Below are 143245 nucleotides of genomic sequence, written 5' to 3' on the forward strand. Positions count from 1 at the left end.
CGCTCTGCTAAGTAGAATAACTGTTACACTCTATTTTAATGGTAATGCTTTGCAAACTGATGGAAAGATCACTCCAAGCAACAAAAAAATATTCATATTTTGCACTGTGTTATATAGCTTCAAATGCATCTCAGGCAGTTTGGCAGCAGCTTGACTTTGTGGCTGAATGGGTCAGATTTTTAACGCTGTGAACACAGTTCCCCTGGGTATTTCTTGCTGTTCAAATGGAAGCTTCCATTTACAGCACAGTGTTTCTCAGGGAATTATAGGTATTGTATTATACACCTGAATTCAAAAGATAATAGTAAATACTTTACTGTTAGGTTTGGGTTGGTTTGGGTTTTTTTTGAGGTAAAAAGTCTCTTAATGTTTTATTATTATTTTCCAATCAGAACTTGTGCTTAAGGTGAGGGTCCAGAACCTGAGAGACAATGACTTCATTGAAATTGAGCTGGACAGACAAGAACTGACCTACCAGGATCTGCTCAGAGTGAGCTGCTGTGAACTGGGCGTTAAGCCGGAGCACGTAGAGAAGATCAGAAAATTACCTAATACACTAGTGAGAAAGGTAAGAATTGAGATCTGAGATTAATTTGACTTTGCACTTTGCCGACCTCAGAGAAGATACTTCTGTAAAACAACTGGCAAAACGTGAATGGCTTTGTGTTAAAAAACAAAAACTGACTTAAGTTCACAAATTCAGAAGGATACTGGACTTTCTGTAAAACTGCACCGTAACGTACTGAAAAATATTCCTGTCAGAACAAGAGTTATTATTTCAGCAAAGTACATGAAACTGTTACAGCTTGACTTTTTAAAAAAAAATGTATCAGAAACAGTGCATTAGTATGCTTTTAACGTAATTGCCATGTGCTGCTCCACTGTTTGCTTGCCTAAAAAACCCAAATATTAAGGGGAAAAAACCCACAAATTGGCATGTGAATAATTTAAAGATATTAACCAATGAACACGGTCTTCTGTTCCAAAAATACCTGTTCTGGAGGTCTGTATATGAAAGGCATTTGGTCACAGCTCTTAGTTAAGCAGTCACATCATAATGAGTTTCAAGGAGAAAAAAAAAAAAAAAAAAGTATGGTTCAAGGAGAGAAAAAAACCCAAACATGATTTGAAAGAAAGAGAGTCTACTGGGAGGATTGTTTTTAAATTTTATATTTATCATTGGGCGTGACCTCCCTGGAATTTTAGTTTTTACTTCCTTTATCTGTTGTTATAAATAATAACAACCAGCTATGTTTAGAAGTAACGCATAGTTCTGTCTGTTCTTTAAAAGGATAAGGATGTTGCCAGACTTCAGGACTTCCAAGAGCTGGAGTTAGTTCTTGTGAAAAGCGACAGCTCTCCTTTCAGAAATGCTGCATCAACGTTGACTGAGAGACCGTGCTACAACAGCAGAGCATCCAAACTGACTTACTGACTCTTCTAGATGCATCTAGAGCGTGAAAACCTGGTAATTATATGCTGCTGCCTTGGGAAGGCAGTGAATTAAGTGTGTATAAAACCTTAAGTTATTGTTAGGGTTACTATTTTAACTAATAGTTTATCTTTTATATTTAATATCCCCTTTGCTTTTATTTTTTTACTTGATACTGTATTGAGATAAGGGATACCTCATTTGTCTACTAAAATCACATGCTTCCAATGAAGTTTATTGGCTGTATTTGGCAACAGAGGGCAGGAAAGACTTAATTACTGATATGAAAAGCATGTTGAGTACTCCCACTCTTTGACCAAATAAGAGTCACAGAAAAGACATTCAGGAAATTGTGTATGTCTCTGTGTGTATTTTTTTTTTAAACTTCCTGATTAAGTTAAAAGTCAGTCCGTTTGGCATAAAATGAACAGTTGCTCTCTAAAAACGTGAAACTTGCAAGTCCTTAATCTCTTGTCCCTTAACTAAGACCTACCAAGATGTGTTGTCTTTCCTGCTGGGGTAAGAAATACTTAATGCTCTGAAGTGACAGGAGAAAAATTTCACTGGGTTGAAAATAAGTGGACTAAGTGTCAACAGTTAAACATTTGTTTCTTTCCCATATGAGAATATTTTAAGTTAATCCCCCCACAAAAAATTATGGAAGACTCTCTCTTAATTAAGGAGCTTTTCTGTCACAAAGCAAATTAAAGTGTCCTTTTAAAAGAAAGCCCTAATGTATCAGGAGATAGGGAGAGGATGACAAATCTGTGCCCATGGTTTTATTGATTTATCTTCCCCAACAACATGAGAAGACTATGCATTACTCACACCAGAAGTCAGTTCTGTTAATCAGGCTGACTTGGTTATAGCCCACCTTCACAGACCAGTTACGGGCTGTGTGGTTAATTAATTTCTGCTGTGTGAGGAGCAGGAGAAGCACAACAGTATACTCTTGAGGTATCACAACTATAAGGAGCACACCATTGATTACTCATACTAAACTGAAAATATGTACCATTAGCAAATAAATAACCTGTAACTTTACGTGTTGCACAGTCTACTGTCACTTTACAGTGTCTGAAGTTTTAGCCAGGTGAGTACTGAAAGGGCTGAATGCCTCCAGGTGCTTCCCACTGATATTTTTTAGTGGTGGTGGGGGGAAACCCCAACCAGACTCTCACTAAGCTACAGACTACTTTACTTAACTTGCATTTAAGCAAGTCAGAAATTAAAACATTAATCTGGGGTTTTATGAATGGCAAAATTCATCATTAAAACACACCCTGAAGTCACTCCCTTTCAGTCTGAACAAAGTATTTAAGTCACAGCATTGCTGGAGTATTAACAGCCTGAAGTTTTTCCTGTTATATATATATTATATAACTCCAAAGTTATACCTTAGGAGGCTTTTATTTTTTTCTTTTGTACCAAAACCTATGATGATGACCTTTGCACCAAAAACCTTAATTGGGTCCTGAGGTGGGTGAGGGAGGTTTTATCTGGACATGAGCTGCTTCCCCCCCCCGCCAAATGTATTGATTTTCCTCTGTCTCTGCTTTATTAAGCTGTGTTGAAGATAGTTTGTGCACAGCTGGTGCAGGGTTTGTTGTTGTTGATTGGGATTGTAATGCTGACATTCAGAACAGAACTAGTACAATCAGGATGTTTTGGTAGGAGCAGTGTGGCTGCCACCCTGCCTGAGCTCCCACAGCACAGCCCCTGTACCCCCAAATGTGGCTCCTCCAAGTGCAGTAAAGGCACTGCATATAAAATACAGAACCCCCTTCTGCCAGCAGAAGAGATGCTTGGCTCTGGCCTCAGGATGTCACCAAGTTGCTCTAGGCTTAAAATGCCTGCTTAGTGCATTCAAAATAATTATCATCCTTTCCCACTTGCTCTCTATCCCTCTCATTACCTGAACTCTGCTAATTCCCCCTCCTCAGTCCTGGCCCTCTCTCTCCTGGAGCTGGGCTACTTCAAAGGCTGATTTAACTCCTGGGAAGCTCAAGACTGTGACACAGGATGAAGTAAAATTTCTTAACTATAACTCCCGCTTTGTTTCTCTTGTAGAACAGGAAAGGAGTTTTTACTTTAACAAATATATTTATTTTTTCAGCACAGCTTGGAAACTAGTTCAGATTACGTGCAATAACTGTTTGAAAAACAGTAGTGGTTCAATGGCTCAAAATGAAGAATATCTAATTTCTTTTCAGTTCCTTTGTTTAGGGAATCAGTGTAAAGACTGCCTCCACTAATTACTGAGCATTCAGCTATAGGAGCAGCTGGTTAAAAATAAAAAAAGCTTTATTTGCTCTAGTTTCCACAGAGTAACTGTTAATGTTATAAGACTAAAACTTTAATCATGATCTGACTGTAATAATAACAGTAAGTCTATGCATTCAGAGAAATATTTTTGTATGTTTTATGCAGTTTGATAAACTCTAAGGCACACTAGTTACGTTAACTGGGTTTTGTTGTTTTGTTTCATTTTTTCTCCTTTGAACAATAAAGCGTTGGTGTGACAACTGAAACTAAGTTTACAAAACTTACTGTTCTTCCAAGGACAACTTTTGTTTGCACTACAAACTTGTACTGAACTGACATTGCTATTCTTCACTTATATTAAAGTATCAGTTGTTTCAATTACATAGATCTCTTCCTTTTTCAAGGGGGTGGGGATGACACATGGCACTCTGGAGTGGACAGGACACACTTAAAATTTTAACACAACTTTGAAAAATCATGGGCCAGTACATTTTTAACATGTAATAAAAGACTGTCAAGCTGCCAACACCACTACGGAGAAAGCACATAGGAGGTGCTTACTTAAATAAAACACTTGCTTTTTGCATAGCATTCCTAGAAAATCCAAGATTATATTTATCTTTGGCTTAAGCTCTGAAGATGACACTTCACAGAGATTACTGTCTTCTGGAAATGCTTTGTTACAGCCAAACCTGAACATAGTTACTAAAAAGGCACCAAGTTTCCTTTGCTCTGAAAGATACAATTTTTCCTTCATCTTCAATACACTAGAGAACGACTCCACTATCAGACATGTCAAAATCTGAATCCCAGCCCAATTTACTACAAGTTACCTCATTATATCATTACACCTCTGCAAAATAAAGAAGGGAAAATGCTAGTCCTATAATAAAAATGTGCAATGGAAGGTGCAAGACAAACATTTTAGCCACTGAAAGAAGTTAACACATTGAGGCAGCAGCTGAATCATGCCTCTTACACAAATTTCAAAAGGCATAGGTGTTTATGCAATGTCCATAATTAGAACTTAGCTATAATTTTACTGGCTCCCACTTGAATTAATTTTTCTTGTTAAGTTTTTTAAAAAGAACCCCACTACCCAGTCTCAGTCCCCTGTGCCTGCTTTAGAAATATAAAACTCAAAAAGGGAACATGGCAGTCTGCATATAGTGGCCCTCCTTATCCGAAAACCAGCCTTTGCTTCACCAGAGGGACCAACATGCAGGTCCTTTCACGAGTGCACTTCACAAACAGATGACACAAGGCACACCAACGTTACGAGCACGTTACAATAGTGCTCTGTCCATGTATGGCTCCAGTTTCATGTACAGTCACGTCCTGAATACTAATATGAAGGATAATGCTTTTCCATTGCCTTACAGACACAGCACTGAAGCACACTTTGCTGTCTCTCCTGCTGCCTAGTCCCCACTACAGTTCTATCCCAACAAGAACCACACTTGCTCACCCTGTAGCTTCACGAGGAAGCACAGGGGATGTTTCTTTTCCCTTATATCTGGTGTAACATACAGACTGTGCACATCTACCAACAGCATGCAGTTGTTAATTAATATTCCAAACTGAAGTGCAAATATAAAGGCAGTCTGATGGCCAATCTCAGCAGTGGCATCTTTATGACAACACTGTGCAAGTCTAATGCTTTATAAAGGCTTAGGGCCTGCATTTTTATTGTGAGATTTCTGCAATTCCTTAACCAACTGCAGCATAAGCCTAAGCACTGTTTTGGGGGGACACAACCAGCTGCCATCTAACTGCTGAAAAAGAAAGCTAACTGATGGCATCAAAAAAAACCCCCAAACCCACAAACACCACAGAATAACTAAGCATCCAAATTAATGGACTAAACTTGAAGACATGAGTAGATTTATTAGGAAAGAAACTTATTTAATATTAAACGTTCAATGACAGAGACAATCAAATTTGTAACAGAAATTCAAAGATACTTTATTTCCATTTCTCGTATATCAAGAAGCTAGGAATAGCTTAGTTGTAAAAATGGGATTCATTTTAGTTCGATTCACACAAATACTAAACATTTATTCTTGTGTTTTAAAGTCCAAGAATGAAAACTTGCAATTAAACACTGAGCAAGCCATGTGTTCAGGTTATGTTGGTTTCTTATCTTAAAAAGTCTTAAAGAAAAAAAGGATACAGGACTTATATTCTCAGTAGCATATGTGCTATTATCAACACATCTTTCTGAACTCTGGGAGGAAACACCAGTCCTGAATTAAATTTTATAAAAAAAAAAAATTTCTAACTCAACTTTATATTTTTCTACGCCACTACAGCTTTCTTTCACCTCATTTTAAAGCAGATCTTCAGTTTAAGCTGTCTTCCGCTGTCTTCGCAGACTCTTCATGTAGTAGTCCTATAATGCAAAATTTTGGGAAAACAGACAATTAGACAGCATTAAGAGCATTTAGGTCACCATTCCTATATATTGGCCCAGTTGTTAGCTGTCATCTTAACTCTACAAAAATGTCAACATTGAACATGACTGGCTTTAGAAGCAATAATGTAGCATTAATGGTTTAATAATCAACATTAAGTGCTTAAGAGTTCCTAGCATAAATAATGAAAACTACAGTAACAATTTACGTTGCAAGAAGCTCATTTATCAGCTGTACTCTCCATTGTTAGTTCCTTATTTCAGGTATACAACTAAAGACCTTCTGTAAGAAAGCTATGTCAAGAGCAGGGAAAAAAACTTCCAAGTTTTCCTTTTAATACAGTATTTGGATTTCCTATTATTTAGCTCTTTCATTTCCAACAAACAGTTTCTCAGCATACATTCTCTCCATGAACATTGTAATCATTTGGTGGCATCTGTCTTTGCATTTACATTTGCCTTAGAAGCCCGTTACCAGCCATTCCACCTCTCTGAACTATGGCTGATTGATTGCAAATTCTCCTACACCGTAGGAAATATTAAACACATACCTCTTAAAGACTTGAATTGCATTGAAAGTAACAAGGCGATTATTATGTAGTGTTTATTGCATTTTAAACTCTTTAAAGATATCTAATTCTGGGCAGCACTGCATCCCTACATACAGTTGAAAGAAAATTCCAGTCTGTTAACATCAGATTAACAGTATTCACACAATACACAAAAAAAAAGTCCTTTTCACTATCTTGAAAATCAAAAACACAACAGTAAGCTTAAAGATTACAGGCAACAGCATTCAAACATGGATGTGGGTAGAGAAAGGAGTACCTGGCATGAGTACCTGCTTAGTTTGACTGAATCCTTGATTTTTAATTTGGTTTTTCATGGGCCGCTCACAACACCAACGCTGTGTGAGGTATGGTAGTCAGCTGCAATAATTCATAAACCCTACACTTCCATCAATCCAATGCTACTGGCTCTCGAGTTACAGAACAAACTGCATTAGAATGCAAGGCAATAAAGCAAAAAAACTAGAAACATCCTTGACAAAGAAATACTAGCAGTTTATATGAAAACAAAGTAGTCCAACATGTGCCTCAAATATTAAGCATTAAAGCAAAAGTTTCTGCTGATGTACCAACACAATATGGACTTAAATACAAAAACAGTTCAACTTTTTTAAAAAAAACGATAACAAAATCCCTAAAAATAAAAAAGGATAATTAATTTTTCTATGGTGGCTATATTACAAATATGTCCCAAAGAGGCACACTAATGGGGGCACGAGTCTGCTACAAAATAGCTGAGACAAAACAATGTACCTCAAAATGTTTTGCAGGACTACACTGTCTTTTCCTTCAGAAGGTGCTTTAGTATGTCTTCTTACTTGGCTTAGTTCCATCTTCATCTGTGCATACTTACGCTGCACTGTTAAACAGTAACAAAAAGCCCTAATCAAAGTTTGAAATAATGCACTTACCTCTGTCTGATCTGAGGTCATATCAGATCAGTTTTAATTGGACTGAGTGTCACCTTCAGATTTAATGTCTTCACTGGTCCCATTGACCTCATTCTTAGTATCACTCTCCTTCGAGTCTGTATTTGTGTCTTCACTCTGTTTTTCTCGACTACTGGACTTCATACTACTTTTTTTATCATCAGATCCCCTCTTTTCTGCCATGAAAGAAGACATTGACCATGGATTTCAAAGTAAAAACAAACATTGCACATGTGAGATATATATTGCATACAAAATGGGATAGTTACTTTCTATAGCAATAACAGTAATAAATTAAGTAAATTACAGAAATAGGCTTCAGACTACCATGCTGGAATGGAGAGGGTACAAAAAAAGGTCAAAGGGGACAGTACAGGGTGGGGAAAAGAAGATAGAGGACAGATCTCCTAACAGGGGCAGCTCCTCAGCTGTCTGTTGAGATACACCAATTGGGGGTAAAGAGGCAGTCAAGAAGTTAGGCAAATGTGTAATTATGGTGCATGGCTTCCTTACTTATCCCGGGACTCTTTTTGTCCCCAAGTTTTAATTTATGAGTGTATGGCCTTCTTTGGTTTATAATTCTCATTAAATACGGTTCTTGAAAAGAGAATGAGAAAAGAGTGATGGGATGATGCATCAGTGCATTATCAAATAAATCAACACTTGCCAATTTAAAAAACTAGCAATCCCAAACAATCAAATACTTGGGGAAGCAAACAATATTAAGCACCGATAGCTTTGAAGATGGGGATCACAGTGACAATCAAAATTAACTTACTGTCACAGAAGCTGCGCACTTGCAGCATTATTAATTCTCAATTTTATAAAAGTGGCAGTCATTTATAATCCACTCATTAGAAAGGCTCGGGGAGACAGTTTGGAAGGTACATATAAAGCACTATTTTCCAAAGACAAAGGAACTGCAAGATGGGAAGGACCCCACAATTTCACCATGAATTGGAAAAGCTGGCTGAAGAGTTTGCTACACTGCTGAAAAACTTATCTTTTCCTCAATAATCTTCAAAGAAGGAAGGAAGCCAGAAGTAAAAATATTTCCATGGCATGAAAACCATTCAGTATTAGAGCTGCGTGCCTCATCCATGACTTCAGTATTTGCAAATTTAATAAAAATATCAATTCTTTCTGTATTACTTCACACCGTAATATTCAACTTTTGATCAGTAAAGACACTTTGGAGAGAAAAAAAAATAATCTGAAAAACCAACCTCTCAGATGTCATCATACAGAACAACATTCACGCTCTTTTTTCTGATTATTCCCTGCCATCCGGGCAATTAAAATAATATAAATATATATACATCCCCAACACAGGAGCACACAGATCGAACACTCTGAAAAAGCTGTTTTAAATAACGTTATCACCTAGACTGGCATAACACACTTTTATATTCCAGAAGACACAGTAGAAATTAAGCTTTAAAGGAGAAGCAACATCCCAACTTCTTTGTTTTAAAACAGATCACCAAAGGGAGGGGTAAAGCCCCCACACAGAAATGAGGGCAACTGCCTAATGAACACTACGACTGAGGTTTCACCTGGAGCAGCACATCCAGTGCACGGTGCTTGGAGAAAGCATGCCACGATGCCAAAAAGCTAACTGAAGAACTAATAATTTTGTACCTGTCTGCCCTCGGTTTTGCAACTCCGCAGGTAGATTGCACTCTAACTAACCTTGTTAAAAAGTCTTCTTTTTGTGTCTTATAGGTATCTCCGATGCACACGTAGATCCACTGAGGAATAGTAGTCTTGTTTCCCCGCAGAGGACTAGTAGTCAGTCCAATAATCTTATCTTCTGTCCTATGTAGATACGGTAGATCTTAATAGCCCTATGGATGTGCAGTGTGCAGGGTTTTGTTCTGTCTTGTTTGTTTCTTGAATTTGGTCAGGAAGGATAATTTTGTTTAAGGTTAAAAACCTACTATTAAACTGTGGTATGAAAGACGACACTCTTCTAAAAACTTTAATAATAAAATAGGTTTACAATAGCAAACCTCCAGTTTGCCAAGCAGAACTGAGAGAGTGTATTCAACAAATAGCCCCATAACTGAACTTCTTTCAACTCCTGGATTATCTGCAAGCAGTTAAGTTCCTCCACTGTATTTTCAATCAGTAAGATTTCCTTCTTTAAAAGCACACACAGTTATTTTGCTGTTGAAACTGTGTATATTATTTCAGCTGTGATCTATTAGGTATAATCACATAATACTGACTTTGCCTCCTGATTCAACACATGCACTTTTATCTGATGGAGTCCATGTGGGCAACTGAGATATATTTTGTGAGAATTCTCACCAAGATAATGTGAATGGTTTCACTGTTCAGAGAATGCAAAAAATCAGTCAAACATAATATCCATTATTACTGAGGGTTTGAGCATTCTGACAGTATTTGCTGAGGTTTAATCACCGACACAAAAACACAATCACAAATGTAACTATTTTATATAAGTATATAAATCCAGATTAAGGACAGTAAAGAGCCATGTTAAGTGGTCTAGAGGTATGTTCCAGTCTTAACCCTTCATAAAATGAAGGTAAATTGCAGAACACATTTTCCTTTTTTTAAAAAAAAAAACCACCCCAACCCTATTTATTTCACCTACTCTGAAGCTGAAGAGTAGTTGTGTTCTGCTGGTTTATATTAAGCTAATGCTCAGCTGGTGCTTATGGCTGTCAGGCTCCCTCCTTTAGCAAATGCATCCCCATTCCTGACCTTGAGTCAGAAATTAAGCGTCTCCATTTTTGCATATGCTTTTTTCTTACAATCTTAAAGGTTGCTGTATTCCACAGTATTTTAGTCAACAAGAAGCCAGGACTTCTGAACTTAAAGAAATACGGCATTAATTTAATGTGTAACGGTAGGCAAATCTCGGGCAACTGTGCCTTGCTTTTTGTTCCTGCTTTTTTTCCTGCTAAGATTCACGTTTATAAAGCAGTTTGAGATTTCAAGATGAAAGGCACTACACCATGAGTAGTTACAGCCAGGTCTTTGCTGCTTACTTTTATGATTGCAGATCAATGGTGGATATAAAGACAATTAGATTCTGAAGCCAATATTCCCAACGGAGCAGTAAATGTAATGTAAGTTAAGTCTTAACTTCTACATTATGTCTTTTTGGTGCAAACAGTAGAGCAGGTAGCCAGCCACACACTTCAGATAAGTATGTAGCTTAAAATGTTCATTTAACTAAATATCTACAGTGCCACATTGCAAACATAAGGATGCAATGGTGTTTACAGCTTCACCATAGAAATTCAATGCTTGCTTGCCAAAGACTATTGTTTTGGTTTTGTTTTTTTTTTTTTTTTTTTTTTTTTTACTTTTTCCCCCCTCTTTTTTAATTAAAGATTTTCCCGACAAAGAGAAAAACACAAACTTCCTCAGCATTACAGTCCTGCACTAAGGCCTATTTGTGTTTCTACAAATTTTATGATTACTCATGCAGTAAAAGTAATTGATTTTCCCAGGTGGAATTTTCATCACAGCTCATAGCATCACCTCACTGTTCTCATTTCTGGAGGAAGAAAGTAGCAAGCAGCAAATAAATGACCAGCAATGAAATCAGTCAAGTTAAAACTAAAAATATTGAGATGCTGAAAAAAGTTCACTAGCTCAGTTGTTTATGGAAGGATTAAGGAAAGAACTGAAAAGCCATTAAGCTCAGAAACAGACCAAATCTGAATAAATAAGAACACAGTTATTTATATGCCTAGATACAAAGAGAATACTGAATAGGACATTCTTGACTAAGTACCAGAAATCTGTTTATAAAGTAGGCAAAAAAGGCACAGTATCAGGTAGGAATAAAGTAACAAAATAGGCTACAACACTGAGTCTGAGTTGAAACACTATGCATCAGATCCACTGCCAAAGAGCAAGCAGCAAAAAGCCACTTGCTTATAAAGGGCAAAGCAAAATGAGAGAAGAATCAATACTAAAGATGCACCGTAGTATAAACCAGAAAAATTAAAATGGTCTGAGGAAGTCAGGCAAGAAAAATACATAAAGCATTACCAACTTTTGGGAACTAATCCACTGGATAAATATGGAAAAGTAAGGGTAAGGCAAACAGGCCTATGCAATCCAGAAACATGCACGTAGCACCTTTCATTCCAGAGAACCTCAAAAGTACCTTAGAAACAGAACTGTTTAATCCATTACTGATGGTCAGCTCTAATAATGAAGTGGGGTGGCTGCTTCAGACTGGACGTTAGTCAGCACCCCAGCAGAGTCAGTAGTTTAAGCCAGAAGTCAGTATTACATTCCTCTAGAAGTTTCAAAACGCTTTTAAAGGGGGACATTTAACAATAACAGTGAATTAGTATCTTTTAACAGAATGTGAATCTGTAGTGTTCTCTCTGTAGCTCTTTTTAATCCTACTTAAAGGTAAAGCTTCTGAACGCCAACCTTTGATGAAGCAATGAGTCACCATCAATGCTGTTGTACCTGGCATGTACTGTTACAGAAGTGTTCCAAGGACTAATACTGACATAGCAAATCTCACTTCGTTGGGAAAAACAAAACAAAAAAAACAACAAGGGGGAAGGATGTGGGGAAGAGCAGGAAATTGGGGAGAGGGCATGAAATTGTAATTCAGAGCATTAAAGAAATTCTGCAAGATTTATCTTGGACTCCATTCATAGATTAGAAAAAAATATCTAAAAGTGCTGTTAAAGGAAAACACAGGAAACACAACAGCCTACAGAAGTAGTAGATTGTACACGTGAAAACCCAGCTACCAATCTCCCACAAAACACATACCAGCTGCTAACAGTGGGAATAGAAGATATTCACTCTTATGAAAGTCTGATAACAGGCTTATGTTTTTCTAAAGGTAAACAGTAAACATGTCTTAAAATACATCAAAATCCTCACACACTTAATTTGTGGACAAAGTGGTAAGCTTTTAATAACTACTTTAACAGATAAGAGGTGGACACTGGGGTGGTATGTATGCATGCACATGCATTAACAATAACTGGAACAAACAAAATGCTTCAAATTGGTTAACGGCACCATATGCTTATAAAACCAGAACCGATTTGATGCTAAAACGAACTTTCAGTCACTCACTAAAAGACTAAGAACTTTTGAGACTTTAGAACTCAATACGAACTCAGTCTTCACATAAACATACCTTTTTCTTTTGACTTCCTGTCTTGTTCTCTCTCTCTGCTTTTGCTTCTGTGCTTGTAGGATTTCCGATCCCGGCTTTTTGATCGTCTCCTGTCCCTACTACGAGACCTATGTTTTCTTTCTGATCTATCGTGACTTCTGCTTCTTCTTCGGTCACGACTCCTTAACATGCAGAGAAAATTTCAAAAATGCAAATGTCAGCTGGTATTTTCTAACTCAGAAGATACAACAGTAAACCACTTTCTAATACATTGATTTTTTTTTTTTTGCAAAAAACAAATACTTAAAGCAAGGCTTAGCATACTGTATATAAATATTTCTTAGTACATAAGACCTGGCTTCATATTGTCTTCCTCATTTATTCAGACATTCAACCCCACAGCTTAAAAACATCCACTACTTTGAATTAAAGACCAACTTAAGGAAAAAATAAAACAGAACCCTGTTCTTTGGGAGCATTTGTCTACTCAAACCTCCCTCCTAAGACCACTTCAACCACGATGGTGTCATCTACTTCCAAAAATGGAGAGAAGACAGTGATCGTGCAGCAAAACTTAGCCTTAGAACCACTAAAGTATGTCTTCACTTAGAGATAAGAACAGTGAAGCTAACAAATCAGTGATATGATCCAGGCTGACAGACCAAGTCCCCACAAGATTTGTACATTTTGGAAAGTTGCATGAAAATACTTACACAGACACACACGCACGTACCTGCTTCGCCTTCTCTCTCTGCTTCTTGATCTTTTGTGGTCTCGTGAGCGGCTGCATCTTCTGTCAGATGTTCTGCTCGAATGTCTACTCCGTGAACGACTCCTTTTACGCCTCTCTCTATCACGAGCCCTCTCTTTTTCCTTTTCTTCCTCTTCACGTCGTCTCTTCCTTTCCCGCTCCTCTCTTTCCCGTTCCCTCTCTTTCTCTCTCTCTTCTCGTTCTAATTTTTCTTTTTTTAACCTCTCATCACGGTCAGGTTCTTCTGTTCTTTTTCGTAACTTTTCCTTAAAAAAAAGTTCACAGTAAGAAACGAAGATTACTCAAGATAAATCATTCAATATAACTTAGTCTATACATTCTGAGCATGTAGAACCTTAAGCTTTAAAAATATTTCAGGGTTTTTTTCCAAACAAGGGATGACCTACATAGAAGCACTTTCTAAAATCCTGAAACGGAAATAGTTTGTCTTGCAGGATTATTTTGCTTGTCATTCTCACGAGAACAGAGGCCACACGACAGTTCTTTACAAAGGCCACAAAACTACAAAAAATCCTGTCCTGAATGTATGTCTTTACTTATACTTTGTGTAATCACATATGACAAAGAATGTCAGTGCAAGCACAATGCCAAATGTGCAGTGAGATTCCATTTAATTTTTATATACCATCTTTGGAACATTTCACCAACTTGAGAAAGTCCACTGGACAGTTTTTGTTTGCTACAGGAAGCCTCCAAGCAATTTTTTATGTTCAATAACTGAAGAGATGCTTACTTTTAAGTCTTCTACAGTAGCTTTTATTTTGGCATAACCCATGTGCTGCTTTCCCATCAAGTGGTCATCTACCCTGGACTGTGCATCTCCTACAATTAAAAAGGCTCCACAAACTTCACAAACTTCCATTTGTTTTTCTTGGGCTGCAAAGCTCTCAATTGTCTGCAAAAGAAAAATATTTGATAAGCCAGAAGCCAGTGAAGACATTCAGAACTTTATTGTTACCGTTGTCCAATCCTAAGCACTAGTGAAAGCTGAAAATTGCTTTGTCCTTGTAGCACTGCGCCCACAAGATGAACAGGGCAAGGATGGTGGTGAAATTAATTCACTATTTCAACAGATGTATGAGAAACACAGCGATATTTCAACATAAATCCAAGTGATTACTGCTGTGCAATGTCCATGAATCATACAATACGGACACAAACACTATTGCCTGCAATATTTAAGAACTTTTAAAAAAATAGAACAGGAATCACATTTGAGCATATTATTAAATATCAAAATATAATATTTAAACATAAAACTCATTTTTGTTGACAGGAACTTCCTACTCAACTCATTCCCTTTGGATTCTGCAGCTCTCCAAGCCAGAGAGACACCGGTCTCTAGTCACAGCCCTAACACAAGGGCTTTCTGTACCACAGTCAGATTGGTAATTCAGTGAAATAATATTGCAGAGACTGCAGAGCAGTAAAATTCAAGCTCACCTGCAGGACTGCTGTGTACATAATGTCATAACTTGTGTGCATGAAACCCACTCTCAAGGTAGCACTCTGAATCAACACACCGGATTAACACACTAAAATGTCACGTTATTGCCTAAAGAATTGTGCCCAGAACTTGCATGCCTTCAGTGGAAGGACGAGGTTATTAAGAACATACTGTTGCACCAAATCCTGAAATAAGTCTGACAGAACTACAAACACATCACTTACCGAAGTTGTAGACCTCAGCAATTCTCTCTCTTCCTTTAACTGTTCAACAAGTTTCATCATTCCTTGTGCCTCTTCCACCTTCCCTTCTGAACCCAGTTCTTCAATCTAAAGGACAATAAAAAAAAATTCAACTATAATTTTTAATCAAGGAACAAAAGCAAGAGATCTCTGTTACGGGGGGTAAAAACCACTTACCTGTTGTAGAAGTACATCAATTTTGTCAGTTAACACTTGGATCTTCTCTTCATTTTTACCAGTAGGTCCCGCTCCCTGTCAAACAGTACAAGTGTGTCTTTTTTATTAAGTTAAAATAGCTTTAAAACACATGAATGTATGTCTTCTCATGCTCCACAGACACTTCAGGAATAACATCCTCCTGCCTCTTCTCCCATGAGGACCCACTAATAATAGTCTAGTCTAACATAAAACACTCCTCAGCACAGCTTACTCCAACTCTTGCTGCATGAAGCAAGTTCCAGTCACAATAATTCCTCCTAAATCAACAAAAACGTTCAAGGCCCTGCCCATAAAAGGTAAGACATCTGAATTCAAAGTCCTAAATTTAAACTCTGGAAATGCCATGCATCGATTACATATCGTTGCAGACACTCAAGTACGACTTAGAATTTCTGTGGGCTCTGAAATCTAATTTCTGAGCATAAATGCAAAAAGAATCTCACTTCATCCAAAATGTACTTGTTAGTAATGTCCTCTCTGTAAGCTGCCGGAATAGACTTACACCTGCTTCCCCCCCAACCTTTGCTCTACTCCCCAGCCAACAACTCTCAACTGAGATACTGTCCACAGCTTCTTCTGAAGCAAATGGACTTTGTACAGAATAATTACTTGGGGCAGTAAAAAGGAAACCCTCAAAGCACAGGCCACAGTCACTGCTCCAAATCAGTCAGTGTACAAAAACACAAGTGGAATAAACTGACTGGAAGAAAAATTTTACGTTTAAGTTTTTCATTAACAGCTGTCTAGGATGCAGTTTGGAAGTGAGAAACACAGAAGTGTTTCTCAAACTTTCACAATTTCATCATTGCCTGCCAATGGTGGTGCTGGAGCAGAAAGAGGGTACTGCCCAAGTGCAGCATCTGATGGGGGGATTTAGCTCCACAGCTGCTGAAAGACCCAGTACTTGCCTACTTCAGTAATATCAATGTGACAGAGCTTCCCAGTGGAGGGAGGGAGGGCTATGCAACTAAGGGAGAGAAGGTAAACTGAGGTTAACAAGGTAAAGGCAACACTTGAAAGGGTGAAGAACAGATAAATACTCCAAGGAAACAGAGGCGAGGAGAACAGAGGGACTCTTGTGAAGCCACTTGGCTTGTCCGTTAGGGCTAGATGCAATCTGCTGGCAGGCAGATCAAGAGACTTACCTAATGGGAATCTTCTGGAAAACAATGTATTTTACTCGAAGAGACGAGGTGAAAAGAACATAAAGACGCTATCTAGGGGAAAAACTGCCTCAATGATTCTTCCAGACTCACCCCAGAAGACTGTTGATTCTGTGACAGTGCCAAACGAGCATGGCCTCTTCGAATCCTGCGTTCTACCTCTGCAAGTAAGCTTTGCAAATAGCGTAAGAAGTCTCTTTCATAGCCCACTTTCATAAAACGAGAGCTCTTCTCATACCTATAAAACATTTTAAAAATGAAAGCTCATGTAATGAACAATAAATAACAAAACATGCAATGTTATAAATTCTTGCTCAAGGTAAAAGAATATTATACATTTAGATATGTATTTATGTAAATCAAAAATCAATTAGTTTCTCATGCTTTAGTTGGTTTTTAAGAATTTCAAGCATGCTAGTATCATCATTTGCATTAACATATCAACCAACATACTTACTGTTTACGTAGATTTTCATCATGAATTTTTTCACAAGGACCTAAAAAGACCACACAAAATGTTTAAGCTTGCATTCTTGAATGCTGTATTCACACTCCAAAAGCATTTGTGCACCATGATAGACCAGAGTTATAAACACTTCCCAGGGACTTTTATGCCTGCCTTTGTGCTTCCTTTGCTTAGAGTTTGAAAGACGCATTAAAGAAAAAGAATGCCAACATGGTTTAGTAATTATAAAACCAAAGAAGATTCTGAATGACATATAAAGTCTTCGTATAAAACAGAATTTCCAGATCAAGTTCTACACTGGTAAAACTGCACAAACAAAATAATTCCGTAAACATCTGGGGCCTTCAAAATAAAAAAAAAAGTAAAATGACATATAAAGGACAATTTCAACAAGCAGCATGTTCTAAGCTCTAGACAGTGTTCTTTGTAATACAAAAAAGGGCTACTTAAAACGTTGATCTCCACAATAGACTCAGAGGTATGTAGCCTGAGTTCATGAAGACAGTCATGTTAAAATTCTGCACCTTCCCCAGCTTACCAAACTCTTCAGTGGACTTGGAAATTAATGCTAAGACAAGAAGCCTGGTTTTCCTAGTTACCATCCCCAAACTACACATTATCTGCATACCATTGCTTGAAAGCTACTAATAACATAGAGGTGGCCTTCAGTAATAACTATTTCAGTAAATGAATCTCTAAAATAAAGAAGCTCAAAACCATATACTTGCACACAATTAAGTTAAAACCCTGCCCCAGTAGAATAAACCAAATTAGAAGCCAACACTTTAGGAGCAGAAAAGGCACCCCATATGCAATAATTTAACTTACACTGTAAGAAAAAGAAAAAGTTTTAAAAAAGTTTTCTCACTTAGAGGAAGTAGGCTCCTAACATACTATATCACTGGCAATCCTTAAAAAAAAAGAGCCTATTTTCAGAGGGGTTTGACAGAGCATTAAACAATAAAAACAAGAGTTCAATTGTAATTACACATAAGTGAATAAAAATAGCAAGACTTATAGACTTACCTAAATCGGAACGGGTATTTGTAAATAATTCTGCTGGGCAAAAGCCACAAAGGTAGTATTTACAGACCTGAGAGGAGGAAAGAGAAACAGGCATCATTGAATTAGCAATTATAGGTAATTGTTTCTAAAAATACAGTATAAAAATCCCCTTTGTACACTGCAAAATTTCTGGATCACACTTGTACATCCTCTACCTTTGTGTTACTTGGCAGCAGTGAGCGCTACAAGGTGCCTCTAAGACAAAACACCAAAAATCTTTCCATTCCAATAACAGTATTTCTTAATTTTAACCACTAAATATTTAAGATCAGAGAAAAGTGCCACCTATTCGTAAATATAATAGAGTATTTGACATTTTCAAAGGCATTAAATCAGATTGGACAATGAAAAAAAGTGTCTATGAAATTCCTTAACCCTGAAAACCTACACAGGGTGAAAATGTCTGCCATGGGAGCACGAAAGCAAGGTCCTCTCAGCGCGTCCGTAAGGGCTTTGTGTTCAGCCTCCACTTCTGCAATGGCTGGGAGAAGAGGAGCCATCAGCATTCAAACCTAAGGTACTGCCTCAAGGACCCTGATGACAATCAAAAGACTTAAGAACACACAGCTAACTGTCCAAACCTTCCCCGCTGCAATGCTTTTAAAAATCCCTACTTTAAGAACGATCTGCAGAGACACTGTCTACCTCTTAAGGCAGACACAGAAGACATTCATTTTAACCTGGTTTCCTGCCAAACAAAAAATGGTTTGTTTTGATTCTACATAGTCTATTTTTATATTAGCAAGTCAGGTTCTTTTTTATAACAGAAAAATACCACCAGGAAGTTAGAAAAAAACCCCAACTTGTTAGTCTGGCCAGTAAATACTTAACATATGATGGGATAAAACCAGCTTTTATTAAAAAGATTATTCACCCTCACCCATGAGCATGTGCTTAGCTGGTCAAGTTGGTCAGTTCTTGCAGTTCATACTCAGAAATATCTCCCATCTATCCACCAGAACAGCCAAAATGATTCAAATCAGAAATACTTTAACTCTTAACTTCATAAGTAATCTTAAATAATTAATTCTTCAATAGACCCTTCCCCTGGATGTGACTACCACTAATTAATTGTAGCGTCGAACCAAAACTAGTTTGGACATTCTTCAAACCTCTCTTTTATATCAGTTTCTAGTATTTGGCAAATCTAATAATTGCTCCTGTGTATTGTAGCCCAGTTCTAATACTCCCATATATATATTGTGGACAAAGATTTGCAACATACTACTTCCTAAGATATATTTTGAAGTATCTTAATAAACAGGGGTCAAGCGAGAGAGCCAAAACCTATCCCACACCAACATCTCACCGAAATGCCTGCAACTCCTGTTGATCAAATTAGACCAGTCATTTATTTTACCATGCCAACTGCTAGACTACAGAAGTTATAACTGGCCCGACTGCCTTACACATTCAAGCTTTCTACTACCAGGCCATGGACATGAAAAACAAAGCAAAGATCTCTTTTGTTATATAATTTGAATATTTCTGCCGTGATCCAGGTTAGGACACTGTGGCACCTATCTGAAGCAATTTATCAAGAATAGTTAAGAAACCACCACATAAAATCACAGTTTTTTTCTTCTTCTCAGGAAGCAAGGAGAAAGCTACTGTACAAAAACTGGTTTCTGAATCTGCTCTCTTCTCTGAAAGCTGCAATATCCCTTGGTTTAATATCAAGTTGTTTCAAGGGAGCAGTTCCTGGGACAAACTCCTGTACTAGTCAATAGAAATGTAATTTCTCTCTACATTCTCTTTCTCCTGCATTTTCTCATCCTCAGAACCAAGTATTAGGGTTGCTGAAAAGGCATTTCCTCCCCCCAAAAAAATTTCAGGGATGGATGAGACGATTTCCTAAGACAGAGAGAGCACAATAAGAATGGTCTGACTGTGTTACACTGTAAAAAAGAGTTGTAGAACATCTTCTACCAGCTCAAAAATTATGGACGCTGGTCTGTAACAGCTTTGAGGCAAGTATCAACAAAAGGAGCAAAGAAAAAGTTAGAAGGGGCAGAAATATAATGAAGGAAAAAAAAACCAAAACAACACCAGAAATAATTAAAAATATTTTATCACAGAATCATAGAACGGTTTGGGTTGGAAGGGACCTCGAAGAACATCTAGTTCCACTCCCCTGCCCTGGGCAGGGACACCTCCCACCAGACCAGGTTACTCAAAGTCCCATCCAGCCTGGCCTTGAACCCCTCCAGGGATGGGGCAGCCACAAATTCATGATGCACAACTGCTAGGAAAAGCCTCCTCTTATGAGCTAATGGCTACAACCAAAAACTGTTGTGACCAATTCTAAAATATGAAGCTTAAAAAAAAAACCCAACAAACCACATGCAGTGAAAAGCTGCACTGATTTTCTCCCAACTATGGTACCTAGTGAATTCCTTGACATTCTCTCTGAAGAGGCAGCCTGCAGAAAAATACTTACATTGGAGTGGTTCAGACTAGTGTGCCTGCCGCAATTTTCTCCCTCTCTCGTACCTGTTACATTATGCTCTTCAACTGATTTTGCTTCAATAGAAAAACATTACTTGAGAAAATCTTGCAGCTATCTTGAAAGTTATCATTCTGGCTTAGCTTCGCTGTGTGCTATGTCTGCCTTAACAGGCTGTAGATGCCGGTCGGCTGCACTTACAGTTGGTCTTAAGCAATCAATGATGAGTAAGAATAAAAAGGGCCAAGAAATGGCTGAAGCATCACAGGGCCATTAAAGGACTGAAACAGAGGTGATATGCTTCAAATGGCATTACTCATCCATGGCTTATCAGAGCACAGCTCTTAGCACAAGTCAGAAGAAATATGGAAATACATGCCATATTTGCAGAAACAGAGCAACAGGCAGTTTAGTATGGGTATTCACCTGCCATCACTAATATTCTTCCAAAACAAGTAACACTTAAATCCTCACCCCCTGGAGCATTGAGTTCTGAGACACTATCTAAATGCAAACCAATTTAGGTCTTTGGCATTAAAAAAAAAAGTGTAACTTTATAAATAGCTAATACCATCAGATCTTATTTTAAATACAGAACTTACATTTTGAGAAACAGCATTCCTATGGAAGATAACTGCTCACAGTCATTTGTCCGTAACACCTCTTCACCCCTCCCCACTTTCTAAATTTACTTTGAAGGAACCATCACAATCTTAAAGCCTTATAGGAAGCAGAGGCAGTCAATGCTGGGCTTTCTTGTGCTACAGAACAGCCTCAGAACCCTTACACAACTGTCATTTCCACATGAACTTGGTTCTATATAGGTGGTGTATTAAAGTAGGAACACATGAATCAATAAAGTTTCTCTTCCAGAAACGTAATTTGTCTATGGATATGACAGTAAACTGAAAGACTAAAATATGTGATACAAATAATTTTCTCCTGCATACAACCCAGAATGTTTTTATGCTAAAACTGGGATATATCAACCAATACCTGCTGCAATGCTGAAATATACAACAATTGGGATTTCAATTTTTTAAGACTAAAGGTTTTAATCATGTCAAAGTTTTAAAGTAAGAACTAAAGCTCCACAAAATGCTTTACAATACATGATCAATGTGTTCCATTAGAACTGCAAGTATTATTTGCTCAGGTATCCCACTCTGCTTCCACACCTTCAGAACAACCTACTCCTATCTTCTATTTCATTCCATCTTCCATACAGTTTTTGAGAGCTACCTAGGTGCAATTTACAAACGCTAAAGAAAACAGAGAGGAGCTTGTTTTGATAACCTTCCATATCTAAAACTGATGAAATGTGACACAAAATCCTAAACTTTGGTGTGAGTACAACATGCTTAAATTCAAAAAGCTACATGTTGATATATTTCTAATTTTACAAGCACATGCATTTCATCTGAAAAGCAGAACAGCAGCCAAGCAGATGAATTAATGTTATTATTTGAACCTTATCTGCATTTCCTCTCTTAAAACATGTCAGTGTTGCAAATTTCATCTTTAGGTGATGCAGGAAATGAAACCGAAACACATCTTTATGTGTTAACAGGGGTAATTTTTTTCTTTTTATTAACTTGTCAGTTGACTATAGGAATCTATGAAAACATTCCTTTGGACAGGAAGCATTTAATTATGGTCCCATAAACTTCATAAATAAAAGCAGGAGCAGCGCAAACAGCAGCAGTTCCTGCAAGACTGAAAGGCTCAACCCTAAGCCTGTAAAGGTCCCACTGGCCTCAGAGGACAGCTCTCCACTTTCTGAACTGTCAAAGGAGAACAGAAGAAACAAGGCCTCATTTCCAAAACAACAAAACTGAAGTACAGTTTAGAAACAGATTCCTATGGTTATAGTCAATCTCTTCAGCCTACAATTGAAAAACGTGCTCATTTGAAGATGAAGAAAGTAATGCAAACTTGATTAAAGAGGGGCGGGGAGAATCTCACCTTAGGAAATAAACCCAAAGAATCCCCTTATCTGTTCTACCTGGACCAACATGGCTCAAGCCATTTACTTTGTATTTCCAAAGCTGAACAACTCCTTATTTTGAGTACAGAATCAAAAAAAAAAAAAAAAAAAAAACAAAGAAACTAAACACTCGATAGGAAATAAACCCAAAGAATCCCCTTATCTGTTCTACCTGGACCAACATGGCTCAAGCCATTTACTTTGTATTTCCAAAGCTGAACAACTCCTTATTTTGAGTACAGAATCAAAAAAAAAAAAAAAAAAAGTAACTAAGTAACTGAACACTCGATTAATGATATGTTGTTAACAAGAGAAGTCTACAAAGACATTAAAAGGTCATGAAAACTTGCTGAACTCACTACTTCCTCCTGACGTGCACAGCTTACCTATATAACAGTATTTTTCCAAAAGGGGGTAGGGGGGTGAGCTCCTTGCACTTGCAGAGTCTTAAGGCAAGAGAGGTATTTGACCTTACCTCATGCATTCCGAGACAAATTAAAACATGTATTAGCCATCTTTAAGATGACATAACTCTTGTTTGAAAGCATGAATTCCCACCTCTGTGATTCAATGCAATTTAGAACCGCCAAAAGCAAGCATTTCTCTCTCCTCCCATTCTAACAACATCCCAAGAAAATGCAAACGGAGGGGGAGGAGCTAAATGCTTTTTGCAGCTTAAGCCATAGACATTCCTATCACGCAGGTAATAAATAAACTATTGTAACTATGACACTTTCTTTTAACAATACTACTGTTTAGGTTAGTTCCCCCCAGGAGCTTTGGAACTCCCTTTGGCTGAAAAAGTTGGGAAGGAATCAAGCTTTTCTTAGTAAAATCCTCAGTTTCAAAAGTCTTATGGTTCTGTCTTCTACTACAACCTCCAGACAGTTAAGTTAGAATGTCTATACCCTCCTGTTTCCTTCCCCAACACCTCGCTCAGGAAGGGATCCAGAAACACTTGTCTTCCAAACTACTAACATCTGCCTCATCTCCTTTCCTACAAGCCAACAGGCTTCAGAAAAGCAGAATTCCACAATCCCCGCCCCCCTCTCCCAACACATTATTTTTCTTTTTCCCCAGGGGAGATCCCAGCCATCACCAGGCCCCTCGGAAACCCCTGTTCCCGATTACCCACCCCTCCGCGGAGAACACGCCACAGCGCTCGCAGCCTCCCCGCCTTGCGCCGAACCCCAAACACAAGGCCGCTCTCCTCCCAGCTGCCCAAACAACGGCGCAAACCCTCTCGCACAGCTTTACTACGGCGGGATCTTCCTCCCTCCCGGCCACCGGGTTCCTCCTCCTCCTCTCAAGGCTCAACGAGCTTCCCGCGCAACGGCCCGGGCCTGGCCTAGCCCGCCCCGCGGCCGCCATGCAGGAGCCCCGCAGCCTCGGGGCCCGCACCAAAGGCCCGGCCCGCACCCCCCAACCGTCAGGACCTCCATCCTTTCCCCTCGCCCCCGCTGCTGTCCCCGGGCCGGCAGAAGCTGTAGCACCCGCGGCCCGTATCGCTACGGCCGAACCCCGGCCCTGCGAGAGGGATGGGAAGGAGGGAGGGAGAGAGGGAGGGGAGAGGCGGCTCCGCGCTTCACTCACGCTCTCATGGTCCCACCGCACGTTGCTGCGCTTCTCATCCGGGGCCAGGTTTCTGTCCCGGCCCATAAGCTCATCTAGGAGCTGGGCGGCCGATATCATCTTGTCCTCCTGGCCGAATCCCCCCTCGCCAAGCACCGGCTCCGCCGCCGCCTCTCCTCCCCAACAGACCGCGCCACCGCCGACAGTGACAGAGACAAAATGGCGGCGCGGCTCCTCGCCCTGCCCACAATGCACCGCGCGCCGCCTCACCGCCTCAGGGGCCCGGTGGAGCGCGAGCCGGACCCGCCGGCGGCCGCCGCCATCCTCGTCCCCCGCCCGCTGCCCCCGGCTCCAGATGGCGGCGGTGGCGGGTGAGGGGGAGACCGGGCAGAGGGCCGGGCCCCTTCCCGCCGCCCGGCCTGTGCGGGGTCGCTGAGGGCTGGAGCATGTCCAGAGAAGGGCAAGGAAGATGGTGAGGGGTCTGGAGCACGAGCCTTGTGAGGAGCCGCTGAGGGAGCCCCAGGGGTCGTTCTGCCTGGAGAAGAGGAGGCTGAGGGGAGACCTTCTCGCTCTCTACAACTGCCTCAAAGGAGGTGTAGCAAGCTAGGGCCGGTCTCCTCTCCCGGTAGGAGAGGAGATGGCCTTAAGTTGCACCACAGAAGGTTTAGATGAGAAATTAGGAAAAAATTCTTCACAGAGAAGGTTGTCAAGCATTGGAACAGGCTGCCCAGGGAAGTGGTTGAGTGGCCATCCCTGGAGGGATTTAAAGGACGGGTAGGCGTGATGCTGAGGGACATGATCTGGTGGTCACATGGCCGTGCTGGGGCAATGGTTGCACTTGATGACGTTAAGAGACTTCTCCAACCAAAACGATTCCATGAGGGACCTGATGGGTGAGGAGGCACCGCCATGGGGAGATGATGCCACAGAGGAACCCCCTGGGTGCGTGGCTGGGTGTGAAGGAGACCAAGTGCGGTGCAGGCTGATGTCTGGCCCCATGGGGTGCGATGGAGCTGAGACATGGCCCGGGCACACAGTGCGGTGGCAGGAGCCATCCTAGGGAGGTTAGCTCATGGCTGGCAGCAGAGGACACAGACCTGGGTGGCCGATTGAGGGTTGTCACAGTCCCTTCTGCTCCCTGGCAGGGTGAAGGGCACCGACACCACCCCTGACGCAGTTACTGACCTCCCGAGTGGGTGTTCCCTTAACAATTCCCTTATACATTGGGGGGAAAAAGCCCCTCAGATCTAAGCTAAATCTTACTGTTTCATCTTGGAACCAGTTTCTGCTCATTTTGTGGGTTTTTTTTTCCCCTTCTAGATGTGGCTTTGTACCTCATCTTTACTGAGCTTCACATACTAATTTCCAACTATTTCCCACTTTCTTAAAATCAGTTTGCTCGTCCCATGTGCATGAAATCACTCTAATTACATTTTTTAATTAAATGATATCTTTTTGAAGAGCTTGAAGTGCTGATCCTGTGAGCCCCAGGGCAGGACTGGTGGCAGCCAGGGAGGGCTTCACGCCGACACCAGTGTTGCCTCCATTGAGAGCTCCCTCCATGACGCCGCCATTGCCCAGCGCCGTCGGGCACCATGACCTTCTTGTCCAGCTTTGCAATTTCAGGGTGATTTAACCACTCACTGGAACATTTGGAAGAGTGTAATTGAAACCGACGCAACCCAACTTGTGTGAATTTTTGGTCTTGACATCCCGCAGCCTGGGTTTTGGGGTAAGATGGGAGGGGGGGTGTTTGCTTTGGGAAAGGGGGGGCGGAACTGGTCCCTCTTCCAGTTGCTTTATGTTGCTCCAGTTGCAGTGAGAAGGCAGACTGGTTCGCCGGAGCCTCACCACTGCGGACCCCGGCGTGGGCACACAGAGCAGACTAGAACAGAAATGACTAGGAGTTTTAAATTATTATTTTGACTTTTTACAGTTGGGAAATTTCCACCAGCTCTTCCCTCTCCCGTAACTTGGACACGATGACCAAACCCAGCATTTCAAAGCAAATAATGCAAATTACAGGAGTTACCTGTAATCTTTCCACTTGATTTGCGGGCAGATGTCAATTTTTTTGTATTTTGTATTTTTATTTCCATTTTTCAAGGACTAACTGATTTCACAGAGAACGCTTAAAGATGATGAGAACGTCCTCCACAGGACCACCGGCGGGGCAGGAACGCCCACCCGGGCGGGAGAGGCGGTGGGTTATGCCGTTATCCGTGTATGAGGACCCCCCGGTACCCGCCGGGCCCCGCTGAGTGCCCGGGCGCAGCCGCCGCCGGAACCCGATGCCGGGGCCCGGGTTGTCCCCGGTAATAGAGTCCCCCGGCGGAGCGCGGACCGGAGCCCTGCGGGGGTGACACCGGTCGCCCCGCTCTCCCCACCGGCCGCTGTGCGGGGTGTGTGCGGGCCATGAGGGCCGGCCCCGGGCTGGAGGCGGCCGGGGGCGAGATGGCGGCTGCGGGCGGCGAGCGGGAGCGGCAGGAGCGGCTGCGGGAGGCGGCGGCGGTGGGGGACGCGGAGGAGGTGCGGAGGCTGGTGGAGCTGGGGGTCAGCCTCAACTCCCAGAACGAAGTCAACGGCTGGTAAGGCTCCCTCCCCGCCAGCCGGGGCGAGCTGGGGTCGGGGGGGGATCCCTCCTCAGGGTGGGCAGAGCTGGCGCTGCCCTGGGTTCGCTCCTTCACGTGAAATACCAATCAGCTTGAATTTAGAATGAAATTAAAAGCGTCGGTATGCTGCCAAGTACTCCTCTGTGTAGATCATAGAGTGGTTTGGGTTGGAAGGGACCCTAAAGACCATCCAGTCCCCCCCCCTGCCCTGGGCAGGGACACCTCCCACCAGAGCAGGTTGCCCAAAGCCCCATCCAGCCTGGCCTTGGACCCCTCCAGGGATGGGGCAGCCACACAGATAGATGGATATCTCTGTTCCAAAGAAGAGAAAAAAGAAAGTGATGCAGCTGATAACCGCGGTTACAAACACACATCCTCTTCCCACCTCCTGCTTGGACCCTGTGCTGTTTGCTGCTTCTCCAGGTCACTTTGTTGTTACTTTATATTTGGTTTATTTTTTCCATCACAGTGTGCTGGCAGCTTGAGACAGCACAGGGCAGTCAACACGCAAACCTCGGCTTGCCAACACGTGCTCGTGTATAACCAGAAATATTTTCTATTAACTCCTAAATCAGGTTTGAAAATGACTTTCCCTTTCAAGCAGGGAACTTGCGGGCTGTTTCAGTTATATATATATATATACACATACACACACATGCAGTTTGGTTTTGACATCTCTTCAGATGCCACGTGATGACACTAAACCTGAAACTTTTCTGTAAGACACTTGTACGAGTGGGACTCTATACATGAACACACGCACACAAAATGTTAGTTGAAGCAGGATGGGGAATGCTCAGGCATTTTTGGAAGCTGTTTTCCATAAGTGCAGTTCAGCCTGTATTTACTGTCCTGTATTGTGCCTGAAGTTGTAATTAAAAACAGGAAGAATAAAAGTAGGAAAAGAGCTAGACTTTTAAAGATAGAGTGCTCGATCGATGAAAGCTCAATCAACAGTTTTGAGAAGCGTGGGACACTTGCAACTGGGGGTTCAAATCATGGTGATTAAATTAGGACTTGTAAAAATTGAAGATAACTGATTCATAAGAGGTTGAATTACCTTAGTGTGTAAGATAAATAGCTGCTTGTCATCGAAATGAGTTTGTATCTAAAAGCGGAATTGATGAAGGATAATGTCAAAAAATATAACTTTAAAAATAATGATCTGGTCTTTTTTAACAAAGGCAATAAATGGATCTTCACTGTTACTTAAGTTTGTTTGGAGAACTTAAAATTCCTCCAGTGAGTTTCTCAGTGTCTCTGCTGCTGGAGCTGCCGAGTACTTACACCGTGATGTGTCAGGTCCATGGGTAGATGGTGTGTCTCCATGTGAGACCACGTGGAAGGGTGGGGATGAACCCCTGGATGAAGCTGGTGCCATTGAGCCGTACGGACCTTCAGCACAAACCAAACCTGCAGGTTTTGCACTCAAAGCAAACACGGCCACACTGCGCTTTTCCCCACCACGTGGGTCCAAACTAGTTTATGACTTGGTAAAGCGCTACTTCTGGATCCATGCAGGCCATTCACACTCATTTCACAAGCAGATACTTGTGAAAACTCCAGAAAACACTGCACACTAAAGAAACCCGGTCTGAGTTTCATGGAGCTTGTCTCAGATTCTGGGGGGTCTTTGGTGTTAAAAATTCAGGAATACTTTCTGCTGACAAAATTAGTCTCTCCCATTTCAAAATGGCACTTTCTGGCTGGAATGCACAGCCCAACCTTGGGGAGAGAATACAGGGTTTTACAATATTGCTCAGTAGCTTTTAGGCTGTTTCTTTACTGTGCCTCTCTAGGTCAGCAACTACAAATAATAATTGAAAAAATAGAAAAGTGATTAGTTCTGTGCATCGGTTACAGATTGCAGAAAACCAGTTGTCTGCAGATGAAAGCTTGGGAACTGCTGGTGCAGCAAATAGCAGCTGGGCAAAGAACTGTGCTTAGAAACTATGCTTACAGTATTTTAAACATTATTACTTTCCAAAAAAGTGCTAGTCATTGCGCTGACAGCATTAATTAAAAGTAAAAATAGCATCCTATGGGAAGTATCCCTATTAGTTCACATCTACACACACAAGTATTTTAAGTACAACTTACTCTTTCAAAGATTAAAATAGCATATGCAAGCCTTCTTTTTATATTTCTTTTTCCGGAAGATTAGTACCCTAATAAATAACAAAATGAAAAGATCTTGAACTTTAAAAATACTCCTGTGGTAACGTGGTATCAAGAGCATTTAAGCAAGGGAAAAGTACATCAGCAGGTGTCACTGCAGGCTCCGAAACCAGCGTGAATAACCAAGGAAGATTGCAATTAAAACCTTTTTTATGCTAAGACATGCATTAGGTCTTGTTCTTCTCGCAGGCACCAAGAATGACCTGCAGTAATTTAGGATTTCCAACCATGTCACTGTTTTTCCATGTGCAGGACGTGCTTGCACTGGGCGTGCAAGCGGAACCACGCTGCCGTGGTGGCTTACCTGCTGCACGCCGGCGCCGACAAGGAGATCTGCACCAAGAAGGGAGAGAGGCCGGCCCAGCTAACCTCAAAGAGAGAGATAAGGAAGATGCTGGGAGGTAAATCTACTGGCCATGTGATATGATCATCCGTAGTAAGAGGCAGTCTATGTCTAAATGTATGTTCCGATTATTATTTCGCACGTGAAGTTCCTGTGTTCAGGTTTTAGTAATAACTAGATTGATTTCTAGAGCGCTTACTGGGTAAGAAATCAAAGTTTAAGAAAAGAGGGTCACCAACAAATCCCACATCCAGCCAGCCAAACTTTTTTCTAAACACTGAGAAATTAGATAAACTGTATTTTGAAAAAGGCCATGATTAAACCAGTGACAGAGAGATGCAGCTTCCTGTTTTCAAAAGGGCAACAGGAGAAAATCTCTCAAGCCTGTATGAATCCCTTATAATGAGCAACACTATTTTCCCCGTGTTCTGTAGAGCTTAGACACTGTGTTGAATAAATGGAAAATTAGCAGCCCAGAGAAACGGCTCATTAAAGGACATCAGTAGAGCATTTTTATCATGTTTTGTAACTGTTGGAGCGGAGCAGGCTTTGCTGCTAGAGGTGATAAGTAATTTGAAATGTGGTCGATTAACAACCTCTTCCCTCCCCTTTGTATTCCCTTGTCTGTTTTTGTTTTCATTATTGTCTCCCAGCTGTTGAATTGGTAATGTTTCAGCTCTCCCAGTACTGCATGTTCTTTTCCCTTTATCCCCTGCCTTCATATCGAACAACGTATTACCCTTTGTTTTTCACTGCCTTATACATTATGAAGACGACAGCATTACACCACCAGAGACTGTGTTACAACCTGCTGGCTATGGATTAAAACAAACCAAACCAAACTAAGGGCCTTGCAGTTTTTAGAAGGAAATGGCACCCCCGGAATTACTGGAATCAGCCTCTGCTTTGGTGTTTACTGTATTGCAACACCTGAGCACAGTTCTGTTTACTGTGGAAAAGGGGTATAATGTTTCTTGATTTGTCTTTTAGCCTGTGGGGCTTCGAACACTCCACTCCATCCCTATTGAAAAAAAAATATGAAAAAACAGAAAAAAAGAAGCAGCTCCACAGTGCAATAGCAATACTTCCCCCCCCCCCCAAATCTGTCTTGGACAAATGTTGTTTCCTTTTGTTTGACAGTGGAAGATGATGAGCTCTCAGACTTGACGAAAGATTCCGATCTGCCCATCATCCCCAATTACCTGGCGAACCCACCTTTCCCCTACGTCTATAACACCATGAGTCACAGTCTTCCAGATCCCTCCCCGAACGGGAGCATCTCCCACTCGGAACCGCAAGATACCGACTCCTCTTCCTTACCAGACGTGGAGAGGTGCCCCTGTGCGGCGTCACAGCGTGGCACTGCTGCTCCCGAGGCGGCTGGCAAGGGGGACATGCCATCGCTGCCACCACGCGCGACGCCCATCCATCAGAGAGGTCCCCTGTACCCGGGGTCCATGTCTTGGAGCAGAGGTCCCCCTTCCCCAGCTGGATCAAATCAGCCCCTACCTCAGCAAGAGAATGTGGGGCCTGTGCCGGCATTTCAGCCCGTTTTCTTCACAGGAGCTTTCCCACTTAACATGCAAGGTAACAGTAAACGTCTCTTCTTGCCTTGTCCTAGAACTTCTGGCATCACGGAGAGTGAGAACAGACCGATGGGGTTCCCTCTGTTCCCAGCGCTGCCAGGGATTTGCAGGTTCCTGTGCTCAGGCATTCAGGAAAGATTTGAAAGGAATTAAAGAGGCAGATACCCTGCTTCTGCTGGAACTGTTATTAAAATATTGATGAAAACGTTTGCTATTTGTCTCAAATGCTATAAAAGCGTACAGACACCAGGGTAATCTAATTCTGTAAATAGCACATTCCAAGCTGCAAATACAGACTGGGAGTGTGCAGGCAGCGAGCTCAGGAGGGAACCTCACGCGGCTCCGTCTGCAGACCCCAGCCTTGAGGTGAACTATTACCTGATCTGCCATTTCTGCAGGGAAACAGTGCCTGCCCAGGGAGGGAAAGATGGAATTTCAGTTCAGAATTTCATTCTTGAAACAAAAGGTGTTCTCAGGCCATAGATTAGCCATGAGAAGTTAACTGATGCCCAAAAGAATCAAAAGCAAGTAAGAGCAATCTTGGCTTGCTCAGGAAATTGATAACCAGTATAATCTGCTTTTAAATTAGCTCAAATCCAGTAAGATGGATATTCACGCAAAGGTTCATACATGCACACACAGACATTGTATTAGATTTGTAGTGATTTTTTTCATACAGGCTGATGAAAGCCAATCTAATGAAAATTGTGGTCATACAAGCCCAGTTGTTTGTTTTCTCAGAATTCTTCTATTGTTAGAAATGATACAAAGAAAGTTAATAAAATATAGAAATATTTGTAAGTTAGTATAGAGATATCTTTTCAGATTCCTTTATACATCTGCATATTAATGTACCTTTTTATTTCTAATAGAACTGGTGCTTAAAGTTAGAATACAAAACCCTAATCTTAGAGAAAATGACTTCATTGAGATTGAGCTGGACAGACAAGAATTGACCTATAAGGAACTGCTCCGAGTGAGTTGCCATGAGCTGGGTGTTAACCCTGAGCACGTACAGAAGATCAGAAAATTACCAAACACAATGTTAAGAAAGGTAAGAACTCTTCAATTTTGAAATGCAGTAACTTATACAAAAGATTTTTAGGTTACCATTAAAAAGGAATAATTTGCTGATCACCTGCATAAGCCCATGTTGCAAAAACATCTCAACCAAACCAAAAATCCTCCCTTCAGCTTCCTGCACTCAGCAGTTGTTCGGTTTGTTTGGTTTTTTAGTAAAAAGGTTCGCAAGTTTCTTGATCATTCCCTTTCATAAACATTTGGTGTTGAGCACAATTAATACCTGGATTTCTCTGCTACATTCTTAAATTCAGTGCAATACCACACACCCTGACGTGCCATCGGTGTTTCGAGAGCTGCAGTTCTCAGCTGAGTTTTGCTGTAAGGAGGGGAGGCAGTCCCCTCACAAAGCAGAAAGGTGCTGCAGAATTATTCTGATTGTGGGTCTCTGAATGTCACCGTCTTTTCACTTCGGTGACATTTCTGTGCAGCAGCCAGAAAAGGGACCTGCTGACCTGCTCTGCTGATGCACCGCTGACCTTTCTCTGGCTCCCCGCTCCCTCTGGAGCATTGTTGGCGTCAGTGGCGGAGCTAATCTCATTAGTACCAGATTAATAGATCTCACCGTGCGGCATCTTCACCGGCTGTACAATGACTTACTCTTTGTTAGTCAGGAAGTGGGGAAAAAACCCAACAAACAAGCCATAAGCAGCTCTGTCACTTGCCAGCTTAGGTTGTTGTTGAAAGGACTGGTTTTATTTCCAGCTTTAATTACTTCAGGCTCTCGGGTAGGACTGCAGGACAGTGATTGTTCCTTCAGGTGACACAGAGCTAATTGTGTTTAACGCTGTGTAGCAGCAGAGCTGCTGCTGAGGGGCCCAGGCTCCAGCTGGTGCTGGGAGGGGGTGTCTCCCATCGCTCTCTCAGACCCCACCAAAGCCACACTGAGCTGGAGAAGCCCCTGCAGAACCCTCTCAGGCAGGTGCAAGAATCAATTCAAGAGCTTCTAAGGATTGCCCAGGGGAAACAAACAAACAAAACCAACCAAACAAAAAAAAACCAACAAAAAAAAAAGAGGAGTTGGGGGTGGCATGCAGTAGATCTTGACAAGTGTAATTCCACTAATCACTTGCACTCTCCATCAGTGTTGCATTCCTCCTAAAAATAGACTTAAGTCAGTAGCTGAATAGGATCCCAGAATAATTATAATACAAAACAGGACGTCTGTTTTCCAGTTTACTGTAAAGAGTTGTCATATTTATAGATAAATACATACCTTGTGCCAGGATGAGCCTAGTATTTTAACTTACCTCTGCAAAATCGGGCAGTTTATCACCTAACATCTTATTGTATTTATTTAAAGGACAAAGATGTTGCAAGGCTACAGGATTTCCAAGAACTGGAGCTCGTTCTAACAGTAAGCGACAAAAACTTGCTTTTCAGAGTCCCATCACTTTCTGAACGGAGTGGTTATAACAAGAAGGCATCAGAACTCACATATTAATTGTTGAAAGAATAAAACAAAATATTTGTAACTCTCATTTTAAAATTACATTTGAAATACAGTACTATAAGGGCTAATGATGTGAAAAAAAAAAATCTATTTTGTTAACCTTGAAATAAACTAAAGTTGTTACGCAGAGTTACAGCCTCTAGTTAATCTAAGAGTAATGCGTCTGATCTGAAAGCAGTGTAATGCAAAGGAATTATTGGTAGAAATATCTGTTAATGAAACATTTTTCCTTACAAAAAGATAATCTTGAAATACTGCAGAGTTAGCAGCTCTCAGGGAAAGGCTTACCTTAAACTGTTCTAGTCATTTGTTTGCTATAAAATAGCAGAGGTACTCAAGCTAAAGAACCTGCCATTAAACCCATTTCATATTTGTACCAAGTCCATTCCCATTCACCTTCACTTTTTAGATCTTGTGTTTTAAGTCATATCTTATTTAGAAGAAAAAAAACCAGAAGGGTTTAAATCTGTGTGAGAAGCACAAAACTATGTCTAGTTTAAATACTGTCAAGTGACTTAACTACCTGTGATTTCTTAATCCCTGTTTACAATTTTCCCTATTTCTCAGGTTGAAAATAAAAAGTGGTAGTAGTTGTCCAAATCATAAGTATGCTTTCAGCCAAAATCCCTTGTATTGTTGTCTGTCAATATATAGTATTGACATATGCAATTTGAAATACTATTTTTGTTACTGTATTGACAACACATTTCTCCAATGCTGCTTTAATTTCCCCTTTTAAAAGCACAAAAAATTGTAATTTTGTAATTTTATTTTCCGTTTACCTCGACATTCCTGAGAAAGGTTGCCTCTTGAACCTTTAAAGTTGCCTGTGTAAAAAGAAACTAGTGAGAAGCCCGGGTTTTCTGGGCCAGTATTAAATCTTGATGTTCCTATGCAATGTATTCTTGTTTTTCCCCTGATAACTTGTTTACCCATGTTGTTTACTGAAAGAAAAAAAATTATCACTTTTCTGTTCCTGTTACTTAAAAGTCAGAATTAGACTACTTTGCTATAAAATTCTGGAATAAATAAATTGAAAAGTATTTGAGAGCTGGATTTTATCTATTTTTTTTTTAGAATTTTAGTATTTGCTCAGTCATTTGCATGTGAGGGAGAGCTCTATTCTGGCAGCCCACCTGTAGAAGCGTGTGCTGTGAATTAGAAGGTGGCACTAAAGTGTGAGATGTAACAGGCAAACAGAACATACCAAACGGGACCGAATTTCCCTGTTTTCTTCATCTCCCCTCCCAGTTTCTTGGGAAGCTACAGCAGCCAAAGGGTTTGATCCCCTCGTTGCCTGAGGATTTCCAGCCCGTTGGCTGTGCAGTGTAGGGGGGGCTGCAAAGGGGATCTGTGGCAGCCACGGAGCACCCAGACCAGTGGGGACAACGCTGGGGTGAGAAGACCCTGAGCTCTTGCTGCCCCAGATGCCTCCCCCTGATGGTTGTTGGGTCTCCACCGCAGCCCCATCGCCTTTCTCAGGGCTGTGGGGGGTAGAGAAGTTCACTCTTCCCCCAGAGTCACCAGTATTACAGCTCGTACCCCAGGAATTGTCCCCAAATTCACCCCTGCTCTCTCTTTCTCACCCAGTGACTAGTGCTTTGAGCCAGGGCAGCAGCTCCAGCAGCAGTGACTGAGCACACAAGAGGGAGCCCTCTCCCAGTCTGCCTTCTAGTCGCATCTCCAGTGCTCACCTGGAAGCGCAGATCCCTGCGAACACCCACATTCACTGAATTTCACTGAATTTCATTGAATTTTTAGAGTTGGAAGGGACCATAGAGATCATCTAGTCCAACTCCCCTGCTAAAGCAGGACCACCCAGAGCTTGTCAGAGCATGTTACTCAGGACTGCATCCAGGCGGGTCTTGAAAATCTCCAAAGAAGGGGACTCCACACCCTCCCTGGGCAGCCTGTTCCAGGGCTCCTCTGTGCCAATTAACTAGACCACAGCTCAGGCTCCTCAGGCTGTAGCAGAACGTTTTTGTCACAACAAAACATCACCTTCTGAAAGGTGTTGGAGGTCAAACAGGGTCTGAGCCATTGGGTTTTTTTATACCCAACTGGTGGTGGTGGATTAATTTCTGTATAATGGACTAATAAACCCGTTGCTCCTCGTCTCAGGCTGCCTGTAGCGGCCTCCCCGGCACGGGCTGTCAGACCCCCAGCACAATCCGTGTGGGTACTGGGATTTCCCAGCCTGACCAGCTGTGGGGCTGGTGACCTCCTCCCCACACAGGTGCTGATGGCTATCTATGCATTCCCAGGAGTGTTTTTATACCTTATGCAGTTTATACACAGAAGATGCTATTAACCCTGCTAACAATCTGATCAGCGTGTAACGACTACATTGCTGTGCGCGATAAATAATTCATTGCTTTGTGCTCTGCTATGTGAAACGTTGATGTCAAATGAATGCTTGGCTGCAGGTTCTTGTTTCTATTTAGGAAGTATTTGTAAGAACTAATAAATGATTATTTTTTGTCTTCTCAAAGTTTTTCTGAACTTTACTTACGGAAAAGCAAAGGCACGTTTTCTTGCCGGTTGGGTTTCTAGAGTGCTTGGTGGAGGAAGAGAAGAGCTAAAGCAAAAGATGTTCTATAGGATTCTAGCAGCAAATACTCCCTTTATCTGAGGAGACTTGGTTATCAGTAATAAGGTAGATACTTAGTTCTGCAAAACAAATCACACGTTATTTCAGGTGATTAAGTGCTGAATGAGATAAATCATATCCACATCTGGTCAGCAGGCGCCTTCAGCTTAAGTGGAGACTTACTCACAGTGACTTCATACCTAAGAGAGAGATACGGCAAAATTACAGCACTTCTGTGCCAGTCCTGTCCCTGCAGGCTTATGGGGAGTCTGCTAAATTGATAGCAATGGTGTAGTTAATGATTTATATTAAGCCATCTGTAGGTTTAGTCTTAAATGCACATTACTCAGAATTCTTACACTGAAGAGGAATTTTCTAACGCCAAAGTTGCCCTGGGCAGGGCTACCAGAGGTGCTGGGATGGCTCCCAGCCCTGAAGCCATCGTGTTCTGCCTTGCCCTGTCCCGGGGGAAGCACTGAAAGGAGCTGGTTGGAACCACTCAGAGATTACATGTTATTTCACCATTTTTCACTTGAGTCACCGCTTAACTGGGCCTGTCTTCCCCCTTCAAAACCAATGAATCCTTATGCAGAAAACACACAAAACAGGTGTATGTTGTACCATTAATATAATTTACTAATTATAAACCTGAATACAGTACATACTGCCCTGCCATACATACATTTTCTTGGCAGAATGTTTGGCATTCTTTGGGAAAAAAAGGCATATAATAAAATACTTTTTGTGTATAGAAAATATTTAAAAATATAAAATTCACTTTCTGGTCCTTATAATTGCAAAATACTTTGTTCACATATCACAAGTTTAGTCTACTACAAAAACTGCTCTGTAAATTACAGTACATTCACAAGTCACTGTTGTGGCAAGTCAGTAATATTAAAAAAAACCCCAACAAATCCAACCCAAACCCCCAAGGGGTTGTCTTTTCACACTAGTCCAGCATCTTTGGCCATACTGTAGAAAATACCCTTCGATGCTATAAGGCTTTCGGGCGTATCGAATTCAGCTACGGTTCCGTTGTCTAGAACAAGAACCCTGTGCAAAACAAAAGGAGAGGGGAGGGAAGACACGTCAGAGAATTCCTCGCAAGAAACATGATATCCTTTTTTATCACAAAGCAAACTGCTCTAATCTCCACCTTGCCTTTGTTCCGCTCAATTATTTTCGCAGGTTGAAACACAACAGGTGATAAACATTCTCCCCCAGCTGCTGTTTGATTGTAAAAGGTACAGGACAGTCACTATGTCCCAGGGGTAATAAGGGGAAAATAAAACACAACAAACACTCCCTCTCCCCGCGTGTCATACTGGTAGTTCTGGAATTGAAAATATAGTACCAGGAGGTAAAAGCTCACGAAGTATAGTAATATCAATTGCTTTAAAATATATAACATGATGTTAGTGGAGAATAAGTCTAGAGAACAAGTCTTATGAGGAGAGGCTGAGGGAGCAGGGGTTGTTCAGCCTGGAGAAAAGGAGGCTGAGGGGAGACCTTATTGCTCTCTCCAACTCCCTGAAAGGAGGGTGTAGCCAGGGGGGGTCGGTCTCTTCTCCCAAGTCACAGGTGAAAGCACAAGAGGAAATGGCCTCAAGTTGCACCAGGGGAGGTTCAGATTGGATATTAGGAAAAATTTTTACACGGAAAGGGTTATTAAGCCTTGGAATGGGCTGCCCAGGGCAGTGGTTGAGGCACCATCCCTGGAGGGATTTAAAAGACAGGTTGACATAGTGCTTAGAGATATGGTTTAGTGATGGTTTTTATCAGAGTTAGGTTGATGGTTGGACTAGATGATCTTTAAAGGTCCCTTCCAACCAATTCTATGATTCTATGAAAAAGTTACAGCAGCTGCTAGTTAAAGGAGGATGCCTAAGCCCGTGGGCAGTGCCATCACTGCAGCTGGGCAGTGTCCCTGGCGCAGCTCTGGGCAGCGAGTACAGAACCTGCTCCTGATGCCAACAGAAGCAAGATCAGGTCTGGATATTCTAGGATTATATGGCTTTAAATATCAGTGCTTACATTCTACCTGTCAACAGCATCGGTGTGGCTGTCTGGAGACAAACCAGACCCTTTTCAGTGGGCTTCACACCCCCATAAAACAGGGAGCCCCCCCCCCTTCCCCGGCACCACTAAGGGATTTTTACCTTGTGTAATCCATAATTGTGTTCAGCCTGTGCGCGATGGTCAGCACCGTGCAGTCTTCAAACTGGGTCCTGATGGTCATCTGGATAAGATCATCCGTCTCGAGATCGATCGCTGCCGTCGCCTCGTCCAGGATCAAGACTCGCGTCTTGCGCAGCAGCGCTCTCGCCAGACAGACCAGCTGTCTCTGCCCCACGCTGCCAACAGAGACAGAGCTTTCACCAACGAGGCCCCACCACCCTCAGCTCTCCACCGCCCAGAATCCCCCACGCTGGAGCAGGTTGCTCATCAGCTATGGTTACCCACCAAAAAACCCAGTACGTAGCAAACAGCCCGGTCTGTCAGCCCCACGGTAACACAACTGCAGGGCTACTCAGCTGTTCTAGTGTGTGTGTTCACTCACTGCCCGACCCAGCACCGACAGAGCCACCAAACGCCACCTTTCCATCACTGTGACAAAAGCAATGGACACTACAGTGCTTCTGCCCAAGCCTTCAGGAACACACACAGTTGTTACAACACTGAGCATACGCGAACTTTAAAAAAAAAAAAGAAGAAAAAAAGATGTTCTGAGGCTGTAAGTCCTTTCTACCTGCTATCCGGGCACCCCACACTCCCTGCCCTGCTTCAAACAACCCCAGACACAGCCTCTGCAGGATGAGGAAGGAGCTGAACATTCATCATATACATCATCAGGTGACACCAGTCCCAGGAGCCAATGCAGCGTATCAAAGCATGACGTTTTATCATCCACATTTATGTCTTATGGGTCTTCCAGATAATAAAGCAAAATAAACATTGCTGAAGTGTCAGTTTAGGCAGAGGACTCTGATTCAGCACAGCAGTTATAGCTGTTATCGTGGCATTTCCCTTCCTACCAAACCACAATTAAGGGACCGTCATCCTCAGATTTACTTCTTTACTGATATGACAGGATTTTGGTTTGGGAAAAATCCCTCCCAGCAGCAAAGAAGAATCAGATCATCCGTGGCAGAGGCAAATGTTTGAGCCTTCAGTGGTTTTCTTGAAACAGGAATAGGTGCTAAATCATTTTAGACTCAAGAGTGTAAACCCGTGCTCAGGTGCTACTCGCCTGAAAGCTCAGGGTATGTTTCTAGTCCAAGCGCTCCTTACCTCAGATTTTCTCCACCTTCTGAGCACTCATAGTCCAACATGGATGGCTGACTGCTGACAAACCTCTTCAAATGAGACAGTTCAAGAGCCTTCCATATTTCTTCGTCTGAATATTTATTAAAGGGATCCAGGTTCATCCTCAATGTCCCAGAAAAGAGAACAGGGTCCTGGATATAAAACCAACCTTCATTACACAAGTGTTTCAGCTGGTTTACGTACATTATGAGTTACTGCTTTGAAGTCCCCGTTGCATTGCAGGTAGGCCACCTCCCAGTCCCACCTGCTCTGAAAATACACTATTTTATACACACTTAAAACGCAACTTCACACCATAAAGATGGTTTATCCTAAATCCCGTTTTATCACCCAGCATCAGTTTGTGAGGTGGCAGGACAGGACCACTTAAAGTATAAATAGTTTGTTTTTCTGAAACAACTTGGAGTGTAACAGAGCATTTTCCTCTGTGGATAAACCATTATTTATGGTTTGCTAAGCTGTTAGAGATCCTTCCTTTATTGTGACACACAGGAACAGTACCTGAGGAATAATTGTTAGCCTCGATCGAAGGTCGTGGAGACCAATCTCGGAAATATTCACACCGTCGATTTTAATTTCCCCTTTTACAGCTTCCAGGATCCTGAAGAGACAGAGCGTCATGGAGGACTTCCCTGCTCCCGTTCTGCCAACAATTCCAATCTACAACAAAATGCAGGTTAAACAACAAAGCGTATAGTTAAAACCAAAACCAAACCCAACAAAAACACCCCCCAATCCTCCAAGATTCCTCTAAGACATTCGACAGAAGAGGTGAATCTTGGGAAGAATGTAACTGTCCTTCCCTAGAAACCTGTGTCATAAATTCTAATATATAAATTCTAATTCTAATCTATGCCATTCCCACAATTTGAATGAATATTGCCTATAAATAGGTGCCTGGGCCTAGCACCATCCTACATGACTTTGGGTGATTGGCTGAAGTACCCTGTGTCAGGAGTCCAATCACTCCAGGACAAGAAATAAAGGCTTTTCAGAGGGCAATTCAGAGCTTATGGTAAGAACATGTATCTCCATTCCAGAAGGCAGCTGTCATCCCATCAGCTTAGTATAAGCTTCTCTTTTAATAACAGCCTGTTAAGTGGAGGACTTTCCCATGCTAATTGTTCTGTCACCAGCAGGCAAAACCCAGAACTTTCTACTGAAGCATGAAGAAACGAATCTCCCAGAACAAAGACCATTTCCTGATTAAGGAAGCAAAGAACGTCATTTCTTTCCATGCCAAAAATTTCACAGGGAAAGCCAGAAAGAAGAAAAAAGCTGGAATTCCTTTCTCCCATCTGCGCTGCTTCAGAAAAGCGTTCTTGTCGCTGAATTTTTGTCGCTTGCGATGGTGCCTCCTACGCGGCGTAGGGCAGCCTGCTGCCAGCCTAACGTGGAAAGTCCAGCAAGTCCCATGCAAGTGCTCCTTCTGCTTCCAGCCTGGAGGACACTGGCACACTGACAGCATGGTTGTCACTGCCGGCTCCCGCAATGCCAGCTTGAGTTAGTCCCCACCACTGGGGCAAGTGGTGTGGACCAGGCACAAATACAGGTTGGGTGGAGAATGGCTGGAGAGCAGCCCTGAGGAGAAGGACTTGGGAGTGCTCGTGGATGAGAAGCTCCACATGAGCTGGCAGTGTGAGATGGCAGCCCAGAAAGCCAACTGCATCCTGGGCTGTATCGAAAGAAATGTGGCCAGCAGGAAGTGATTCTACCCCTCTGCTCTGCTCTCCTGAGACTCCACCTGGAGTCCTGTGTCCAGCTCTGGAGTCCTCAACATAGGAAGGACATGGACCTGTTGGAATAGGTCCAGCGAAGGTCCACAAAGATGATCAGAGTGATGGAGCCCCTCTGCTGTGAGGACAGGCTGAGAGAGCTGGGGTTGTTCAGCCTGGAGAAGAGAAGGCTCCGGGAAGAACTTATAACGGCCTTCCAGTACCTGAAGGATGGGGAGGGACTCTTTATCAGGGAGTGTAGTAATAGGACAAGGGGTAGTGGTTTTAAACTGAAAGAGGGGAGATTTAGGTTAGATGCTAGAAAGAAATTCTTTCTTGTGAGGGTGGCGAGACACTGGCACATGTTGCCCAGAGAACTTGTGGCTGCCCCATCCCTGGAGGGGTTCAAGGCCAGGCTGAATGAGGCTTTGAGCAACCTGGTCTGGTAGGAGGTGTCCCTGCACATGGCAGGGGGGTTGGAACTCGATGATCTTTAAGGTCCCTTCCAGCTCTAACCATTCTATGATTCTAAGTGTGCTTCTAGACCCTGTCTTCTACTCCATGGTTTTCACTGGTGGCCCAGAGCAAAGTTCTAGCAAAGACATGCAGCTGGTAACTCACCTTTTCTCCACCGTGGATGTGGAGGTTCAGACCCTTCAGTACCAGATCCAGGCCCTTCCTGTACCTCACCGAATAATTCACAAACTCCAGCTCCCCCTTGGATGGCCAGTCTTCTGGGGGACTCTTGCCCTCAATGACCCAGGGAGCCTAAGGGAAACAGAAGTCAGAAATGCTTCATATAGGTTTAAGAAAAAATAATTCAAACTCAGAACCAAACATTAACATTAGTGGGTTACTAGAAATGTATCTGATAAATCAAATCCCAATTATCAAGTAAATTTATAATAATGGGGGAAAAACATGGGTTCCTAAGGATCCACCCATTTTGGTCTCTGTTGTGAAGATTACAGGAACATAAGTTTGAGTGTATAGAGCCAAATCCTCAATGGATATAAATTTACATTTTTTCCACTAACTTTAACAGAACATTTCCTGTTTCATGCCAGCTCAAGCTCTGGTTTATAACACGTATCACACATCTTGCCTAGCTTCCTTTTAGCTTCTAGATTAAATATTTGATTGCTCTACAGCAGCTCTCCTCAGATCCCCCATTTCCTAATTCTTAGTCTCCCATCATGTACTACAAAAACCAGTGCGTCCACAGAGCAGCAGACTTCCCAGTATAGCTCCATCTGCCACCTTTAAAAGTCTTTGGCAACAAAGGTAGATGATTGGATGATTTTCCTGGATTAGGCAGAACAGTGTTCCTGGAGATGTTCTCCTCTCATGGGAGACGAGGACTGATTAAGCTGATTAAATAGAAATACTATTGAAAACATGTGCACAGCCTGGTAATTGCACTGCAGCTGGGCTCCCTAGCAGGATCACAGCACCATCCATGCAGGTACGACTACGCATCAAACCCTTCAAACCCAATGGGAGCAGTATTCTGATGGTGAAACTCATCTCTGTTGTGCTGCAGCCACTCACAGTAGCAGAAAATGAGATGCTAAGCACAGCCTGCATGACGGCAGTAATAATTTGGAGCTGTGATAGCATAAATTACAGTTCAGAGCGTGACATTTGTTCAGGTTAAATGATAACGCTCTCAGAGCAGGATCTGTCTCTCAAGAGTCTAAAGAAAGAGCATGTAAATGTGTGCATTAATATTTCGCCACGCTTGTTGGTGAGCACGCTTGATGCTTGGAAGCTGACCTCTGTTTCAGTTTCTGAATACTCCTTTATTCTTTCAACAGCCACAATGTTAGTTTCAAGTTCAGAAGTCATTCGGACCATCCAATTCAGAGACAAGGTCACCTTGGAGAAGACAAAGAACACATTATCACCCACAGGGGAACAACAGATTCAATATTAACAACAACAAAACCAGACCCTGCTATGAAGACACGGCTTCACATTAATATTACAAGTAATTACCTTTGCACTGGCAGTTACTGGGAGAAGAACGCTACAAATAATCAGGTGCTCATGTGAAGAAGCATATGCCTCCCATGGTGATTTAACAGATGTCCCTCTCAAAAAAGTTGGTTGGAAGTCATTCCCCTAGTCACTGGCCTCACTGGAAAATTGCTAACAGCAATTCTGTGCGCTCATGGTATCTAGAAAGCTTCTGGTAAGAGTGAGGCCATTAAATCTGCTAAACTATCCACCAGTGACTACAGTTTATCTTGCCCATTTCTGAATCCTACTGATCTGCCTCCGATTACCTTGACACACTGATGTGCTACGTAGCAAACATGAAGCAGGACACGCTAAGCCCATACTGCTCAAATGACCTGCTCTTGGTGGGTGCCCCTGACACCTCCTGAGCTTCCCGCACGGCACCGCTGGGGATACTGGGGTGCAGCACTCAAGGCTCCCAGAGCGCCCTGAAGTCCTACTGCATGTGAGCTGCTGATGGTCTGTCAGCATTCAGTACAAATCTCTTATTTCCTTATTAACTTCAGCTTTAACAAGCACATAAAATTATTGCCAATACATGCAATACCATCTACAAACATGCAAACCCGTCAATGAACAGAAAGCTGTAACACGTACCTGTAACGCGTAAGACACTGAAAGTCCTACCAAGCCAGCATTCAGGCTGTTTTTACTGATCACAGCAAAGAGGGCAGCAAAAAGGACAATACAGTTCCCCACAAACTCCACTCGAACACCCAGCCACCTGGTAAAAAGGCAGACACAAGCAGGGCAGTCAGTGGGTGCTCGGATCAGTTATGCAAACACAGGATTATTTAAGTGGAAACAAGGAGTTCTGTGGTGCCTTTTTACCTGTTTGATACTATGCCAGGATAGTAACACTTCTGATTTTCATCCATCTTCAGGTCACTGATGTCTACGAAGGACTTCACTCTTCTATAGGCTCTGATGACACTGGCCCCTGACACTGTTTCTGAGAAGTGTGAGTAAATGGGAGATCTGCTCACAGACTCCAGGCGCTTCAGCTGGCGGGAGGTAGCTACGTAGAACCGCTGCCGTTTTGGGGAGAAAATTGAAGGGTACATGAAATACTTTCTCTTTTAATCAACAATGAAGTATTTTTTAGGTTAAAGATTTAAAGGAGATCGCTACTGATGTACTTCAACCCTCCAAAATATTCTCTATGATTAAGAATAATTTCAAGAAAGTTATCTTTGCTTCATTCTACAACAGAGTATTGGGTAACTGCAATTTCTATATGCTATAAGTTGAATTTATCTATGCTCCTTTAAATTTAGTTGACATAGCCTAACAAAATCCATTTGTAGGAGCCTCATTTTCCAAGAAAATGAAACATGAATCTGCTCCTCCATTATCAGGTCTCTATTTATGGTCTATAAAATAAGCTTCATTTTTGCTCAGAAGTCAATAAAATTGATGCTTTGTATTTTCTATATTTTAACTCCTCGCCACCTTAAAAATTTGTCAGTATGTCAAATATATATACACTTCAATATATTGAAGTGCACTGCAGCTCTCTCTCCAGCAGCAGGCTTATTTGTTATTACTTTAAAGGAAAAAAAGGTTATGCCTATTTATTTCATGACCACATCTCACAGCACTTTTTTTTTTTCTGAGAAAAATAATGTTTTGTTTACATAAACACGTAGTTACTTCAGATATTTCAATTTTCCCCCAAATTTATGTTGTTTCTCCTAAAAAGAAAACACTAACAATGGAATAAGCGTCATTGCAACGGTAGTCAGATATTTTTCCAGTTACCTGAACAAAGAAGTACAGAATTGCAAGTGGGACTATAACCACAGCGAAGAGCGGGGTGCTTGCTATAATCACAATCATTGTCGATAGAGAGGTGAAGAACGTTCCGAGGAACATCAGGATGGTTGGTGGGATTACTTCATCGATCACATAGATGTCCTTGGAAAAGCGGTTGATGATTCGGCCGGTCGGGGTGGTGTCGAAGAAGGACTGTGGGGTATGAAATTTGTTCTCCAGCAGAGCAGCGTGGAGCGCCCGGGCTGCATTAATGCCTCCCATGGCCAGGGTGAAGGAGGAGATGAGAACTATGAGGCCTAAAAGGCGAAGAGGAGACGCATCAGACTTTGTAGCTCCAGGTTTCGTTACTTCCCATGCTTAGGATAGGATCTGGGGGACAATTTTGGGCCACAGCAACTGGTGTCATGGCGTTACCACCTAAGTCCTCTTTACTAAGCATTGAGACATCATGATTTTATCTGGTCTCACCTTGCAAGAAGCCCAAGGCAGCATAGACTCCGATTCGCATGGCTGTGTTGTGCTGGGTCCCATTTATCACCGGCTCGTTGGTCCAGTCACTGAGCCACACGTTGGCCCCAATGGCAGCAGCATTTTGACAGCAATATAGGAGACAGATCACTAAAGAAATGGCAGGGCCAATAGCCTTCATGTATTGCCAGAACACTGTAAACTTCACCTGCAAAATCACACACCAAGGCTGGTTTGTACAACTTACACAATCAGTTTAGACAGATTAAAAAAAAATAATATCTTCATCAGAGGAGCTGCTAAGTTCAGAACTGCCCAAAGCCTAACACACCACAGAGAACAGTTCATCTGATCTGCCTGAGCTTCACGTCAGGGCAATGACTTTCACAAGATGCCAGAAACTTCTCTGAAATATTCTTTTCCTCCATTTTGAGGAACTGTATTTTATTCATTTCGTGGGGGTTTAGTTTTTAAGGTTATGCCAGAGGGGAAAAAAAAAAACCAAACAAAAAAAACCTGATCAAATAGCAGCAGAGGATGGGTAACAAGAACAGAAGCCAAGTTTTCCAGGCAAAAGCAGAACTTGGCAGGCATATGGAGCTCAGGACTACTTTAAATGGCCTATTTAAGGAAAAGTGCTGAATATGCCCCCATTCAGGTGTCTTTACAGCAGCTTAAATGAGGTACGAAATGCTGGTGTACCCCAACAGGAACATAAAGAGATGATGCTTGTGGCAAAAAGTAAAGATGCTTTCTCTAAGGTAGTGCAAAAAGGCAGAGAAGCAAAAAGAGACAGAGACTCAGGACAAAACTCAGTCTCTAAAAAACCATAAGAAGGAATAATTAAAAGAACAAGTGTTGTTGATTAGGCACTTTGAAAGCTAAAATAACCCACAGAAACAGCTAATTACATGTCTGTGCCATGGACCACGTACATCAGACTAAACAGCACTCACTGAGCCTTCTGAAGTGGAGGGAAGGGGCTTGCTTTACCAAAATCTCCCTGCTCCTGTTCCATCCACTGCTCCTTTCTGTCCCTTTCTTTTACTTTTGTATTCCTACCTTCTCATTTTTTTTTTTCCCCTGCTCCCATTTCACTCCTTGTCCCTGGCTCGGGAAGATTACAACCCCTTTTGTACCTACATCCATAAAACGCTCTCGACGACGGGGTGGTGGCTGTGATTTAGGCAGAGCAGATCTGCTGGCCCGCAGCCTGCAGCTGGCTCCTATAACCCACCCCTGCGGGTCACCAGATACCCAGTGCTGCAGCTGGACTCAGCAGCAGCCAAACTGTTTAAAAACCAGCGGTGCTGAAAGCTCTGCAATGCAAAGGCTGGGCTGACGGAGGAGCGCAGTGCTATATGGTATCAGGTGACCGTGGCAGAAGCTGGAAGGGATTTTTCATCTTTTTTTTTTTTTTTCCCCCTCCCCTAAGTACATAGCCTTTGCCAGGTGCAGAAACCTCTGCCAAAATCCCACATTTGAATGATCAGGGGCCACCAGTTTAATGCCCAAAGCCTACAGTTGCAATTTATACAACACATTTAACAGAACTGGATCAAATGTAAAAATAAACATTATTTTTTTTCAAACATTTAAAAAAAAAAAGTGTAGGAAAAGAGAGAAGGGAATCAAACTATACCGTTCCCGTTTCAGTGGTTTCAGCCTGAATAAGTTTCTCGTTTGGATTTTTTCTTGGCAGAGGAGGCTCTGCTGGCTTCTTTTCACAGACTCTTCGTTTCGTTGACATTTTGTTGGGACATTCTCCTCCCTCAGAAGATATTACACTAAGTTGCCTAGTCAAAACAAAAAGAGTCATTAGGAGAAAAAAGGGCATATTGTGGCAGTGCTAAGGCAAGACTGGGACGCAGGAGATTGGACTTATTCCCAGCTCTTCTACTGAGTTCCCAGCCTGAGTCACAGCCATGGGTGCTTGTGCCACCCTCTGAATGTTCAGAGATGCCAAAAATGCAGCACCTAACGCAGGCTGTGGCAGGGCCTGGGCTCGTTGGCAAGGGCCTTTAGAAGCTTCATCGCAAGACAGACATTTCAAAGCTAACCCTGGGGCTTCTCTGTTTTCACATCAATAGTAGCTGGACAGCATCTATGGGTACTCTTATGAAAACTTTTAAAGATTTCCAAGATTCCCAGTGGAGAGGCACAACGCAAAGGGTTTATCAACCATGCAGCTGGCAGCAGTTCAGTGTTGTGTGGGTAAATACACACAGTGGTGCCAGCTGAGAACCAGAGCTGCTTTAAGAAATTGGTTGAGTTCAGATTAAAAAAAAAAAAAAAAGATTGCAGGAATAGATGTTGGATCTTCCTTGCAGGTTCCTTCACATTTATTGTCAAGAGGACACTAAACCAATTTACATACAAGAGGAAAGAAAGGAAACTAAAACCCAGACTAAGAGGCAGTACGTGACCAACCTCTTTCAGATGCGTTTCACCCCAGACACAGACTATAAACACTAGAGGATCACATGTTTACCTAAGAAACTGTTTGCGGACCTCGTTTGTCACTGGTTCATTATCTGCCAGATCAGTGTGAATGCTGAGGGTGTCTTCAGCTAGCAGGACTTCTTCCTCCTCCAGCACTGCAAGACAAGATCACATCTCAGATTTTCGAATAAAGCAGAAAGCGTAGAAAAAGGGGGCAATGCAAAGCAAGAGTCATGAAAAATCATAGTGCATAAACTCCGCCATATTTTGCTTACATCCTTTCTGTGAATCACTTTTCCTAACTAAATTGCAAAGATCTTGTGAGGCAGGTTGGCTGCCAAATGCATTTACATCACATTCCTTCATGGGAAATGTTAAGCGTTATAGTCAGTTCTAGCTAAATTCACTTACAGGGCATGCTCTAGGCATGATCTTGGATGGGGGAGCTACATCAGGAGCTACTAGAAGCCTCTGATGCTGGTAGAAGATGTTGTGCACATTCCTCTGTGCCTGCCTGGAGAGAAGCAGTGTCGCAATCAAAGAGCGTGGGAACACTGTCACACAGAGGAAACGTTTACCAACATGCTTTAATCTTGTATAATTTTATCAGAATCAAACCAAACTGAAAAGCAACCCAGGATTAAAACGTCATTTGAACTTTGCTATATGAAAAAAACCCACCACCATATAAACAGAGGAAAAAATACCAGACCCTGGGTAGCCCCTTTGATAACAAGCCCAGTTGGTTCTCAGCTACTCCATTCTCCTGCTGAGCTTGACCTTGCTAATCATAAAATAAATTCCCAACTTTAAAATCATTTCTAACACAAGAATTGCTTTTTTTTTCTTTTTCTCTATGACAAACCACATGAAATTTTGAAAGAAATTTGTGAAAACATTTATCAATAATGCAGACTTGGCCACAGACATTGATTTTCATGATAGTGCAGAGAGGCAAATGCCAGGCTGTCATGAAGAAGCGAGGGACGCTTTATACAGAGAAAATATCTGTAATCTAGTTGACAGAAAAAAAGACATGTTTTAAGAAAAAGCAATACTGTACTTGTTGGTTCGTCCTCTTCAATGTCTTCATCAAGTGCATAATTTCGCAGGAATTCTGCAAAGGCCTTGTTTTGTTTCAGAAGGTCTTGGTAAGATCCCATTTCAGAGATTTTGCCATCTACCAGGACAACTATATGGTCTACCTGAGGCAGGAAGCTGATGCCATGGGTCACCAGAATTCGGGTCTGAAGAGGGAAAAGGAGAAAAAAGCCACATCTCTCAATTCTCATCGTGGGGACTAACTCTACTCGGCAAGCCAAATACTGCCACATTTTTGGGACAGGGAGCGAGTTACCATGTCAAGGTGAAATGCCAGGGTAAACACACTGTCTCTGTGAGCCAAATTAGCTTAGAAATATGTGCATGAACTTCCTATGCTTCCTACCACATACTGATACAACCACAGGAGGAAGTGAAACAACTGAATTATCACTCCTGCTTTCCCTTGTGCTGATTTCCTTTGCAGCCCTTCTCTTTTGAGCTCCAAGACAGTCTGAGAAGATCACAACAGAGTAGAAGGGGAAGGAAAGGGATTGCAATTTGGTTGCAGACTGCCAAAGACCTCAGTAACTGTAAAAATCAGTAAGCTGTTACAACTTCCTCACTACCCTGCCTCCGAGTAACAACAAGCAATACTAAGCTGACAACCTTTACAAGTTTCTGCAAATCACAAATGCCTTGTTTTTGGAGATCTCATAGTAGGGATTTTAAAAGACAGACCAGGTTTCTGCCTCTACATGTTCTGACTAGATCACATCACTTGTGGGCATGCCTAAATAGCAGCTCACTGCAGAGCCTGTGCTGTGGGGAAAAGGTGTCCACGTTGCCAATAAAACACAGAAATTCAGGAATGATTCAACGCTCAAGCCTCGGTGGTGAAATAGCTTTCCTGTTACCCATCAGCGTTTCTGAGTTTGTGTGCATTTTTAAGAGGATCTAAATGCCAGCTTACTTTTCCTTTAAGTACCCCATCTGGACCAATAACTTTGTCAAAGATGTGCTTTGCAACATGCGAGTCCACAGCAGAGAGAGGATCATCTAACAGGTAAATGTCAGAGTTGCTGTACACTGCTCGAGCCAGGCTCACCCGCTGCCTCTGGCCACCTGAAAGGTTGATGCCCTGAAGGGAGAGAGAGAGAGAGAGAGAACAAAACATGTCACACAACTCGCTTCCAACAACAGCTATGACTTTTTATGGCTCTCACCCAGTCAAACACACGGATGCTAAATGAAACATGAGACACTGAAGAGAATAACTCACTCAGAGCCAGAGACAGGAACAGAACGCCTCTAAATCTGTTTGTTCCCTGCCAAACTTCCACTCACCCAGCAATCTGGAGATGGAATAAGCCTCTTGCTTAATGAGCTCCTAAAGGGAGCTGCTAAAACACAAAACTATAAAAAGGAAGACCATCAACCAGGATGTAAGATGCAAACATACAAAGCAGGGCTACGGCACCTGGAACATCTTCCACATCTCTTGTCTCACACACAAACCCACGTATCCACCCCACTTCACAGTATCCATCTCAAATTTAGTGGCCTATGAAAAAGTAATCTTTGTTGGTAGTCATAGATGTAAAAGTTTCTCATTAAAATGAGGTGTTAAGGGATGATCATACCACTTTTTCACTTGACGCACACCATATGTTCCCTCCCTTTTTATCCCTACAGGAAAAGGAAGGACTTTAAGTATTCTGGGCAGATGCACCTTTACAACTGGACAACAAATGGGGGATGCTCTGATCTTCCAGGGCTAGATGTGCAATTACAATGTGCAATGCACATCACAGTAGAAACACGCCCTCAAAGTCAGGAACAAGTTCATGTCCAACTGCCTTCCACAAAACTGCCCAGCACATTTCAGTGTCAACTGTAGCAGGGATGGTATTGTAACGATAAACCAAATCAAGTGCTGACTTTACAGCATTCTCTCTTTAGCTAGACGGAAGAGGAATCACCAAGCAGGTCTGACTTGAAATAAAAATAAAATTACCTTCTCTCCTATCTCAGTCTGATCTCCTCCTGGCAGCACTTCCAGGTCAGTTTTTAAAGCACAGGCCTCCAGGACATTTTGGTACTTTTGTTCATTAGGAGCTTGGCCAAACAAAATGTTATCTTTCAGTGTGGCATTCTGGATCCAGGCTTGTTGAGGCACATAAGCAACAGAACCCTAGAACAACGAGGAACAAAGGAAACCTCTGACTTGTTACGAGCAACAATTCATGCTTACAACTCTGATTAAGATCTGCAGCACACAGATATAGCTTCTGTTTGATATACGTTCCCATTATAGATATAGATGTGCTAATTGCTGATGTATAGTTGATAGAATCAGGAAAATAGTTTCATATAAAACACAACCAAACAGGCGTGGGCAAAACTCAAATAAACATGCAAACAAGCTGACAGAGGAGCAAACAGAATTCCCTCTCCAGTCTGATGTACATTATAAGCAAGGCTGGGCATAAGCAGCACATTTACAATGCCATTTAACAATGGTATGGAAACAATACCAACCTTAACAGCCACTTCTCCTTCCAACTTTTCCATTTCACCCAGGAGAGCAGACACCAGGGAAGATTTCCCACAGCCAACATGGCCAACAATGGCAACCAAAGCTCCACTGGGGACCAACAGATTTATACTGTGGAGGAAACAGGCTGGAAATTAATTAAACACTAGTTTACTAAAGACATTATGGGTCCTTAAACCAGGGCTGAAATACACAGTGACAAATCAGCCTGACCTCAGCCTGACTGGATATAGCAAGCATAGCTTGGTCACTGGTCTTCTCCTCCCTTTCTTGTGTACAGTCAACTGTAACCAGAACTGTAGGAGTAAATGGAAACCCAGCATTAATCTATCTTGTTAAATCAGCAGGATTGGTAACAAGCCTTTTAAGACCATTTGCTGTGTCATACCAGTCCATCACCAAGTCAAACGGGGTTAATAAGCATTTTGAAAGCAGGTGGCTAGCAGTTTGAGCTAGAGATGCATGGTTCTTCATGAAATAACCCCCCAAACACTCAAGTCTACCTGGCTGCAGATTTGTCTGCCTGAACCAAACTGGCTCCTTTGAACTCTAAGCCTCTTGCTTGCAGGTTACTCAGCACAACAGCACGAGCTCCTTGGAGTGAGAATTCTAAGAATACTTATCAGGTTTCTGTGATTTTGATCTGAGAACACAGCATAACATAATGAAGTATATGCTTCCAGGCAAATTTTGTTTGTATTCATTCCAATAGGCAAATGAGCAAAACATGCACCCCCGCAGTCTGGATATGGCCCACGTAAAACCACAGGGGTGAGTCTTGAAGACACTTGAAAGAACAGACCACTGCTCACACGCCCAAGTCCAAACCCAGACTTCTCAACTGTCCTCCTAATCCATCAGATGGATTTGATTTGTCTAGCGCTTTCAGTTAAAAAAAAATAAATGTCTATTTAAGAAATTTATGTAGCCTTTCTGCCCTTTACTGGGTAGCTATTTTATGCTAGTCACTGTGGAGTTAAAACCTTACAGCACTCTTCTGTAAAGCCTAAATACCACCAGGCGTGAGGATTCGCTCAATGTTTTAAAGGCAGAAGAGATGCACTTATGGGATGTGCAGAAACAACCTTTTCCAGAAGTGAGCCTGCAGATATTACTAGGCGTCTTTCAAACAGACCTCCCAGGAGCCAGAAACCAGGTAGATGTTTCATTGCAATTGCACAAAGAAATCTTACTCTTTCAAAGATGGCTTGAGCTCCTTTCCCCAGCTGAACGTCGCGTTTGTAACGCTGATGGCATTGCCTGTGTGACAAGAACACAACAATAGAGAAGGCAGGAAATGTATTGCACAGACCAGTACAGCTGAGAGACTGACAGACAGAGGAATCTTTATGGGTGTTTCATGTACGATGTAGTTCCCTTTTCTACTGGCATGGGGAACACAGTCTCATGACCGGGGGTCACAAGACGGGCTTGTTCAGAGTGAAAATAACTGATCACAGCTTAAGCTATAGACTGTGAGCTTACAGACCTGTGGACCTGAAAAGTTGTCCTGCTTCTCCCTGCCCTGGTGAGGCCAGGCCTGACATTTGCTGTTCAGAATCCCTGTGCAACTCTTAGCACAACTTTACTTAAACCACTTTCAAGCTGTTAGGAGACCACTGCACGCTGTTCACTTCGATGTATCAGATTAAACTTGCCTCTGCACAGGTTTTTGCTTGCCACAGTAACTGCCACAGATCTGCAGGCTTTCTTTACCTCCTGGTGGGGTGGGGTGTAACAGCAATCATGTGGCAGCCACACAGCCAACCCTCCTCCTCCTCCTCTCTCTACAGCATCACACACACAGAAGTTTCAAACCGCACTATCACCAAAGTGCATTACATGAGAAAACACATTTTTTTTGAGAGCACTTGGTTGCCCGTTTATTTCGTGATACTGTTTCCAACAGAAGGAATCAAAACTGTTTCTAATGTTCCTGAGCATTTGTGCAGTGCGTGAAAGGATTGAGCAGGTCTTGCTGTCCCTAGTCAGTGGATGCACTTCATTATGTAGTGCTGTTAGCATCCAAAACATTGCAAATACAAACTCAGGCCCAATAACTCAGCTCAAAGCTCAAAAATGTAGCTTTTGTAACTTACAAAATCACTTTTGTGATTTCCACATAGTCTGAACAGCAAACACACACTTTTCAAAGCAGCTGCTTTGTTTTCTTTTTAAAAACCAAGATTACTGTTGTTATTTTTTTAATTCTTTTTTTTTGATAACTCAACCAGTCCAAAACAAATACAAGATGTTTGTTGTATTAGCATAGTTTAGAAAAATACTGATGTCTTTACCTGGTGCAATCACTTTTGTTTCCACGCAATTTGGATCAAGTTCATCATGACTCAGGAACTGCTGAATTCTCTTTAGGGAAACACTTGTCTAAGAAAAGAGCACAGTGTCACTTTATTATTCTTTTAATGGGGACGTAATGCTCTTGCTAGTGAAAAAGCAAGCATGCAGAATGGCTTAAGCTTTCACCCCATGGGCTTGCTGAACAGTGACTCATTCTTTCCCTGCAATCGGTCTTACGCTGAAATCCAAGCTTTTAACTGTGAAATTTCTCAGACCAAGCTGAGTTCATCTAAGTAAAGCAAAATTCACACAGACAAGCTTACTAAGAAGAGGTCAGGCTTTCCAACACAGGGCAGCAGTACAGAAAGGATATTAGAAGGAAAAGCTGCTAAAAGGGAGATGCAAGGGATCTCTGCATTCCAGAAATCAGGGATATCTGGGGTTCTTTTTTCCCCAAGCTGTTCAAAACAACTTACGCACCAGATCCTCCTTACCTGCGCAATGTTGCTAATGACTTGTGGGAGGATACTGAGGGGAAACTTTAAGATATTAAACAAGGAGAGGGAAACAAAAGCCTTTTCTGCATCCAGGATATTCTTCTCATCCACAGAGACGTACACAGCAAATGTCGTCAGTGCTACCTGGAAGCCAGAAAGCCAGTTTACTGCAAGACGTATGTAATATTTTGACATTTTAAAAAGCAGTCAAGCCTGATAGGCATCTCTGAAATAAGAGTATCATCAACAAAATGGGGCAAATTCTCCATTTCTGACCTTTTCAACATGCTTTAAGAATGACAAGTCACATGAACAAGTTGATGCAAAAAAGGGCACGCGGAATAAAATAACTTTCAGATTACTAATGGCTGCACTGAGTTGATCTAGGAGATTCAAGAGGTGAACTACAGAACGCGGGTAAATAAAAATGAGAAGCAGTTATCTGGCTGTGGTTTGGCTGCAGTTCCAGCTCCACCCAACCAAATTTCTCCATTGCCAACTGCAAGCTGAGCAAACAAGACCTACTGAACAATAGGAAAGGGACTAAAACCCAAGTTGGGCCTTGGTGTCTAAAACAGTTGGCCAGGACTATTTTTGACAAAGCATTTATCTGAGTGTTTTCATTCACCATAACCAAAACCCTTTCTGCAAAAGGGATCACAGTGCAATGCAGTGAAAAATAGAGGGAAAGAGAAAATTGAGGAAAAAGCATTTCAGAATTTGCAGTGCATCATTTGGACTCTATTTCTTACATTAAATAAATCTTTTTTAAGGTTGTAGAATAATTTAACAACTCGTTCTCCCACTAAAACAAGCAGAGCACTGTAACACGAAAGGTAGAAATGAGAGCTTAAGACAGACGTTGTCCTGACTCACTCAATTAAAATTTTTTTTTTGCTATTTTTGCTATTCACAAATATCTCTGAGGTTTCAAATTCTAGTTTCAATTTGTTAGGGGAAGTACTTTGAAGTGGTTGGAAATTCTCCTGAGACAGTTATTCCCAGCTTCCACTGGCAGGCTTTATCAAGAAATACTTTAATACCGATTAACAAAAAAGCTCTAGAGAACAGGGAACTTTGCTTCAAAGCATGTGAATATTTTTTTTTAAAAAGTATTTACATTTTATTCCTATGTACATTTAGCAAGCACAAAGCCTCACACTTATCCTTCAAGGACGTACTTGTACAGCTTAGAAAGTCATGCAAATTCAATTTACCAGGAATGGTGCGCTGATCCATGCAAAGGTGGACAAAGAATTGAGACAGGCAGATTTTTTCAAAACTCGGAGCTCATTCTTTCGTATCTCCACCACTTTTTCTGAAAACGAGGGTTCCCAAGCGTACAGCTTCAGCACCTTTATGCCACCCAGAATCTCATTCATTAATTTAATGCGGGAGTCTTTATATCGCATTTGTTCCACCTAGGTTATCAGTAAACACAGGAGACAAGAGTGTCACAGGAATGACTAGAAGAGAGCTTTCAACATGTTCTCTCACAGCTGTGATGGCTCCTTGGGCTATTTCTAAGGAGGATGCAAAAGGTAATTAAAGAAAGCCAGACGGTTATGAGTAAGCTTACTGTGCAAATCTATACCTCCAAAGAAAGCAGAAATCAAAGAAAATGCCTGAAAAGCAGAGTACAAAATCTTTCCACTCATCTTCACTGTTAGGAATTACATTTTCAAAACCACCTTAAAGAAACATTCAGCCACTTCACAAAAATACTACCCTACTTCTTCCTTTGATTTCTTCAGATTTTTTTCCTGATATTCATAGTTATATTTCTGAGGGCATCCCTTGAAAATTGTGGTTACTCCTAGTTTAGATTTTTCCTTTACATTAGAATACAGTGCTTCATTCAGTTATTTAAAAAAAAAACAAAACCCCTGCTCAGCTGTATAGACAAAATGAAAAACTGCATTCACACACACATGCACACCAAGTTATGCAGCTTTGAGCATCTTATAATGGGCAAGGGAAAAAAGGAATGTTAATACTAACATGTCAGCATCCAAGAGATTTAGTGGGAAGCCTGCATGTCTCTTTAAGGCATGTAATAATACCACTCTGTTACTAAGGCTGTGCTTAAATGTCATAATTTATATTCGTTTTCCAACTCTTACCTTTTTACACCCACATTACTTTTTTTAAAATCTTCCAAACAGTCACTGATAGGTTGCACAGCACAAACTACTTATTAGATTTCTCTAGCACAAAGCCAGAGGGCACTATTATATTGGTTTTTTTCATCCTTCCTTGACTAGAGACAACTAAGACTACAAGGAAAGGAATAAAGGATCCTTTTACCTTAAGATAATAACTAAAATTTAGCCCAGCTCAGTAGCCACAGAAGTCAACGCTGGCTATTAGCATAAAACACAGGCTGCCAGGTTTCAGTTACCATCTCTGAAAACAGTCATTCACAGCTTAAAAAACAGCATTTATTTGCCCTTTCTCTAGACACTCCTAGAAGAAGCTACCAGGTGAAGGGATATGGAGACTTCTTGCTAATGCCCAAAGCTGCTCCAGCAGTATGAGGAGCCACTGGCTCAATGCCACACCTTTCCCTTAAATAGCATTCAATTCACTATGCAAAAAAAACCAACCAAACCAAAACTATTTGAGAGGATACAGTTATTAAATATATCAGTACAATCTTACTCATAAATAAACTAGGGCAAATAGCAGCTCGTTAATGGTGAAGACAACCACCGATGCCTTCATTTCTGATAGCTCAGCTGCCAATTCAGGTAACATCACCTTCTCTGCTGGTACCTTACCTGGAATGCTCTGGTTTTCATTGCTATTGCAGAGTTAAACGGGATAAGTAAAACCATCACAGCAACTCCTGCCAGCACAGAAGGCCCTAAAGTCTTGATTGAAAGAAAAAAAGTAAGTTATTGTTATACCTAAATGCTGCTGTTCCCTACAGTAAGCATGAAAACAGGAGTAGGTTACAGAAACAGAAATGTACGTTTTACATAGACAAGTTGAACTCCTCCCAGTGAAATGTTCTGATTCCACAGAACAACTGAGAGGAGACAGAAAAACATGACAGCATCCACCTTGAATTATTATTATGCTAGTATTGGTGATAGCAGAGAGCTTTGTGATTTACCTGTTAAGTGATTCCCAGTGGAAAGAGATAGTAAGTTTGCACTAATGCAAAGAGAGCTACTGAGCAAATGTAGAATGGGAACATATAAGCCACAGAGAAGGAATTTTTCCATTGACTTCTCTCTGATCCAGGGAACTGCAATTACTGAATGAACCTGGTACCCTCAATGGGAGTAAAAGCACCCAAACTGCTGGCTACCAGAGTTCAGCTTACCAGTGGAGCAGTAACTCATAAGGCTGCGACAACTTAATGGCTTTCAACTCTAAATCAATATGGTTATGTTGGTGCTACCGTTTTGTGCAGTAAAACAGATTAATTGCATAGAAACACTTTAATGATGAAAGCCAGTTCTCAAATGGAACCAATAAACCCGAAAGAACTTCACTTTAGCAAAGGAATAATTATGGTTATTCCAGGTGAGATTTGTTTCATGTTGACTTGTACAAAACTTCTTTATATAGCATGATATAATCTTTAGATGTGGCCTACATGTCCTACGTCCAGGTTATTTTTTGGTTTTGTTTGGCTTAAAACCATTTCCCTCAAGCTCTCATTTGTATCAAGTTCTGGGAACACTGTGATGAGTCCAAGACTGATCCTATCAAAGCAAGGTAGGGACAGAGGAGACAAAAAGGCTATCTTTGGCTTCAAATGCCTTATCTTGCATACCAGTTGAACAAAATATTTACAACAAATTAATCATGTACACCACTACAAGACACTTCACTACAAGACAGAACAATACATTTCCAAAAAAGCAGTGGTGTGTCAAATTAATGAGAAAATACTAAGCTTGCACATCTTTTAGACAAATTCTGAGAAAACATGACAAAGTCTGTACCTGCCAGAGGAAATACAAAGCTAGAAATATCTGGAGTGGTGCAGACCACAACATGTTCAGGAAAGTCATCAGGTCCATGAAACGTTGGGCATCCACTGACATCAAGTTGACAATTTCTCCAACAGTAGATGAGCGCTTCGCTGAGTTTGTGATGACTAAGGACTGAGAAATAAGAGAGATTCAGTGGGTTCACAATCTTAATATGTACAGAGAAACACAGAGAAGAAATCCTCATTTATAAGCAAAACAAGACACTCCCCAAGAATGTGCTCCTCCAACAAGAATAAAATAATTCACACCTACATCAATTCCTAATCTCCAAAGAACAAGACTTCATGAAGTGGTTTGCTCGGGAGCACCTCTGTCTCTAGCAGTATGTGGCATTCTAAAGAAAACCTAGTTGTATCTAATCAACTCATAACACAAACACGCTATTCTCCGAATCCCTTTTCCAAATATTTATAGTGAATCAATATTTGCCTATGATATGACTGGTGACCTACCAGTACACCCACATTAAGTTGCTGTAAATTATGATAGAGGTACTCCTAAAAACTCTCCAAAACCCCCAATCTTTTATATTCCAGGAGGCTATTCTTCTCCAATAGGCCTGTTCTTCTCTGAGTATTTGAGATCTGAGGTCATTTCTTTGGCTATACACTGTCTTCCAGCTCATGGAATACTTCCAGTCTTACCTTTCGATATATCACTCCAGTGATGCCAGTTCTCAGCCTCATCCCAGTAACAAAGCAGTACTGGAAATGCTGGTGAAGTATGAGTGTCTGCAGCACAGCACAGATAAACATCAAAGCCGCAATCAAAAATCCCCACCAGGTTGGTGCATCTTTGTTCTTAATGAAGCCGATTAATACACTGTTTTTCAGAAGATTAGGGAAGGAAAAGGAAAAAAAGGAAACAAAAATAAAAAACAAGCAGCAAGTTTAATGGGACATAACACAGCTTCTCTCAACCATGGCATCCTGCCACATCCTCTCTCTAACCACAAAAAGTAAACAGCTCTCCAGGATGCAAGCTGAGTTACGACTGCAGTCAAACAACATTGCAAAGATACAACAGCATAACCTTGGGCTTGGCCAGTGAGAAAGTCCATTTGCAAATGAGCCTGTAGAAGATGAAATATGACGAGAAACTCTTAGGTTTCCCCCAAGATCCAGCATTTAAACACAGGGCTCACTGTCTGAGCTCTGTTAGGCAGCCCCCCAGGGCAAGAGGTGAATGATAGGACACAGTGGGACAGTGTAGTAAAGCAGGCGAAACCAGCTTCTTTCCCAAATCCTTTCCAAGCAGCCTGAGTGCTTCTGCCTGGGGTGTTTTCCCACAAAAAAACCCACCCTAGATTAAAAGACATCCTTCTGGATAGATGCATAAAGAGTTCTGCACGCCTACTTTTTTGGTACAGTAGTAGTACCATTAAACTGGCTGTATCATCTTTTATTAATATGCTATTTCTTACTACACACAGCTGCTCTCCCTGCGAGACCTGCACACCATCATACAGCAAACAGCAATGTCCAGTGTTCTCAAAAATCACATCTGCAACTTCAAACTACTGGCCACAGTATTGAATTATCAAAATACGGGAGGACCAGAGATTAGACTCCATGGTTCAAATAACCAGCGGGGGGAAAATACACCTGGAAGCTACAAATCAGGCCCCAAAGCCTTGTGTTAGAAGCATGAGGTTTTTTCTGCGTTTTTCTTCTTCCAGTCCAGAGAGATCTTCCTTCTGCACTGCACCAGTCAGTCATGCTGTCAGTGGACAGCTTCAGGAAAAACTCTTCTTTGTAGTCCCAGCATGGGATTCAGCAATCTTTTTAGAAACATAAAACTATCTTATGTGCAACTTGCCAGACAGCTATGTCTTTTTCATCTTCTCTTACCAGTAGCAGTGCATTTTCCAAGAACTGCGGGAATTTAGACTTGAGAAGAAATTCCCCATCATATGCCTTGAGATATCACCGACAACATATCCAGGAATTTATGCAAATTTGAGAAATTCCCAGAATAGATTATACTTAATGTGTTCTCAGAAGGAAACCAGCTGCCTCCTCTTCAGTAGGGACTCTGGAAGATGACAGACTGTAAGCTATTAAATGTCACCATACTGGGTCGGACCCTCTTTTTAGCAAATTTCTGGGTATGTCACAAACCACCCACAGAACAACATGATCTCAGAACACAGCTCCGCATTGGGGTTATTTTAAGAGACACCGATATAGGAGCAGGGCCCTCTCTTCTCCCCTTCCCTACATCCACCTGCGGCCTCCATCCAAACTCCATTCCTCTCTCATGCATTAACAGAACTATGTGCATTTCCATTGACTTGGGAATAAAAAAATAATTGTTTGATAGAAATGCTGGTATTTCTACTGTTACTTTCTTCTTAGTTAATGTTTATCTGGTGAAATTCTCATTTTAAGAATAATACTAGCAGAGGAAAAAAATGTGGGGATTGTGTAAATTCCTTTATGGATCAGGCTGAGCAACTGGTCCCCCTGGAGATGGGAGGTATAGATGTTCCTCATCCAAGGAGAGTTTGAAGACATACCATGTTCATCAAGATCTCACCTGTTTGGTTTTTTTTGTTTGTTTTTTTTTTTTTTAATAGAACTGTAATTTTATTTCACATGGAAATTTACTGCAACTGTGCCTCACACATTCCCATTGCTGTGCACAACTAAGAACACATGAACTCATCTAAATGGTCCAAAAATCTTTCCCAGATGACAGCAGCACGGCCACTAAATGAGCATCACGCTTCATTTGTATATCAAGTCACGCTACAGCTGCGGCCACCACCACCACATGTGGGTATCAGATGTACAGAGACTACTGCATCCAGCAAGCAGCGCTTCGCTTTGATTTCACAAATAATCCTTTAGAAATGGGGAGAAATTGCTTTGGACTGCTGCACGGAGCAACAGTTAATTTATAATTCAAAGCTGTCTGTTGGTGATGGACGATTTACAAATCTTGCATTTCAGTGAAGCTTGCCCAATTTACAGCTTCGTCCACATGAAAGAACTCCTCTCTTATGGCGCTTCAGCGGAAAGGTGGGGGAGCACACACACACAGCACTGTGAGGGAAACTAGTTATGCATTTCAAAAATAAATACTCCATGCCAAAGCCAGGCCTCCATTGGGACTGCACATAGAAACTACTCGCACCGTAAACCAACCTTAACAGCTGAGGGTTGACGAAAGAAAGCAGGTCTTGTATCAGCTTGAAGAAGGAGCCGATTAAGAAGTATGGCCCAAAGGTCCTCAACAAAGCTTTGAGAAAGGAAGGCTTTCTATTGTGCTTTTTGTCCCTGATCAGAACTTCTGCTTCCTCTGGACCATCACCAACATGATTCAGCACATGGTTAGATTTCTTCATATACGTCACATCTTGTTTCCTAAGGGAATGCAAAAAGAGACAGCTGCCAATGAGAATGTCATGGCTTTACGCGTACAGCACCGCACAAATATCAAAAAGTCTGTTCCTTTCTTTGCTACTGATTAACAGCAAGACTTTCAACAAGATCTAGACGCTCTCAGGGATAGGCCACTCTTGTGTATAGAGTCTTGTTTTCTTTCCTTTTTCTGCAGCATTTACGAGGTGCACTCCATGGGCCAGAAAATCAGTCGCCATGGGATGAGAAGGTAGTCCAAAGGAGTAGGAGATGAAGGCTTAACTTCTTTGACAGATGACAGAATTGACCTTGAATCTCCAAGTTCTTCTAAAGGAATCCTCTAACAGTTGCTATTTACAAACCACAGAAGGCACCCTCACCTAGTCCTTCCTAGACTACGTTCGTTATTCAATTAGTAGCTGTACTAAACCTTTAGCCTTATCTGATCACACACCTGCTTTCAGAGGAGTAGTCTGAATCCCTCCAGGGGGACAAGGATTGAATCACACGCCAAGCTAAGCGAGGAAGCAGGCACAGCCCTCTCAAAATACAGTTTTGCATTCCTGGAAACTCAAAAGAGTACAAACCATAGCACCTCCAAAGCTGAGCCATCCCCGAGATCTGGGCCACAGCTGTCCGAGGTTCTTCCAGGACAGAAACTTTGGGTTTAGGTGCCTAAATTTTACTCAGATGACAATTTAGGTGTTTGAACCCTGTTTGACTCTCTCTCTCTCTTACTTTGTACCTTTCTTTCTCCATCTGCAAAATAAGCCAACGAAAGTGACCTCTTCTGCAAAGCTCTTTGAGACTGATGAAAAATGGACCCAGCAGGTCTGTGCTGCTCTCCAGGGCTCTAGGTGGGATTTCTAGAAGTACGTCTGGGTGCCTGACTTGTGTTGCCTATCAATAAAGAGGGGGCGCTCTGGGAAATTGCTTCCTCCATGAATTACTCTCAAAGAGCAGCCTGGCAGCTTTTCTACCATCAAATACCAAATTGCTGTTGTTTCTTGGGGGCTATGGGACCTACAGAACAATTTCCTGAATGTCAGCCAGGAAGGTTAAGTCCAGGTGGAACAGGGAGAAGGAAATTAGAGTCTGGGCACATAAGCCTTATAAGAAGGGGCAGATGGAAGCGAGACCCTAGGAACAGGCATTTGAAAAAGAACTTTTAAGTACTACCAAGTGAGGTTGGATTTATGATTCTTCATAAAGAGCAGGCAGATTTTTTGGAGCTGGCTGGCTGCAGAGTCAAATAATTCCAAGAGTCTGTGAGCATTCCAAATGATCACTCTGGCTAACAGTTCACAGGTAGAAACTTGTTCACATCCTTTCAAACAAAGGTATGTGCAAATCCCAATTTCTTTGCAATAAAGTTTGAGGGCAGGGGGAGAACCTAAACCAGACAAATTTATTTTTTTTCCCCAGACAAGAACAAACAGTGTTGCCTTTGTCCTTCCAGATCAAACCTGAAGAGTTTATGAGCAAAGCTTTATTTTTCTGGCAACCAGGCTGTTAAACTCATTGAAGGATTTGAAGAAACAAGACTATTTGCCCCTGGCTTTATGCTATTAAAAATGCTTATTACAGTGACCTCATAGCAACGCAATAGTTCTTTCACAGTAAAAAATTCCAAAGGGAGAAAATGCACTTCCAGTATTTACTACGGGTTCTGGGTGAGGTCAGGTTTCCAGCAGCGTGTGGGACTGCTCACACCCAGTTTTTTTATCAAAGCAAAAAGCATGTGCCTAGTTTCCATTATTTATAGCAGGGCAGATAATAGATGCTGATTATCTCATGGGAAAACACATAGCTTTCTCCATAGTGATGACAAGGCCCTGCATCTTCAATTTGTCTTCATAAGCAGAGTTTCAGGAGCTAACCAAAAATGAGGCAAAACAGATTCCAGCTCTCTCTTCTCCATCCAGCACAACTCTGACTTCCTCAGAAGCAACTGCCCTTATCAGTAAAGTAAGCAAGTAGAGACTTCAGCCATGCGTGCAACGAGAGCAAAAGCAAAGGAAAAATACTCTTTGCGTGCTTTGTTTTCTGTAATAGCAACTTAAATCTGAACTGATTTGTCCTGTAACTCATTAGTAGCAAATGAACCATTAGCAATTATTTAACAGTAACTCATAAGACAGCTGTGAAGCAAAATGTAAAAAAGACTGTATAGGTTTTGGAACACTAGAAATGTGATAATCATCACAATAAAATAAGTTTAAAGCTTTAGCTATACCAGAGTTGTAACTGATTAAATTTTTAAAAATAAATTACTACTATGTACATGGCAAACATTTTCCATGGCACTTTCAATACATGTACAACTTGACACAGCATTTTTAGTGTCATAAAAGCTTGCTCAGAGCAGATTTAATGAGAAGAGTTAAAAAAAAATAAAATATTTAAAACAGCTGCCAAGCAACTACCACTAATGTTATTTGACATGAAGTAACTGAGAATACATACTTGTAATTGAAGAATAAGCAGAGCCACAAAGCTTTTAGAGTTACGTGAAACCCAGCAATCTGGAGTACAGTGATTTGCTTTGGTTTCACTCTGTTCCCCACCTTAGAATCATTAATACAGTCATCACAAATTCTTACCTGAGCTAAACAAAAGCTAGAATTTATGGTTAAATTCATTGCCAACTGGCCCCAGTTTGTATGAATAATTTCCAAAATGCAACAAATCCCATGACAACACTCCAGGCACAGTTTCTGGTTTCCTAGCAAAAGTTTTCCTGGACCCTAGGCACCTCTGCACAATGGCTATGGCTCCTACTATACAAAAGCCTGAGGGAGTGAGATTTATGTTTGTAGAGCAAAAGACCAGAACCCAGACAATGCACATAATTCCACACCGTAAAAGTAGAGACATTATGAAAACAACAAAAACCAAACCCAAGTAAAACCACAGCACACACAGAGCACTAGTGGACGAGCTGCTGGTGTTAGTGCTGGAAACCTTTCAAATTTTAGCTGCAAAGTGGAACTCTCCACATCATAATCAGCCTTGCCAAGGACCTTACAACTCTCTCCTAATATTACCACGTAATAGGGTCTTTCCAATTTGGCAAGGACATGCACAGAAGAGAACAGAGGAAAACCTCCACATGGAGAAGAAAGCTCCACAATGAAAGGAAATGGAAGCGCAGGCCTCCTCCTTATTGACATTTTTCATTTGAAACACACTGTTATCACATCTATTTCTTTGGAAAGATTTTGGACATTAACCAGTGGGAGAAGGAAATACAGTTGCACAATAGATAATTTCTTAAGATCAGATTAGCACAGAACATGCAATAAAAAGGATATCCTCTCCAGCATGGATGTAACTATATGCAAGTTTTGACCCCCATCCCATTTCCATCAGAGACTATGGGAATTTTGCTGCTAACTTCCTAGGTATCAGGAGTAGGATCTCAGCTCTTAAAGTGGGATATCTCTCCCCCTCCTGCCTTTCACGTCTTGAGTTTCATATCTTTACTGCAAGGAACTGAAGAGCTGCTCACTGCTAAGAGCCTTAAGGCTAAAAATAGTGTCAGGCCAAAAAACTCATGCTGGGGATGATGAGGAATTCCTGTTGGTTTATGGTGCTCTAACATGCCTAGGAGGGAGGCAATTATGGGGTTAGACATCTACCAGCTCAGTGATGAAAGCTGTTCATTTTCTACAACCCAACCAACTCAATCCCTTCTGCATCTGCAGCCCTTCTCCACGTGGTAAACGGCACTACCTGTCTGTGTAGATTTTAAGCACGTAGTTAAAAAGTGTGTAGGTGTTACACAAGCCCCAGAGGGCTCCTGCTTGCCTCTGCCTAGACATATTAAAATAAGAAAATTTGACTTAATATTAATGAAGAACAGATAGGTTAAAGAGGTAGGTGCCATTTTTAGTTGGCTCATTTTCAGGGATGAGTAGCTTATTAATGTTGAAATGACTCAGATCAATCTCTGTTTGCAGACTGGTTCATATACTTACTGTTTGCACTCTGCTTTCTCTTTGTCCCATTCTTTACTTAGTTGTTGCACAATAATTTTTGAAGTATCATCTTCATTCAACGACCACAAATCTTTATCTTCCAGGGGTCTTTTGTAACCAAGAATTGCCATGCTGCGTGTATGGAGAAAAACAATCCCATTCAGTTTGGCTAATAGCACTTCAAGCATTGCTAGAAACTCTGTGACTATTAAACTAACAAAAGCAAGACGATGCATCTCCACAGAAAGCGTGATAATTATACCTCCATCTCCCTTTGTTCCTTATATTGATGCTTGCAATTAAGGAAAGGACATTACCTAGTTTTGATTACATGTATTTTATTGAAAACATCACTTCAGAAAAAAAAAAGGACAATAAAAACCAACTACCAGAAGCATTTGAATGAAACTGCGGAGTTAAATGAAAAGAGTGAAGCTTTAGAAGAACTAAGTTTATCTGGAATAACTGTCAGAGGTGAACAAAATGAAAAAGTGATGCTCACATAAGTTGAAGGAAAATCAGATTTCTCTGAAAACTACAGCTCCTCAACAGTAAGAGGAATTTTGTCAAGGGACACAAACATCTAGTTGCCAAGAACCTTGACGGGGAAGCTGAACATTCAAAACTCTGGAAGTTTAGAAAGATCTCACTCTCCCACTGAAAACAACTTTACAGGGCTGTTGCCAGGAAAATGAAGTTACATGGGTGGAAGAATGAAGACCTCAAAATCCTCAACCAGTATGGAAAAAACAGGTCTTAATATGACCTTTGACAGCTGTTCCACTTCTTTATCATGGGGATAGCAAACCCAATCTCAAATCGCATCTTTAATACACGTGCCTTTTGACAGCACTATCAGTTGGTGGTAATCACTTGTGTATATAACCCAGTTTACCTTCCCTCTTGTATGGAAAATGCCCTTATTAAAAAGCATTCACCCATGAACCTCAGCAGGAAACAAAACACATCCTCAGGTGGGTGAAAGGTTGCCACAATTAATCTTATGGAGCAGAGTCTTATATCTTGGTTTAGGTTATATCCCAGCACGCAGTAAACACAACTAGACTGTGTACCCCATTATTCATGCCCCAGTTGTTGCCACTGCTCTTTAGAGAAGAAGTTTGGGCAGCACGAACACTCTGAAAGCTGTTTCTAAAAAGGCTAGAAGTGCTGACAGCACTGTGGATGAAAAAGCATCCCACATCAACTACTTAGAGGAAAAATGTCTGCATTGCTAACTCCACACAACACATATCACAAGTAGAGTTTGGGGTTGTCAGCTGTCCGACAGCTTGAAGAGAGAAGCTCACCTTGTAAACCACCAAAATGTCAATCTTGACAGGAAGCCTGAAGTTAACTCTGGACATGGATTCTATAGTAAAGTTATGGGGGAAAAAAAACCCAAAACACAGAATAAATAAAGCAAGACATTTACCATTACCTTAATAAAAGGACAGTCTATTTTGATCAATTTTTGGTATATTTATGGTATATTACATGTATGTACCTATGTCCTAATGAGACATAAAATCGATCTCTTTCACTTCCCATGTCATGCAAAACTCAATATCTCTAAAAATTGCTTCATATATTGCCTTTAAATCACACTTATATAAGGTGAAACGTCGTTCTATAGTTTCTAAAATGTTCATTTTAAGAAATGAACTCAACTTCTCTCTCAGCTTTGTTCAACATAAATCCAATTAGAGAGACCATTTTATGAATTGAAGAAGAAATTGAACCTGTGACACTAATAATATCTTCTGTTATTAATGTTTTCCATACCTAATCTCAACACATATAGAAATCATTTATTAAGAAAACCCTTATAGACTTTAGCTAACTCTAAATGAATATTAAGCAAGTAGACCACCATCACCATAAAAATCACTCTTAAAATAATTAATATTACACTTCAGTGTTCATAAATGTAACTTAAACTGCTGTGAAGCAGCAAGTAGGAAAGCTGCTTTCACCACATAGCTTCCAGTCATTATTGATGGCACATATAATGAAAAAAGGCTTCAAACCCCAATATTACTCTCCTTTCCCACTGTTTTGTAAGGGGGTCACTAACTTCTGCAATCTCAATGACAATCCAAAGCTGTTTTCAACGACTAGTATTCTCAGCAAAACTCTCAAAATGTGAGAGAGTAAAATGCAAACAAAGCAAAACGAAAATACTTACAGGATTTGTATTAACAGGGGAAAAAAATGGAGGCTTTTCTTTAAAGCATGAAAGGATCAACTCAATGATTATCAAAGCAAAGTAGATGTAAAACGTGGTAAACCTGAACCGTTCATTTACATGGCCCTAGAGGAAAAAAGAAACACAGTAGATGATTGTTTTTATTGTACTTCCCAGCTCCCCCAACACACACACTGACTTTTCCACAGCTTCTTTTGGCAATTCCTTTCTTCCTCTACAGTTGAATACTGCAAAGTAGTTGCTAGCAAGAATTATCTTACAAAAGTATGCACGCAGTCTGTAAAGTGCCTAACAACATGCTTATCTCCAAGCTTTTCATTAAATTATGTCAAGTTCAAAGTGCTTATACATCTTCACTGCATGCAGACACCCTCTGGATTTGGGGCTACACGACATCCTTTTAAATTACCTCCAGGGGTTCTTGCAAGATCATGTCTTAAGCATAGGAATTGTCAACCCAGATCAGAGAACATCCATTTACTTTAGTATCTTGTCACCGACAAGCAGTCAGTGTAAAATACTTGCAGAAGAAGCTGCAAAAAAACACTTTATTGCATAATAACAGTCCCATCTGCTCTAGAGATATTTCCTTTCCTACTCATATGAGTCTGCAGTTGACTTAAAACTTCTTGCTGTGAGGCTATGTCCCTTATACAGCTCTTTTATACCCCAATGTAGCGTTCACTTAAAAAACCTTAGGTGCAAGAGAATGAGTATTTGGTCTTTGGCAGTTGCAAGAACAGAAGAAACATTACCCATACACTTTCTAAGGCTCTGCACACATAATTTTAAGTTGATTAAAGATTCAAACATTGATAGTCCAATATTTGTACTTACTCACCACTACTACAGTTTGAAAATTGACTTTAAGTGGTGCTTGAAAGGGCCTCACCAGGATTGCAGCTATTTTGTGAAGATGTTCTGCACAGACTGGCATTTAAAGTTTAATTCAATCTCCACTGGAATATTTGCAACAGCCTGGCATAGCAAAATCTTTGCTAAAAGGATAATGCCACTAACAGTTACAAAAAAGTAAGTATTAAAAAAAAAATAATAAAAAAAATAATCACCAAACAGAATCAACAGTGATTTCACTGAGGAGAAGCAATCACCTTGATGTTTTTCAAACGCTCCTTTTCACTCCTAGCCTTTGATGATCTAATCACTGAAGATCTGCTTTGCCCTACTTAGTGAAATTTGTTTCGGTGAGAAACATAACAGCTTTCTTACTGTGGGAGAACCTGCTATGTTTTCAAACAGGAATCATGACAGCCCAGGTTTCTTTCCTCTCCCTCCAACTTTCTGTTCTCTATTTACAGCCACAGTTGGAGTCAAAATGCTGTCCTCAGCACATCAGGCACTGACAAAAGAAAGCCTATGGAGCTGTATAATGTGGCCAAGCTGCCTAAGCAAAAAAGGAACATTACATATTAGAAGGTGTCATCTCCAATTACTACCCATCCCTATTTGAGCATGGCAGGGGAAGGGGTTGTGGAAGGAAAAAGGGAAGGGGGGGGGGAAAGAGAAAAAGAATCTGTTCTAATATATAGTGTTCTAATATAGTGTTGGTGTGGCCCTCACACGTCTATCAGGTCTCCACTATAGCCCTGGGCAAAGCAAAATCTCCTTTTTGACATTGCATGAGAAATCCCAGTTCCCTTCAAGTTACACAAGTCTGAGTCAAGGCAACGGAACCAAACTTCTCTTTCTCTCTGGCAAAAGCTGGGCTCAGATCTGCCTCCAAACTGGGTGATTCATTCGCTTCACAGAGATGTTAATGCTACATTTCCTGTTCTCCAAGTGCAAACAAGGATGGCATGTTACCTGTGCTGTTGTAGTCATGATCTTAGACCGGAAAGGCCCCACGGCACAGAGCACAGACAAAAACCAGAAGATAATGAGCACTCCAGAGGACTGAACTCCTCTCAGCCTTTCGTATTGAATAAGCAGTGTCGCTAACAGCTGTAAAAGTAAATACAGGAACACGTGAACACAATCCCATCCCACTGCTCCCCCTTTTCACACTCTCAGTTGGCAGCTATTACAGCCATCCTCGACAACAGGACCTCTGTGAAACAAAGGTCCCACCATAACTTCACAGAAGTCAACGGCAAAACCTCCTCTAAGGAAAGTAGTGAATAACTTTATGAAGTTGTTTTTACTGTTTTCAGAGCCTCATCTCCAGAATTCAGTTTTTAAACCAGACTTCAGACCTAGAGCTAGGCACAATTAAATATTAGCTACAAAAAAAAAATAAAAACATGTAAGAGCTGTCATTTCTCTAGTCCAGATGGACAATCATGACACATCTAGAAAACAAGATCTTAAAAAAATCTAACCAAGTGAATTAAAAACTAAATGGGCAAATGTTACTGCTTCATTTTTCATACAACAGCCACAAGGCTGTTTGTCATCCCAGCCACAGCAAATTTGGTTTCTGTTTAATGGAGGAACAACCACCAGATAAAAGACACAGTTTTACAAAGTCCAATACAATACTGAACAATGCACAAGCCATGCTCTATCATATCTCCCTGTTTAGGCAAAGTCATATCCAAATTCTCTCCACACCTAGATCACAAGCCTGGAGAAACAGATGAGAGCAAGGTGGGAGGAAGAAAAATCTCTCTATTATAAAGATTTTAATTTACATAACTGAATCTACGTGAGGTACCTGTAACTGTGGCTTTTTCAGTAAGCAAAATTTGCGTCAGTAATACAACTACTAATAATTCAGTTCAATGAGTACAGGATAAGTCAACGGATGCAAAAGAACCCTTTTCCTCCTTCATCCAACTAAGAAAGAATTATTCTTATTGGTCACAATAAACAGAAACAGCTACAAACCACAGTGATGCCAACGATCAATGGAGTTACAAAATAGACTGGTGGAGGTGTTCTGTTTTGCAGGAGCTCATGGAAAGAGTAGAAGAGGTCGGCCCAGCTCACGCACCACAGCAGGACACCAAACAGCTGGAAGCAGTCAAACAGAAACAGCATTTGGTAAACTCATCTCCAGGGGCAGCCAGAGGGCTAGCAAAACCCTTACGATTTACAGATTCCCAGCAAGATAAAGCTGTGTAAACAGAATAACACCGCTGCGTCAATCAACTGCAGTCACTAATAAAACAGTCCCACTCCACTCAAACTCCTGTCTCAGCTGCTTTCCAAGGGATTTGCAAACACAACCAGTAGAAAGACTAATATATTTACCTGTTTGGGTTTTTTTTCCTCATACTATTCAGTTTTGATTGGAAACATAGGAGACAGATTAAAGGCCAACATGACCCGAAGCGGAAGGCTGGAATTTTTCTCCAGGAATAATCCCAGCTCTTATGGCCTATGGAAAGTGACTTGCTTTCCTCAGAACCATGCCATTCGTAAACCAGAGGTGCTGCTGACACAAGCCATCTCTTAGGCACAAGATGCAGATGAAATCCCATAGCTATTGGGTAGCTAGAGGGGCTTGAAAAAAATACCTTTTTGTGCCTGCTCTCACAATGAGGTAAAATTCCCACTAGACATACCTTAAGATCTTCGTTTTGCAGCTTTCAGTGGTTAAAAGCCTAAGTAAGGGTGAAGGAATAGAGTTTTGGCTCAACAAAGGGGTAAACTCTCTTCTGCAGCACAATCAACTTCTCCCTCCACCCGGAAAGATGGGCTCACAGGATGGACTTCTTCACCAATGAACTACCTTTTGGTATCCTTCCTCAGAAATCTGTACATATGCTGTTGTTTTCTATAATCAAGTTCTTCAGTTCCCCCATAAATTAGGGGGAATTTTGTTTAAACCCCACTGCAGTGCTTATTTGGATACTGAACTAACCCTAACAAACTCCAAACTGCAAAGAGATCTTACCGTCTTGAACCTGCTCAACATGGAAAGCACGATGTATCCTCTTTTGTTGTGCTTTAGGTAGAGAAGATAAAAGGGTAATGCACTCCACAGATAAATGCTAGGGATCCACGCTAGGATGGTATTCTGGAAACATGGTGTCAGGTCTGGGTTATCAGTGTGTATTGAAAGATTTGAATCCTGGAAGAAAAAAAAAAAAAAAAGATGAGACATTTATTAATAGAGAAGCAGAAGCACTGCCAATTGGAACATCTGCTTGAAGAAGTTGTATCCAAGTTCTGCTGGAGTTAGCAAACGGCCTTAGTAAAAGCTTTTAGAAAATACCTATCCCAACTACTTGTAGTTAATCTGCTTTAGTAAAGGGGCTAAGTACAGTTTTAAATTAATACCGGGTAAAACCTAGAAAGACAGACTTCGGCCCTCCTGCATCTCAGAGTTGGACATACATTTTGTAGCAGACAAACCCCTTGTGTTTCCGTCTTTGCTAAGGCTTAGTTAAGGCTGCTGATACCACAGCATTTGTCAGGCATCCCCAGCCTGGAGTGCAACTGCTAAACAAAGCTCTTGAGGCAAAATCCTCAACTCAAGAACTCATCCAGCAAGAATGTCCATCACTGGAGAAAATGATCAGACTTACAGCAACCATACCCTGACCTGGGAAACCCCCTCCATTTATGACTAAAATTTTATCCTTCTTATTCATATGCCTCCAATTACATATTCTAAACAAAGGTAAAAGGAACATATTTGTACATAAGAGGTAGGAATATGGGTTTTCTTGCAAACGTTGCAAGCAATGCTTTCCATCTGTGACCCTGGACACCACAATTCATGTATGCAACTTGTACCTAAGGATTTGAATGCACCACATGCAAACGCAGTTACGCAAGTTCAAACTAAAAATAGAAATTTCAGTACAGTTAAGGGGAACTTGATTTTAATCAAACCTACTGGAAATTCACAACTTGCATTTTGCCATATGATGTGTCATCTTAAATGTGGCAGATAAATACTTACTTGCAGGAAATGTAAAATTACTTTGCTGTACTATCATTAACAAGGAGATGATAAAACTGAAGTATCTGTGGTTCAAATATGCCTTGTCTCTGCACTAGAATAATTTACTTGTACCTAATTATTTTTGGACATGAGCTCTCAGGAGAAATATCTTTCAGTTAAGCCAAGCCACTTCTCCCCACCTCTTATAAATGAATGACTGACTAGTCTGAATATGAATTCTTCAACCAGCCCTGCTTTTCTTTACCAATACAAAGAGACCGAATGCTGAAAGCCATGGTCGATTTTAGGAGAACTGAAGAGCCACAATCTCCAGACAATCTTCCAATCTTGGTGATGATCTGTCAGAAGGGATATGCATCACTGCATCAGTCCGCATGCACATGAAAGAGCTCATAAGTATAATGAAACTACAAAGCCTTGGCAGGTTGCAGGACAGTTTGTCACTCAGAGCTTCAGCTTTGGCACAAAGGAAACCTCTGGCAGTGGTGAGCGGTGGCACAAATCCATTAGCTGCGCATCTCGACTGCATCCTTTAATGTTGCAGAGTTAGTGCCTCTGCAGCTGAGAAATGGCTCTTTCAGAGGCATGCAGGCACCCAGCATGGGCCAGGGGCATAAAAACATTCCCATTTACCTAAACAGGTTTATCCAGACCTAAGGGAACCTTCAGCCACAAATCAACAACACAGGGGCAATTACACTGCAATTCAAACACAACATCAAACCCAAACGAAACTCCAGCCTCACATTCAAATTATTTCTGTATTTTCCTCCAGTGAGCAGGTCTCTGGCACCAGAAAGGAAGATAACGTTTAAAGAGCACCCATTTTTTGGCTCGTCATCAAAACATTTCAGCATCTCTAACATGATAAGCAGCCCTAGCAGCTACCCTGCCTGGGGCAGGAGATGCCCTCTAGAAGTTTGGAGCTGAAGTTTATCTACTATCATTTATTCAACAGAATAGTAATTTCCTCTTTAAATTATATGTGGTTTAGCAATGTCTTGAGCATGTTTGCAATTGTGCTCCTTTCGCTTGCTAGAAAAAATCCTGGAAAAGGAAAGCTAAGGAAGAATAGCAATAACTGGGCACAGAATAAAACAAAGGTTCTGTTTAAGGGAAAAGTTATTGGGGGGGAGGGGAGTAAAGCACTCTTAATTTAAACCTTTCCTGTAAGACCAAAATGTCCAGAAATTACTTTCTGTCTGACAGCAACCTAGAAACTGCCCCAGATGTCCATTAACTTCGGACTGAACACAAGCTGACTATTGTATCCAAGACACAGACTGTATGGCTGCCAAGCCATTTAAAGGTTTTCATTAACTCTTATTTAAACAAGGCAAAGGACTTGCATTTCTGAATGTATAAATACAGCTGGCCAGAAGACAAAAATTCTGTCTTGAAAAAAAAAATAAAAACAACACATAAGATTTTGAGATTCGGTTGAATTATCTCTGAGAATAAAAGTGGAACCTTTCCAAAATTATGTGTAAGTACAAGAAGCAGCATCCACAAATGACCAACAGGAGCCTACTGCTTCCACGGTACATGGGAAATGGGGGTGTGGGTGGAAGGAGAAACCTGTGCCCAAGGTGACAGACCTGACTACTAGCTGTCTTGGGAACGTTCTCCCAGGTCCAATTCCATCCTGGACCAGAAAAACAAGCTTTCCTGGAACAGAGTTTTTTCTGTGAAAGGTCTCCCATTCAATGAATGTTTTCTGAGAGCAGACTCTTTCCATCCCTGAATACAATGAGAGGTGTTCTGTTAGAAGACACAGTGCCTAAAATATTTAAGTAGTGGAATTTCATGCAAATTACTTGCTCACCCTAAGATTGGACCACGGTGGACTAATGCTGCCATGCCATGTGCTATGTAGCAGAACTCTGCTATGAATTATTATTATTGGGAATATGAAAGTTGTGTTTCTTACCACATTTCTTCCCAAGCTGAATCTGTTTTCACGGAGCTGGCAGTTTCACTTTATGGCTTTATAAATCACACTGACAGCATATATTCCAACATCCACCCCAAGCCTAAATAACCCATTTCGAGTCAGAATATAACACAAAGGCTCAGTACCATCTATCCTGTCCAAGCCAACATTGTTAAACATTGCTAAATACCCTTCAATTCAGCAGTAAAATTATGGAACTCCACCCCTGAAAACAAACACAAGAAGCAATGGTTGGAGGGACTCACTAGCTCTTTAACTCCTATCTTTAAGGCTCCCACTTTAATCTGGCATTGCCTTTCCACGTCCTGAACTCTGTCCTAGTAAGCAGGCCAAGTTTAAATGCTTCTCGTGTCCCATTCTGATTGAGGATGGAAATACCCACCTCGGGCTGTCTGGGTTTGAGGGTTTCCTTTGGACTTGCTACTGGAAGGGGTCTAACACGCTGACGTTGGATAGCACAGGCGTTCCTTGGCTCATGGCTCCGTGCTGTCCCGAGAGCCGCTCACCTTCCTAAGGGCATCACATCTCCCTCTCAGGTTCCCCTTCAATGAAAGCCCACTGAAAACATTCTGCAGGCAGCTCAGTGACCCCGAGCCAGGGGGACCCATCAACAAGCATCTCATAAGGGCAACACCACTTTCTCCAAAGAACTTATCCCAGGGAAACTGTAACAACCAGCGTATCCATCACAGGTAACATCGATGTCAGTTTGTTTCCCCACAAGCAACTCTTGAAGGCAATAATCTGTGACCTCTTCCTAATCCCAACTCCCATTCCACTGCGTGGCTCCTCTGGATCGCCAAGAGCTCAGTGGCAACTGTCTGGAAGCAGCAGCATTTCCTTGGATGTAGTGTCATGGATCAGGTTGGAGGCGCTGGTGGCGAGATGCAGCATTACAGAAATACCAGCCTGCTGTACCGAACCCCCAGACACACAATTTACTTAATCCTGTAATAATACTTAAATGCAATGCTAACATCCATGGGAAAAGAGATTAGAGATGCTTGTTACAGCTTCGCAGCAGACAAGGGGTTCCCTGGAGTCTAAAACTTACAAATTAGTGGGGCTTTCTGTTGATCTGTTAAGAATACCATTGACATTGCCCCTTGCAGCAGCTTTCAATCATACCCATCACTCCAGCCTTTGGATAAACATGACCCTTGTAGTAAGGGCCATTTGTGCAGCAGGACCTAAATTTAGATGAGGAGTTTTAAATACATGATCTTCATTTAAGGGAAGGTATTTAACAGGGGGAGCTCTGAGCAACATTAAATCTACTCTAATACTTAGCATTTTCTCCACTGGAAAAGAAGACTGCTATTGAAAAAGCCATCCTTAAAACGGACAATGCACTTAAAGGAAGCAAAAATTCAATGCAATGTATCTTGAATTTCTTGCAATCATCCCTTACAGCTTTCAAAGAAGAGGGGGAACAAACAGAAAGCTTGAAGCTAGGCTGAAAAACAGGAACAGGGAAATTCCTGTCCATCCCTTTTCCAAACCCCAAGGATGATGTTAAGAGAACCTGCTGAGAAAGACCAGTTGGGATCTGGTCTTGAGTTTAAGTCTAAAACTTAAACTCCTTCTCCACTACAGAAGCTCAAAATAAAAGTGCCTCACACTGGCTTTCCCCATCACATGGCAGATGCTGCAGAAATGCTCTTCAAACAGCCAGCAAAGAAAAGCTTCCAAACCCAAGGGAAGACTAACATCATCTTTGTTAGGCAAGCAGTTATCTTCGTTGAGTGGATAAATTAATACGTTTCTCTCTAAGTTTCCAAAGCACAAAAAGAATCAGGAAAAGCGCAGGAAACACACATTCTTTATCTGCTGGGAAGGTGAAGGCCATTGCGCTGACGTCATTCACACTCTACCCAGGGTTAATACATGCCACATCACTAATTCTGTGTCAGTTATCACTAAGTTGGCATGTTATTTAAGATTAAAAGTCAAATTGGAAAGCTGACTGGTAAGATACACACGAAGAGTAAAAGACGGGGAGCGAATAACTGAAAGTAACAATGCTTTCTGCAGTAAATAAACATGGAAATGGTATTTCTCATAGAATAAGGGGAAAAAAAACAACAACAACAAAAAAAAGCAGCTGGTTTTCTCTTGGCTGTACCGCACAGTCTCCTCCCAAGCACAAGGATGGCTCTGCAGCTATAGCTCTGAACCACACCACCACAAACTGTCAGGGCTCAGTCTTAGCTACAGCACAGGCTTCATCTCAGGCTCTCCACGTCTCACCTCCCACTCCTAGCTGCTGTCCATCTCCTCTGCTTGGACCCTGGGGTAAGCTCTTTGGGGCAAACTCTAGTAATCATTTTAGAGCACAAAGGCAAACATGCACTCTGCTCCAGGCCTCCGGAAGGCTGTTTCAAATGGCCTTTTCAGAGCAAGTTCATTAGTTTACGTTTCCAAAGGAACGATTTCACCCTTACACACAGAAGCAATAACGTGCTGCATTAATCCACAGTGACTGCTCACAACTCAATTCCTTCAGAAGATTACATGAACCACCTCTTTTTCCCCGCCCCCCCCCTTTCCCCTCTTAAGGCAGGGCAAAAGATAACGACATTCTCCTCTGCAACAACTCAATAATTCTGCTTGGAGAAACGGTGAGGTTGAAAGGACATAAGCATTTACAGTACTGCATAAACCACACAGTTAATAACCAGAAACAGTATTCTTCTGTTTACAAAGCACACTGTAATGGTTATCTGCATCACTGAAGGACATCATGCAGGAAACTGAACTTTCTTTTCCAGCAGTAAAAGGATCTTTAGTGACTTATTTTAATCGATCAAACAGACCTTGCACAAGTTCATAGCCTCTACAAGCAAGTTTATGGTTGTGGAGTAACTAGTCACGTTTTTGCTTGAGTTGAAGTTTCATGGTATAAATGGTACCAACCACACAATGCACGGTGGACCAGACCCTCAAAAAATCAATGTACAGGCTTAGTGACAGGTGTTACACAAACCAGCAAGTTTCTCTTCCTACTTCTTTTAGTTTTTGAGTTTTAAGAGTAGAAGTTCAGAGCTTCTCTGCCATCGTGAACAAAAACGAGGCAGGATGAAAAAAAAGTAGGGTCGTATTCTGCCACAGTCACACAATCCTGGAAAATGTGTCTTTCAAAAAGCATCCGTAGCTTAAGAGAGATAGTAAAGTAGAAGCTGACCACAGGAAATATCTGCACCCAAGAGAACATACACCTGAAGTAAAAATAAAATCCATCCACTTCAACCATTTTAGTAGCAGTCAGTCTTCTTGCTTGGACAGAGGAGACTTGGAGAGGGGACGGTGTAGTGGACCCATAGAGGCACCAATGCTCAGGAGTCAAAAGCAGGATTAAGAAGAAAAGGATCATTCTTTCAGCAGAAGAAAGTCCCTGACTGTTTTTTAGAATTGATCAAAGCTACATACTGTTGTAGAGAAAAATTTTTGTTAATTGCACCAAAGGCCTTTCCTATAGCCTTGTGGAAGTACAAATAAAGCAGTGGGTTGCTGTATTTCAGCCCAGCATGATGACGGGTGTTGGGAAGTAACTTTAATTTGAGCCATCCCATCTCCCTTCCATTGAAAGGAACAGGGTAAACTGAAAGATCATGAAGAACCCAGCTCAATTATGAAGAAGTAGGAACAGCTGAAGCAGCTCCAAATGAGATGGTTCCTGCTTTATTTTCTCCCCTTCCCACCCTCACTCCTCCATTTTAAGCTGGCCCATCCAGTTGGACTGATGTACAATAATAATAAAAGGGATCATCACAAAAAAAAAAAAAAACCCCTCCCACCCTCACTCCTCCATTTTAAGCTGGCCCATCCAGTTGGACTGATGTACAATAATAATAAAAGGGATCATCACAAAAAAAAAAAAAAGTCCCCAGTGCTACTCTGACACTCGGCCTGCTAGTGGGAGCTGGAATGGACAAATTGACTGCAGCAATAATGAGATTTTAGCGTCTGGTCAAGGCTGTCCTTAACATGACAGCAGCGTGGGAGTTTGGTGGGGAGGGGACAAAGGTGACGCGCCACCTCAAGCGCCCAAGGTTGGTCACACTCTTCAGCTGCAGGGACAATCATTAGGGGAGCGCCAAGAAGTCAACTGCGGCAGCAGGCTAAAGGGCAAGGACAGACTCCAGGTGCTAATGAGCTTTAATGCCAAGATTAAGCCCGGTTTATCACTCACAGAACTGACCTAAGCTCACCTAACACAGACGAGCGTTACGCTCCAGCTACACTCTCGGAGTTAATTTGTACAAACTGTACTCATCTCTCAGTCCACAGACCTATTTATCTTAGTCATTTTTACTGAGAAAAAGAGTGAAAATCACAGTCTGGCCCTAAACCAGACAAAGAGCTTGCAAAGCACCACTACAGGTAGCATCTTTGGGAAAAGTCTGTTCCTACATCTCCCCCCACCCTCTCAGCTATTCTCTCTTCTCTTCCCTTCTTCTTAAAGTGAAGGCTGGCCTTCGGTGTGGTTAAACCAAGAAATTCAGAGATAAAGAAAAGACGGGATCAGGTGACTATGGAGAAGGAGTATGTTAATCACAGAAATCAGAGCAAAGGCAGAATTGTCCTGATGCAACGCTCTACCCCAAACCAATTGCATGTGTGGCTTCTATCCAACACTACGTGATGTGAACTTAAAGGTTAAAACTTGATTTTTCTCTTTTTTCAAAAACCAGGAAATCCCCATTTCAAAAAGAATCATGTTCATTAATCATAAAAGAATCATCATGATCCAGCTATGATCTGCACAAAAACCCTACAGCTGACTCTGCCCGGCCAGTGCCGGGAGGAGAGAGCAGAGTGGTCCTTGACTAATTGCTGTAAGACCACAGGGGCCCAATTTCAACTTCCTTACAGTAATGATGCTTCAAATACCCAAATGAGCCAGAACTTTCACATTTCACCACAAAGATGCTTAGATGTGGGAAGTGAATCATCGCAGGTCCCCAACACATAAGCAAGAGGTAGCCACTCTGTAGCAGGGGCAGGAGAAAAAAAAAAAAAAAAAAAGAGTAAAAAGAGTAAAAAGAAGCAGGCAGAACAGCATGGCTGCATAGAAGATTACCACTGGCCACAATTTTCCATCCAACAGATCTTATAATCGCAAACTATTTCCCCCAGAAGATACCTTGCTTTTTCAAAGGAGAGAAAACATGAAAGCGTAAAGGATTTTTTGCTGCTTTTTGTTCCACTTTGCTTGCTGTCCCCTCTCCTTACTGTAATAAAAAGATGATATCCAGAATGCGGAGATTTTTCCGTGCTTCCAAACATACGTATTTTAAAAAAGGAAATTAAATTAAAAGATTGCATTTGTAAGAAAGAGGTGGGAGAGATTCTAGAATACAAATCATTAATCCGTGGGGAAAAGGAAGAAATGACAAATATACTTCTCTTTTTTAATTGCACAAGTGTCATATGTGTTTCTGTATTCTCAGCAAGTTTGGAAACTAAATGACTTTGACATTTGAAACAACTCCTGTGAAACAGTTTTTCTTCTCTCCCTTTTTCGTTTCTCACTCTGTTCTAATTCAAAGCTTTAGGACACCGGCACATGACGTTACTGTAAATGAGCTAAGTTTTATTGCATTGACTTCACCTCTCAGGCTGCTGTGAGATTAGCACAGGGACAAGGTGCCAGAGGGCAGAGTCAAGGCTGCCGCTTGTACAAAAGCCCGACTGCATTCCTGGGAAGATCTCTGCCCGCTCGCCTCCAGCTCAGCCAAAAAACGTGCGACTGGATAATGGCCCATCACCTTGGCAGCGGTATCAGGAGACAAATGGGGCATTAGCTTACTGGAAAAATCAAAGATCCCATTTAATAGGTTTCTCAAAGGAATTTTTTTTAAATTAAATTTTAAACAGTAATAGTCTCTTCATTTTAATACATTACAAATTTACACGTGTAGAAAGGAAAGGATTACATCTCCAGTGGCATAGCAATTTGCCTACCAGGTAGGTTAGGCCCATCTCAAAATGCTTTATATTCTTAACTGTAGCAATTAAATAAGCTCCATTTTAAGGAGCTCTTCAAGTGACTTAGATTTTGTTTCAAATACTGTTTCTTTTCAGTAGGGAAACTTTATAGAATTCCTCAATCCTAGACAGTACAGGTACCAGGCATGTCACTTAAGCTGAAATGGTCAGAGCTGTGACCAGGGGGGAACAGTTGTGTTAGAAGCTGAAGAACAGATACGACCTTGAGTTTTGCTATGGAGAAAAAGTGCCCCTGTGGGGCTTTAATACTTTAATACTCAAAGAAAGCAAAGTGGGACTCTGCCTCCCTACAAAAGGCTCCCAGTTCTGTACCATCTGCACTGTCCCATGGCATCCTGTCCCACCCCCAGGAGATGCATGCAAAGGAGGGACAAGCAGGATTTTGTATCCAAAAGGCCTTTGTGAAGCATCTCCCACAAAGTCAGAGTGCACCTGGAAAAAAAAAAAAAAAAAAAAAGATTTTTCTCCCCTTGGGTGGAATTTTTTTGTCACAAATCATTTTTCCTGACGTTCCAGAATTGCAGCTGGGAATTCCAGAAGGGATTCAACCCCACTGGTCAGATGTTGGTGGTGAGAGTTTTATCAGCCACCCCATTCTCCTGAGAACTGTTTTGTTTGTTTGACCTGTCAGTTTGAAGGAAACGGCAATGACTGCTTCCCTTGAAAAACATGAATAATCACATTCACACATTCTACTGAAATGAAAGTCATTTTCATGAGCATCATTAATTGACACCATCGTTGAAGGACTCCATAAATCCTTGATATTGACAGCTTTCACTGGTATTAAGCTTTGCTCACAACTCTCAAATCCAGACTTTGTCTTTCCTAAACAGATTCAAATACAGTCTATTATGCTGTTTACACACAGATCATAGGGCCTGGATAATACTCCAAATCTAATGATAAATATTTATACTGCTCAACACTGAGAATCTGAGGCTCTGATCCTTTAGTAATAGCTTCCATTCAACTCAATTCAAGAATCTTAAGTCTCGGAGGATTTGAGCTTGAGGACTTAATTGCTTTTAAGTTCAGGATGTTGCCAACACAGCTACCCTTTGAGAGCAGAACTTCATAGATCTGAAGTCTGAAGAGACCATTAAAGTTACCTATTTTGATCTCCTACCTAATGTGAGAAAGAACACAGATACCTGATGCAATCATTTGTGAAGTGATTTACAGAAGTGGGACTCAGTTATCTCAAGCTGGATGCAGTTAACAGAGATTATGGGAAGATCTGTATCGCACTTATAAGCACTGAACTTTCTGTGTTTATCACAGTGTGGCAGAAGAGGAAGCTAATATATAAAGAACAGCCAGTCTGGACCACACCATCCTACTGCAGAATCCCCCCTTAGCAATGACCTGCTAAGACCTTTCGCTTCACTCTTCCGCTGCAGGAACTAATTTGGTTGAAAATATAATGGAATAATTGAAATTCGATGTATCATTATCAATTTAGGGCCAAGTCACATAAGTTGTGGTGTTTTTTTTTTAAAATAAATTTGTATGCATGTTACAAGTAGTACATGGTTTGCCATCTTCCTTGAAAGAAAGATTTCTTCCTTACTACTACTCTAACCTGTCATCTTGAGCTACAAAACATTTAAGCATGATACATGATGAGGTAAAAGGGGAAATTATGCAGAGGGGAGATTGGTGGCACTTTGAGGCGACAGGGCAGGAAGTTGCATTCCCAGAGAGCAGCACGACTTTTAGTCCAAATCCACTCAAATTTTACAGAATGACTCAAGATGAAGGAATATCCGCAAACCTAAAGGTTAATGGGGTGCTTGTATGAGACTATCTCAAAGACTGAGGTATTGTTTACTTTTGAGAGTTGCTGCAACTTCCTGTTGAGTTACTCAAGAGCCTCTGGATGAAGAAGGTGCCAGCGCTCCACGTGGGATGGGGAAAAAATTAAAAAAAAACAACAAAACTAAGACATCTGTCAAGATAGCAAGAGACAGGATAGACAAGGAAACGGAGCTCTGTGGGCCAAGCAGGATCAAAAGGAACAAGCCTGGATCTCATCCATAACCAAATAGAAGTTGTGGCCTCTCCTTTGAAGCGCTGTATCACTTGTCCTCACATTTCCTATTTATGCTGTTTAAATAATAATACCCCAACACCAAAGACACAAGCTGCTGCTTAAGCCCAGGCACTTAGTCTGTATGCTAAGATGTTTATATGACCCATCATTGCAAGAATACCCAAGTACTGCAGAGCACTTTTATTCTCACAGCAGCCATAAATGCCACTTCTTACCCAGAGAGTCTGGGCTGCAGAAAGACAACGTGTCTTTATGCTGGAAGAAAATTTGGTTTTCTAAGCTCGCGTTGTTTAGTCACTAGGCCAAAACACTTCTGCAGCAAATTCTTCCTAGAAGGTGACTGTTCTCATCTCGGAGGAACCGCACACAGTTTACTACAGAGGAGGGCATAAGCAATGAATAAGTGATAATTCACCAGTATCTACTTCTCAAGTACAGAGATTGTGGGTCACGTTAATTGGCACGCCTATCCAGCACACTTTCTATCACACAGTAAATATGTGACACAATAAGTAGGAGGTAATTATGGGCAATAGTAAATAACACACCTAAGGACTGCCTTGTGTGGGTATGCGCTATTGCATTCATCTCTTCCCGAAAGGAATTTAGCATGGAACGCTGCTATGAGATACTAACAATTAGACTCAAATTCCCAATTGAAGTAGACAGTATGTTTCTAAGTGTTATGATGAAGACATTGCTCATACTGCATTTTGAAAAATAATGTTCTGGTTGTTCCTCTGTATGTATAAAATATCCTGTATTTGTATTAGTGATTTGCTGATTGCATGTTCAACAGGTAAAGCAACAGCTTGGAAGCCAAAAGCTTTTATAGATTTCTTATGTGACCTACAGTGGTTCCTTTAATTTCTTAGTTCTAAAATGGGTTGAACAGGAAATTATTTTGCCTCTGCACAAACACAAAAAAACCAACTTGTTGACATTTCCAGCAAAATTCCCCACCCTGCATCAGGGTGAAGAGTTGAAACCGTAACATTTCTGATAAGCCAGAAAAAATCCAAGATAAATCAATCTTCTGTTAAAGTCGATATAGTTGAATGTAAACATTTTCATGAGCTAATTCTGAACAGTTTTGTGTTGGTTCTGCCCTCCTTTTAACAGAAAAGTATTGTAATTGGTTTAAACTCTAAAACAAAGAACTGTTTAAATTGGAACAGCACATTTCCTTTCCCTCTAAACAGTTTTAAAACTGACACCAGTATGTCCTTCAGCTTCCAAAAATACCTAGATTTTCTTTGACAAAAAATGGGGAAAGAGTCTAAGTTCATCAGCTATGAAAAAGCAAACATTAATATTGGTTCATATTGTCTGAAGTTCTTGATCTGAACTGCAAAGCTGCACACCATTAGTTTGCATGCACAGGCCAGTAACTGCCTTTTACCTTTTCTTCCTTCTTCAAGTGTACAGCAGCACGAGAAACCCCAACTTCTGTGCACGTATTAGAAAAAGAAGTCTCCACCTGCATTTTCTTCTGGAACAGCATATTTGCACAACAAATCATCTCAAGGCAACTGTCATCTACATGGCCATCTCTTAGAATCTCTCATAAAATGAGTTTGCTCCTGTTAACAGAGCAAATACCACCAGCTACTGAAAATAGGGTCTAAGACTCTTGGACACTGAGTCCAATCTGCTGGTCACTGGGTTACATACTCCATTTCACACAGTTACTGAGTACCATTTTTAAAAATAATAAAACAGTTGGAAGGTTGTTCTGACTCTAAACAACTCTGGATCATTCAGAAGAAACAGAACGGGTCTAGATTTATGAAGAAGCTCACCCATTTGCTTAAGGACGATTGCTCTTCTCTTTTCAATCAGTCTCTTTTTATTCTTCAGTAATATTTTATTTTGAGGTATAAAGATGACATAATTACACCAAAAATATAAGTTTCTGGAGAGCTTTGACATGACTGACATCTTCCTTCATGGACTCGGACAGAAAATCCATTTGTCTCCCAATCCAAACTACCACGTTTCAGAACAACTGGAGTTAATCACATTTGCACTATTGCTTTGTTAAATACATTTAGAACTCTTCATCGTTTATGCTGAAAATAAATGTTTATTAATTAAAATCCCTTCCCTGGATTACCTTTATATCACTTCCTGCAAATTTAGCTTTAAAAAGCCATGGCAATATGAAAACCAGGATATACTACCTGAACAGAGCATACACCAGACACAGGATCCCAAAGGGTACTGTGCTTGAGCTTAATAGTACTGCATAAAGTACAGAATGATACATTTACTTCATACTGAAAACCAGCAAAACTACCTAAACATTTTACATGAGCATATCAACAAATTGTTATCAAAAGCTTTGGCCACAAAGAGTAGTTACACTAGAATCCTTCCTTGAGAAGCTAAGACACGTGTCTCAAGCCAGTCAATACACTAGTGAGCAGTGTTGATCTGTTTGTGCTTGTTCCCGTTCTTTGAGCGTTTATAGTAGAAATAAGAGGTGAAAATACTTGTTTGAGCAAGCTTATCTGCCAACTGTTGTAGCAGAGAGCATGTAGAGCACTTGGAAACAAAATCTGAGGCTGAACAAAGAAATGTAACCAAGGGGCTTAGGAGCCTAATTCCCTTAAAAGTAATGTTGAGACAGATGTTGAAAGGTAACTAGTTATCTGAAGATGGAGCTCAGCATTAAATCTGCATAGCCAACTGCTTATGTTGTCCTCTAGTAACTCCCTAGCAGTCATTCATCTTCAGACATTCCTGCTCATCTTTTTTTTTTTTTTTTTCAAAAAACCTCCCTTGAGCTATACCAACGTAAGAGAAAGGCATATACAAAAATTGTGATTTTTTTTTTTTTGGAGGGCAGTCCCAGACTCACCGTACACACTCAAATCCCCATGGCTTCAACAGGGTCTGCAGTGCCTGCCTACCCAGGGGAAGGCAGCACGCTGTACCCTGACAGCCCCAAGCACTTGCAGCAGTCAGCACCGAACACCCTTCACCATCACAGCCCACCACAGCAGCTGTTTCCAACTTTCTTGCTCACAAACCCAGCCTCCGCTGCAACCAGCCTTTCCAAAAAGCTGACTTTTGGAAGTGACTCCAACCAGTAACATAAGTCACCGCAGCCCTCCAAGGCTTGTGACTGAGCCCTCCGAGGCTTGTGGCTGCCATGAACCCACCACTCTTCAGCAGTAAGAAAACACTTCAGAGGGAGCACCTTCCCGCTCGTCAGAGGGGTTCTGAAGAGCGACGCTAAAACAGGACCCCTCAGAAGATGGCTCGCTGTGAGGTCCAGAGGTGGACTTAGAGCTGTGGGGAGAGCTGCGGGGAACCCCGCATCTCCTGCGGGATGGCAGGAGGAGCTGTGGCACGGCCTGGCGTCTTGTGGGGTCCCTTGGGGGTCTTGGCTCTGGTCTGGAGATACTGAATGGCCAACAAGGTGCTACCAACCCTGCTCCTGGTCCTGCTCCTCAGCCGGGAGGAGCCACCACAGAGGCTGAGATGCAGCTCAGCCCCTCGGACGCCCTCAGGACCGAGCCCTCCCCGCCCGCTCCGGCCCCTCACACCCGGCGCGGCCCCTCCAGAGCGGGACAGGGCGCTTCTCCTCGCCCCGGGGCAAACCCCGCAGCCGGCCCTGAGGGGGCTGGTCCCCGCTCCCCCCCGGCTCCTCCGCGCAAACTTCCTCATCCAACTTTCTCCTCAGCCCGCGGGGCGGGAAGGAGGGGAGGGAAGGAGGCGGCACCGCCGGCCGTGCTGCTTACCCAGAAGCGGGACCCGCAGAAAACCTCCATGGCCGCGGCGGGGGCGCAGAAACACCTCCCAGGCCCACGCCGGGCACCAGGCGTGAGGGGGAAGAAGCCGGGCTCCTTCCCTCCTGGGCGGGCCGGGGGCGGGGAGGAGCGGGGCCCGGCGCGGCCCGTCCCGCCCTCCGCTCCCCTCCCCTCCCCGCCGGCGGCGGGAGGCGCCGAGGCCGCCGCCCCTCTGCAGTCGCCCCCTCAGGCCGCGGGGCGCCGACCGGGGCCGCTTCGCCTTGGCTAGGCCTCCTCAAGGCGGCGGGGCGGCCGCCAGAAGGTCCGAGGCTCCCCTCAGCCAGCGGGGCAGGCCCCGGCCCCACTGTGGCAGATCCCCCGGCTGGTGTCACAGGGAAGGAGAGGGGCTGCCACAGCCCTCCTCTGGCCCCTAAGGCCTGGGCACCACACAAGATGTGGCTTCTCACTTTTCAAAGGTGACCACCTTGTGGGAGGACTGAGCCCCCAGGAAAAGATTTCCCCTGGGCAGTGTGACCTGCTGGGACAGCCAGACCCCTGCTCTCAGAAGGTGGTGACCTTGGTGCTCAAGGACCACCTGGCTGAGGGATGGTCACCCAGGGGTCCGGGGCTGTGTCCATCCATCCAGACCACTCAGGCTAATGTTCACATCTTGGAGGCGCCTGTCATCTCCCCTTCAGAGCGGTGTGGTTGCCTCAGCGGGAGTGAAACCAGCGTCACATCTCTTATCCATCCATCTGCAGCCTCTTCCTTCATGCTGATTGCTTCCGCTGTACATACGTGGATAAACCAGTGGCCTGGATCTATTTTCAAAAGCTTTCAGTCAATAAATTTCACTTATATGGGTAACTAATAGATTCTGTAGTGTAGCACCTTGGACACAATCTGGATTTCACCTCCGCATGATGCAGAAGCATTGTTTGCTTTCCTCTTGGGCAGGACTTCTCCTACAGCATTATTGACCTTCCAGCACCTGCTGTTTGTCCACCCACTTGCTGTAGCATCTGGTTCAATAACACCATCTCACGCAAAGCACCCTTCTGCCACAAATCTACTTAAATATTTTAAGAGTTTGGGTTTCCTTCCTTGCTGGAAAGTGAGGAACCATCAGCCAGAAGAGTGTTGTCAAAAATGCTCACCAGAACAGAACAGAGAGATAAGTGGCACAGCATTGCTGCATCCCAAAAATATTTCATCCCTAAAGAAAACGTATTCTGCTAATCTTTCATGAAGACCAGTGAAGATGCTAGGGGTGGTACCCACTCAGTGCTGTCAGAGAAAGCCATGTGCTTCCCAAAAACAATGCTGAGAATTTGTTACTATGATCTGGCTAAAGGGACACAGTTCTTAGTACTGTGGGAAGATAGGATCTTGCCCAAGATAAGGTTCTCAGGTGATTGCCTACACGATTTGACATCTCTATCTGTTCTAGGCTAATCAGCACGATCATGTTACAATCCTCTCAAGGAAATACTAGAGGAGCCCTAGCCAAGTGGGTGAATGAGGAGATCTTCTAAGGGCATTGCAGTTTGTCTTCACAAGTCTTACATCAAAACTTTTGTTCAGTGGAATTGCACCACAACAAAAGTTTTAAGAAGTCAGTAATAGCTGGGATTTACTCCTTTATGGCTCTTTATACCTCATTTCCTGCAACAACCTGCAAGAGCAGTTGGTCCAAGAGAAATAGTGAGAATTTGAGCTCTTTTGACACACAAACATGCACCTCTGTGTTTCTTGCACCAAGGAGCAAAACTTGGTGCAGTTTGAGACCATGCCCTAAATTAAGACCAGCTTTGGCATTATAAGGTTTCACAGGTACAGAGGGACCTCACAAACAGCTGCCGTAGCCTGTGTGTACAGGAGGGGAGAGGTTTATTTTATCAGTGAACTGCACAGTTCCATTGACATGTGCAATGGAAATTAATCCCTGATTAAATTATTGACTTGAGTGGAATTGTTCCACCGTATCCATGGAGGAAGGCCCTGTATTAGGGTATTTCCCTGAGCCTTTTTCTTATGTTCCTACTTCATGGTGAGCAGCTTCTACCTTCCGTAGCCTTAAAGAGGGATGGTACTGGTGGGTGGGTGCCAACTGGGGTGCCAGCTCCCCCTGCATGCCCTACCACGAGCTCGAGGAGAGCCACCAGGCAGCCAGCCTTGACCTCACAGCAGACCCTGCTGACTTGCAGTGACTTTGCTGGGTGATTACTGACTTCCAGGTGCTGTCTGGCAAAACACACTAGCAGAGAGAAAAAAATCAAAGGCAGGAATATTAAAGTCTCAGACAGCCAAGGCGGGGGGGAGGGAGGGGGGGATAAGCTTAAAAGCTCCTGGGAAGGGCCACGGTAAAGGATTTTGCTGAACCTGGTGCAAAGCAGAGCCTGAAGCACTATCTCAGGCAGCTCACTTTGGTCCTGTTCCCTTTTGATGAGGGGAGGGAAGATGGATGTACCTCAAACTTGTCATTACTCCTGTGGCATTCCCCCAGATCCAGGCAGGCTGTGCAGGAAAACGAAATGGCACTTTCGGTACGAGTGCTGAGGAGTTCATGAACTCACCTGTTCTCACCGGACATTTATTCCGGGGAGTGGCAAGATCTGATGTGGGTTCATTCAGTAATGTATTTGCATCCTCTTTTCCATGCCAGCTACAGGGTAAAAGGACTTTTCACCTGCTAACACACAGAGCAGGTCAAGCCAGGGCGATCATGAAGCGCCTACGAGGCACACCCAGGGCCAGGCAGCAGCAGGTTAGCTATCAACCAGGGCAGGACAGGAGGGAACGTGAGAGGGAAGCTGTTTGTGTAAGCACCGTGCCAGCTATGAGGCAGGCTCCTTTTCATGTCGCACCTCATGCTGAGTTGCAGAGCACTAAAAGGAAAATGAAGTGTGACCGACTCCTGAAGAAATCCGTATAAAGAAGGACATTTAGAGTTGAGGGCTGGGGAGGCCTTGAGTGTGTGGAGCTCTGGAAATCACAGTTTTATGGTTAGTTGACTATAAATATCACCTCCTTTCTCTGCTTGGAACAGCAGAGGCTCAGCTTCCTTTGAGACCCACAGAGGTGTCACATTTTACAGATGGTAAGAAAAAGAGGCTGCCAAAGTAGCATTTGCAGCAAGGCCCTATACATTTAGTTTATAAGAAAGGGGATAACGCCTTGTTTTAACACATGTTGTATGTGGACCTGTAACAAACTCTGCTTAAAGTCAACACTGCATGAGTAGCAGCAGATGTCGGGTTTCTTCTTCTCAAACGGTCAATGGGCTTGCATATAGCATGCATCTCTCCTCTTGCAGGAAAGGATGTATCTTTGATTTCCTCATTTCTGGAAAGCACAATGAGCACTTTTAGAAGTCCCACGGTAAAACAGATGAGGGAGTGGGCTGGGAATTTGCAGCCCCAGTTTTTAATGGCAACTCTGCTTTTGGGCATATATCGGCTTTGTAGGCAGGGAGCGGGAGGCAAGATCCCCCTGGCTGGAAGAACAGAGGCAGCAGTTCCCGGGAAAGCCAGCTCAGGGAGGTTGGAAACGCACCGTGTTGGGCCTGAAGCTGCACTACAGAGTCGTTCTGGTCACTGTGGAGTGAGGTGGGTCCACCCAGTGCATCAGGGCTCTGCAAGAGGAGAAAATGGTGTGCGTGTGACTCCTCCAGGACGCTGAGTGTAATACTGCCTTCCCGCTTACATGAGCGCTCCGGTGTTTCGTTCCGAGAGCCATGAGCAGGAAGAATCTAGACGTACCAAAACCCACCCAGATCACCCCAACGTGATCCTGGAGCTGCTCCAGCTGTGAACAGCCAAACTCGGAATGCACAGGGTGTCTCTCTCTCTCTCACCTCACAGATAATGCCACAAACACGCTCTCAGGTGCCTGCAGAGGTTGATGGAAGCCGTGGCAGGTGTAACACACCCCAGCCTGTGGGCGGTTTAGCTGCAGAAGGAGCTTAGAGTGATGGACAAACAACCACAGACAAGCAGCATGTGGCACAGGGGCCTTCTGGGGCTAAGACTCAAACTGTCCTACTTCAGTCCCCAGTTGTCACAGCTTATCCTCTCCCCTGCCAACTCGGCCACCCCATGAGCCCCTTCTAGTTTTAATGGGCTGGAACTGTTGAGGATTTCACTGCAGACACGGGCTCACAGAATTCATGGTGTTTGCAGGAATCTCGCTGCAAATGCTGGGTCCTGCTTTTTTTTGAATGAACGAGGAGTTGTCACCAGCCCTTGGCCACGCTGAGCTGGTGGCACCCAGCAGAGCAATTCTGTGCCATCTTCACAGGCGTCAGCACAGCACATGCTGTCCACTGCAGTATCTTTTCTTTGTAGAATGACTCCAATATTAACCTCTTCCTGCTTTTCCCCCAGAACAGCTGGATTCTGCTTTCTGTTTCCATAAAATAATTGTTAGCACAGTAAGTAATTAAGTGGTTTAACCATCCTTTTCATTTCCCAGCTGGAGCTGCAGGGGTCTTTGGTTGCATTATTTAGAGTATTAAATAGATATGGAAAGATAATCTATTCAGGACCTTTGAAAGCCTGCCAATTATAGCATCCAGTGACTCAAGCAATAATAGAAAATGCCAGAGGATGCTGCAGGATTATAGGATGTGTTGTAAACATACCCAAAGCACTGAATACAACGTGTAAAAAAACCACCTTAAAGTCCAGACATCCTCAAACGGGAAAATGCCAGTGAGGCAACGGCTTTTGCTGATGAGGCTGAAGACCACGCCAACCCAAACAGAAAGAGCAGGTTAGGGGGGAACCTCAGGTGCAGCCTGAACTAACGCCCACAGGTATCTCAGCTGAACCACTTCATGGCATTGCCATCTAGTGACAAGCACCCAGCCCGCGCCCCGGCAGAAGCCACCCAAGATGGCACAAGGCCTGCTCGGTTGTCCTCCTCCCACACTGGGCCAGGTGGAGGTCGAACACCCCATCTGGGCTCACAGGCTGTGGGTGTATCGTAACCAGTGTGAGTGCCCAGCCCGTAGGGGACTGGAACACACAGGGAGGGCTGTATGTTTTACACGTGCTTAAAAGGAAGCACAAGGATGTGGAGGAACAAACAAGCCCCGCAGGTGCTGAACAGAGCCTCAGAGACGCTAGACAGCCCAAGGACTGTCCCTGGAGGGGCTGTTGTCTCCCAGCTCTTTGCAGAAGCCCAGCCGTGCTGCTGGGGAGGGAAGATGCCACCTGATATTCCTGGCTTCAAGCAGCTCCCAAAGCAGAGAGTGATGCGCGTCTCTGCTGTGGGGCTCCACCGGCTGGCACGATGCTCCTGAATCAGGGAAAAATCCTTCCTCTCCTCCCACTTTAGGAAGAGATTTTTATACATTCAGGGGCTGAAAATTCCCGCAGAATCACAGAATTATCAAGGCTGGAAGAGACCCTCAGGATCATCAAGTCCAACCATCTACCCTACTCTAAAGTTCTCCCCTACACCATATCCCCCAACACCACATCTAAATGGTTCTTAAACACAGCCAGGGATGGTGACTCAACCATCTCCCTGGGCATCCTCTGAGCTCAAAGACTTCTCCTGCACCTACAGCCCTGAAGCAGTAGGGATTTGGGGTTAAAAAAAAAAAAAATATCAGTCCAACACCCCTGGTTGTCTGGACTGAGGTAAAATTCCCTTAAAAACTTTTGCTGGTGGTTGTTAAGGCCATTAGGCATTTGAAAGCAGGATGTGCAACCCCAAGACCTGGTTTCTCCAGGCTCTGTCCTGCTCAACACCCACCCCCACGTCCAATCCTGCGCTGGTTCTGCCACACTCAGCTGGGAAGCAGAGCCCTCCCTGGGCTGGCAGAGCTGCTCCGGAGGGTCCTTGGTACACACTTCCCCGGTGGCTAGTAACCCGGCGAGCAGCTCGCCCCAGCCCGCTCCCTACCCCAAGCCCACTAGATGGTAGCAAAACGCTGCGCAGGTGCGGCACCGGCACTGCCGGCAGTGGCCATGGCTTGCCAAGGGCTGGTGACCCTCACCCACCTCTGGGCAACTCAATTCAGAGCTCTGTCCCTCCAAAACTTTACTGGCCTTAACCCTTTAATCCGCGGGATCCTCACCCCTTCAGAGCTGATCACAGCCGGTCCTTTACACGGTGCTGGTGGCAGTAAAAGGAAGCCAGGCATGTTTCTTTAAATTGCTTTTTCCTACCTTATTTTTTTGGGGGGGGTGGGGTGGGGGGGTGTGTGTGTGTAGTCTACTACCGGTCCCATTTAAGACTTGTTGATGTGTCTCAGTTCATTATCTCTGGAGCACCTGAAATACAGAAGGCACAAACAGGCTTTTCCTATTCCTTATGCAGCCACTTGGAGGGTTTTGAAGAGCTCTGGCCAAGGGATGTGTTGCACACACAGCTCTTCTGATGGGGCACTGCTCCCCAGCAAGCAGGACAGTTGGCCAAGTTCACCTAAATGCCTCATCTAAGCCAGAAACAAATTAAATTTGAAGTGCTACTCTGCTATATGCAGCTACCATTACACAAAAACCAATCCAGTTTCATGTGCCATCCAAATTACTTACCGAGCAGAGTAACAGAGTGCCATGCCCAAGGTCTGGCAAGCTGAGAGCGAGCAACCAGCCTGGGTGGGAGCCTTCCAAAAACCACAAAAAAAAAGCTCAGCAAAAGAGCTTCATGCAGGAACACTCACAAAACAGAGCAGAAAAACAACCCCCCTCCCAATCTTCTCCAAAATCCAGCACTGGAAATGGGGGGATTTGCCATCCCTTATAAGGAATTCCCAGGGCTGAACTCACCTGTGTGTGGAGAGGTGTGAAGTGCTTGAACCTGTGAAATGCTCTGCTTTCTTGGCTCAGCCTGGCTTACCTTAATGTCACGTGGATCCTCCAGCATCTGAGGGCTGGAAAGACACTTCAGGGGTTTCAACCTGGTGGGGTTGGCCCCGCAGCCTGGACAGCACAGATTCCCTACAGAGCTCACCTCTGGAGTCCTGCTCTGCCTGGATTTGCATAGGATTTTGAACGTGATTTTGCACAGATCCACATTTTCTTTCTGTTTAAGGGCTAACTTCCTTCCTGCTGTTTTCTACTTAGAGATGAATATGAGAGGGCCTTTATCAAAACACCCTCTAGACAACATAACCACTCTGGATGTCCGTTTAGGGTCCCTCCTGCAGAGCAATCATCAAGTCATTCAAGCCAAAGTGAGAAGCAGGGCTGCAGAGTGCCCGAGTGCCTGGTTCTTCCCTCTAATGGCTGCTCCACAGAGGAGGGGAGACTTCACATTAGGAGCTAAACAACTCATTCACTAAAGACCCCCAAGGAGTTTAGGTTCACATGTTTCTTGTGGTACCTAAGCAGCACCTGGAGCCCGAGCCCCTGGCACACGCAGTCTGTAGCTCCCAGGGAGGTGCCGCCCCCACCAACTCCTCTTTGCAAGGAGCTAAAAGACCACAGAGGTGATGGAGAAGACCCTGCTGTACTCCAGGCTGGAAATCCTAAAGTTGTGAATGTGTGGAGAAGCCCAGCATCTTCCTCTTCCCAGCGACGTGTTATCATGGACCAATTAAATCTTCCCCTTCTAATTCCTATCTCCCCTTTTGGCTGCAGCTCTCTCCATCGCAGTCCTGGTGGCCTCTGCCACGTTCAGCGACTTTGCCAAGCTGTCCCCTGCCAATGGGGTGCGATCACAGAAGCCCAGCTGATGGTCTCCTTGGTAAACCAGCATGCCCTGGGCCAGACTGGCTGGCCGTGTCACCCCCGGGTTGCTTCACAAAAGGAGTGTGTTGCACAATCTTTCTTTCAACTTCCCCCCAGCCCCGGCCGCTGCTATACAATACCTACTCCAACTGTTCGTAATTAAAACATGACCAAAGATCTGACCGCCCTGAATGATACAGATTATCATCAGCAACAACAACAACAACAAAAAAAAAAAAAGGGAAGCGCACAGTTGTTTTCTTTTCAAAAGCTTTTAATAGGACACATTTGTTTTTGTCATTTGTAAAGATTTACACTCATTTTTTGTCTTTTTTCTTTTTTTAAAAAGGAACATTTTAACCCATTTTTTCCCCATGAATACCACCTTTTGTTGCCCTGACCAAAAGACCTTGTTTTGGCCTATATACCTGATACAGTATAACAATATATTAACTATTAAATACAAAGTTCTATAATATATACTAGGTTGTTACGGACATTGCAATGGTACTGTGCCTACTCTAGTCACCTTGTGTAATAGTGTACATGGGTTATTATAGCCAAAGGGGCAGAAAAGGGGAGACTGGGGCATAGCCTAATTTACAATGGTAACACTTTTGTTTTCTGGTTGTTTGGTTTTTTTTTTTTCCTTTTTTTTTTTTTTTTTCCTTGAACACACCTTGTGCTGAGTGCAATCCACAGAAGTCAAAAACAGTGTTTTCTTTGCCCTCCTCCAAAATATCTACAGTATAAACGGCCTGTAACCCAGCTATGAAAAAAATTAGTTCTATGTGCGAGGGGCTGCAAGAATGGAATTTACAGTTTTCCAGACACGTCTGCGATCACTCTGTCCCCATGTGTCAGACTGGCAATAGCAGAATACCCTCCTCCCACCTATATACAGTAAATCCACAGTAGTAAAGTGCTGGTGTGCTTGAATGAACTGGATAGCCATGCGACTACTTCACCATCGACAGGGGCTGAGTTTCGGGGGTAGGTGTTTTACGCGGGTACAGTTCTCCAACAGTAATAGCACTGCAATATCGTGGAACTTGAGCTTAGCTGCTTACTCCTAAATGCCACCTGGATGCAGGCTCTGAAACTAGGCTCTACGGGTTGGGATACAGCAGGCCTGGCTCCAGGTTTATGAAAAGAAAACTCGTAGATAAGAGCTGCTTCTGTTCCCAAGATGCTACGCGGACTTTTAACAATTTCTCTATAGATTTCTACAAAAATATAAAAAATTCTATCAACATAACCATTCTACAGAATTCCTGTGGATTTTGTACATTTTGTTTAAAAAAAGTCAAATTCTATAAAACCCCCCCCAAAGGTATTTAAAATTATCTTAAGATTATTGCACGCACTGCAGTACATTTGTATTTGTTGTTCAAAAGGGCATCTAGAAAAAACTTATCCACTTTAGAAAACAAACTATCTTACATGGATTTCATTTCCTGAATGCATCATCATAGAGTATTTTTTACTAGCTAGTCTTTACTCAATAGTCACGTATGATGTAAACTTTTTATTACTTCCACAAACCTTGTCAGTGGGCAAAACCTCAAGTACTGAAAACAGAAGAGCCTTTAGGTTTTCTGTTACATTTGCAGTTGAGCATTTGGATTAACATCACACCAATGTTTTGTGCCATGATTTCAAGCTAAAAACTCCCTTTATTTTTTTTTTTTTTGTAGGGAAGGAACTGTATGAGTAGTATCATTCCAGCTATACAAACATACTCCTAATCATTAAGGAACCAAGGTTGGCAATTTTAGTGGCCCAGCTATTGTCCCGAATTATTTAGTACAAGTGAAAGGAAAATCTAAGGCTCATTATGAGTGTAAAACCAAAAAGGGATTAAGAATATTTCTCCGGCTTAATACACTGTAATTTTATTATTTCCTTAAATATGATCTGGGGGAAGAACTGATGAAAGGTTTGTTTGAAATCATTGCTTTAAACGGGCTTAACTCTGGATTTGGACTGGCATATCAAAGAGAGCGGTCTCCGTATGGGCCCCTGTTGAAGAGGGGAAAAATGTCCCAGCCAAGAATTAATCTAACTGCAGTAAATAGTACAGAATGTTAATCCTCCTACTTCAAATACACTGATTGCCTGACTTCCCGCTGAAAGCCCTTACATTTCTCCGGGACATGTAAATCAATAGGGATTGTTTATGGAGTAACCATCCTCAAGTGAAAATAAAGGAGCTTAAGACCTCACGTGGGCTGTTAGGTATAAACAGCGTCTTCTTCTTGTATATATACTTGAAGCTAATGCAGATACATGTAGTCGTAGCAGGCTAATCTCTGAATGGATAAAAGGCTGTACATCAACATGTTGTAGTGATTTGAAAAGATCAGTAGCTCTCAAAAAGTTACAAACTCCCGACTGACAGAATTAGCACAAATCCTCCTCTTGCTTGCGCTGGTTTAAAGACACGATCCAGCAAAGCCTTATCCATGTACGTGGTTTTTAACCCCGTGACTATTCACACACTTCAGACCATGCCTGCGGAGTCTGACTTGGCCTACATCTTAATGTGATTTCGTGGAGGTTGGGTGAAGTTAATGCCTGGTTTCCATCAGTCCTGTGAAGAGCGGGAGGTGTCGAACGGGGCCAACCTGTCGGGATTTTGGGGCTGTGCTGTCCAGTTTCAGATTGCTTTTTGCAGAGGGTGTTAGCATGGAAGTAAACAGTTAATTTCTGAGATGACTGACATTAAGGACATGTTATAAAGTAAGGACATGAATTCTGGTTTTATCATGACGTTGCTGCTTAAGGCTTTTGAGAGACTGGAAATAAAACTACAGTCAGGGTCATGTAAATTAACTCTAGCAGTGATAGCAAAAAACCTGACTTTCTACACTGAAAACCAACAGCCATTTCCATACCTACAGATTTTGTATATTCCATAAAATAACTTGCAGTAGGCCTCGATTCTGTCGAACACGTAAGCATCTGATTTTAATTTTAAAGAACTGCTTAAATACGATCAACCTCAAGGCAGTTTAAGCAAGACTTTAACTTTAACCATGTGCTTAAGGCCAGCGCTGCGGCCGCTCCGCACGGAATCCACCCCCTGCACATCCTCACCGGGGCCTTGCTCCCCTTCCCGCGGGGTGCAGAGAGGAGCAGCCCCGCTGCAAAGAGGGGCAAAACTCAGCAAAAGAAACAAGTCTGTCTCACAGACCCTGGAAGAACATCTCAGAAGTGACCAACGGGCTTTTCTTGCCTCAGTTTCCTACCTAGGCACGTACGAAAATTATCCGTTTTTGACATGATTTTGTGAGTCGCCAGTGGATGATCTAGAGCAGCCTCTCGTAGGTCAGTACCATGTACAGTGAAATGGCTCTACATTCACCATTTCCAGGCATCTCATCAGCATGTGGTACCTTCCTGGGTTTGTGCACTTGCTTTTACTCTGGATGTCGATTTTATGCAAGACTGGAATATCATTTTGTTAAAAAACTGTCACTGCATTTTTATACTACCCAAACAATCTTTTTTTTTTTCCCAGAATATCATTGAAGTCCAAGGGGAAAAATAAATTACATTAAATAATCCTTATTTACTGCTGACTGTGGGATACATTTCCTCTGTAATGCACTAATTGGCTACATTTTGTGCTTTGCAAAACAAAATGAAACCCAAACAAAACAAAAAAGAGAAGGGATTAAATATATATTTTTTTAGGTTAAAATATTCATAAAAACCAACTTTATCTCAGAAATATTCTGAGATACATAAAATAGAAGAAAATTAAACGAGTCTTTAGTCACAAAATGTACTACATCCCGCAATACTAGATTCAATTAATTTAATAAAATATAATATACATATAGATTCTGCACATTGTATTGCTTTTACCTAAGCAGAACATATGCTTAAGTAAGCGTGATATAGGTTAACCACTCTTTTAACCAGCTGGTTCTTTAATCTTTCTTTGGAAATTTTTTACCCAGTGCCATTTTGGAATACAGAGTTTTTTAATTTTTTTTTTTGTTTTCTATTACATGAAAGGATGAAAACATTTGGCACCAACAGAAAAGTAACTCAGGGGTCCGTTTCCGTTTGATCAAAGGAAAAGCTAGGAAGTGTCAACAAGTCTTTCTTTGGGGTAGGAGATGTTGACATACTGTCTGGAAGCAACGAATCCCCTATATCCATCGAATCCTTGGACTCACAAGATGGAGCACGCCGTCTCAAGCAAATGTCTCCACTGGCAGGTGAGATGCTGTGAGGTCCTCTAGGTAGTAAACTCTGTCCATCGGGTGGGTCTATAGATATACACGGAGGGCTCAGTTTTTTCTTCTGCCGCGTTCCTTGCAAGCCTTCCATTTCACTTACCACCTGACTTATGAAGCCAGAAGAGCTAGATGTGGAATGGTGCTGAGGGCTGTTTTCCATTGAACAAATTTCTATTGAATGTCTCCTTTGATCATCTAACCACGAGGGCGGCTTTTTTAGAAGACCCTGGGTGTCTACACTGTGGTATTTCTTCAGGTCCTTCAATGTAACGTTGCCGGTATTGCCTATGTTCCTCTTAGGAGAGAGGGGCTGAACCTCTGAACAGGCACTCGAGGCTGTACAAGTTTCTGAAGTGAAAGGCTCCGAGGAGCTGTTTATTTCAGATACTTCTTGGTCCATTGAATCTCCAGGTGTCTCCTGATACGAGTCTGCACAAGCACACGATGCCGGTGCCTGCTTTGAAATATTATACTGATTGCGGGAATGCTGCTGCGTATGAACGCTCGCCCGGCTCCATGCAGCCAACTCTTGAGCTTCTGAGGGCGTCAGAGCCACGGATGACTCCTCCTTGGGCACAGCGGGGACATTTGGGTCAGAGAGTTCACTCACCTCGGTGTGGAGATTCTCCTTGCTATCCAAAGAGTCGTTCCGTATAGCCATCTGTGTCGGAGCGCAAAGGGATTGGGGAGGAGGGGAGTTGCCAGATGAGAGAGACAGACCAAACAAAGGTTAGTACAAGCAAGGCACAACGTTTACAGGGCACTCAACTCTGCTGAGACACCTCAGCACAGACCCACTGACTCCTATAACTCAACCTGCCTCGTGGGTTCTAGCAATTCCCCAGTGCTCTGGGGGTTTGTCGCTGTGTAAGTGACAGCAGGATTTGACCCTTCATTCTTCATAAATGGTTGACCTTTATCTTTCTCCTCTAAGGATGCAGGGCTGCCAAAACAGAATTCCCCCGCTCAACCTTGGGCACGTTCTTGTTACGCAAAGGATGGGGGTCTACAGCAAAGCCCTTTGTAGTTTTAGCAGCCCAGGTAGGAGTAGAAGAGGGAAGATGTGCAAGTGAGCCTGCGTGTTCCCTTCTCTAGCTCGGGTGATGCTGAGGGCATGGAGCAGGATCCCCAGAGCCAGCAACACCAGAGCAACCACGCTCTGCGCCAGCATCAGGGCAACAGCCTGTCCCTGGCTGGGGTCCCCAGCCTGGAGTCACGACTCTGCACCATCTTACGGCAGGGGAGCTGGAAAAGCTGGACTAATAATAATAATCTGTAATTATTTCAACTTATTCTGACGCTTGAGTTCAGGCCTCCTAAGGCAAATTTTGCCTTGGCTGTCCAGAGCCCTATGCAGCATCAGTGCCTGCTGGCAGGGAAAACCCATGGCATGTGTTGAAGGCTTTGTCTTTTCACTGCGCTGCATCCCTTGTCAAAAGGGTTTATAAATCAGCCACATCAACTGGCCCTTAAAGGCAGAGTCTCAGTTTGAGAAGACTCTTAAATGATCTTAACGATTAAAAACTTCACAGAGAAATTTGGAAGAAATGTGTACAGCTGGTCTCAGTCCTTTAGAGAAGCGTAAGGAGATGAAATTCCTCATACTGAGGAATGCTTTTGTGATGAACCGCCCCAAAACGATCTTAGAATTTATATAAAAATTGTCCCGCAAGGATCGTTTGAGCCAAACGATCTCTATTCAGGCAAAGCTCTCATCAGCTGCAGTATGCACATGTGTGCGCGCAGAAACACAAGAGGGTATTGCTACATCTGCACATTGGGCTCCCTTTGGCGCCTCTGAGAGTTGAGAGAATATTTAATATGGCAAATGATTTTGTCCAACGCTGGTGAATCCTTTCTAATTAAAATTTTACAGCATAATACTGGCAACTGACCACAGCCAAGCGTGGAGCTAACTCTGGTCTCCTCCATGCCAATAGTTTTAGTGGGTGTCTGGGAGAAGAAATCATGTTCCTACCCTGAGAAGAGACACAGACCACAAAAAAAAGTAGAATACAGAAGCAAAAAGTAACTATTGTCATTACTTTTGCTTGTACACCAACCTGTGTTGCACACAATGACAATATTAGTCACCACCAGCTCTTTCAGTCCCTATGATACAGGCATCTTTGGTAGTTGTTAGCAGTAACTGTTTGTACAAACGTTTTACTGGTTTGTTTCAAAAGAAAAGGACCCTCTGCCATCCCATTGGGGTCTACACCTTTAGTAGCCACAGCTTGGTACGGGCTACACCTTGGATACACAGTCCTGGAACCAGAAAATCAATATCGTTTTAATTTCAGGTGGAATTCCCCTGGAGAAAAGCTTTTGTGCAATGCACTGCCAAGGAGCGTGTTCCCCAGCAGGAAATGTCCTCTCAGAGCGTCTGATCCACGCATCTTCATCTGCAAGTGCATTGCTAATTGTCAAACTTTCCAGAGTCTAAACTGCACGTTACTGTGGGGAGTGTGTCCGCTCTCCAGCGCTCTGAAGGGGGAGGGAGGTTAAACACACAGGTTTTAATGATGGAGGAAAGTGCACGGACCAGGTATGTGGTGGACAAGATTTATCTACGCACAAATTTAGGATAGGAGAGGGGACAAGGGGGAAGGGAAAGGAAAGAAAGAAAGAAAAGAAAAAAAAGAAAACAAATCAGAATTATACATGCAGTATAGGTAACAATAAGGAGAAATGGGTACTACAAACCAAAAGGCTGTGCTAGTTGGGCCGTTGTGATGTGCTAGTCACAAATCAGCGGTGGCTATAAAAGAAACCAAGCAGAGAGTTACCTGAGCAAGCAAAAGTGCTGGGGGTGTAATGAGAATTTTGCCTCTTTTAAGGACTAACTTTCACAGTGTCTGGCCATCTAGATTGCAATTAACAGTAAGAGCAATTCTGCCCTGTTGCCAGGAACAACCTCACTGCTCCCCTGAGCTGCATTGGGAGCTGCCTGCTCCTCAGGAGCACGCTCAAGGCAGTACCTCACTGATCTTCAGAGGGACTTGTCTGCCCATGGACCATATCTACTCAATGTCCCAACCCTTTTTCCTTTCTGAAATGTCCCTCCAAGAGCATGTTCATGTCGCTGCAGGAGCAGAGGGAGGAGGGAGGGGAATAAAATAACTTAAATATGCAAGAAGTTTTAGAAAAAGCAGCCTTCAAAGATATGAACAAAATTAGGCTGATGAAGATGGCTAACATGGTAATTTATTCTGGATAGATCAGTTCAAAAGGATGGGTCTGTTATTCATTAGAAAGCGAGAGAGAGTGGTTATGAACTGGAATCATGACATCAATTAGTTTCCCCATTAGCAGCGACTGGGGTAGCTGGCCAGCCCCGTGCAAACGAATACATGCTAGGAATTTCTTATGTCAATTTAGTATTACAGACTAATGTAATTGTTAACCTCGGTACTTCACATTCATTTTTAGAGTTTAATGAATCAACTGTCTAATTTGTCAATGTTGATTAAAAGATGAAAGAAATGGGAATATTTTCATGCAGGAAAGAAATTGCTTTCGAAAAAATAGAACTGATCAAGTTTGTGTATATAAAATCAGGCATGAAACTACTGAAGAAAGTAGTTTGAGAGTCAGACACGCCTCTGGTCCTGGTCCAGCTGCACAATGAAATATGCCTAAAAATGTGGGAGTGAAGCACAAGTTTAAGTATTTTACTAAAAAAGATAAATTTAAACTTATGCTTCCAATCAAGCAGGCTGGAATCTTTGATTAGGTCTCTTAGATCTTTGATTGAATCAGGATTTAAATCAATGCCAGGCAAAAATCAGAGATAAAACCAGTTGCAAAATAAAATGTATTCTGTTTTGCATATACTCAAACTTTTAAAAATCACACGGGAGATTCTGCTTTCCATGATGGTTTTGCATACGAGATATCCAGCTTCCTTTAAACAGTTTTTCCCTTTTGAGAAACCAGAGGAGCCAGAGGAAGGGTGGCCTGGGGTGGAGTCTGCAGTCCCTGTGTCCTTTCAAGCACTGAGAAAATCACAGCAGTTAAGAATTAGTTCCTCACCCCCAACAAGCCCCTGGGGAGCAATTGGCTGCATTTATGAAGAGGACTGAAAAAAAAAAAAAAAAAGTGCTAACAATGTGGAGAACATTTAGGCACGTTGCCAAAGGAGATGATGCTCATCACGCGCATTCTTTGGAGACTCCTGGATGGCTTTCAGTTCAAAATTCATCAACCTTTTTGTTATTTCTGCAGGAGAATTACAGTTCTCTGGGGGGTTCGCTGTGAATCCCTCCATCCCTCCTTGAATTTAAAGCGTGGTTAACCTGGAAACACGGCAGTATAAAACCTCAGCAGGTTTGTGAGGGTAAGTCTGCTTACCTGCCTGCGGAGCAGCCGTTCAGCAGAAGGAGAGTGCACGTGCTGGGAGACCTGGGGTTTGCTCTCCCTCACCCAGCGCTCCTGACCTCTTACGTGGTGGAAATGGTCTTTTGGAATTTGCAGGAGAGAGCTGGTGTCCGCCGGCTGCGACTGCACCGATGCCTTTGAACCTGGCAAGGGGGAGAAGAGACAGAAATGTGGCGTGTTCCTCTGGGGACTGCGTCCCTGTCCCAGTGACCTGCCAGAGAAAACTGCTCCTTTTCACCTCGGAGCAGACAGGCATGGCAAAACTACTGAATTCAGCAAGCAGCTCTCCATGACTGGGAAAATACTCCCACCTACTAATAAATTATTCCAAAATTGTCTATTATTTCATTTTTCTTGGACTTTTCCCCTGTTACAGCTGGGGCTAGCTCCTGTTAAGAGCAGAAAATTATGAACTAGAAGTTCATCTGGACGGGCGATTTCTACAATAACTTTGCAGGCAACCACTCGTCTCGGCCCCGCAAGGTGCTGGCTTTGAAAGACTCTAGAAAAGGATGTCTCTGTACCCGAGTGTAGGCAGAGACCGACTGCTGGGGTCTCAAAACCAGCATGAACACTGGAAATGAAGCGAAAGGGAACGGCACCTGGCAGCTTTCAAGGCGAGTTTCACAAAGCATCCCAGGAGAAGGCAATACATACTCTCCAGCCTCTCCCTGACCCTTTGTGGTTGCTGGCTACTTCTTCTAAAAGGTTTGAAACTCTGCATGCTCTCCCCCTTTCCCCCCCCTCCCCCCCAGGCTCAACATTTTTCAAAACAATTCATTTAACCTGGACCGCATCCCAGAGAATCTCATTTGTCCTGGAATCTTTCCCAGAACAACAGCCCCATTACGAAGGAGTATTCAAACAAATACCTCCTGCAAGTGCCAGTGTTTCTGACAACAAAACCCTTCTCAGCTTGAAATATTATGGCTTAGTTGTGGTGATTTATTAGAGGCGCCTGGCACCTTTTGCTATCTTCACAGCACTTTATAATATTACAAACTGTAAACAGGTAGGGGTGACTTCCCCCACCCTGAAAAGCAGTGACATTGTAGGTGGAACAGGACAACGATGCGTACGCCAAGATTTGGGCACCTTACCCACCTCTGAGCACTTTGGCCCGCTTAAGACGATTGGAATTTCACCAGCAGGAGAAAAACACAAAAGGTTTAATTGCTTAATGTGGTTATGAATAAGACATCAGCTTTACCTTCCCAAAATACTTCTCCTACATCTCAGTGGGAGAGTATTTGCTGTGGGTTTAGAAGGGTGCAATGCCTGTCCCTCCCCAAGCCAGGGCTCTCAGATGGGGTGATTCAGTTCTCCAAGCTGGGAACTGGGAAGTGAAATCTTGAAGAAAGAAGGGACTCAGAAACTACCCACTTTTTGATCAAGTTGATGAAGTTTATGTTCAAGACAGGACAAATGCATCCGGATTAAGGGTCAAAAAATGAAGCACTGGAAACTGTCTCTGTAGCAAATGGGATTCTTTTGGGATTATAAGACCAAAGAATTTCTTGGCTGTTACAGAGAATCAGAAATTCTGGCTCCACTGAAGGTTCTGGGAGTTTTGTATCGACTTCAGTGGGACTTGACCAGGATTTTAGCTGCACCTTTTGCATTATGTGCAAACAGGTTCTTCAAAGGACAGCTCTTGACCTTGAAAATGTTGTATTAAGGCAGTGATTTCTCACAACTCCAGATTCATCTTCCTCCGTTGTGTCCGCATTTTTTTTTTCTGCTGTTCAACAGTCGCTATTCATCCACATTCTTATTACTATGCAAATTTCAACATCATCTTTCTAATCTGTTCAAATCTCCCTACCATTCTGAACAGTGCCGAAATTATGCTCAGCTTAGAGGCTTTCAAATGACAACGCTTGTAAAAACTTCTCTGACTTATCTGCGACAAATGTCTAAAATGATGGCATGTACAGAAGAATTAAAGACAGCTATGCTCACCAGCAGAAGGCAACCCCTAGCAGCCAGAGTAAATGAAGGCACACTGATAAGCACCAGGAGGCAGCTGCAAGTGCAGGGAGAGAGGTGCAGGTAGAGAGAGAGCCCCTGGCATCTGCAATACGCTGTATCTAAGAATATCTCTGAATTTAGCTCTGAGGCGTATATCCCAACCACGCACACTTGGAAGGACAATTCTACACTCTCTCATTTTTCCATTCATCTCACACTGAGATCTCTCTCCATTCAGCACATTTATGTTCATTTTACAGGCATTTAGAGACACCATTTTCCCTTCTTTCACAGATGTTCCCACATAGAGCTTCTAAAACCCGCTAGAATAGGTACTGCTGCAAAAAAACAGACATGAGGAAATATTTTTCTCCTGGGATTTTTGCTCTGGGGCCATGTCTAGCTCAGGTGAGAGGGATGGAGCCCAGGCTGTACAGATTGTAACCCTTGGGGGAACTAGGCAGGGGGGCAATCAGTGTTGAGCCAAGCCAACTGCTCGCTGTCACAGTGCCAAAAGATTTGAAGGAAAGGAGTTATCTTTAAGAGCCTGGACTTTGTAAGTTGTGGAGAGTCTTTGCAAGTTGTGGAGGGTCTTTGCAAAGCCATTCCACAGATGTGGACAACACCTCCTCACTGGAAACCGATGGCAATTTGTTGCCTCGTACTCAATATCTTGGAAAACCCCAGCCACTGCTATATTCATAGAATGGTTTGAGTTGGAAGCGACCTTGAAGATCACCTAGTTCCAACCCCCCTGCCCTGGGCAGGGACACCTCCCACCAGACCAGGTTGCTCAAAGCCCCATCCAGGCTGGTCTTGAACACCTCCAGGGATGGGGCAGCCACAGCTTCTCTGGGCAAACCTGTTGGAACATCCTGCTCTTGTCTCAGCTGGCAGATGTTTACCTGACTGGGACTTGTGATGTGCAGGATTCCTCTCGCCCAGGGAGGCAGGGCAGGGGCTGGAGTACGGCGGCTGGAACATGTAGCTGTCATTTGGCAAGGAGTGGGTGCGCCCCACCGAAGGCTTTCTCACACTCAGCAAGTCCTTGCTGGGAGACAGGGTCAGAGTGTCGTCTTTGGAGCGGAGATCAGCCTAGAGGGAAAAAACCAGTGAGGCAGGAAGACGTGATGGTGTGGGAAGAGGAGAAGTGCCCAGAAACGCTAGCGACAGCCATTGCAATCAGTATGGCACGATGGGCATGCACATCATCAGTATGTACAACTTGCACGAATGGATCTACCAGGAAGCTATACCCCTCCTTTTGTATTGTCAATAAATTGTCACACAGAATGAACCACAGAAACAGAGGAAGCGACACTGTAGTAATAAACCATGACTATTTCAGGGATATGCAAAGAAGGCATCATGCCTCAAGGCCAGCAAAGGTCACATGCTTTGCATAACTTTGATCCTCTGCAATAACAGTAAAGCTCTCTCTATGTGCCCTCATCTGCAAGTCAGACTTTTGCAAAGGTGAGTAGTTTCCTCTTCTAACAATAAAAGAAAAAAAAAAAAATACAAAAACTAGTTTACAGAAAATATTCTCTATTCTGGCTCCCAGCACAATTTTATTGGTTTTTCTTCTCACATAATGAATAACTAAACCCATTTTATTGGAAGGGATTCTACACCTACTGCTTCAGGGTTAAAGCCATTCTCTAATTAGAAGGGATCTAATGCAAGTGAGGGTTATTGTATATATGTTGACTGTGGAGTTTTTACAGCCAAAGAGTCTCTTGGAATGGGCAGCACCAGAGGCAATATTGAATGAGGTGGATTCAGGTCTGATTTCATAAGGAAATATCTCCATCCCAGAAGTGTTCTTGGGTGTTATTGTGTTGGACGGTATTAGCAAAAATGGAAGCAAAGTCAACTTCCCTGGATATTTTTAATGAAAGATTGATTTCATCTTTAAAGGTCTCCATTGAAAAACACAGAAATAAGATGTGACACTGTAGTCCGATACAGTATATTGCTGATCATTTTTGGAAAACTTTAAATCTTATTTTCTGACAAATTTTCCCTTCACTCAGGGCATTATGGGTTTTCTGAAAGCAACACTAAGATTTTTTTTTTTTTTTTCAAATTTTATCCTTCGGTCACAAACCCAAAACTTCGCTATGGCATTTCATTTGCACAAGAAACATGATGAGATTAAAAGGAATTTACAAAAAAAAAAAAAGAAAAAAAATGAGGGGAAAAAAGAAGGAAAGAAAAAAAAAAAGGAAGACCACTGTTGTAAATTTAATGAAGGAAACGGATCTGCACTGTCATGCAGCATTAGTTTCAGTCCTTGGGAACCTGCTGATTTGGATATAGCCTGGATACAGTGAAGATAAAAGACTGCAGTCGCCTGATATAACTCAGGGATGGAGAGCAAAACCTGTGCTGGTAAAGCTGAGACTTGGGTTTTGGAAACCTCTATGTTGCTCCCTGCCTTCCCCTTCCGAGCAGTATGTTTATGCCATTTAGCTTTCATATTATTTAGTTTAAAGCAGAAAGGATGGCCTGAAACCTGAGATTTCAGAATTCAAAACCATTTGGATCCAAACACGAGAATTTGGCTTGGAGATCCTATCCAAACCCAACCTTTAATGAACCTCTAGGTTCATTGACAGGATCCAATACCACAGTGGGCTTGTTTCCACTTTCTGATCATCTCGGGGGAAATCTTGTGAGTGAACTTCATGAAAACCATTTAAAATGGCTGCAAAACGATCTTCTGAGTCCAGCTCACAAACAGAGCAGTGGGAGCACATGACTTTTTGGTTCACTGGGAGTTTTGAAAAACATGTTGTTTTGGCTTGACTGAAAATCAAATCTGAGTTTTTCGTGAACCAAAGAAAAAATCCCAACCCAAATCTATTTTGAGTCAAACAAAACATTCTGAGATATTTTTCAACTAGAGCCGTGTCTAAATGAAGCGTAAAAATATTGCATTTAGAAAAGATTTCAATGAAAGCTTGCAGTTTTTCAGGAGTTTGGGAAACTGTTTTGACCAAAACACTTTGTTGGTATTGACACAAATTGACAAAATGTTTTGTTCAACCTGGTTTCGCCTTTTTTTAGATTTTTTTTAAGAAAAAACATCTCTCTTGGCTATACCCTTGAGACTGCTGTGCTGTCAGACAGGTTTGTCTAATCTCATTCAAAACTAGAAAGGCTCTCTCCCTAGTCCAGCTCTCCAGACTAACTAAATTTGAAACAAAAAGTCCCATACAAAATGTTAAACATACTTTACGAAATCTTTTGCGCGTGATGCCATGAAGCATGATGGGAAATATTGTCACGGTTTAAGAGATGTTTCCCAAATAAGTGCTGATTAGGATGAGAGTCGACTAGAATGGCAGAAAATTTATCAACAACACAAACATCCAAAGGCAGGTACATGAACAACAACAAAGAAAACAAGAATGACCCAAAAATGTTGGAAAAGGAGTTATGTCTGTTGTACAGCAGAAAAAAAGCACTTGACCGCTACACAGCTAAAAATGTCTAATGTTTCAAAGAGGAGATGGTTAAGGCAGGGTTCAAAATACTGGTTATTTCATTCAAAAAGGCACAAAATAGTCCAAGCTTTTTTCTTTTTTTTTCTTTTTCTTTTTTTTTTTTTTTTTCTTTTTAGTGGGCTGACTGCTAGTAAGAATTCACAAAACAAGCAGCATCTCGGAGAGATCCCCATCTGATATTTGTAAAATAAACAGTCTGGCACTAATCATGCAAAAAGCCTTGTGGTGCCTGTGTTCATAAAGACAAAAATCCATTAGACACCAAAGGGTTGTAGATGACCCCTCTGCAGAGGACATGAGTCATGAGCTCATGGGTTTCTCTTCCACACAGCATCACTGATTTGTTTCAGATGGGGAGGAAATTTCAACCTTGATGCTTTCCAAAGCATTTTTTTTTTACTATTTATTTAACTTGTAGAAAACACGTTGTTTTTACATAAGACGCCAAAGGAAAAATAGAAATAAATACTTGTTCCTCACAAGGAGCCAAGTTTGTGGACATGAGTGGTAACAACCCAGGACCTAATGGCATTAAGGACAACGTCCTGTTCAGGGGAGAGGTTGGTGCTATTTGGAAATGGGCTTGAACTGAAAATGCCATTAGGCAGGTGTCGGGAGGTGGAAGCAGTATTTCGAACCCTGTAAACATCAGACTATACAGCGACCAGTGTATGTACATTGCTTTCCAGAGCATTAAGTAAGTGTGTGTTAGTATCATCAGGAAAAGAGTCATCCGTCAGAGCTAAGGACCAGGACTTTTCAGAGAGAATATCTGACGTCAGAGACAGAGCCTCCATCTCAGCTAGAGGGATCTAAAGGGAGAGATGATTAAGCATAAGAAACCAGGACACAAATCTTTTGGAAAAGAAAAAAAAGAAAAAAGTATAATAATCTAAATACTTCTAGACACTAAAGCAATATCCCTGCAGTGGGAGAAGCTACATCATGCACATTATTACCGGGGCCAGAATGTTAAAGAAATGAAATATAACAAAGAAATGAAAAAAAAAAAAAAAAAGCAGGACATTCATACTTAAATGCTTACCAGTGACTGGGAGGGAGTTTAAAATCATACACTAACACTAGCATTGTATTTTGTTGTTCTCCTGTCTAGATGAAGAAGCAAAAGTAACATTACTTTCATACTAAAGATATTTATCCTCTGGGCTACGATCAAATACAAGAGGCTTCAAGATCTTCCAGCATCTCTGAAGCTGTTCCTACCCAATAACCGTGCTGTTTTCTGGCCTCTAAACTAATCTGGTGGAGTTTGCAAAGATTCCCCAAGACCAAAATCATTTTACAGGTGGGGTATGGAGCGTGCCCTTCCCTACGCTCTGGGAAAGGCACGGGGACATCCCCCTCCTTAGGAGGCTGGGGGGGACAATAATTAGCTTCCTAATGGCTAAAAGGGGACAGGGAGAAACTTAAGGGTTGATTTCAGTCAGCGAATGCCTTCCTGTTGCCTTCATTGGGTTCTGGCCTGCTAAAGAGCCTCCAGTGCCTGGGCAAGCACCCATAACTGTTCTACTAAAAGAACTGCTCGTGTCTTCCAGCCTCCAGATGCCACCCCAGCCCTGGTGCCAACCACCTCCTCCAGCTCCCAGCAAACCTGAGCTGGGGAGAGGTGCTGCACCAACATTGTACCCATGTGTCTTGCACGAACACATTCCCACTGAAGACACTCAAGGAACTGATAAAAATCTTTATCAAAATATTGATGAAGCTCTCTCCCCAGACACAGAGATCTTTTTATAAGAAATGTGAAATGTCGCTTCACGTATTGGAGAGAATGGGGAGAAAGGGGACTACAGCATCTTCCCCAGAGCAGCATCTGTGAGCAGAGGCTGTGGAGTCTCCTTCTCTGGAGATATTCAACCTCCCCCCTGTCCAGCTCTAGGCGAACCTGCTTTGGCTTGGATGATCTCCGAAGGTCCCTTCCAACCCCATCCATTCTGTGATCCCTCCCGCCAGGCACTGCACAGGGGGATGCTTGCCCTGAAGAGCAGGCTCAGCCCTCCCCAAATCCCCCCTTCTGATACCTGTCTGAGGCTGGTGCCCATGGTGGTGGGAGAGCAGCACTGGGGACAGCATTTCATCAGGTGACCTGCAGACCTGGCTCACATTTGCAGGACAGTCCTGGTCTGGACAAGTCCCAAGTGCTTCCTTTTTGTTTCTCACTATGTGGGTTTTTTTTTTCCTTATTCTCTATGCTTGAAAAGTCTTTCAACAGCAATATCTCTTCCAAGAGAAACCACAGAGGCCCAAATCTGTTGCACTTAAGTTGTCAGAGGGCTGGATTTCCTCACTCTTAGAAATGGCATCAGTGGGATGAAATAAACCCAGTGCTGAGTGAACCTTGAGAGGCTCCAAACTTCAGCTGAGATAAAGAAGAGGGTCGGCCTCCTCTCATCTAACCCTGGGTTTGATATCTCCTCTGCCACAGCCACCCGCTGGCAACGGATGAGAGAGATGCTTTGGAGGAGCTCCTGATTTCATACGAGGTCCCCAAAAAAAGCATCACTGCAGAGGCTGCCAACTCGAGGATGGTGATCCCTAATGGGGATAGATCCATCCCACCACCCAGAGCCCAAGCACATGGGGCAAGGCTGTGCTAGAGCGTGGTGGACACCGGCAGCTCCTGCCTCCGCTGGGAGCTGCTATTAATCAGGTTGCTTTCAGCAAGTCCCAGCACTGCTCTAAATCCCTGACTTGCCTGAGAACATGACGAATGGTGTGAACAGAAAAGCCAAAATGTAAACAAAACATCAACCCCCCCCACCCCACTTCAGCCTCCCCTCGCCCAAAATTGAGTTTGAAGCTGTCAAAACATTTTGTTGGAAACATTCAATTGATTTATATGGGTTTTAATTACATGGGGGGAAAAAAATAAAACAGCTTAAATTTTAAAAGAAAAAGCCACTGCAAACCGGAATGCTATATTTTTTCATTACAAAAATGTCAAAACAAAACTATTTTTTTTTTGCTGCAGCAGCACTTTCTGGTGAAAAATGTTGTGACAAAAAAATTTGCAGCCAGCTCTCGCTGGGTTTCATACTGACCCTCTGCCTTCCCCCAAAAAGCTACTGTCTCTATTCCTCCAGCAGTTCTTAGAGGCAACCACTTCCTATAGCTTAATAGCCCTCAATCTGGAAAGCGATACACAGCAATCAGAGGGAGACATGTTACCCTGCTATATAAAGATCTGCAGAGTAGGATTTCATTTTACCTAAGCTTGTTCCTTTCCTCTAATGAACCACCGAGTTGGATAATTTAGAGTGTCGGTGAGCTCATAAATAAGCACGCCGATTGAACAAGAAAACTTCTGCTATTTTTAGCCAGAAAGGAAAAAAAAAAATAATCAAGAAATACGGAATTTGCTCAATTCCAACTGCAGGAAAAAATAGGTGTGCTTGAGTTATTATGGTCGCTGCTGTGATTTAGGGAAAATATTTGCTCTAAAGAATAACATGCTTGAGAAAGTGGGTATTTTATTCTAAGAAGTAAATGAACTAATTTCAAACAAGTATTACAGCCCTTGTTCAAGAAAGCACTGGAGCACACGATTACTTAAGTACATCATTAAGGGCTGCCTCGCCTCTAAATTCAGTTTAGATGAGAGATGAGGATCTAGTTTACAATGACCCACTTGCAAGAAGCCTCTTTAGGAAAATCATTCGAAACTGGATTTTCATGCAGTCTAAGTAGGCACAAAATGTAGAGACCCTTTCATGACCCCCACCAGCTCGGGCTCTGCTCTGGGAAAACCTGACCCCGTACTCCAGGCTCTGCAGCCGTGTTCTGACATTGAGACAGAGCCCTGGTCGGGAGCAAGAAGCCAAATCCAAGACCCCCACTGCAGGATGGAGATAGGATTTTGTACATTTTCCCTGCAACCCTCGTGAACAGTAAATCCCAGTGAAAAACTTCCTACTGTGTTGAAGAGGGAAACTCAGAGCCTGTACTTTTGCTCTTGCAGTGATATACAGCATCATAAACCAAGATATTATCTCAACTCCCACAGAAAAAGCCAACATGACTTATGCTTCAAAATCCCTGTGACTACATTACATAAAGTAAAGAACTTTAACCCTCTATTAAAGGTCTCAGTCAAATCGAGTTTGGATGGAGACTTTGCAGGAAATTAGGAATATTAACCTGGTTCTCAGAGTTGTAATATTCGGGAGCTGGGAGGGCATAATGATGGCACACAGAGCCTGACAGGTTGTCCATCAGCTTCAGCTCTCCTTCCAGAGATTCCTGGATCAGCAGTGATATGGTATCAAACAAGTGCCTTTCCTAGGAGGGGTGGTGTGTAGCATGCAGAAAGACAGAGCGAGCCAAAAAAAAAGAGAGAGGAGAAGAAAGCAAGGGACAGAGACAGAGAGAAAAAAAGGACAGTGTATAAAACCCAACGAATGAAAGGGGAAAAAACGGAACAGGAGGGGAGGAGGGGGGGAAAGACGGGAACGTTCAGGGAGAAGAGCAGTAACAGAACCAAGGGGACAGGAGAGGAGAGAGAACAGTGCAGTAATATCACGGTGAGCAGTGACAGCGTTCTCACACATTACTAGAGACGGGGCCGACGCCGGCTGCCCCGGGACCGTGGTGCTCCCGCTCTGCGCCCTCCTCGGGGACAATTCTCCCTCTCAGCAAACACGGCCGGTTACTCCGGGGTCTGAGCCGGACCATGGAGCTGGAACAGCAGCATCTTGATACTTGGTGCTGTGAATTTCTACAGGACACTGCTGCTGTAAGGATTCTACACCCACTGTCCACATTTCTGAGCAAGGCGACCTAGTATTTGACACCTAAATCCATATCCAGGGGTCACACAAATTCAAATAACCTGACTTGAAGAGAAGCTGAGCATCCCGCCCACGAAAGCTGCAGATGCCCAGGATGGACACACGTCAGGTCACTAATTCATGTGCCAGACATGGGTTGAGGTGCCTCAGTTGTCCCGGCCAAGTTGAAACCAGCCGGCCACAGCACAGCTGCCGGGAGGTGATACGGAGCAGGGTCTGGCTTTCACAAGCAGCACGGGAGCAATTTAAGGATTGGGAATGCCTACTACATACAATGAAATGAGGACCGCCGTTACACTCAAACAGCACACAGTGCAAAAATCCCGGGGAAGAGGCAAGCAAAAGAGCATGCTGACCACAGGTTCCTTGCAGGGTCGTGTCCCAGGAATTGTATTCCTTTGCCATCGTGCTAAAGCATCAGATCTTTCCTGAAAATTTTGGCTGGGAGAACAAATAATCAAAATAAAATCTCCCGGAGGTTTTTGAGGCTTCTGTTTGAGGCAAAGAGCAAGAAACACATTCTGCAGATTACGACTAGAATAAGCCCTTTCCAAAGCCACCTTCAGAGAGGGCAGGTTTAAGAGACTGAAGAGCTGAGGGTCTCCTTCCCACTGATCTGTCTTGCAGTTTCTCTTTTTGCCAGTGTGAGGTCTGCTGCAGGACAGCAGCGCTGAGGACAGTTTGCCAGGACTCTGCTTAACATGTGCAACAACAGTTGGGACATGTTGTTTCTTCCTAGAGGACGTAATGAGTCTGGATTTCCCCATATTGCCCTGAACTCCTTTTTCCTGTGCCAAAGAGCAGCTTTGGACTCCATCTCAGACATCAGTGACTCCTAACGGCACCAGAAATTTCCAGTAGCTTAAGAACTGAAACAAAGCTTAAGTAGGGATTTACTCTTTTTCACCCTTGGACTAAAGATCATAAATGAGTTTTTCATGCATTAGAATACTCATTAGTCCACCCCAGGCAGAAGCCAAGATATGCTGTTGTGAAATCATGATGTAATAAAAACTAATGAGGTCTGTGTAGAGTTTAACCCAATTTGCAATCGGCTAAGACTAAAAAAAGGCTGGACCGTTTTTCCTGTATAATTCCAGTTCAGTTCTCTCCCGAAGGACCTGTCTGGGTCTTGACCTCACCTCTCTCATTCCTCACACCGAGTCTTCATCCAGAAACTGTGCTTTAGAGAGACTTGTAGCAGCTCATAGCAGCTACCACCTCACAGCCCTGCTCCGGCACCGCTCCTGCTGGTGGGAGTTGTGCCACCGGTTCTGGTGAGCTCAGGTTTGAGTCCCCTCTGGATTATTCTGTTGTTAAAATAATCTTTTCTTACAAGCTTGATTGTAGGGATGGATTTTAAATTGAAGTTACATAAAGCAAATTTAATACTTAAGCAAAGATTAACCAAGTTTTATTCCTCTTTTATGTTGCAGTTCATGGTCTGCATGAGAAAAGCAAACACATTATGCTCATGATTTTGCTATCACAAAGGACCTAGCCCAGACTCTGGATTAGAGCAAATTTGGAGCTAGCTCTGAACTAGGTGGCTTGGGCACATCTCCAGAACAAATTGCAAAGCTCTCTACCTCTGAACAGATGCAGGAAGGTGGTATGGAGACCTGCCCAGGGTCTCTTCCCTGGAGCATGGGCTCCTACACCACTCAACAATCAGTCAGCAGACAGGGAGGAATACAAGCCCTGGCCGTAGGGACACCCACTCCTTCATTACCGACTCGTGCATGTCTTCCCCTAGCACATACGCAGGTCAAGCCCTCTTCACCCTCCAACTGAGATTCTCACCATAGGGTAAGCTAATGAGAGCTGAGAATCCACCTTGATTTGCATGGGATTGGTACATCCTCGGGGGCTCTCGGGTCTCTCTCCCCTGGCACTGCCTGGCCACGCAAAGATGTCCGAGGGGCTGTGTTGGCCGGGGGTGATCGTCTTCATTTCCATCTCCAGTTCTGCCTCAAGCTCTGCCTCCTCTTTAGCCTCCTTGTTGCTCTCCTCCAAGTGTTTCATGAGCACAGCGATCACCACGTTCACCAGGACAAACTGGGCCGTCAGCACGAAGGAGACGAAGTAGATGGGTGAAATGACAGTGTTGTAACAGGTGGACTCCTGGTCACAGTCTCGCAGTGTGTCCTGGAAACAGGGGGGGAAGAGATGGAGGGATGTGAAAAGGTTCCAGTATGGACCTCAGTTTGCCAGCTGGTCATCTGGCCGCAATGGGCTCTCCCTTCATTCAGAAAACTGAGAAGATTCGAAAAATTTCCTGTCTAGAATAGCAAAATACTTGCCAGTACGACCTTATGTTTCTTGGTTAGCAAGAACAAGCAAGGTTGGAGGAAATCATCCCTGGGATGTGTGACAACAGACATTAACACCCTGCTGCTCCTAAAGGAAAGGCTCTTTTACCAGGTTAGAGACCAAATACACAAGAGCATGGCAGACAGATCCAGGGCAAAGCAGGGTGCAGCTACAACCCATCAGCTATCCCACAGCAGCTGGGCTTCCAGACAGTCTTTCCTCAAGTTTACACCCTGTTTGGCCACCTTACACTCACCATGGACTACAAATGGGCAGAGGAGTGGTTTCCTCAGACGAGCTAGCACCCTGTGTATTCACAGACCAGATTTCTTCACAATAGCATGCCTGTACAGCAGTGCCCTAAGAGACATTCTCTTTCAGAAACCTGGGTTTTCCCAGAAAAAAAACAAACCACCAGAACAAAGTAATACCAATGACAATAGTAACAGTAACTGGAAACTTAAGGAAAAAATAAACCCAATGCATGTTACTGAGCTGAACTTGTGCTACTTGAGAGATAAGTCTCTTTATTTTTTCCCCTTTTTTTTTAAGTTGCTCTCTTGGGGTAAAAAAAAAGGGAATATATGGAGTATGCCAGGAACCTGCAACCACAGGCACTGCATTGCTGGGAGGAGGGAACAGAAACGTTAGGGACTTTGCTCAGCACATGAACAAAGAAGCCGGTTCACTGCGGGACGCGAGTGTCCTGGCTGAGCATCGTTACCAGTCTGGAGGAGAGCAGACAGCTTCTAATTAAGCAATTACAGGCAATTTTTTGGCCATGGGTCTCCTACCTTCATTATTCCATTCCAGTTGTCTCCCGTGGATACTCGGAAGAGAGTCAGAAAGGCCATCCCAAAGTTTCTGAAGGTGGCGTGCCGTCCCAGCCCCTCGCAGGGGTGCGTGTCGTCGCACTCTGTGGGACCAAGGGTAGCTGTGAGACCCTGGCTCACACACCACTCCCACCCCTTCCACCAGCACAGGAAGACTCACCAAGGTCTCCAAACAGCTCCACTCCAAGAGCTGCAAATATGAAAAACAACAACATGAAGAGAAGACCCAGATTCCCCACCTGGAAAGAGAAAAAGAAACGGGGGAAAAAAAAACAGAAAAAAAGAACATTCATTGATTTTTTCGTTCCAGACCTGTTTCTTGCTGTATTCTTTAATCCAAAACTTAAATTGCTTCAGGGGAAAAATGACCTCAATGTGAGGACTGTATCTCAGACTGTGCTTCGGAAGGGAAATGTGATTCTCTAATGACAGTAAAGATAAAATGATTAGCATTCCTCTGCAATAGGAAATTAGCTCTGGGCCAGAGGAGATCTGGTTTGATATGGCAGTGGGTTACCTGCGGCAGTGCTTGCATCACGGTGTCCAACAGGGCTCTCATCCCTACAGCCATCTTCAGCAACTTCAACACTGCAGAAAACACGTTGGTAATATGGTAACGGCAACATTAGCACGGAGCCACAAACTCAGTCCCTCTCCCAGGAGCCACAGATTATAGGAAGAGAAATATGAAATCATGTCAAGTGTTCTCCATTAGCTGCTATATTCTCTGGCCTTTTTACATCGCTCCTGGTTGCTTGGATACTATTAAAATCCCGTGAATAGCAGCATCACCTATCCTGAGACTTGGAGAACGCATCATCCTTCTGCTTGCCTTTTCCTTTCCCCAGTTTATGTGTGTTGGACCCATCTCCTCCTTTCTCTGGTTATCGTGAGCAGTTACTTTCCCAGCCCTGGGGCTACTTTCCCACTTCCATAGGCTACCCACTTTCATACATGATTCACTGAGGAGCTGATTTACACATGTCTTCCAGAAGGTTGCATTTCCAATTGGAAACCGCATGTATTTTTAATTCTGAAAGGGATCCAATGCACAGGAAAAACACATTTTTTCCCCTTTGAGACACAGCAGCATTTCATTTCTCCTCCAGTTCCGCCTTTGCTTAGATGAGGGCTATAATCAGAGCAATTATGCCTCAGAGCACAACATTGCCCTTCAGGAGGGCCTGAGAATACTTTATTAAGGGCCTGAGCACTCACATTTTATGTCTTCTTCATTTGGCCCCGAGACCTCCCTGTTCTGAAAAATCAGGCCCTGAAGAAGCTGACTTCCCAACTCGGGTATGTGTCGTTACGCATCTGAGGGGACAGATGGATGCAGAGTGACGAGGCACACTTTGTCACCAAGTGGTGAGATGTAAAGTCCCACGGGAAATTAAATTTATTAGATGCTTGTCTTTTAAAGCCAATGTACTCAAGCTTGTGTTCCCTAATCCCCATTAGAGATGACTTTGATTTGACTGGCATATTTTTTTCCAGGTACATCTCTGGGAGTTAGAGCCACAACTATTTCTCCTTTATTTCTAAGCTCTCAGCCTTCGTCCTCTAAGAGAGAAACACATGGTCAGTTGGCTCGGCTTTTTGGCTCCTCGCAAGTATTTTCCCCCATTGTTCTTTTATTTGTTTACAGCCTGTTGATGCCAGAACTATGCACATCGTGTTGGGGATGTGCCCCAGAACCGTTTCCCAACGCTTAACTCTCTCCCGGAGGGGACCCTGTACCTCGAACACAAGCCATTTCTGCTTTATTCGTCTCACCTCGAGCAATCCTGAGAACCCTCATGATTCGGATAATAGTGGGGTTAATCGGTAGCGAAGCGTTCACCTCGATCTCTTCCAAAGTGATGCCCATGATAGACAGCAGCACGATTGCCAGATCTAATTGGTTCCATCTGGAGACAACACAAAATGAAGTTTAACATCTACTAAGAAGCTGGCAAGGGGAGGCAGCTTGTTTCACACGAATTCGAGTCATTTCAATGGTTCTAGCACTCAAATGAATCTGCAGCATTTTTCTGAGGGTATTATACAAAAGCAGTTATGTTATGAAATCATTATAACTAACGCATCTCATTAGAAAACCAGCCAGTTCCAAAGATATTCTTGACTGAGGGGAAGCAGAAACAAAAGTTGGGCAGTTTTCTACCCAGAGGCTGCAGACCTCAGGGGAGATGCTGCGGTATCTGTCCGGCCACTTCCAGACACGGCAGTCGTGGATCTCAGTGTGAGATCTGCCCTAGAAAGAACTGGACCCCCCGTCCAGCCCTTGCAACAGAAATCGTGCTGGGTGAAGGAAAGACCCCAGGGATTTGTGCCTGGTCAAACGGGGTAATCCCACCTGAAACATGGGGAGATGATGTGTGGAACCATCCCCTGGCTGCTGGCTTGTGTCAAGTCCTGCTCAGTGCCAGCGCTCTTGGTATTAACATGGAAGGAGGCAAAAATGGGTGGAGAAGGATTCATCAAGGATATAAAATCTGTATTTGTGAGGTAAGAGAGTGAAAATCCAGAAGAAGAAGCAACATCATCTGCTGCTCAGCATCTGCATAAAAAGAGGTCCCTCTTCTCTCTCATTTCCACTCGGGACCAGATTCTCTCTCTTGGCGTAAATTTTGTCCTTACAAGGTCCTCCTGATTATGGACACGCAACTGGTGTGAGAGGAGAACCAGCTGCTCAGTGTGAGACTTGCTCCTCTTTTGTCCACCCTCAAGGGCCAAAGTGGTGCAATCACACTCCCTGGCACGCACAATCCTTTCTCCCACTCACACCCCAAAGGTCCACCTACCCTGGCTTCAATCAGTCACACCACAAAGCGTTCACACGTTTCAGACTGACATCACCAGGAAGAGCCCGGGGGGTCCAGGACACCGAATTTGGGCAGCTGTCTCCAGAAACCTGCTCCTGCCCCTACAGCTAAAGATGGAGCTTTTGTTACCTGTCTTGGAAGAAGCGACGAAACCCAAAGGCGATAAGCTTGAAAACAGACTCCAGGACAAAGATAACGGTGAAGATGTAATTGCAAATCTTCAGGGCTTCATCAAGAACCTGGGATGTGGACACAGGACCTGGGTTAGATGCTAGCTCTGCTGAAGGGCTTTGCTCCTGCAAACCTGCCTTCCTCTTCTCTCACTGGTTACTCATTTCCTAACTACAGATAAAAGGCTCTAACTGTGGGCTCTCTCCGATGACAAATGTCCCAGGGAAAAGTCCCTGTACTTCAGGGAGTGCACGGGCTGCATTTCTGCCTGGCCCCAACCCAGCTGCTATAATTCAGGGGAGGGATGGACACAAACCCAGGGCACATCTCAAAGCCCGGCTGGGGCTGCTGGGGTGAGTGGAAAGAGCTGCTGCATTTGCAGGTGGCAGCGGCGCAAAAACCCTCGTGCTCTCAGCAGAAAGCTGAATTTCATCCCACTTGCTCGTTTGTGCACTTTCTGCAAGAGCTGTGGGCTGGCCGGGACCATGGAATTGCTGGCCAAATGGCTTCTTTGTGACAGCCTGTCATTTACTCCTCACCTTGAGCTTTTGGCAAGGAGCGGGAGGGAGGGAGGGCACGCCAGCAGGACCAAGTGTCTTGGGTTTTCCTCTGCCCACCCCTCCCTCTGCAGAAGGCACAGCCTTGCCATTGTCACAGGTGCCTTCTGGCTGGGACAACTGCTGCACAGCCTGGCATTAAGCCACATCAGAGGTGATTTCATCCCAAAAGTCCTGCTCGTGAAGGAGCGCTGTGGTAGCAGCATCCTGCATGACCCCTTAAGTAACATGCACTGAATTTCTTACTGCTGGCAAAGGAGATGATAATAACTGTGTCCAGGGCACTGTTAGGGAACGTGGGAGATGGCAACAGAGTGCTCTCAGACCAAACCCAAGATTTACTGATCCTCGAGCAGGAGAAATCATAGTAGAGGGGATTTAAGGCACACACTCTGCCTTCGTGCTACAATTTAACCTCAAGCATCCACAGGCGAAAAACATCTCACCTGCCCAAGAAGTACAAGCCCAGCCACCAAAGGAAGCTGTGGCTCTGAACGAGCCTCCCTGTCATACTGCAGGGGACTTGGGCTCTGCCAGCAAACGAGCACATTTATTTGGCAAAAGCAGATTTTGCCCAGTAGCTCTTCACTCAAACCACCTCAATGTGCACTGCGGCCCCTCCTCTCTGTGGGCAGCCGCAGCATCTCCGTCTGGGATCTCATCCACAGGGCATCCCGGGGTGTCCCACCACCAACCCCTTTCAGCAGCAACATGCCGAGCAACGGTTTGTTGGGATATAAAGCTCTCTGATACATTTAGCCTTTTAAATATCGGCAGGATCCCAGCCATCAGTCACCCAGAACTCGGTGATTTCGGGGCCCTGATTCAGCAGGACTCTCAAGCATGTGCTCGGCTCTAAGGGTGCTGTCATCCCAGCACAGCCCAAGCTCGGAGTTATTACCCAGATGCTGCATACCAGAGGCTTAGAGACAAAATATTATTTTCCTAAAGAAAATGAAAAACAAAAGCCTGCCCAACATTTTTATAATACAAGAGAAAATGTAGCTGCAAAACGACTGCGGTAAGACGCACGCCCTAGAGCGATTCCAATCCAGGCTCCTTAGCCAACAACCTTTTTCATCACCAAATGACTGAATCATGCAACGAGCCTTCCAGGGTATTTAAAGGTGACCTGAACAGAAAAAATAAATTGGGCTTGTGCCCTTTCACTTTTTGGCTTCTTTATGACAGGCTGGAGGATATTTTTCCCCTTGCTTGCTTGTCTTAGTTGTTTGGGTATTTTTACATTAAGTATGCAAGCCCTCTCTAGTCTTAAAGAATATTTCCTCCTATTGTGTGTTATATTTATTCATTGGGAAAGTGGCTAATAAAAATAAGTACAAGTTATATGGCAAAGGCAGCTATTTCCATTTCATTCTTACGCACAAGAGACTTGACATCCCAGGACAGGCTGTTTTTATTTTCAGAATATGATAAAGACCCAGGAACTTAGCGTACTAATATATTAAAATGTATTTTAAGGACCAGCACAGAATCTGGTGCCTGTGAAAATTGGGCCCTATGGGACATTGGGGTTTTAGGAGAAACTTTGCAAACAGAAACATTTCACAAATTCTACTGTTCTTTATCCTTTTTTTCCTTTTTTATTTTGGTGGAAATCCTAAGTCAAATGGAAGATTTCAAAGGTGATCTCACCTAGCAAACAAAAAAACATGCTGTCATCCTCATTTGCAAAGCAGTTAGTTCACACTTAACTAAAAGGGAGAGGTGCACCAGGATCCAGGTACTGAAAGCCATGGTTTGAGCTGGAAGTCAGATGAAGGATGGGGAGTCTCCACGGGGCAAAGAGCCAGGTGGGGCATGGCGAATGGTGGCCATGAGGTCTAACAGCAAAACTGGCCTTAACTCTGCCCATCGGCACATCCCACCATGGCTGAGCGCACAACCCCCCTGCTCTTCCTCCCCTCTGTCCCAGTACCTTGGGTTGCTGGTAGTGCTCCATGGCCATGGTGATGACATTGAGGCCAATCACTCCGGTGATGAACAAATCCAGGTAGTGGCTGGTGCACATCTGGTGGATCAGGAGGCGGAAGCGGGAATAATCCGAATAGTAGGGTTTACACTGAGCTTCTGCAGTGGGGAGGAGGAGGAGAGCAGAGAGGCACGTCAAGGCATTTCTCTGCGTCTTTCTGAAGTCAAGGCACCCTCACTTTCCAACTCCAAAGATGATCGATTCTAGACCGCTTACAGCAACATGCTGTCTTTTTTATTTCCATTTTTTTTCTTGCTGGCATGTTACCATTTTTAATACACAGCAGGGCTCCTTGGCATCTTACATCCGTTAAACCTCTTCAGTGGGACATGCGCTATACTCAGCCTTATGGCATCAGGGATGAGGTGAGCTGGGACTATTGTGCTGCTAAAGAATGTTTTCCCTGTAGGGAAATTTAAATTAAATTTAAATTAAAATAACAATTTTTGTTTCTGCTGATCTTAAAAGTCCCCAAAGTATCTGAAAACCCAATTAATGGTCAGATGCTGAGGACAGATTTTACTAACAATGGCTTAAAAATACAGGCCATTGAGTTAGCAGTGGTCTTTGAAAGAGAAGTAATTCAGACATATTATGTTCTTTGCAATAAACTGTAGAAAGAATAAAATTCAACACTTTGGCTGTCAGAGCCCTGAAAAATGGTCCATAAAAATACCAAGGAAAACTGATCAGTCAGCCTTAGCGATTAGAAAATAATGATCCTCCATTTGGACAAGATTATCAAAGTACAGATTTCACTGTTCAACTCATTCCCGTGTTCGTCCACCTCAGGGGTGACACATGCTCTTTAGACCCCGAATGTTCCTAGAGATAAACTCATTTACTCACCTAATCTCTAATGAGGAAATGCCAAGGCTGAGTATATAATTCAGTACAATTTTCAAGGAGACATTATAATGCAGATTGAAGTGGAAAGGACTGTCTTGAATATGTCAGAGTATAATGTTACTCTCATAATTAGATGATCAACTGGTTATGAAAATTATTGAGCTGTAAGAATTACACGGCTTGATATTTAGTGCCGCTGAGCAAATGTACAGTTTGATACATTACTCCAAGCAAAAAGTTGGGCAGAATAAAGCCACGAAGCCCAGGTTTGGGTTGCCCTCAGGGAAAACTAATTTTAGAAGATTAAATTTTGCCTGGAAATAGAATTCACTTTGTCAATAGCCAATGACATTGCAATCAAACCCATAGATTTAATGGTTTCCTGCACTCCTCGCTTCGCAACAGGATCCTGAAAAATCGGAGTTTTGTTTTTTCCATAGAGACAGACCTTTCCCTTCCCCCTTAGAGGGACCAGAGAGACAAATCACTCAGCAGTTTTATTCTGTAGGGGTTTGGAACGCCCAAAATTCTGCTTCAGTGTCATCAAATGAAAGGCAGCATTAATATTCACTTTCTGATCTGCAGTGTGCTTTAGGTGATCTGTACCTGAGTGCTAAAGCACGATATCGATGAAAAGGTCTATAAAATGAATTTTCATGCCGAATCTATTGAGTGCTTACAAAAAAGCAGACTGGTAGCTGCTGACTCACTCATAAGACTTTGTCAGATATCTCAGAATCTGCATAAATCTCCATAAAGTCAAGATATCTCGATCACATTATGCTAAATTATGAGTAGCAAATTAACTAAAATGTTTGAATACAATTAGGTTAGGAATAGGACCTATTTTTATGAACCAACTTATCATCTCAGAAAGAAACACCATCGTAATTGGATCACTTACTTCTTCTACATTTATGTATAATTCACATTCAGAAAGAAAAACGTCAATGTTTCTGCCTTTTCTTGCAGTGGATTTACTTATGAATAATTACACTGGAATTCAAATTTTTCTTTGCTGTGATTGACAGGTAATTCCAAATCCTACAGAATAGCACCGACGCCGTTAGAACAGAGAGAGGATTTAGAGAGAGGTTGTAAAATGTCTCCTGTGCAGGGCTCCTGCACCCGGATTAGCCAGTGCGTGGCCTTATAAGCAGGGTTGCTAATTGTTTGTACATCCACAAAGGCTTCTCTCCCTTCGCATCCCTCCTCTTCCAAACCCCAAGCCCCCTTTTTCACCTTTCCACAGGTTCCCACAGCCAAACGCCTCTGGATGCTGCTCTCACAGCCTTAGAAAATTACCATTAGTAAATGTTTCATCCGTCCCTGTTAACGTGGTCAAGAAAGGATTTGTCAACCCTGTTTATGAATCGTGCCACCACTCGCTTGGCCCGTCCCCGCATGCTGGCCATGCAATTAGTGCAACCGAGGTGTCACCGCCCGATGACCCACACGCAAGCAGGCATGCTGTCCAAGGACTAGAGATACACAGCTACTGTGTCTAGGTGGGCAGGGAACTTTCTGAACCCATCAACCATCTTCTTGCTATTGGATAAATACCATTTATTTAACCTGATCCCCGCAGTTCTGCAGAGAAGTTGGACGTTTCGCCTGCGCAATTACCCCGGTGCAAAGCCCCTGCCCCCTATCACACAGTATCATTTCTAATTAGTGCAGTAACATCTTGGGAAATACAGACATCTGTTAAACTCCAGGTGGTGAACTTCACAACTAACACAACACCACATTACTGTACTGTTACAATACACTGTGTCAAGAACAACAAGAGCTCTGGGTTAGTCTCGGTTATTACTGGAAAGGTTAACTTGGCTTCCCGGCACACATGGCGTTAAAGAAAAGAGGAGGAGAGCAAACGAACAAAAGAAGAACTGGCAGAATGAGAATGCGAGAAGATGGGGAAATACAGCAAAAGCCCACCACGAGGCACCAGGCTGGTAAACAGGGTGTAAATCAAGCTGCTTCACCGTGGCTGGAGGCCAGGAGTAGGGGAGAGGGAGAAGTGGCTCAAGTTTAGATATCATTACAACGGAGAAAATCAGCTCAGACAGTGAATCCTGAGCAATCTCCTCCTACCCCAGGTAAGACAGAGATTTCACGGCTGGTTGAGAGCTGGTTTGGGAGAGTCCCCACTGCCTGCTCGCCCTGGGCGACGGTGGTCTAAGGGCACCATGATGGCAAGGGGAGCGCTCAGTTTTAATGCACCATTTTTATGAGCTCTCAACTCATTTCCCAAGGAGACACTCTGTTCTCCTCTTGGCATCATCCTGCAGGATTATAACTGCTCCCCTTGACTGGGGCTGGGAGGCAGAGCACAGCAGCCCCAGCCTGTGCTCTGGGGTACCCAAAACTCATCACCATCCTCTCCTGCCCATTTGGAAAGGCGGTTATCCTGTTGCAGGATAAACGTTTCCCATTCCCAATCCTGCTCTAACATCTCTCAATCCAGGTGCCCTTTGGCTTTGGCGATCACAGCCCAGGTCTGGGGCATCAAACCCCATACTGCTGTTTGCCTCACAGCTCCAGGAGGTGACCTGTGAAATGGCACTGGTGACCAGGGCTGGAGGTAGCCCTGGTTTTGCCGGGCAGAGCCACTGCGGGCTCCCAGCCGGTCCCAGCCTCGGCCGGTCTCTGTTGGAGAGGGGGGAAATGGGGCCAGGGCCACTCTCTTCCCATTAACTGCATTTTCCTGGGGGGAATGGGGCTGGGCATGTGACTCCAAAATATCTCCAAATAGCGGCTGCCTCCGAATATAGCCCTGTCAAGAGAGAAATTGCCACTTTCCCCGAGGTGGCTTTTGAGCCGGAGGTGCGTGGGCACGGGAAATTGGAATTCACGAGAGTGGGACAATTCCATTACCGTCTCCTCCAGCTTCTTCCTTCCCCTATAATAAGGGAATTAACTACTTTTCAGGTCTGAGTATATCTGGAGGACAGCAGCAAACCAGTGAGCAATGGGCCGGTGACGCAGCTGGATTTACAAACTGTATCAAGAATATTATTAGGTTAAAAAGTAGTTTGCACTGAAGGAACTTTTTTTATTTAAACACAGTGTTTTACTTGGCTTTTATTGTACTGAATGGATTTATTAAAAAAAAAATAAAAAAAGCAAAATGGAAAGTGACGAATTATTTCCACTGAGAAGATTCCAGTTGTGATAGAATGTAGACTTGAAAAAAATAAAAAGGAAAAAATAAAATTATAACATCTCACTAAGCACCAGGCAGCAGCACACACACACAATACTCCATCTTATCTTCAGAGCAAGAGAAAAGAATCCCTCTGTAAGTGCAGAGATGTGTGGAAGTTTTGGGGTCACAACTCCCCATTTCTCACTGAACCACAGGAGGTTCGCCTACAGCACCCGGGACTGATTCCTTCATATCCCCCACAGTCAGGTTCAGAAATAAAATCTTTCTATTCCCTCACGCTGGTGCCTGAAGAGCAGCGTGGCACATTCACTACCGCTGGATCCAAAGAAAAGACAACAAAAGGGAACACAAAGCACAGACCTGACAATTGTACACTTTTAAAGGCAAACTCTAAGAGTCTTTCTGAGCCTGCGCGGGTTAACACAGGGGTTTGGGATGAGTTCAATGCCTTAAAAATAAAATAAAATAAGACAGCCTTGAGAAAGCTCTGTAGGAACAGGAGAGGAATCACAACCAAATAAAAAGAATAAAAAATAAACAGCCCCCCAGACCCTCTTGCTGTCCCTGTTTCGCAGGGGAGGACAGGAGGCCTACCAAGGAAAGCAGGAATGAAGGCAAAGAAATAAAAATACCAGGAATGGCAACGGGAAGGAGATTCAGGATTTATTAAAGCATGTTGTGATAACTTCCAACAAGGCCTTAGAAATATAAGGTAGGAACCTCGGTCTCCCGGAGTTATCCTCTGCAGTGAAAGCTGATAGCCCTCACCTTGCAATTTTTATTTAATCAAAACTCCCTGCAATATGTGAGAGATGGATGGAGCCTTGCTCCCGTCTCAAGCAGTGGGAGCTTGCTCACAGGTGAGAGTTTTAATGGCACAATTTTCCTAGCATATTATTTTTGTCGAAAATTACAGCTATATTTGTTTCTATGTTGGCGCCTCTTTAATTATTCAGGCTAATATTCTTAAGTTATGAATTAAACAAAATGCTTGCCAGATCAAAGCTTCTTCTAAAAATAAAAAGAGCAAGGGACAGATTTGCAGCCCTGAGCACCGTCCTGGTGAGGGGAGGGATGGGAAAGGGAGACGTGAGCGAGCCCTGGTTGGGGTGACCAGGTCAAACCCCCAGATGGTCCATCCCCTCCAGGACCCGAAAAGGCGTTGAGGTGGCATCTTTATTTCTTTTCATTTACAAGATGCCTCACAGATTGAGCAACTCTGAATCAATATGAGGAATGTACCAGTTTGGCAGCACAAGGGATAAGCCCCATGTCCACGCTGAGGGTTGGTGTGGGGGCTGATCTTTCCATTCAAGCATCGAGGCTCTGCGCTACGCTGGATTTTGCCCTGCTGAAAAAATACTGTGCCTCCCTGAAGCACAGTTTTTGTGGAGCAATGAGCAAGGGCTGGAGAAATAATGAAATACCCTCCCTAAGCAAGACTGCCTGCCTTCCAGAGACACTCCTGCAAATTATTCAGAGACTCCTAAGTTGGTGGTTGGAAAGCGAGGGTAAACAATAAGGGACCCATTTCACAGTCCAGTCATTATTCTCTAAGAAAAACCAAAAACACCAAAAAAAAAAAAAAGAGAAAAAAAAAAAAAAACAATTTTGCAATACAGAAAGTAACTCCAATGCTTTGCCAAATGTCTCCTATTAAAAAAAAAAATTTAAAAAAGTGTTGGAAACTTTCGTTTCAGGCTTCGGAAGCCATGTTTTCAATATTTTATTCCAGATCAAGCATTTTTTCTGATCTGAGTGCTGATGCACTCATGAAGGTATATTGGGAATATCAGAGGTGTAAAGATGGATTGGCACAACTATGGAAGAAAGAGCACAGCCCTACAGCGTGGTTCAGGTGGGCACAGGCTGGAGCTGTTGATTTCTAGTATTTTAAGTCTTTCCTGTCTGTTGTCCTCTTGCTCCACTGCAGCAAAGGTAATGAGGTCACAGGGAAAAAAAAGTTATCTTTCCATGATGTATATTGTAAGCAGCGTTTTGTAGATTCTTTAATCTAGGAATGAAGCTGTTACTGTAATTCTTACTGTGGAGCAGCTGCATGTTTCTCAAAGAAAAACCAAAAAAACAAAAAAAAAAAAAAAGAGGAAAAAAAAAAAAAGCCATGAAAAGTCTGACAGTGTCTTAATGAAAACCAGAAAAATAAAATACTGAAAAACATAACATGACCAAGGGGTAAATTAAGGGTTCGCAAGTGTCAGTCCTGAGCCAGGTCTGCAGACCTGCAGGTCAGAATGATATGCGTGTGCCATGAAGTAAGCAAATGAGCTTTGCACCACACACAGGGTTTTAGTGGGATGCCTCACAGCAGCGGTGGCCAGCCGTTAGTGACACAGCACTGCCATTCAAGTGGGACGAGACGTGCCGACTTCCCAGTACCTTGCACTGCACTGGCTGAGCTCTCCATTAATACATCATCCAGCATTAGATCTAAAAGAACGAAACGGCATTAATCACCCGGCAGGACACACGGCAAGACTTCCCTTCCCCTTCAGAGGTCCCTGCAGCTCTCAGGTTCTCCGTTGCCGCTATTGGGAACGTTTCCTTGTGGGATCCTCTCCTTGTGCCTCATGGAGGGTGGGCTCAGGTACACGGGCTCATCATGAAAAACGAAGGGCTCTTGTGCTTCTCCCACGTACATGGGTGGAAGCCCAAGAGATCCCTGAGAACCCCCTGGCTTGAAGATGATGAAAGAGAAGATGCTTCTGAAGGACAGACTTTGTACATATCCTGCTGGGCCAGAGCACCTTACACCTGCCTACATCTCACTGAGCTGGGATCTCACGTGCTTTTCTGGTTTTCAGATGCCAGATTGGGTGAGTGAATTTGAAGAGTCTACGATCAAAAACGACTGTGCAACCAGTTGGATGCCTACGTCTGACATCTGTGGGTTAGTTTTGGCACCTGGGCCCAGCTGAAATGACCCCCATGCAGTTGCTGGCATAACCAAAGCTGTAGTCTTGGTATCATCTGCAAGTTCCTACCATGCAGAATAAAGCTAAGCAGCAACATCTGTTGCCTCTGAGGGCAAAGCGGAGCATGGTCAATTAAAACCAACGTTTCACTGAACGCGAATTGGGAAAACTGTTCTGAAGCGATTTGGAGGGCTCCATACTTTGCTCTTGAAAGGTTTTTATGGCGATTGAATACTCAGCAATATTTGATCCTCAGTAAAATAGCTGTTTATTGCCTCTTTAATTAGGCATTTCATAGGACTGAGTGAATAACTACATCTCCAAGGATGGTTTGTGATTCCTTCCCGCTGGGAAATTGCCCAGACTTACGTCTTTTCTTCATCTAGTTCCTCTAGCATTATAAATAAGGTCATTAATAATAACTAAACATCTATTTTTCTTCTACAGAAACCTCTGCTTTCCAAAACGGCAACTTTAAATAGGGATCTTTCTATTCAGCCTTTAATAACATTTTCTAATTCATCAGCCTGAAACTGTGTTTGGGAATTTGGACTGATTGAAAGAGCTTTCCAGGCATTTCCTTGATGTGAGAAACAAAACAAAACAAAAAATCCATCTGTATCCCACTTAACTGAGAACAATTTAACGTGTCCTCCACTGCTCTTGAGGGAAGCCTTCATCTTTCCACTGACCATCGAGGAAGCCAGGCTCTCGGCATAAACCAAAGTTTGATGTCCAGAGGCTGGTGTGATACATCCTATTGGTTACAAAACCCGTGGAGCTCATGGGACTTAAGGACGTGACCAAAGGAAAGTGCTGAACTGAGAGAGGCTGAGACACCGTTGTGGCATGTGGTTGCACAATTAAGCCTGTCACAGCTATTAAACACCTCTTAGGCTATTAAAAAAAATAAAACAGACTTAATATTACCAGCTTTTGGAACAAGCACCTGATCAGACAGCCTCTTAAACCGTACTGAAGTCTGTCAAAGATAGAGAAGAGATGTGAAAGGGGACACCGAGAGAACAGCAGGCGGACTGACCAGGGAGAGGAAGAGCGAGGCCACGGACACGAAGGGCAACGGAGAAAGTTCAGTCAGAAGAGACAGCATGCGAGAAGAGTACCTCCAACCTGTGGCCTCTGGCTGGCTTACTTCTTACTTATTCAACCAAACTAACAGAAAAAAAGGACTAAAGGACAAACGTCACGTTGGAGACTTTGGACAGAGTGGAAGTCTAACCTCCTTTCACCTGTAAAGCCTTCTCGAGGCAGGGCTGCAACCTTGCACATCCAGTTTGGAGTTTGGTTCAGTTTGTATCAGTGCTATTTTGTCTAGTTAGTTACTCTCCTCAACGGCTTTTTTTTTTTTTTTTTTTTTTTATTTTGTAGTAACATTTTCATCAGGCAGCTACATGGTTTTTATGTGAGCTAAGATACAGTGCTTTCAACCTGGAAAGGTAGATCTACTTTTCTCCTTTGAGGGGAAGACTGGTGTGAAATGCATTTGACGTGGTGCCTGAGAAGTCTGAGCAGTAATGGACAGTCATAAAGGGTGCAGTAGGAAATCTGTATTACAAATGGTACAACAAATGAATGATTATCAGACAGGAGATCAGAACAAGTCCTAGAGCACTGCTTTGCACAATTTTACTTGTATATATCCACTATTAAATTTAGTATTGGGTTTTTTTTATATTAAAGAGGCAATTTGTTGCTGCTAATGTAAGGACATCAGGTTTTTTTTTTTTTTTTTTTTTTCTAATCTGTATTTCTCAAGCAAATGCATTGATATGTTTCTCTAAGGAGTTTTTAAGCATCACTAGAATGAGATGGCTCCATTATTTTATTACACTCTTGAATAGCAGTGGTGCTACTGTGCCAATAAATAAACCTGCTTGATAAATGGGACAGGTAACATCACTGTGGCATTACAAGGCTGTAATAAACCAAATAGTGAATCCAGTTATCAGCAACAGTGCTCATGACTCAGAAGATTTATGGTGCCATTCGGCACTGCTGATCTTTGCAGTTGTCACTATTTGTGTAACACTGAGCTCTGCTATCCAAGAAGCTCCAGGTCTGATTATCATTATATTTTAATTTAAATAACCTCCAATGGAAAGGTCATTGCAAATCATGCAGCCATTAAAAAGGCTTCCATGGCTCCTTGCTCAGCCTAAAACGACACTATTTCCTTCATGCAAATTTTATAGCTGGACATGCTTTTGGGGGAAGAATGATCACCAGACGCGAGGCAGGGAGGGGAGGGAGGAGGGGATCGTGTGGAAGGTCAAGCAGGACTCAGAAAGATGTGGAAAGACTACCGACCAGCCATCTGTTTCTCCTTACTCCTTCTCTTTTTCTCCAGCCGGCGAAGCCTCTTCTCCTCCCTCCTCTTGGCTTCTTCCTCCTCCTGGTGCTGCCGACACTTGTGGAAATTCTCCACCACCACCCCCACGAACATGTTGAGGACGAAGAAGGCCACAATCAGCAGGAAGGAGATGAAGTAAAGGAGCATCCATGGGTTGTAGTTCATGACTGGCTGCAAAGTGGAGGAAGGCAAATGTCAACTGAACCTCACAAAAAACGACAAACAAAACCCCCTAACAAAACGGGAGCAAATTGATGCATCTGCCACATCCACAAACCTGTGGGTGCCCCTTTGAGGCAGCTCTGTGTGCTCCGCTCTTCCTGAAAATTAGAGCCTGCTGAGACACTTAAACTGAATGCTCCCAAAACACAAAGCACACTGAGGACAGAAGAACCACCTCTGCTCTGCCAGCAGCAGGATAGCACATCCTCTGCAGCTATTGTAAGTTTCTCACTGAAAACCTGTACCTACACAAAGCACTTCTTTTCTCCTGCAATGTCCAAATTGCTTAAGAAGTCAGACCATTATTCGATAGGTGCCATTCTCCTAATGCTCGTTACACCAGCCGTGTTGCAAAACCTGTAGGGAAAAGGCTCTTTCCAGATCCAGACTTTTCACTTGACTCCTTGTCACACCCCAGGACCCGGGTTAAACGGCTGCCTTGATCCCAACCCCATAACCCCATTTGACTGTGGGAACCAACAGTTCTTTGCAAAACAAGAGCCCCAAATGTGCCACCTTTGACAACTCATTTCTCACAGCTCTGCGGGAGCACGTACCTGCTGGTCGACTCCCACAGCATCTAAGCCATCGTACATGATATCCACCCACCCGTCCTTGGAGGCCAGAACAAAGAGAGACATCAGGGCCTAGAAGTACATGGGGAAAAAAGTTAGACATAGTTGCAACTAAAGCTTTTCTACCTGTAACATTTTACTCTTCTTTGCCCTTTCCTGTCTGGGGATTATCATTACCTGTCTGATAATGGGACACTTTGATGCCCAAGGTTTCTCCTGGCAGCAAAAACCTATCAATGTCAGCGCCTGGTTCAGCAATGAGTGCTAATTCAGAAACCACAAAGCTGAAGACAAAAGCAGCTTCATTTCCACCCTCCAGGTCTCTACTGCTCCCGACTAATTAGTCCTTACCATGCTGCTAAAATAAGGCTGTGCTGCAGAGATGGTTGAAAGTGTCCAGCTCTATTAGACAAGCCCTTCTGCAAGATATATTTGGTTTGTTATGTAGCAGTGAAGCAATTAAGTACTCCACGAAGCCACATGTGCTTGTTCTGTACTGAAAAGGAGTGTATGCCTGCTTGGAAACACTACCTTTGGGATTTACAGAGACAGAATGCTGTGTATGTGAACTGAATATTTACTGCGAGTGGTAGTGCCCTGTAATAAAATCCCATGGGATAATAATGCACAGGTTTTAAGTCAAGGAAGTAAAGGAGCAAAGAAGCAGATTACCATTCTATTAATACCTGGCCGAGATTATCAAAATTATACTTGTGCCGGACCCATTTGTAGCTTGCTTCTGTACAATCCGATTTATTTGTGATGTTTCTGGTGTCCTCCCCCTGGCAGATAAAAAACTTGCCTTTGAAAAGCTGCAAAACACACAGAGAAGAGAGGAAAGGTAAGGGTTTGGTCCGCAGGATTTCTCTGCAGATGATGGGCATTTCTCCTGGGGCATTCTGCACAGCCCACGCCGACCAGAGACGTTAAGGGAAATGGCCTCATTCGTGCTGGTTATTAAGTGCGAGCAGCCTGTATAATAGGCACCTAATGAGCAGATGCCTGATTTCACATCATTTAGGACACCCACCTCGTGCATTAGGTTGTCTGCTTCAGTGATCTGAGACTGGCCCAAAGGCCTTTGCTTCTGGGTCGCCAGCTCGAGTGCAGCCCTGGCTAATAGCCCAGACCAGCTAATGGCTCCTGACCACACGTGGAACGACTCCGGCGACTCCAGCCCAGTTAACGACGCTGGTTTTGAGAGTCACCGGTGAGTTAAATGTAACAGGGGCCCTCTGTCAGCAGAGAAAAGGTGGCACTGAGGAGGCGCAGCCATGGATTAAGCTCTGCTCTTAGGGGTCACGAGGGGACACATCAGAGAGGAGCCGAGCTGCTGCGAGTGACGTTGGACTCTCGCTGGAACAAGACTGCTGTCAGTCCAGCTCCGGTCTCTCCCCCTGGATGCTGCTCTCCAGCCATCATTAGGCTCCACAGCCCATGCAGGGGTCTCTGAAATTATTCCTTCTGCAGAGCTTAAGGAGTCAAGCCCTACTAGCGCCGGGTACTTGATCCTGAGCTTATTCCCTTTGGTGTAAGCCAGGAGAGACACAACTCCTGGGGAGTCAGCTCCTGATTTACACCTGCATGAGGAACAGGAGCCTCCACAGGCTTAATTCTAGACCTGGTGCTTCCTGTGCACAAAACAGAATGGCAGGGGATGATTACTGCTTCAGACAGGGTGATTGATGCTGGCAGGATGGATGGTATCAGAGCCCGGGAGACATCCAACAAATCTGGTTTTATTTGCTGACAGAAGCTATTGACATTACTGTTTTTGGGGAAAATGGCAACCTGCTCTCCGGGCTCCTTAAAACACCACCTGAGTATACAGAGAAAAGATGCTGACGGGTTTTGATCTGTTGTTCTAGACAAATATCAGTAGAAATAATAGCGAACAAGATAAACCCACGCATTACTCCATGGGTTTCCTTCAGAAATCAACAGCAGAAGGATGTTTTCTAGGCATGCAAAATTAGCCACCACTCAACGCAGTCATAAAACTTCTGGATGCAAGAAGTGAAATATTCCCTGATCTTTCCATGGAGAAACAGTATCCGCGGGTAAGGCAGGCTGGGGAGATATAGCCTTCACAGAGAAAAGTTTTAATTAAGCAGGAAGGTAAACAACTGTTTTTAATGTATTGTCTATAAATATAACTTCTCCAGGAGCTGGACTGTAATGCCACTCAGGTGGGAGCAGTAACACAGCTACTAGCAGGGTTTGGAAATACAAAAAAATGCCCTTCCCTGTCAGTGCTTCAGATTTCAGCACTTCCGAAAGTGAAAGACCCGGTGATTCCTACTGTCCTTGTTTTAGCAATCTATTTCTTGTGTCTTATTAATTACTATTCGCATGTGGACAAGCTCTACAATAAAACCAGTCTCGCTAAAAGAAAACACTGTTAGAAACCTGGATATCTGGATTTTAATAGCATTTAAAAACTCTAGTCTGATCCCCAGTTTATATTTACATGGGAAAACCAACTGTAACTTTGAGATCATCTTTTTATAGGAAACTGCTATGGCCCTCATCTTACACCTAATTAGACATAAATATTAACTGTGAATTTTGCATCCTGAATACAGGATCAATCTTGCTTGTTTCTACCACTTAAGCACATCGATAGTCATGACAATTTAACGTAAGACTGGAAGTCACCAGGGAAAGCAATCGCAATTAGCGGGGAGGAAATTCAAAGAGCATACTGCAAGTTTTGTTGTTTGGCATAAATTTTCCCATGTCTGAGTTTTATACTGTTTTACGGGATATGCTTAGTTTTATGATTCTGTTTAGTATAATGGATGGATGTTGTTGTACTGTAATGCTAAGCCAATCTAGCGGCTGAGGTGGTTATGGATGGCATGATTTTCCTCTCTGTTTATTTTCAATGCTGTATTTATTATTTATACAGTGTATTAGTATAAAATATTATATAAGACACCTTTCCAAAACAAAGCCTAACAGAGCTGTTTTCCAAAGCTGGCTGTGACAGATCAGATTTACTTCAGAAAGAAGTAAGTGTTATGTCAGAATATTTATATGAAACCATCTCTTCTTCTGAGGTAATGAGAAACCAATTGCATTGGAAACTGCCACTTTTCCCCCAGGTTCCTGCACTCCTGGGACGGAGGATATTGCCAGCAGAACTGGCAGGAAGCAGACTCAGAAATCTCTATTTTTGCAAGCTTTCAGTTATTCAAACTGTCAGAATCTGAATGAATCTCCAGGTCAAGGTCTCTCTGGAGTTTACAAACCAACCGTTTCAGCTCCAAGAGTTTCTATTTCCCTGTTGGTTTATACCTACAAGAAAGGTGGAGGGGAGATGTCTACACGTTATCTCCCAGATGGAACAGGAATGGGGTTTCACTGTTTTCCTGAGCAGAGATTTTCTGGTGGTACATGTCATGCCTCAGGCCTGACCCTTCTATGGTGTGGCCAGGGAAAGAAAGTGGAGAAATATCTTGATTTGTGTCCTGCTGCAGGCAGAGCAGGAGTCCTTATGGTGGGGAAAGGATGAAGAAAGCCCATTCTGTGCCTTTGAGGGGATCACTATGTTGGCTTTTGTATCACTGCATGAAACGGAAGCCTCAGCAAAGTTCAACATGTCAAGTGACACATAGCCAAGACTTGGAAGTCAGGAATAAATGTGTCTTGAGAGCACTAAAAAGGCCCCACTGGGCTGCTGGGGTGGGGAATGAGAGCCACATAAGCCCTTGAGTGGAATCAGAGAGAGGCAAAACCAACCCCACCTACTCTCTCTAACCATTGCTCCTTCAGCTATGGCTAGGGTTGGGTGTAGCTGGCCCACTGTTGTTAGGCTGTAGTTGTTAATGAGGTTTTAATGGCTGACCAATAATGGGAAATCTCCTCCCTCCTTGCTAGGAGCAAGAAGCCCTCCCCAACAAGGCCAAACAGCCTATTAGTTCAGTTTCAGAAATGCTTATAGCGTACCCATTGGTGCAGATACCCAGAGGTGGGGCCACGTGGGGCTTATTAATGGTTTCAGGCCCTGAGGCTTACAGGGGACTTACCTGAACTCCCAGGATCCCAAAGATTATGAAAAAGGCACAGCAGATGACCACGATGTTCCCAATAGGCTTCAGGGATGACATGAGAGTCTCCACCACCAGCTTCAGTCCTTGAGCTCGACTAATGACTCTGTGGGGGCAAGTAAGCACAAAATCTGTTAGTCCTGTTCTTGGCCAGTTCTGCCTTATATGAAGACAGGAGTTGTGGAGAAAACAGCATTAGGGAATTCTTTAGAATGACAAATAACTCAAAAATCATGATGGAAGAAGCAGTTCTGGAAGACTGACCTGTGAGATTATGGAGGTGTTTGTAGGAAAGGCGTCTCTGCCTACACACACAGTGGAGGAGGAGACCACATATGAGGAACTAGGCCAGAAAAGTCACTGGAGAAGAACCAAGGAAAGGAAGATACATAGGCCAGTCCCATCTTTTTTGAACTTGGAAGGATGATTTTAATCTAACCCACTACCTATTCTTGATCCATTTTCTGATCAGCGTCTTGTAGTTACCACTCACTATAATATATTCAAGTCTTGGAATTTCCCTTTTTCTGTTATTCAGTGCCAAGAACTCTCTAGGTTTCCGGTCCTGATCACACCTTCCCGGGGATCCAGCCTTTTAGGATTAGATCACATGGGAAGATTGGGGAAGAATAACATGGACATCATGCCTGAAGCAGGTTAAAAAAAACAGAAAGAAGAAACTGTACTACATTCTCAAGGACAACACTACAGTGAAAGGACAAGGCTTGTGTGATTTAGAGAAGCCATTTCACTGTGCTGGGTAAGATGGGCAAGGTATCAGCCCGTATTCAGGCTCACAGATCTGAAGGTGGAGAGCTAGAGGACTTAGAAAGGCATGTGAAGAGGCTGCGTGCCTCCCTCCTCTTGATGCCAACTGGAATTAAGCATTTCACTAGTGCTGTAAATCAATTTGTACGGATGTCATAGAAACTGTGTTTTCCCAAGGCAGAAAAAGCTGTCTGCTGTGTAAGTCAGAGGGAGGGAAGCGCCTGTGTGCTTCTGGGTACTGGCTGGTGACTCCTTTGAACTCTTGGCATGCAAGTGCCACAAACTTCTCCACCTTCTTCTTTCTGCCTGGTTCTTTCTTTTGCCATGGGAGTCTCTCACCACTTCTCCTGTTTTGCTCCAAGTCTGGTTGCACCACCTGAAGCACAGTAGGAGTTTTGTTGCCTGGAGAGGATCCAAGTTCTCCTCCTCTTGCCCCTCCCAGACATTGTGCTCCCAGCAGAGGTCCCCATGGACACATTCACATGCCCCAACATGCATGGCCTTAGCTGGCACCCTCTCCTGCCCCAGAGCTGCCAGGCTTAAAAATGCAGGGCACTGGTACCAGGTCTTTCCAAAACTGTTGGCTTTAAACAGTATCTTGAAAAGCTAAAAATTATTTCTTTTTTTTTTTTCTTGTTAAATATTTACTCGAAATATCAAGGGTAACTCATCAATTATCATTTTGAAAAAGAAACAGATGGTCACATATTTATCCGCTCCTTTACCAGTGAAACACAAAAGGCAGATGCTGCTATTCCTCACACTGGGTGTCTCTTCCAGGTGGCTGCTGTGGCTCCTGATTTCAGGTATCTCAGCTTTTGTGATGCTCAGATCTGGGTTATTTTACGGGATGAGCTGGGGGGCGAGATGGCTCAGGGAGCAGAAGGCTGCTCAAGGCTGAGATGCCCCAGGGGACAGTGTGGACCTCATGTAGCCGGGACAGCGTGGAGACTGGTCTATGTGGGCTGCCAAAACTGTCCACGTGAATTAGCCCAGGCTGAGGTCCTCACCTGGGACAGGGACTCTGCTGCTGTCATGCTGTACTCGCACCAATGCCAAGAGCTGAGCCGAGGCAGCCAGAGGAGGCTGGAGGGCAAGCCAGTGTGCCCAGCTCAATGAGTTGGTTAATCCAGCCTAACGAGCGCTGGCTGCAGGGCAAGGGCTCTTCCCACTCCATCTGAGTGCACAAAGCAAACGTTGGGCTGGACAGTCAAAGGTTGAATCGCTCTTCTGAATCCTCAGATGGCCTAAAGACCTCACCACCCCTCACTTATTGCTCTATCACAGTCTTGGGTGAAATACTACAAATGCCAAACTATAGCCAGGAAACTGGGGCATGAGAGGACCACAGGCTATGTTCTTAGAGCTATGCAGGCACCTCATTTCCAGTGATTTTGATGGAAATTAGGTACTTTGGTGCTTGAAAGATCGACTTAAGTATTCTGCCCACTGTCACACAGGATGGAACTGAAGTCAGGTCTTCTAAATTGAAGGTCTGTGGTCTAAATTACTGGAGCAACCTTAAATTTTGGGGAACAAGGAAGAAATTTAGTCTCCAGAGTCTAAAGCTGATAATTTTCTCCAACAGTTATTAAGAAAGCCTATTCTAGAAATAATAAAGTGATTTCCCTTGTGAGATACTATTTGGTATCCAGCAGAGAGAGAAAATAGGAAGTTACTTGTCTGACTTCACAAAGTCATGTGTGATGAGAGAAAAAGGGCTGAGAAACTGCAGCATTTGACTGCTTTCAGAGTTTTGATCAACCAGGGAATTCCTCAAATGAGAATGCATGAGGGTAAAAGCTGCCACCAGTTTAGCTCCATGCCAGTGCTGTTTCCAGCCCTACAGGGAGAGAAGACTTTGAAAAGATTTTGAAAAATAATAGTTCTTACTAATGAAAACCTTCAGACCTTGGAGCTGCCTCAAACTAAGGACCTGATCCAGCATCGAGGCAAGTCTGTGCAAAGACTCCTGCCACTCTCCTGAGAGTCTGATAACTCCCTAAGAAGTGCCAATGAAATCCTCAGCATTTCCAGATTATTAGTGTCAGCTCCAATATGTCAAGATACAGCATCCCTGCACCTCATCAATATTGCCCAAGGTCCTGCTGGTCTCAGGCTTGTGAACTCATATTATCTGACCCACCACTCCTGCAATTTATTGCTCAAGGATGCAGCTGATTTGGAGCCCTCCAGGCATGCCAGAGCCATAGATCCATCGGGGCTGCACTCAGGACAATTCCAGTCTGCATTAGACATAATACAAATGGGGAAACTGAAATGAGAACTTTTTTTTTCTTTTTTTTTTTTTTTTTTAGTGTGAAGAAATGTTAATCCCTCGAGTTCCTCCTGGTTCTTCTGGTCTCAGCATTCTCAGGGCTGTAAAACCCCTGGCGTGAGACACTCCAAACACACTGCCAGCCTCACCCCAGCTGGATCACATTTACTCACGTTAAGCCTGCTACTCTGATCAGAGCTCTCAGAAGAAGTAGCACTTAGATGAAGCAGCAGATCAACATTAATGAAGACCTCCCTCCAGAGATTAAAAAAAAAATTAGCAAAGGTGATAATATGATAGATAGAAGAGAGTCTATGAAATGACTATTTCATGCTGCAATGGTATGAAAACTGAATAATTTATCCATCTGCTTTGGAAGTCAAAGCCCAGGCTCTCTAGAGAGTAAAAGAGAGCTGAAGTCCATCCACATTAATTCTGAATACATTTTCAATTTTGATTTCTCTTGTATCTTAAGCTACAACACTTGATCCCAACAACAGCAGGTTGAACGCATTAGGAAGGAATGTTATTGTATAAGCAATCCCTCTACTGGCTGAAACATCAGACGGTCATGGAAACATCTTTAAATGTCACTCCTTTGTGAATATATTTTTGGAATTCTGGTCATAAAGCTGGGCTCGAATCCTCATGGATTCAATTTGGAGGCTGATAATCAATCATGTAATCAAAAGCCCATGATTGGCACACAGGCCAGGGTTGGTTTTTTTTTAATGCCTGTGCAAAAGGCACAAGCACGCGTGGCTTTGTGTGCTGTGGAGAGCAACGGGGCTCTTTTCACAGGAGAAAATAAGAGACAGAATGAGGGAGGACTTTTGCAAGAAGAGCCCCTTCAGACCAAGAAAAGCCAACACAGAGAGGAGGAGGGCTGTCCCTGACCTTGAGTTAAGAGTGACACACACAGCTGTGGCTTGGTTTCTCACTGTCAGTGTCCTCTCTGCAGCCCTGTCCCCAAGTGCCTATGGAAAGGGAGGACAGTGGGAGCCAGGGGAGAGGACAGAGCATTTCCTTTGATCTGTGCCCTTTGCTTTCCTGGAAAGGAAAAATTGGCTCCGTCTCCTCTGGGGACCTCACCCAGACATGGGGACTTGGAGACATGGCGCGCGAAGACCCTGGGTCACCCGTCCCAGCTGTCACCCCGTGTTAAACCAGCTGAACATCCCAGGCAGACCCTGGAGCCACGTGGTGCAGCCCACGGCAAAGGCAGAGCGGGCAGCTGCGGGCAGAGGCGGGCTCAGGGCAGCCCAGATGTGCATCACACAGAGGCAGATGGGTTTCCACATGCAGAGATTTATGACTTACTGAAAAGCCCCCAGTTTGATGGCTGCTTTTTCATTTCCTACAAATCTAATTACAGGGGAATAGAACTGATTGTGAACATATTTAGGGAATGGGCTTGTTGCTGTCTTTTTACATTTCCTTTGTAGCAGAAAGCAGTATCTTGGCTGAAAACATTCACACGCTCTCTTGAGAAAACATATCAAATGCCAACAGGAATGGATAGCAATGGAAGAGCCTAAATCCTGCACATGCTGCAGAGGGCAGGTCTTCCTCCAGCCTGCAGTTACTCAGTGGATTATTCCCCACAATTGCAGACTACTCATGCACATAGAATACTGCAGAGAAAAGCTCTAGTAAACAAAGACCCAGGTCTTGGTCAAATAAATCTATAGATGTACAAAGAAGCATGCAGGGCTTTTACTAGGTTAGACAGGTGACTGTAGCAGGGCTCAGCACAACCCAAGCCCCTTCCTCTAGATTTGATGTAACCACACCACCTCAGGAGAGAAATTTGCCTACCACAGTTCAGAGATGGGAAATCAATACTTCTTTTACCCAGAGCTATCCAGATTATTTTGTAGGTTTTTGTAATATGTGTCAAAAATCAGCCAAACCGGAAGAGCAGAGCAGATCTACCAAACCAGCAATCAGGCGGTTTCTGCCCCCAGAAACTACAGTTGACATGGAGATGCTGGAGGACGCATGAAGAGAAAAAAGCCTGAATTGGAGTCACATAGGAAGACAGTCTAGTCATATGGTCAGGGAGCTGAACCACACCGATGGTGCTATCTGTCCAGATAAAAATGATTAAAGCAGCTCACATCCTAAAACTCACCAGGCACAACATACACATAGCCCAATTTAACAGAATACCTTTCATAGCTGTTGAGAATATTTGAAAGATATACGTATAGCCATGGCCATTGTTATTTAGACTTATTATTCACACAGGGATAGTAAAACAACATATTCTGTCAGAAGCAGGCTCCTATTTTTCTGTCCTGAAAGAGAAAATCCTGACTTAAAGCGAACCTTTTATGAAGGAAGCAGCAGTAAGATATGACAGGCACACAAAGATGCTTTGAGCAGGAAGGTTTATTAGCTGCTGCATAACAAGAGCAGCAACAATGGTATTAAAGAGGGACTGCATTTAGCATGGAGAGAAACCATCATGCCTTGGGGTACGGGACAAAACAGATGCCTGTTTGGAAGAGGCTGGTCCTTGGGCAGGTTCTGGTCAGAGGGGTGCCTGCCCCTGGAGCGTGGGATACTGCCCGCTGTCAGAGACGGGGGACCAAGTTAGCAGGACAACTGCTTTCATCTTGTCTGGGCAACTTTCAAAATAAATGTCTCTGTAAAAATTAATGGGTGACTGGGGCGGGGGGGAGCTTCTTTGCATTCTAGGTTAAGCAACAGTTTAGTCTCTGCTTCCTTAAAAATGATCTGCCACCTGCTACTAATTTCCTTCTTTGTTACGAAAGCCATTGACTGCCTGAAGGAAGGGGGGGAGAAGAAGCTGTTAAGCTGCACTTTACACAGAGCAAATGAGAACACAAATAGCAGGGGATGTGTGTTTTAATGAGCAAAAGAGGCATTGATCAGTTTACTACCGCACTTGGGGCTGGTCCCAAAACACAGCGAGCGCCCGGAGCTCCTCGCGGCTCGGCGGGACCTGCGGATGCTCATTGTCTGCGCAGCAGCAGGAGGCTGGGCACAACGCTGGCGACAGGCGCCGTGCCCTCGTCTCGCCTCTCCCTTCCCCTGCACAAATGCTGCTGCTCTCAGGAGAGGCTCAGGTCCCCCTTTGGTGCACACACACTCACGCTCTTTTAGGTCCTCCTCATCCTCTGCTCACCTCAAGGGCCGTAGCGTCCTCAGCAGTCGCAGAACCCGTAGCATCCCCAGGATTTTCGTGCCGCTGTCTGACACCATCGAGACCAGGATGTCGATGACGGAGATGAGAACCAGCACCCCATCCAGCACGTTCCAGCTGCTTTTCAAGTAGGCTTTCTCCCCAAAACACAAGCCTAGTGCCACCACCTGCCCGGACATCAAGTTGCAACAAATTATGACTATCGCATCCAATATGTTTCTTCCAGTTAGCAACCTGCTGAGAATGCATTATTTACAGATACAAGTCTGTGAGTCCATTTGCTTCCCAGTATAGATGTCTAATTAGAAAAATTAGCAAGTGTTATGCTGCAAGAATTGTAAAAATACCTCTGCAGATACATCTCAAATTGTTCCTTACAGCTGATGTATTTTTAATGCAGCTAAACGTAGCTGCACAGAACTATTCCTAACATGTTTATCTCTTGTGTTAGAAGTTTGATCATATTTTATTCCTATAGACTGCTGGAGTAAAGGTTCAGAGTGGCTGACCCAAAGCAATCATTTACAAGCTTTGCAAATAAAGAAACTAGAGAAACTTTCCAAAGAAAGAGCAATTGTTCTGTGAGGTGATTACGAATTACACAAGAGAGATTTACAGCAATGGGTTTCTGAGCCTCCTGCCTCAAATCTGGCAAAATGTTTCAACGTGCTTAAGTCTCTCCCTGCTCAGGAAAGCACATAGCTGCTTAGGTTGTTGAGTACAATTGGTTGTTGAAGACAATGGGACTTACATGCATGGTTGAAGTTAAGCATGTGCTCAAGAGCTTTGCTGAATAGGGAAGGATTGCTGAATTGAAGCATCCCATTGCTCATATAATGGTGTAAATCAAGAGCAACTTCAGTGAAATTGTTCTGATGTAAAACGTGCTCAGAATAAGGCATGTGATGGGTATTTGAATATGATTCAGAAGAGGAAAACATACACCTCGCTTGTAGCTAGTAGACCTAGGGGGTTTGTGAGTCCACTATAATAAAATTTCACTAATATAGAACAGGCACACTTATCCTCTGGATTCATTTACCTTAACTGTCATCTCAGTCAGGAAGATAACTGTAAAGATGTAGTTGGAGAGCGTTAGGAAAATCCGTTCCTATAAAAAAGAAAATGAGAGACAAGGTTTTATAGCGTGCTCTCCACAGCTGTACATCTCCCTGTGCATATTTGGGCAGTCGCTAACTGTTCTCCAGCTTCTGTGCTGAAACAAGCCTCGGACTGTTTGC

The 143245-nt window shown here is 43.2% G+C and overlaps 5 protein-coding genes across 23 annotated transcripts in view; 2 read left to right on the forward strand and 3 right to left on the reverse strand.

The window, feature by feature from the left end:
* LOC106892608 (ankyrin repeat domain-containing protein 40-like) overlaps positions 1-4078 on the forward strand; it is a 7303-nt gene extending 3225 nt beyond the window's left edge. The window contains exons 5-6 of the mRNA XM_014949887.1: positions 393-568; positions 1292-4078. Of these exons, the coding sequence (XP_014805373.1) occupies positions 393-568; positions 1292-1435 (320 nt within the window). The 3' untranslated portion in view covers positions 1436-4078. The remainder of the gene's footprint in view (positions 1-392; positions 569-1291) is intronic.
* Positions 4079-5564: 1486 nt separating this feature from the next.
* Positions 5565-24357, reverse strand: LUC7L3 (LUC7-like 3 pre-mRNA splicing factor). 10 transcript variants are annotated; one of them, XM_014951503.1, is made up of 13 exons: positions 24146-24356; positions 18081-18147; positions 17046-17085; positions 16682-16826; positions 15384-15458; positions 15189-15293; positions 14251-14412; positions 13479-13762; positions 12767-12927; positions 7644-7784; positions 7433-7538; positions 6952-7017; positions 5565-6089 (listed from the first exon to the last, which is right to left on the reverse strand). In XM_014951503.1, the coding sequence occupies exons 1-12, from the start codon at positions 24242-24244 to the stop codon at positions 6993-6995; spliced, it is 1410 nt and encodes a 469-aa protein (XP_014806989.1). In that variant the 5' UTR covers positions 24245-24356; the 3' UTR covers positions 5565-6089; positions 6952-6992. The 10 variants fall into 10 exon arrangements, 9 of the variants coding, with proteins under 9 accessions (XP_014806989.1, XP_014807033.1, XP_014806997.1 ...); XM_014951547.1 differs by lacking the exon at positions 7644-7784 and having other exon boundaries at positions 24146-24357; XM_014951511.1 differs by lacking the exon at positions 6952-7017.
* A 2107-nt stretch (positions 24358-26464) lies between these two features.
* Positions 26465-34424, forward strand: ANKRD40 (ankyrin repeat domain 40). Its single transcript, XM_014949432.1, has 5 exons — positions 26465-26712; positions 29167-29315; positions 30398-30844; positions 31716-31897; positions 33227-34424. The coding sequence occupies exons 1-5, from the start codon at positions 26540-26542 to the stop codon at positions 33365-33367; spliced, it is 1092 nt and encodes a 363-aa protein (XP_014804918.1). The 5' UTR covers positions 26465-26539; the 3' UTR covers positions 33368-34424.
* Positions 34425-36584: 2160 nt separating this feature from the next.
* ABCC3 (ATP binding cassette subfamily C member 3) lies at positions 36585-86443 on the reverse strand. The gene is made up of 31 exons (XM_014953891.1): positions 86324-86443; positions 71536-71712; positions 70524-70649; positions 69501-69638; positions 67656-67781; positions 66778-66839; positions 65468-65599; positions 61272-61490; positions 58767-58944; positions 58072-58233; positions 56893-56985; positions 55330-55533; positions 54110-54256; positions 53615-53702; positions 52511-52577; positions 51302-51428; positions 50778-50954; positions 49734-49901; positions 48783-48966; positions 47769-47874; positions 46920-47073; positions 45278-45485; positions 44795-45105; positions 43865-44064; positions 43631-43757; positions 42788-42889; positions 41633-41779; positions 39798-39956; positions 39261-39427; positions 38129-38323; positions 36585-37022 (listed from the first exon to the last, which is right to left on the reverse strand). Exons 1-31 carry the CDS (start codon positions 86351-86353, stop codon positions 36914-36916), a joined length of 4590 nt encoding a protein of 1529 aa, XP_014809377.1. The 5' UTR covers positions 86354-86443; the 3' UTR covers positions 36585-36913.
* An 8189-nt stretch (positions 86444-94632) lies between these two features.
* Positions 94633-143245, reverse strand: part of CACNA1G (calcium channel, voltage-dependent, T type, alpha 1G subunit) — a 107896-nt gene continuing 59283 nt past the window's right edge. For 2 of the 10 annotated variants that reach the window (XM_014952049.1, XM_014952017.1), the window contains 19 exons: positions 143047-143115; positions 141987-142171; positions 135766-135892; positions 132421-132546; positions 131717-131806; positions 130916-131108; positions 128031-128081; positions 121559-121710; positions 119021-119130; positions 117843-117976; positions 116584-116654; positions 116227-116305; positions 116028-116149; positions 114724-115068; positions 112271-112411; positions 108790-108924; positions 105506-105695; positions 102603-102772; positions 94633-98910 (listed from right to left, as the gene is read on the reverse strand). In XM_014952049.1, the coding sequence (XP_014807535.1) occupies positions 98056-98910; positions 102603-102772; positions 105506-105695; positions 108790-108924; positions 112271-112411; positions 114724-115068; positions 116028-116149; positions 116227-116305; positions 116584-116654; positions 117843-117976; positions 119021-119130; positions 121559-121710; positions 128031-128081; positions 130916-131108; positions 131717-131806; positions 132421-132546; positions 135766-135892; positions 141987-142171; positions 143047-143115 (3345 nt within the window). In that variant the 3' untranslated portion in view covers positions 94633-98055. Of the gene's footprint in view, positions 98911-102602; positions 102773-105505; positions 105696-108789; positions 108925-112270; positions 112412-114723; positions 115069-116027; positions 116150-116226; positions 116306-116583; positions 116655-117842; positions 117977-119020; positions 119131-121558; positions 121711-128030; positions 128082-130894; positions 131109-131716; positions 131807-132420; positions 132547-135765; positions 135893-141986; positions 142172-143046; positions 143116-143245 lie in introns of those variants that run through there. The other 8 variants (XM_014952057.1, XM_014952033.1, XM_014952041.1 and 5 more) reach the window with 7 other exon arrangements.

This window comes from Calidris pugnax, unplaced genomic scaffold (genome assembly GCF_001431845.1).
Source record: "Calidris pugnax isolate Ruff unplaced genomic scaffold, ASM143184v1 scaffold9, whole genome shotgun sequence".
Lineage (NCBI taxonomy): Eukaryota > Metazoa > Chordata > Aves > Charadriiformes > Scolopacidae > Calidris > Calidris pugnax.

Bases quoted from the DNA above. Each gene is read 5' to 3' on its own strand.
- LUC7L3 (XM_014951503.1), bottom strand. From the start codon at position 24,244: ATGATATCGGCCGCCCAGCTCCTAGATGAGCTTATGGGCCGGGACAGA. The intron at 17,086-18,080 runs GTAAGTCTATAA...TGGTCTTTTTAG, and splicing joins AAATACCCGTTCCGATTTAG to GTCCTTGTGAAAAAATTCAT. The intron at 7,539-7,643 runs GTGACACTCAGT...ACTGTTTAACAG, and splicing joins TGAAGACATTAAATCTGAAG to TGCAGCGTAAGTATGCACAG.
- ANKRD40 (XM_014949432.1), top strand. From the start codon at position 26,540: ATGAGGGCCGGCCCCGGGCTGGAGGCGGCCGGGGGCGAGATGGCGGCT. The intron at 29,316-30,397 runs GTAAATCTACTG...TTTGTTTGACAG, and splicing joins GATAAGGAAGATGCTGGGAG to TGGAAGATGATGAGCTCTCA. The intron at 31,898-33,226 runs GTAAGAACTCTT...ATTTATTTAAAG, and splicing joins CAAACACAATGTTAAGAAAG to GACAAAGATGTTGCAAGGCT.
- ABCC3 (XM_014953891.1), bottom strand. From the start codon at position 86,353: ATGGAGGTTTTCTGCGGGTCCCGCTTCTGG. The intron at 58,234-58,766 runs GTAAGACTGGAA...CTTATTTCTCAG, and splicing joins CTGGAGTGATATATCGAAAG to TCCTTAGTCATCACAAACTC. The intron at 53,703-54,109 runs GTAAGGAGGATC...CTCTTTTCTTAG, and splicing joins TCATTAGCAACATTGCGCAG to ACAAGTGTTTCCCTAAAGAG.